A 144,179-nucleotide genomic window follows, 5' to 3' on the forward strand; every position below is an offset into this window, starting at 1 on the left:
AGGAAAGAAGTAGCAAACAGACCAGGCAGTACGAACGTGCCTTAAAAGAACAGGAAACTGTAATATCTGTAAGGTCTCCAAGACTGTTTCTTTTCAAATCCACCAGTACAGAAAACCAACCTCCAAATAATGAGAGTACAAGCAACTATCTTCATGACTTGCTGAAAATCCATCTCTGAGAGAATCCTGCAACGACTTCGATGTACAACATCGGCTATCGAATTCACCTAATTACATTTCAGCAGTAAAAACACCTTCTTCACTGGGCCCACAATGCATGCCTTTTCCCCAAGACAAGACAAATCAGGTGAATTACAAACTGTTCCTTTGCTTGTAATTTGTAAAAGTAGACTATCCTCTTTAATGCCTTTCTTTCTTGAGTGTGTGTGTGGTGAGTGACCTCGTGTCAGACTTTCAGGGTGAACATGTGAATAAAAATAATCCTCTTTATTTAAACTGACGAAAAGCGTGCTGCTGCTTATTCAAATTGGCTATACACTCAGGAGTTCAGAAACACACAAATCTTCCTTTTCAAAAACACACTGATTCTGGGCAGTAAAGGGAAAAGAACAGGGGTTTCAGTTCTCTCTCAATTCTGTCTGTAAAAGAATTGGGAACTGCATCCACGATCCAAACCAACTGGACTTAAATTAGCTGAATCTGAACTTAAAAGAATAAATTGGAAGAAAGAGGGAAAAGTATAATCGCTGAAATTGTTTCTTTCAATAAAAAGGATTACAGCAGCAGGCTTCGCGTATATTAACAGTAAAAAATAGAATGGCTGGCTGTAAGTGAAATAATTTGAAGAACAGGATGATTTAACTTGGCATAAGTGAGCTACCTTAAACATCAAACAGTTCAGAGCAGTAGCTGACCAGGTGGAACTTCGTGTGAGGGAAAGGGCAAAAAGACCCGAGGTGCTAAAAGTGCTGGCTGAGCATTTCTCCCTCACCCCAGAACTGGAACAGGCAGAAGATCGAGAACCTGAAACAGACCAGGTCACCTCAGCAAAAATTCACCTGGAAGAGCAGAGGCTTGAGTTAGAATTTCAGGTGACAAATGAGGAATGAGAGGAGAAATAGAGAGAATGCTTTCCAGAGAGAAAAATTTGAGAAGGAACTACAAGCACAAAAAGATCGTGAAATGAGACAGATTGAATTGGCTAGGGGAAAATCATCTTTACATCGTGGAGAAGATGCTGATAATTCAAATGATCCTAGTTCAGAGACAAGCTTTGACTTCTTAAAGTATTCCTGGTAAGTACTCAGATTTGAAGAAGATGATACTGAAGTCTTCTTCATATCCTTTGAGAAGTTTGTAGATTAGTTAAAGTGGTCTGAAGGAACTTGGACTCTCCTGCTACAGGGCCAGTTAACAGGAAAAGCTAGCAAGGTTTATTCCCTGTTGTCTGAGAGCTCCTCAAGCTCAGAGCAAATGAAAAATGGATTGTAACTTCTCAAGTGTAGGAGATTGAGGGGTGATGTGATTGAGGATATAAAATTTTAAAAGGATTTGATAGGACGCAACCATATAAATTAAGAGGTAGGAAAAGATCAGCTGGTGCATCAAGCATGCCCCACACCTCATGATGGCTGCAACATCACGATGACACTTTTTACCAAACGCACCTTACCCACGCACCTCCACCCACCCTCACCAAATCGTCCAAATCCTCTGTCTCTCCACCTCCCGCCCATTCACCCTCCAATGTCTGTCTACTTGCCTGGATGGGTGCAGCTGCAACAGCACTCAAGAAGCTCGACACCATCCAGGACAAAGCAGCCCACTAGATTGGCACCCCATACACTAACATTCCCTCCCTCCACCACCAATGCACTGAAAACTTCAATAAAATACAGCAGTGTGTACCATCTACAAGATGTACTGCAGCAATGCACTAAGGCTACTTAGACAGCACCTTCCAAACCTGCGACCTCTTCCACCGAGAAAGACAAGGGGAGCAGATGCAAGGGAACACCACCACCTGCAAGTTCCCCTCCAAGCCACACACCATCCTGACTTGGAACTATATCGTTTTTGACTGTTGCTGGGTCAAAGTCCTGCAACTCCCTGCCTTCGGGACAGGTTTTACTCCCATTTGGAAACAAATGGACTTATGAGCGAGAGGCAGCATGGTTTTGTGAAGGGGAGGTCGTGCCTCACTAATTTGATTGAGTTTTTTGAGGAAGTGACAAAGATGATTGATGAAGGAAGGGCAGTGGATGTTATCTATATGGTCTTCAGTAAAGCCTTTGATAAGGTCCCTCATGGCTGACTGATACAAAAGGTGAAGTCACATGGGATCAGAGGGCAGCTGGCAAGATGGATACAGAACTGGCTCAGTCATAGAAGACAGAGGGTAGCAGTGGAAGGGTGCTTTTCTGAATGGAGGGATGTGACTAGTGGTGTTCCGCAGGGATCAGTGCTGGGACCTTTGCTGTTTGCAGTATATATAAATGATTTGGAGGAAAATGTAGCTGGTCTGATTAGTAAGTTTACAGACGACACAAAGGTTGGTGGAGTTGCGGACAGTGATGAGGATTGTCAGAGGATACAGCAGGATATAGATCGGTTGGAGACTTGGGCGGAGAAATGGCAGATGGTGTTGAATTTGGACAAATGTGAGGTAATGCATTTTGGAAGGTCTAATGCAGGTGGGAAGTATACATTAATTTGTAGAACCCTTAGGAGTAATGACAGGCAGAGAGATCTGGGCGTTCAGGTCCACAGGTCACTGAAAGTGGCAACGCAGGTGGATAAGGTAGTCAAGAAGGCATACGGCATGCTTGCCTTCATCCGTCGGGGCATAGAATATAAAAATCGGCAAGTCATGCTGCAGCTGTACAGAACTTTAGTTACGCCACACTTAGAATATTGCGTGCAATTCTGGTCGCCACACTACCAGAAGGACGTGGAGGCTTTGGAGAGGGTACAGAAGAGGTTTACCAGGATGTTGCCTGGTCTGGAGGGCATTAGCTAGGAGGAGAGGTTGGATAAACTCAGATTGTTTTCACTGGAACGACGGAGGTGGAGGGGCGACATGATAGAGGTTGACAAAGTGATAAGCGGCATGGACAGAGTGGATAGTCAGAATCTTTTTCCCAGGTTGGAAGAGTCAGTTACTAGGAGACATAGGTTTAAGGTGAGAGGGGCAAAGTTTAGAGGGGATGTGCGAGGCAAGTTCTTTACACAGAGGGTGGTGAGTGCATGGAACTTGTTTCCGGGGGAGGTGGTGGAAGCAGGTACCAGAGAGACGTTTAAGAGGCATCTTGACAAATACATGAATCGGATGGGAATAGAGGGATACGGACCCCGGAAGTGCAGAAGGTGTTAGTTTTGGCAGGCATCAAGATTGGCGCAGGCTTGGAGGGCCGAATGGCCTGTTCCTGTGCTGTACTGTTCTTTGTTCTAACAGCACTGGGGGTGCACCTACTCCACATGGGCTGCAGCAGTTCAAGAAGGCAGCTCACCATCACCTTCTCGAGGCAATTAGTGATGGGCAATAAATGCTGGCCAGCCAGCAACATCCACATCCCATGAACAAAATCAAAACATTTTCTTTTTAAATATTTCTTTGTACTTATTTTCGACAATGAATCATTCATGTGTGATTGTCAGGTAACTGTTGTGTGTGTACACCATTCAGATGTGTGGCTACAAGATCATGTTAGTTATGTAAGAGTTATAATGTAACACAACATGTGATTGAGTGTTGGTCAGTCTTGATGATACACGTGTACAGTTACTATCTCAATGTATTTGCTGCTCTCTCAGTAATTAACAAAGAACCCACAATACTGCATTACTGATCTCATCTTGAGTGACAGTCTTTGTGTACAGTCTATACAGACACAGAGGTTCAAGGAACATGCAACATGTTGGCTGCGGTGAGATTTCTGAAGACTCAAAGACGAAAACGGTGTTAAGATTATGAAGAGAGCACTTTTCTTTTACTTTTAGAAGATCAGACCATATTGCAAGCTTTTTCTCCTCTCAAATCTACTCAGCAATGATCTGGATCTCCAACACCCTAACCCATCCAGCTTTCTGACCTTTGAAGCAGTGCAGTCAGCAGCAACTGGCTCAGCTTCTTTTCATTTTGTCTGTGAGGTCGGGTGTGGCTGCAGACTCCGGTTGACTTTACTTATCCAATGATGATTTTATCTGCATCTTTCCACAGGCTTGACATGGATCACAACGTTGATAACACAACAGAGATACTGTGGGAATGGTTAAAGAATGTTCAGCGAGCCGACCACGATGTGGAGTGGAGGACACTGGATAATCCCAACTGAGTCGTCTGCTTTGCACAGCCATCTCACTCAATGCTTGTTCCCTCCTTTAAATCTTTACAACCATATTTTAGATGACTTCCAAATATTTTCAGAAATCTCATTCACCAAGGCAATTGATGCAAGAAAATGTGCCTTTAAAATGGAACAAGAGAAATTAAATGTCTTCATCCGATAAAGTGTTGGCTGAGCTTTATTTTAACACTCTGAGGTAGATCACATCAGCACTGTGCCACAAGCCTGCAACATCATCATGACAAAAGTGTCTTTCCAGCCTCTTTTCCTCCTCAAATATCGATCAGGAAAGTCAAACAGCCTTTTTAATGAAGGCAGGGTAGCTGTAAGGTTTATTTTGTCAGACACTATTTGATTTTACAGCTGCCCAGCGCTTTGCTTCAGTGCTCAGCCGGTTTAAATGTTCCCACGTGACCGGCCACTAACGGTCACTTCAAGGGCCCGACCACGTGACTGAGAGGGAGGCTTCCCAGAGCCGGAGCCGCAGACGTGTTCAGTGTCAGTCGTTTAGGCTGAGCAACTGGGCACAATATTCATTCAGAATATCAGGAGGTTAGTGAGGGCTCAAAGTCCACAGTCAGATCGAATGAGAGTCAGCAGAGTGGACAGAAAAGGCCATGGCAAGTATTTTGATTGAAGTTTTCAGTGGAATCTTTGTGGGCCCGGAGGAGCAGAACCTCTGCCAAATACTAATCCGGTGATAAAATCATCGGGCCCGGAGTGAGGAGATTCCTGGCTGTCCCTCCGGTTAAACTCAGGGCTTGAAAGTTCTAGAAGGGATGTGTTATGTGTAGGAAATGATAACATAGTCTCTATCACAAGGCTCTCAGTAGAATTTACTAACAGCTCTGATGTCATTTACAATATTGACTCTCAGTTTTTGACGCTCATCACCTCTACAGTAAGACCTTTATTCTATAGATAATGCACAACTTCACTTCCACTCCAGTGAAATGTCATGACAAGCACTGCTCCTCTGAATCCTCTATTCTATAAAGACCTATCTGACCTGGATTATATTGGAACATCAAGAAGATGTAGTAACAGTTGTCAAGCAATGGGAAAATGTCAGGGAGGGAAACAAGTTGCAAACCTGTTTAAACATTCATCTGAGTTTATTTTCAAAGAGTGACTGAGCTCAAAACTCTCCATATTTATAAACTAAAATGAAAGCTCATCGCTGCTAATGGATGGCACTTGGCAACTTGTGCATCGGTTCTGGGCTCCTGCTTGAAGTGATAGAAAATAAAGATGTATTCTGCAAGTTTCACAGAACAGCTCCAGTATTTTGTACAGGCTGTTTATTCATGTTGCTTATCGTACTGTCCTCCTCATCCATGTGCTCCTGGCTCACACTGGCCACAAATTTGGTTCCATAGTGCCTCCAGTTTTCGCACTACAGGGTCTGTTTTGCTGCCAAACAAGTGACCACTACCCTTGCTCACCTCTGGCACAGCCTCTTCCAGAAACCATTTTGATGAGGGCAATAGCGTGTGCGTTAGAAGCATGCACCACAAGTATGTAGAGTAGGCAGATCATGACGTCAGTCAGTGTGTGATGCTGATTTGACACCGGCGCTGCCATTTCCAACCTCGCTGCTTGGCGGAATGCCCTGTCTTAAACACACAGCTGAATATGTGTTTAGCAGCAGGAAGGAATCTCCCATCAGCTCTGTTTAAAGTGATTGTCACCTTTGCTCAGGTTAGTTACTGACTGATCTCGACTGGCTCTGTCTGAGTTTGCAGAGGTGAGTTTTTACTGCCATTTAAATTTGGTGAAGTTGACGGGGACTGGTGTTGCACGTGGTGAAGGTCTTGGTTCTGACTTCAAGGGTTCTGATCAGACCACTGGCTCCTGGTCATGGGTTCAGTAAGTTTCCATCCACCTTGGTCTGCAGCCATGACTGGGAGAATGAGCAGAGGCAACATGGAGGAAGACAAGCTGCTGCAAGAGGGCAGAGGAGGAGGGGGAAGAAGGGCTCTCAGTAGGAGGCCTTATCAACCTGGGGTCTTCTGGAAGCATTTTTCTTACTTCAACCTCAGCCAGGATCAGTGTGTGTGATGTCTCTGCTTTACAAAGGAGGTGCTCACGGAAGTCTGCCACCTCTTGCAACCAGACCTGCAGCCTCAGAGCAGGACAAGAATGGTGCTGTTAGTGGCTTTGAAGGTGACCATGGCCCTGAATTTCATTGTGTGGGGATACTTTCAGACTGAAGCAGGCAGCATTTCTTAACATCTCCCAGTTTGGCTGTTGGTTGCTGCAGGAGTGAGGTGATGGACACTCTTTATATCAGGAGAGGGGAGTACATTACATTGTCTCTGACCAGAGAGAAGCAGCGAAGCGTGCACGTAGCTTCACCAGGATAGCTGGGATCCCTATGGTGCAGGTGCCATTTATTGCACACACATTGCTTTGTGAGTGTCGTGTCTAAATGCAGAGATGAACCACAATCACAAAGGGTTCCACTTTCTGAATGTGCAGTTGGGATGCAACCATGCTCAGTAGATCATGTTGGTAAATAGCTGGTATCCTGGCAGCAGTTAAGATGTCTTTATTCTGTGCCAATCTGCTGAGCCACCATGTCAAACCAGAGGGTGGCTGCTGGGCCATCAGGGCTATCCACTGACCACCTGGGTTATGCCATTGGTGTGCGTCCCATGCACACGTAAAATCATAGAAGTTTAAGGCACAGAAAGAGGCCACTTGGCCCATCGTCTTTGTGCCGGCCGAAAAACAATCCACCTATTCTAATCCCACCTTCCAACATTTGGTCCGTAGCCCTGCAGATTACTGCACTTGAGGTGTATATCCAGACTCCTTTTGAGTCTATCCTCCTCGCTATCTACCACATGGCAAATCTTTGTGTCGTCTGCAAACTTCTTGATTATGCCCTCTATCTTCACGTTCAAATTATTAATAGACACAAAAAGCAGGGGACCCAGTACTGAGCCCTGCGGAACATCACTGGAAACAGCCCTCAGTACCTAAAACATGTCAATAATTACCCTTTGTTTCCTGCCACTGTACCAATTTGGTATCCACCTTGTTGCATTTCCCTGGATCCCATAGGACTTTATTTTTTTAACCAGTCTGCCATGTGGGACCTTGTCAAAAGCCTTGCTAAAATCCATGTAGACCACACCAGCTGCACCACCCTCATCTATCTTCCTTGTTACTTCTTCAAAAAATTTGATCAAGTTAGTCAAACAAGATCTTCCCTTAACAAATCCATGCTGATTATCCTTGGTTAATTTGTGCCTCTCTAAGTGACAGTTTATCCTGCCTCTCAGAATACATTCCAATGGTTTTCCCACTACTGAGGTTAGACTGACTGGCTGTAAGTATTCAGTCTATCCTTGTCTCCGTTTTTAAATGGAGGTACAATGTTAGCAGTTCTCCAATTCTCCGACGCGACATCTGTATCTAGTGAGGACTGGAAAATGATGGTCAAGCCTTCTGCTATTTCCTCTCTTGCTTCTTTTCACAGCCTGGAGTACATTTTATCTGGACCTGGTGATTTATCAACTTTCAAGGATGCTAATCCCATTAATTCTTCCTCTCTCCCTCGGTTTATCATATCCAATACTTCACACTCCTCCTCAACTGCAATATCTGCATCGTCCCCCTCTTTTGTGAAGACAGACGCAAAGTATTCATTAAGAACCATACCAACATTTTCTGCCCCTACGCATAGGTTACCTTTTTGGTCTTTTATGGGTCCTACTCTCTCCTTAGTTATCCTCTTACCCATAATGTATTGATAAATTATCTTTGGGTTCACCTTGATTTTGCTTGCCAATATTCTTTCATGCCCTTGCTTTGCTTTCCTAATTTCCTTTTTGATTTCACCCCTCCGCTTTCTGTACTCCTCTTGGCTTTCTATAGTTTTGAGTTCTCGGTGTCGGACATAAGCTTTCCTTTTCTGCCTTATACCCTGTTGGACTTGCTACATACTGGACAAAAAAGGTTCTCCTGAATGCACCTCAAGAATTCTGCTCCCTCAATTCCTTTCACAGTAAAACTATCCCAGTTAATATTGGGGTAGTTAAAATCCCCTACTATTACTGCCCTATTGTTCTTGCATTTCTCACAGACTTGCCTGCATATCTGCTCTTGTATCTCCCTCTGACTGTTTGGGGGTCTATAGTTCCATTCCAGCAGTATGATTGCCCTGTTTTTGTTCCTCAGCTGAATCCATATGGCCTCATTTGATGAACCTTCCAACATATCATCCCTCCTCACAGCTGTAATAGTTTCCTGGACCAAAATTGATACTTCCCCTCCTTTCTTATTCCTCCTCCCCATTGCACCTGAAAATCCTGTAACCAGGCTCGTTGAAATGCCATTCCTGTCCCTCCTTAAGCCATGCTTCTGTCTTCTTTTCTCTTCTTTGGCCTCCTTATCTCGAGAGACAATGGATAAGCGCCTGGAGGTGGTCAGTGGTTTGTGAAGCAGCGCCTGGAGTGGCTATAAAGGCCAATTCTAGAGTGACAGGCTCTTCCACAGGTGCTGCAGAGAAATTTGTTTGTCGGGGCTGTTACACAGTTGGCTCTCCCCTTGCACCTCTGTCTTTTTTCCTGCCAACTACTAAGTCTCTTCGACTCGCCACACTTTCGCCCCGTCTTTATGGCTGCCCGCCAGCTCTGGCGAATGCTGGCAACTGATTCCCACGACTTGTGATCAATGTCACAGGATTTCATGTCGCGTTTGCAGACGTCTTTAAAGCGGAGACATGGACGGCCGGTGGGTCTGAAACCAGTGGCGAGCTCGCTGTACAATGTGTCTTTGGGGATCCTGCCATCTTCCATGCGGCTCACATGGCCAAGCCATCTCAAGCGCCGCTGACTCAGTAGTGTGCATAAGCTGGGGATGTTGGCCGCCTCGAGGACTTCTGTGTTGGAGATACGGTCCTGCCACCTGATGCCAAGTATTCTCCGGAGGCAGCGAAGATGGAATGAGTTGAGATGTCGCTCTTGGCTGACGTACGTTGTCCAGACCTCGCTGCTGTAGAGCAAGGTACTGAGGACACAGGCCTGATACACTCGGACTTTTGTGTTCCGTGTCAGTGTGCCATTTTCCCACACTCTCTTGGCCATTCTGGACATAGCAGTGGAAGCCTTTCCCATGGGCTTGTTGATTTCTGCATCTAGAGACAGGTTACTGGTGATAGTTGAGCCTAGGTAGGTGAACTCTTGAACCACTCCCAGAGCGTGGTCGCCAATATTGATGGATGGAGCATTTCTGATGTCCTGCCCCATGATGTTCGTTTTCTTGAGGCTGATGGTTAGGCCAAATTCATTGCAGGCAGCCGCAAACCTGTCGATGAGACTCTGCAGGCACTCTTCAGTGTGAGATGTTAAAGCAGCATCGTCAGCAAAGAGGAGTTCCCTGATGAGGACTTTCCGTACTTTGGACTTCGCTGTTAGACAGGCAAGGTTGAACAACCTGCCCCCTGATCTTGTGTGGAGGAAAATTCCTTCTTCAAAAGACTTGAACGCATGTGAAAGCAGCAGGGAGAAGAACGCAGCCCTGTTTCACACCACTCAGGATCGGAAAGGGCTCTGATGAGGAGTCACCATGTTGAATTGTGCCTTTCATATTGTCATGGAATGAGGTGATGATACTTAGTAGCTTTGGTGGGCATCCAATCTTTTCTAGTAGTCTGAAGAGACCACGTCTGCTGACTAGGTCAAAGGCTTTGGTGAGATCAATGAAAGCAATGTAGAGGGGCATCTGTTGTTCACGGCATTTCTCCTGTATCTGATGAAGGGAGAACAGCATGTCAACGGTCGATCTCTCTGCACGAGAGTCACACTGTGCCTCAGGGTAGACGCGCTCGGCCAGCTTCTGGAGCCTGTTTAGAGCGACTCGAGCAAAGACTTTCCCCACTATGCTGAGCAGGGAGATTCCACGGTAGTTGCTGCACTCACCGCGGTCACCTTTGTTTTTATAGAGGGTGATGATATTGGCATCGCGCATGTCCTGGGGTACTGCTCCCTCGTCCCAGCATAGGCATAGCAGTTTCTGTAATAGCTAGGATATCTTACGACCATGTGTTTATTTGTGCCATCAGCTTTATTTTCTAAACTGCTTGCATTAAAATAGATACCCCTGAGCACTGCAAAACTCTTTTTTATTTTCTCACCTTTGTTTCCTCTGTCTTCCAGACTCGTCCATTAATTTTCTGATTTTGTCCCAATTGAGTCTACCCTCAGGTCCCCATTCCCCTGCCAAACTAGTTTAAACCCACCCCAACGTGACTAGCAAAACATCCCTCAAGGAACTCCGTCCCGGCTCTTTTCAGGTGCAACCCCTCCGGCATGTACAGGTCCCATCTTTCCCCAGAGCCGGTCCCAATGTCCCAGGAATCTAAAACCCTCCCTCATGCAGCATCTCTCCAGCCACACATTCATTTGTCTTATCCTTCTATTCTGTACTCACTTATGCATGGCACTGGGAGTAATCCGGACATTATTACTTTTGCGGTCCAGTTTTCTAACTTCTTATCTTGCTCCCTAAATTCTGACTGCAGGACCACATCCCTTTTTCTACCTATGTTGTTGGTTCCAATGTTGAGCATGACGGCTGGCTGTTCCCCCTCCCCCTTCAGGATGCCCTGCAGCCGCTCAGTGACATCCTTGACCCTTGGCACAAGGGAGGCAACAACCCATCCTGGATTCACGTCTGCGGCTCCAGAAACGTCTGTCTGTTCCCCTGTCTATTGAATCACCTATCACTATGGGCAGCCTGCATATAAAGAAAAGCCATGTTTGCTATCTGAAACGTCATAAAGTGATTGGGTTCTTCAAGAAGTGGCTCCGCTGCCTGGACCACTTTGGAGGAGCCCTCGTTGTAGCATGTGTCACGATTAGTCATGGTCTGCTGTATCCTGTACAACCTCAACATCATGAGGGCACAGCCCTTTCCACCAGGGATCAGGCGAGCGGCTGAGGAGGAGGAAGGCAGGAGGCAAACACATCCCCTTTCCAGTCCGGCTGTCTGTTATCACCTCATGGACTGAGGTACCAGTGAGCATAACCCCAATTCCCCATTCACCGACACTCCCACACCTTAGTGACCATCAGTGTCCTCTTGGAAGCAACGAGGAAATAAAAGCCACCACAGAACCATTGCAAACTGACCTTATCAAGCAAAACATCTAATATTCCAAACAAAAGTCAAGTGATCACCCTTGTGCATTCCCTTAATGCCTGTATTGCAGGTGCTTAGACTGTCCCAGTGCTCCTATGCAGTGCTACCAATGTGGCTGCAGCCTTGACTGGGGGAGACTGCAGATGGCCTTGGAGGACACTCTCGAGTATCTGAATCTAGAAGGCCCAGCTTCACACTGCACTATCTCAGTATGGGAAGTGGCAATCTGGGCTGGCTGACGGACAGGCAACAACAAGGGCACTGGTGGAGTGTCAATGGTGAAAAGACATACATCCGTACAAAGGAACATACATGAAATTAGGAGCAGAAGTAGGTCATTTGATAAGATCATGGCTGATTGAATGTGGCCACACCTCTGCTTTCCTGTCTGCCCTTCATAACACCTGCCTGCATTGTCAATCAAAAATCTATCTAACTTTTTCCTGAATATATTCAATGACCCTGCCTGAACTGCTCTCTGAAGAAGTGAATTCCACGGATTAACAACCCTCAGAGAAAAAAATTCACCTCACCCCCATCTTAAATGGGAGATCCCTTATATTTTTAGCAGTTTGAGTATCTGAAGCCATGATAGGTGCTATATAAACATGGATTCTTCTTGAATAAAACCTGGGGCGGAAACCAACTAGAAGTTAAAAAAAGGGTCATTATTGGAAATTGCATGACCCATGAACCATTTCGGCCTCCTGAATTCCCCAGCATCATAGATGCCAGTCTTTAACCAATTTGATTCACTCCACGGGATATCAAGAAATGGCTGCAGGTGCTGGATACTGCAAAGGCTATGGGCCCTGACAACATTCCAGCAATAGTACTGAAGACCTGAACTCCAGAACTTGCCGCGCCCCTCGGCAAACATTTCCAGTACGGCTACAACACTGGCATCTACCTGGCAATGTGGAAAATTGCCCACGTATGTCCTATACACAAAACACAGGACGAGGAACCCGGCCAATTACCATCTCATCAGTCAAGTGACGGAAGGTGTCGTCGGTAGTGCTATCAAGCGGCACTTGCTTCGAAATAACCTGCTCAGTGATGCTCAGTTTGGGTTCCGCCAGGGCCACTCGGCTCCAGACCTCATTACAGCCTTGGTTCAAACATGGACGAAAGAACTGAACACGAGGTGAGGTGAGAGTGACTGCCCTTGACATCAAGGCAGCATTTGACCGAGTATGGCATCAAGGAGCCCTAACAAAACTGAAGACAATGGGAATCGGGTGGGGGGAAAGCTCTTAGCTGGTTGGTGTCATACCTAGCATGAAAGAAGATGGTTATTGGATGATCATTTCATCTCAGCTCCATAACAAGACTGCAGGAGTTCCTCAGGGTAGTGCTCCATAGAAAATACAGCACAGAACAGGCCCTTCGGCCCACGATGTTGTGCCGATCTCCAGGCCCAACCATCTTCAGCTACTTCATCAATGACCTTTCTTCCATCATAAGGTCAGAAGTGGGGATGTTCACTGATGATTGCACAGTGTTCAGTACCATTTGCATCTCCTCAGGTACTGAAGCAGCCCGTGTCCATATGCAGCAAGACCTGGACAACATCCAGGCTTGGACTGATGTTTAGTGCCAATGTTACTTGCCACTTAAGTGCCAGGCAATGACCATCTCCAACTATCTCCCTTTGGTGTTCAATGACATTGCCATCACTGAATCTCCCACTATTGACATCCTGGGTTACCATTGACAAAAAACCAGATCAGCCACATAAATACTGCAGCTACAAGAGCAGGTCAGAGGCAGGGAGTTCTGCGGCGATTAACTGACCTGTCCCCCCAATGCCTGCCCACCAACTACAAGGCAGAAGTCAGGAGTGTGATGCAATACTTTCCACTTGCTTGGATGGGAGCAGCTCCAACAACACTCAAGAAGCTCGACACCATCCAGGACAAAGCAACCCACTTGACTGGCACCTCATCCACCAACAACAACATTCACCACCGACGCACAGTGTCAGCAAGATGCACTGCAGCAACTCACCAAGGCTCATTTGACACATTCCAAAACTGCAACCTAGAAAGACAAGGGTAGCAGATGCATGGGAACACCACCACCTGCAAATTCTTCTCCAAGATACACACCATCCTGACTTGGAGCTATATCACCGTTCCTCCACTGTCACTGGGTCAAAACCCTGGAACTCCCTTCCTCACAGCACAGTGGGTGTACCTACACCCCAAAGACTGTAGCATTTCAAGAAGGAAGCTCACCACCACCTTCTCAAGGGCACTTAGGGATGGGCAATAAATGCTGGCCTAGCCAACGATGCCCACATCCCATGAACGAATAAAAAATAAGTAGAAATTTCCTTCTAACATCCACTGTTATTGGGTGCTGGAAGTTGCCAAGTTGGAACCGGCTCCTCCGTGTTCCTTGACCGTGACCGCTACCCAACCCGAACCCAACCAACCTGATGACATGTCGGGGTCGGGTTGGGTTGCTCTTCCGAGTCCGGCATTCGGACTCGGGCTGGGTCGGACACTGACAGCCAGGATGCCAAGGTGGGGTATGTGCATTTGGACTCCGCACTGGTCTGCACTGTCGATCTCATCCAAGGTAGAGCACAACCTCTTTAATATAAACAACTTTATTCCGGTGGTCGGGTCGGGCGCGGGAAAAAATCGAAGGACTCGGGTTGTGCTCGGGTCAGATGTAGTTCTGTTTGGCTCGAGTCGGGTTTCATTTGCAGACACAAGCAGGCCTTTAGCGACCGCAGGCTTTCTGACGGGACTGAAAATGCACCAAGTATTTCATTGTGCTGAACCAACAGCCTTTGTCTGTACTCTGCCCCATCAAAGTCCTCATCTGAGTCCTCTGCAACAGAACTCTTATGTGACCTTGCCCGACAGCGCATTGGTACTTGTGCTATCCTTTCCCTTGTGGCTGGTGTCTCACCACATGCAGATCTCACCTCTGATCAATATCTGAGTTAGTGGCTGTGAATGTGATATTGAGTGACAATATTTCATTGTCATCAGTTTCCTGCTGCTCTTGGACTTGACACGCCCATAACATTGTCTGGCCAGGTGACCGTTCTTGGGTAGCTGAAAGGAGAAAGGCACAAGGGTAGGAGATTGAGAAGGAAAGCAAGTGGTGCATATTGACACTATCTGTGACTTGTAAATCAGAAGAGATTGTGGGATGAGGGGGAAGTGGGATGTCAGAAGGTGGATTAAGTGGGAACATCTGCTATTATTTCAGCCCCATCTCTGGCCATGATATTAGTTACGGCTACTCCAATAATTGCAAGCACTGTCTCCTCCATCAAGGTGGGGACAAACAGCCGAGCCTACACCCGCCGGTTAGCTGCTGCAGTCTAGTTATACCACCACCTTGTCATGCAAGAGAGAGGGAAGTGTTTCAGTGAGTGTGGTGCAATGTACCTGTCATTGATGAATACCTGGCAGTGTGTGCAAGCTGTCAGGTGTGAATGTGAGGCTTGAAACTGTGTGTGAGGGTGAGGTGAAGTTTATGAAAGTAGGAGTCCTTGATCGAGAATTTTGTTACGTGAGTGAAGGGTGGTGGTGAATGGAGGAGTGTGTGAGGCTTGTTTTGAACGCTGGACTTTGTAGCATGACTGTTTTAAAAACTGGTTTTAATGTTGTTTAAAATGGAATTCGAGAAATCAGGTGACCTTACATCAACTCCACTTAAAGACAAGGGTCTTGGTTACCAGGACAACAAAGAACCCAGATCAAAGACCTTTTTTTAACAAGCAGAGGCATCTTAACATACAAAGATAGATTTGTTAAAGGGATACTGGCAAGTTCCTTTAACACCCCAAGCTAAAGAAATATCAGCTTTTGTCACACCAGACGATCTTTACCAGTGCCGAGTGATACTATTCGGGCTAAAAAATGCTTTGGCAACCTTTGAGAGACTAATGAGACAAGTGGTAGTCAGTGTTCCTAACTATAGTTAATTCTGATGATGTGCTGGTATACAGTCTATTCTTGGAAGGAACACTTAAAACAGCTAGAAACTCGGTTTAAAAAAATTACAAGAAGCTCATTTTAGTGGTAAATTTGGCTGGAAGTGAATTCACAAAAGTGAGAGTGACCTACCTTGGGATATAGTTAGACAAAGACAAGTGTTGCCAAGAAAGGTGAAAGTACAAGTCTTGGTGGAGTTCACTACCCCTAAGTCAAAGCAAGAAACCAAGAGGTTTTTGGGGATGTGTGGTTTCTACTGGAAGTTTGTACCAAATTTCAGCACTGTAGCTGCTCCATTAATAGATTTGCTACAGAAAAAGAAAACCAAAGTAGGGTGGTCAGGGGAGTGCCAGGCATCTTTTGAAAAGCTCAAGGCCACTTTAATGAACCAGTGTTGGCTGCTCCAAATTTCACGAAGCCTTTCAAGGTAGCAATTAATGCTAGTGACCAGGGGGTTGGTGCAGTCCTGTTACAAGATGATCAATTGGGCATAGAACGACCAGTGGGATACTTTTCAAAAAAATAAATCAACATCAAAAAAGATATTCCACCATGGAAAAAGAAATGTTGGGTCTATTATTGGCTCTTAAACATTTCAAAATCTGCATTTGCCATGATTACAGAGAAACGTTGGCATGTACTGATCATAACCCACTAACCTTTGTGGAGAATTTATAACCCAGAATGTCAGAATATTCCATTGGAGTTTACTGTTGCAGCCCTATCACTTAAGGATTGTCTAAATTTCGTGCAAAAATAATGTTATTGCAGGTGCTTTATCACAATTCTAACTTTGAGTTATATGAGCAAAGATGGCACAAAGCATAATTGTTTTAACCACAAGTAAATCGGGAATGGGGGATGTGTGTGGAAAATGTGTTTTAGAATGTTTTCAACTTCTGTTTTTTTATACATTTCAATGAAAGGCATTCAAAAATGGCATAGTCAAGGGTGGAGGTATTGTGAGAGTTTCTGTAGGTTTTGTTAAAACTTGGAATCTATATTTTAAAACTGAAGAGGTTGAACTATGGGTGTTTTTTTTTAAAGGTGGACCAATAAACAAGTTTTTACTGGAAAATATATGATTTCAATTCAACATTAGGGTATTTGACTTGAGAGCTATTTTTGTGTTTTGACAAGACAGAATTTAATTATCATGGGACTTGTCTGGAAAAAATTAGTTTCACTTTGAACTGTAAAAAGTCAGCTGTTTTTGGACTAAAAGGAGCAGTTGGATATCGACTTATCAGAAGATATGCCAGGATCAGAAGAATATCCAGACCACTGTTACCTGTCTTTGAAGAATCCCTGCTCTTGAAAAGCAAAAGCCTGTGTTACGACCAGATGAGAAAGGTGTCTCGGGATCCCTCTCAGCCTTCACCTGATCTTAACGTAACAGGGTTTAATTTTAAACACACCATGTTTTTAGTTCCCCCTTGGTGAATCCATGTTCACTACTTTCCAATTATAAGGCAAAGAAACCAGCACAAACAGATTTCTTAGGTTTAAAGGAGAAAGGTTGAAATTTATTAAATTTAAACTTTAATTTGGTTGAAGCTTACAGATACACGACGTGTCCACGCTAGCATGTATACGCGATACACACATGTAAAAAGAGAAGAAAAATAAAGTGGAAATGTTTGAGGCAATATATGAAGAGTTTTTCTTACGGTTCTTTCAGCTCACTGTAGCATCCTTGATTGTAGGTAGGTCTTGCTTTTCGTTGGGGCCCAGTACTCCTCTGAAAACTTGTGCGCTGTAGAAGACTTTTCTCTCTTGGGGGTTATGTGTCTTCAGTGGATTCAGAGACTTGTGAGAAAGAGATGGGAGCAAACAGGAGAGATCTTCTTAGTCCAGGAGCAAACGGACATTCTGAGTTCAAACTATCTGTGGTTAGTTCAAAAAACCCTGGAACAGCCAGTTAGTCATGTGATCAGCTGGTCCAACCAGTCCTGGCCCCTGTGGATTGCATCATCCCAGTAGGCCATGGGATGCGCTTCCCCACCCCATCACTGTCTCGTGATCAACATCCATTGTGGGTTAAATGTGTCAGGAAATGGTCCTTTGTTGACACAAGCACTGTCTGTTTGTATGCAAATGTCCTTTCCAGTCACGGCTGATCTGTTCAAGTCATTTCCGCATTCCAGCAACCATTCAAAATCAATGTACATATGACAAAACCAATGTGCCTCATTGTTGGCAGGTGGGGGTTGCCTGATACCTGTATGAAGTTGTACTCTTGCCTCCTGAAGACATCCTGGATGTTTGTAGCAAGCTTGCATCTTTAAAAGGACTTCGCATTGAATATGTTAGAACTGAACCCCCTGATACTGCACACCTGCTGAAACACCAGGTAAAGCCTTGGAGAGTTGAAATTCTTTGCCTATCCAAGCAGACTGTTCATCAGCAGCACCGGGAAAGATTCCTAGTGGCAGCCACCTATTCGACTTTGGGACACCTCACCAAAACAAAGGACTTCCATCTTCGCATCTCAATCCAAGTTCTTTTTAATTCCTTCTATTTCTTTGCAACAGCTGTAAAGAGAAAGGGCCTAATTGGGCCAGTGGGTGAGTTTGCCATCCAGTTAGTGGCGCCGGAGTGGCCTGGAGGCCGGACCCAGTAACAGAGGGCCTTTTGTAAAGGCGAACGGCTTGCCATTCACTGAAGCAATGGACCAGCAGGGACCTTGAGGATCAGTGCTGGCACTGGCAGGCGTCCCCGGACATCAGCACGATTTTTAAATGCCTCCCTTGAGGTTTAACTGATGCAGTGTCCGACATGAGAGATGTTTTGTTCCTGGCATCCAGAAGAAGAAATCCACCTAGAGAAACAGAGGGCATGGATGGAGGTGGTGACTGAGGTCAGCAGCCGGGGAGTCACCAGAAGGATTATGAGTCCAGTGCAGAAAGCGATTCAATGATTTAATAAGGTCTGGAAAGGTGAGTGGCCAGTGACACCCGGGTGACAAGTCTCTATCTGTAAGCACCAGTATTCCACATGAGCTGAGCAGACTGAGAGTCTATAGTTCTCCCTATCTTTTTCAGATCAAGTGGCCAGTTGAGTATGGGATGATTGTAAAGGGGGCATCACTGAGGAGGCTGACTTCTCATGTGGATGTCATTCTGGAATAGGTGAGGGAGGGTAGCCGACTCATAAATCTTTCCCTCATTATCCTGTCGAAGAGAGCACATCATTCAAGGGAGAAGTCTTGGACAGGTGCGTGCTGTGGCTTCACAACTGCTATAATCTATGGGTTTGGTTGTGCTCAGGTCCCTGCCGACTAGCCTGAGTTCTCATCACCATCTTGTGCATCCCACAGGGCCAGTAGTGGAGGGGGAGCAGAATGTTGGCGCTGCCCCTCCTCCGGCAGGGAGAGATGTTCCAGGTGCACCGTCACATCATTCCTCTGCACCTTCGACCCACAGACACACACCCTGGTGGGTTCAGTTTAGCTTAGAACATGGAGCACTGGGTGAACTGCACATCACAATGAGCAGTAGGAGGATATTGAGGCTTAGTCAGCTGTGGGCAATCCCCATCAGGGGATGGAGCACAGACACAGTCAAGCTCCGCTGGGTGAAGATGCTGGGCCTTGGGTGTTAGAAACAAGGCCGGTTTTACTGGAGCAGATGATGGAGGAATCCATGCAGCACATTGTGTACCGATTATTACTTGGGGTTTTGAGTGCATGAGCTCCACCTGTGAGAGAGTGCCAACCTCTTGGAGAGCCATAATGCAGCACTACTCTGAGTGGGTGCAGGAGCAGGGTGCTGACATGTACAGAAGGAGTGACACACTCTGTATCATTGACTTCTCACTGTTGCTGATGGCGCAGGAAAGCTTGGCGGTGGATGCCAGCTGCGTTCACCTGGTGGCCTTATCCATCATGCAAGTGTACTGAAAGGGCTGAGGCAGTCGAAGAAGCTGATGAGGGGGCTACCTCTCAGGGGTGCTGGCATCATCCCTCACCTTCTCGTCCCTCTGACCTGAGAAACCATCCATGCTGCAAGGCCCTGTGACAGAGGCTACCCATGCAAGGATAGAGGCCCAGCAGCTTATCGAGGAACCCCACAGGCATCTCCACAATGAGAACGGAAGCCACAGGCATCTCAGCCATGAGCAGAGGCAAGGGAGCAGGCTCCCCCCCCACCTCACCCTCAGCCATAGCGGGAGCATCCTGTAGTGGACGAGAACGCAAGCTGCCAGACTGGAAGATGCACTTAATGGGTCACGTGAGTGATGTTTTCTCAGTTTCACAGAATTGTAACAGTGCAGAAGGAGAGCATTTGACCCATTGTGTCGGCACCGGCTCTCCGAAAGAGAAATTCACCTAGAGCCATTTCCCCATCTTCTCCCCGTAACCCTGCACATTCTTCCTTTTCATATAACAGTCTAATTCCCTTTTGAATGCTTCAATTGAGCCTGCCTCCATCACACTCTTAGGCAGCGCATTCCAGATCTCAACCACTCGCTGTGTGAAAAAGTTTCTCCTCGTTGTCTTTTCTTCTCTTCCCCATTACTTTAAATCCGATCCACCTCATTCTCCATCCTTTCACAAGTAGGAACAGTTTTCCCCTATCTACCCTGTCTGGACTCCTCATGATTTTGAATACCTCTATCAAGTCTCCTCTCAGCCTTCTCTTCTCCAGGGAAAACAGTCCCAACTTCTCCAATCAGTCTTCAAAATTGAAATTCCTCATCCCAGGAATCATTCTTGTGAAACTTTTCTGTCTTCTCTCCAATGCGCTCAGAAGTGTGGCGCCCAGAAGTGGATGCAGTACTCTAGCTGAGGCCGAACTAGTGTCTTATACAAGTTCAACATAACTTCCTTGCTCTTGCACTCGGTGCCCCTATTAATAAAACCCAGGATACTGTATGCTTTATTAACCGCTCTTTCGACCTGTCCTGCCACCTTCAATGACTTATGCACATATACACCTAGGTCCCTCTGCTCCTGCACCCCCTTTAGAATTATACCCTTTATTTTATATTGTGTCTCCATGTTCTTCCTACCAAAATGAATCATTTCACATTTCTCTGTATTGAACTTCATCTGCCACCTATCTGCCCATTCCACGAACTTGTCTATATCCTTTTGCAGTTCTACACCATCCTCTTCACAGTTCACAATGCTTCCATGATTTGTATCATCTGCAGACTTTGGAATTGTTCCCTGTACTTCAAGGCCTTGTTCATTAATATATATCAGGAAAATCAAGGGTCACAACACTGACCCCTGGGGAACTCCACTGCAAACCTTTCTCCAGCCTGAAAAACATCCCTTAACCATTACTCTTTGTTTCCTGTCACTGAGCCAATTCCATATTTTTTAGCTCCCATCCTTTTTATTTCATGTCATATGTTCATTAACGTTTTGTTTGATAATAATTGCTTATGCCTACGATCAGACTTGCATGTTGTTATTGCTTGATGTCAAAAAGGTCATGGAGTTAAGGGACAGTGGTCAGTGGGGCTGGGTTTTCTGCAGTGCCACAGTCTGTGTAGTGGGAGATTAAAAATGGGGTCTCCATCAATAACAATCTGTTTGGGGAGCAATGGTATTATTCAGATGTATCTATGTTCTATAATTTCTCTCTGATGGAAGGTGAGTTACAAAGTCATCTGGCAAAAGGCTAAGAGCAACTCAAGTGAAACATTGCTGAATTAGCATGGCCCTTGCAGCCATGCAAGCCTCCAATTGCTGTGAGACCTGGGATGGTCTTCCTCCAATGCCTGGGCGCCAGGCTCCTCTGGAGCTCCCCCTTTGTCGTTCTGCTCGTCCTCATCATCTCCACTGGGGAAGAGTGGCGTTCCAGCTTCTCTTCATCCAGCTCAGGTTTTTTTGTATTATCATATTGTCAGCGCACGGCAAATGACCACCATATAAGACCCCCCCGGCTGTAGAGGCCTGCTACCTGATCCGAACCCAACGGGACCCGACAACATGTATGGGGTTCGGGTTGGGCCGGGCCCATCTTCAGGGTCCGTCTTTCAGACTCTGGTCGGGTAGGGCTGAGTTCAGGTCGAGTCGGGTCGGGTTGGGCCGGACACACATGGTAAATGCTCTGCTGTTAAGTACTGAAATTAAAAAACTTACCTGAACTGGGAGTCTGGGATGAAACTGAGTCTGCGCAGTGAGCAAGTGATGTCACGATGACGTCATCGCACTTGTACTGCAGCTTCTTGCAGGTTCGGTGTCAGGATGGTAAGTAAGGGGATGGTCAGGTCAGGTTCGAGTCGGGTCGGGCCTGGGGCTAAATCGGGGGGACTTGGGTTGGGTTCGGGTCGGGTTCCTTTTTCCCAATCTGAGCAGGCCTCTACCTGGCTGGTTCATACTTGAGTGCACCACCGGAGTGGTCAAGGTAACGGAAGCGCATCTTCAAGGTAACAATAGTCTGTTCAATGCAGGTTCATGCCAGGAAATGGTTTTGGTTGTAGTGCCTCTCTGCATCCGTGGCTGGGTTCTGAATGGGCGCAGGAGTTGTTGCGTGTTCTCTGAGCCTCTATGCTACTGTGCTCAAAGCACTGACCACTCAAGATGGGATAAGCAGTGCAGTAACATGGATTCTTTATTTGAGGAATGTTCTGCATGTACACACAGGTCTTCACTGTCCTGTTACTTAAGTCTGTCCCAACCCAGAAGTCACATGCTGTGTTGCATCACAACTCTTATTCTGCTGGCATGATAACATAGCCACACCTCTTAAAAGTGTGCACACAATAGGCACAACCTTTTCGGAATTTAAAACCCTTATCTCCCAGCAGCCACCCACAGAGCCTGGATGTTGGTTTGAGAGGTATGGCACCTGGGACTCTGGAAGAATGAAGGCATCACGACACCTGCCTGGGAACCAGGCGCAGACCTGAAAGATGCATTTTCTGTGGTCATAGACTATCTGGACATTCATTGAGTAGAAGACATTTCTGTTCAGGCATCTGGCTGGCTGGCTGGTTGGTGCCTTGATAGTGTTATCGGTGCAATCGATGACCCACTGGATCTGAAGAATCCATAGATGGCACCAAACCCTAATGTCCTCTTTGCCTGCGTTGGCCCATCTGTCTCAAAATGCATGTAATGTCTCTCCCACCGCCACCACTACACCAGCCCCCAGAATAGGGCATCCATGTCCTGCCTGATAGCATGATGAGATGCCTCCAGCTGCACAGCTGATCGTTTGAAAGACCCAGATGAATAATAGTTTGAGGAATTCAGGTAGGGGACTGCCATGGGGGCCGTGAAGTCTCAGGTCATTGTGGACCAGAGTGCAAACATCCATCTACCTGGATAGGCGCAGCTTCCTACAGTACTGGCACTCTGTCATTTGCAGCCGGCTGACTCTTGCGAGGTACAGCTGATGTCTTGGGTAGTGCCTTCTTCCCACTGCAGCTCCTCTGGCCTCCTCCAGACCAGGAGGATGCATCCTGCTGAAACTCCTCCTCGTTACATTGTCCAGTGTCAGAGTAGCCTGTTCCCATCACAACTCCATCAGCTACAACTTATTCATTCACCAGGCTTCCTCTAATAACCTCTGATGCCCAGTTGATGCCAGAAACCTCACGTCCCTCTCAGAAGTCCAACCACTCTGCTCACAAATGCAAGCCCCTCGGTACCAGCGATGGCAACTCTGTGCCACTGGTTGAAAAGCCAAGCATAAATCTCCATCTTAAATTTGTTGACCATTAGCACTCTATTAGCATTCGAGACTCCCCGCTGTGTTCATGACAACTGCACCCTAACATATCTCAGACCCTCAGTTTTCCCCATGCCCCCCAATTGAAAATCTAAAACAGCTGCTCAAAAGCTTGTTAATGAGCTTCACAATGAGCTCAACAGTCAGTTAATTTGAGGGTTGCCTGCTCTCCTCCAGCCCTCCCTTTGAAAATCATGTTGCGTTCCAGAGATGTTGTGATCTAGTGATGCCATCGAGCATGCTATTTTCAATGCCGCCTGCACCTGTATGTGCCTCAGAGGCAATTGAAAATTCAACACCATGTATCTGGAATTAGACAAAAATCGAGAAGATTCAGTTTTATATTTCAATTTCATCTTCCTCAGCACTGAGCTTCTAGCACATAATAAATCTGTCGCAGAATACTGCTGATCATTCATAACAATTCTGAACTCCAGTGAGAGACTGGAAAGATGTATTTTACAGTTCACAATCTTGCCTGCAGTACAGCGATCCTCGTGTTACCAATTTGGAAATCTCAAGCAGGTGAAATCTTCAGGAGTCCATCCAGTATATGAAATTTACTTGAGTCACTTTCAGTCACAAGACTATTGGTCTTTACCATGCAATATATTTCATGACAAGCAACTGTAAATAGATGCAAAACATGTGGAATCTGCCTTAGCTGTAGTGAGTCTAATTTACATTTCAGTCCTTCACTGAGAAATATTAGTGTTCTCAGCTCTCGCTGTTTTAGCCACCTTTTATAACTGAGGCATCTGCACTGCCACATTTCTGTCCTCTTCCAGACTATTTTTGGTTCATAATTCTTCATTCCTTCGTTTCACCTAATCTCTACAAGGTCCAAACCAACTCACTGCTTTATGAACTGAATGCTCTGCCTGTTGCAAATTGCATGTATTCAAAAAAAATTAAGGTGGTGTCATTCTAGAGAATGGTCGTTTCAATAATTAATGGCCTGCCAATGAAAGTCTGATGTTTTCCAAACCACTTCATTCCATTATTTCAATAACCAGAGAGGGTGTTTGCCATTTTTATTGAAAAGAATTGTTCTTCAAGTCTTTTGCAGGTCAATCGAGCCTAATTGTCTTAATATTTAATTCTGTTTATGAAATTCTACTCATCAAATGTTTAAAAGAATTTATAGCAGAGAAATATCCAATACATAGATAAAAACCTGAATACAGCCAGGCCTAGCCTGAGGATTGAAAAAATAATCTTTATCTTAATTTGTAATTGTAACTCTTGGCGAGCCCCACTATCGAACATAGATGATGGGTATGTATTCAAATACAGATTTGACTTTAGAGCTTTGTCTTGGCCCTGGATATGTTCCCAGTAAAACAACGTAATCACCTACAAGTCATCAGTCACCTCAACAAGAATGGGCTGGCCAGTTTTTAAAAAAGAAGTGAGATTTAATCTTTGGGTATGAAACATCATTTTAGTTTCTTTTATAAATATTATTCAAATCAAAGCATGGTTTAGCTGATGCCATAAGCAAAGCTCAAGTAGTATATGAAAGTTATATTAAATTGGAATTGCAGTGCTAACCTTGAAGGATACTTTCTATTTTACACAAAATATTGTCTCGGGCTGCATTGAGAGGGAGTCTTGCTGAGGCATTCACTAATGAGCAGGAACTGATTGGACAGCACAAAAGGGAGCACAACCATCAATGTATTGTGACAGACTCACTCACTCAATGAATGTCACAGTTCACCTTAAGGTACCTGTCACTTATGTTTTGTTCATAATATTAATGACTGCCCTATATATTTTGGAGCATCATGCTGGTATACATTCATTGTGGAAATGCTGAGAACTCACCTACATCACCTGTCATGGGTTACCTTCACTACCTAATAAATTCATTGCCTCATTTCCATATGGAGCAGGATGTGTCACATGGATCGCCAGTGCAGCTATCAACTTCAATCCTCTGGATGAGGATGTCTGAGCTCAGAGGTCTGTAAATACTAATAATTATGTCTTACATTACTGAACAAAAACAAATTTGCATTTAATGATTCCACTTTAGGATTGTTTGGATATCTGCTAATTCTAACACTGGAGGGTAGTAATCTCAGTTCTACTTTTAGTATTTATTGTGCTGAAGATTTTTAACGAGACAATAGTGAGTCCTTTCTAAGGGCAGTAACTTTTCTTGCATTTACTATTTTAAAATTTATTGGGATAATAGATCACAGATTAAGAGCTCAGTTTTACAAACAATGATGTTGTCTTAATGTCAGTTTGGGACTGTTGGTAGCATTTTTTTGTGGGTTGAATCCTCTGTATGGAGTTCAGCATATAATTCAAGCCGACACAAATTGACTGCCAGATCTGCCTACGTAAATGGCTGCGATTTGAAAGCAATCCATTAGTTATAAAATGTTTCAGGATGTCATGAAGCAGCAAAATCAGCCAACAATACAATTTTGTTTCTTAACACAACAGAACATGCCAAATTAATTCATTGAAAGTCTGGGAACTACTCCACCATTATAGGAACACCAACACAGAATTCCATTATTCTAGCACCAATAAAATGCCTCCATTGTATAAAACATGGAAATCTAGACCAAAGCATACCTGTTGAAGAAATGTGATTGTCGAAGAAATTCTCCGGACTCAGACCTTGAGCATTAACAAATTTTATTGCATGATATCATGGGGAGCACACCTTTCCTAATCAGGGTCCGGTGCGACTCCAAAGCGCTCCAGATCTCCGCGGATTTATATAGTACAACAGATGCCGAGCTGACAGTTTCCCAATTAGTTACAAAACTACAAGATAGACACAGGACGGCCTTCGTGACTATACACCATGTAGAATCCGAGGTCAGCTTCGCATGAGGCTGTACATAATAAGCTATTATTTTCCTTAAGTTAGTGCGTACTCCAGATACCACATTTGCCCATTGATAACGTCTGTGTGGGTTGCTGCAGACAAACGAGTCATTAAAGCAAAGAGCTGTAGACCCCAAGGTCAGCAAAACTGCTACCACAATTCCACATTCATAAATTTAATCAAGATAAGAGAGATACATTTTAATGGTTGAAAATTAGAGGGAGAGAGTGTGAGAGAAAGAATACAATGTTACAAATTCAAAGCAAAATCAACTTATTCACTTATTTACTAATAATTGGTAGTATTTAAAATACTTTATTCCAATCGTAGAAACGGTCACTCATTTGGATTTCTTGAGTGGAAAGATTGTTTCAAACCTTTTGAAAAACTTTAGTTTGGTTAGAGCTTAGGGATTCGAATTACAGCAGCCTTCGGAACACCAGCTTTGAATATGATCAAGCTAGTGGTGGTAAGAGATAGATAGATACACATAGATATGGGGAAGGAGAGTAGATGGGGATACAAGGAAAATTGAGGAGATGCCAAAGGCAACAGCAAATTAAGCCAGACATTTCAGCATGGGCTGGGGGCAGACATTACAAAATAGGGAATGTGGAAGTTGGCCACGCAAGAAGTTTGAAATCAGATTGTTCAGATCACCACTTAGGTGAATAACTTTTGGAATCTTACACTAAAATGGAGGGGTTGGGGTGGGGGGCGGGTGGTGGTGGTGGTGCAAGAGGGTAGGGCAGGATTGAAAATCATACTGACCGCACCAGATATTCTTTGGATATGCCCACTGTCATTTTCTAGATGACGAGAAATACATTTTTAAAAAAAACTTAGTGGTGAACATTGGTACAAATCAGGAAGCTGTACAAAATGCGAGTCAGGCCACAACTGGAGTACTGTGTACAATTCTGGGCACCACACTATAGGAAGGATGTGATTGCCCTGGAGAGGGTGCAGAGGAGATTTACCAGGATGTTGCCTGGGCTGGAGCATTTCAGCTATGAAGAGAGACTGAAAAGGCTCGGGTTGTTTTCCTTAGAGCAGAGAAGGCTGAGGGGGGGACATGATTGAGGTATGCAAAATTATGAGGGGCATTGATAGGTTAGATAGGAAGAAACTTTTTTCCCTTCGCCGAGGGGGTCAATAACCAGGGGGAATAGATTTAAGGGAAGGGGCAGGAGGATTAGAGGGGATTTGAGGGAAAAAAATTTCACTCATAGGGTGGTTGGAATCTGGAATGCACTGCCTGAAGAGGTGGTAGAGGCAGGAACCCTCACAACATTTAAGAAGTATTTAGATGAGCACTTGAAATGCCATAGCATTCCAGGCTGGTGCCAAGTGCTAGAAAATGGGATTGGAATAGTTTAGTGCTTGATGGCCGGCACAGATACGATGGGCCAAAGGGCCTGTTTCTGTGCAGTATAACTCTGTGCCTCGAAGAAGAAAAAAAGACCTTGCAGATGAAGAATGAAAATAGTTCACAATATTTTGTAAAGAGCATCTGGACTATTGAAGTGTGTGTGGCTTTGTTACTCTGTTCTGATCAGCTGATGGAAAAACATGGCAACGCTGCTGTTACCCAATCACTGGGCTTGATTTCCAGGATACGGCTATCAATAATGGTCAGGTAGTCTGGTTCAGGTAGGTGATCTCTCAATGCATGAAACATGCAGATGTGAGTGGTTATGAGCAGCGAACTCAAGCTATTTACATATGACTGGCTGGTTTGGCCATGTCTGTTTGTGTATTCACATGCTTTCCAGTAAGAACTTGTTTACTGGTCAACCTTTTGTTGAACTGCCTTTCAAAAAAAACACCCAAAGTTCAGCCCTTCAGTTTTAAAAGATAGATTCCAAGTGTAAACAATAAATATGGACTCATAACAATATACAAAATAAGAGTTCAATATAAAGCTGAACATGAATTCAAATCAAGTGCAACATCAATGGCAATGATAAACTTTTTCCTAATTTCTTGCAGTTGTCCTTCGTTGAAGGCAAGTCTGATTCAGTGCATGCAGAAGAGATTAAACCACTGGAATAATAAGAGAGAAGGCAGGAAAAGTCTGCTGAAGCATTCAAAGGCCAATCGAAACACGTTTGTTGAAGTATTCATCGTCTAGCCAGTGACTGGATGGCAGACGGTTCACTTGTTACAAAGGACCATGGAAGAACCCGAGCCAATTCAATCGCAATTTGTCGACACAATCGTACGTAACAAAGGTTTATTTTCTCTTTCAACTGATTCACAAACACACAGTCTTCATCAAGTCTTTGGCTAGCCTGCAGACACTGGTGACGGTTCAATCCTCCATCCTGTATAAAGCCCTGCCTTGTTTTGAAAAGGCTGATGTGCAAAACATATCAACAGCAGACAAGCATTGCATTAGAGTTTGGGGTTCGGTTAATGCTCTCCATGTTGTCTAGTAATTTAAGTAGAATTCTGCCAAGGTGATTTATTCACATATATTCCAGGGTTTTCAATACTGAATAGTCGTCACAACTGCATGAAAGGTTACTCTCCTCATCGTGTAATCTTGCTTAGTCAGTGCATTCACTGTTCCCTTTTTGGGTGCTTTGGGTAGTGTCAAGCATGACTGAGTTTGCAGCTTAACCGGTTTGTCTGAGTTTTGATTTCTCAGAACAAAGCCAAAATTTGCAGGATGCCGACCATAAAACATATTGGCATTGTCCAGGATCACCAACACTGAAAAGCAGAGGAAATGTACATTGTTATTTACACATTCGTTCTGATAGTTTTAATTGGATGAAGCATATAACTGTAATCCAGATCTAGAAATATGAATGGCTAGGAGTAATAGGACTGTAATTTGCTACAAGGTTCAGATGGTAGAACAAATCACAGGAGAAAAGTTTGTGCATTTGCACCATTGTTGGATAGGCTGAATAGCTGAAAAAAAATGTTTTTTTCATCCATTCTCGGGATATGAGTATTGCTGGCAAGGCCAGAATTTATTCCCTGTCCCCAGTTATCCCTGAGAAGATCGGTGCTGGCTGCCTTTTTGTCACAGTTTGATAGAATTGAGTGTTAAGGGTCAGCCCTGCATGGGCCAGGCCAGGTAAGGATGTCAGGTTTCTTTTCCTAAAGAACTTTCGTGAACCAATTGGGTTTTTACTCTGATCCAACAGCTATATGGTCACTTTTGCTGATACCAGTAGTGAAGTTTCATGCTAGGTCCCCACCTGCCAAGAATGAGGCACATTAATTTTGTCATGAACATTGAATTTAATCTGTTACTATAGTTGAGAAAGGACATGTTAAACTCATCAGCCGTGGCTGGAGAAGATATTTGCAAATTAACAGACAGTGTTTCAAAGGACAAAGCAGCCACTCCCTGACACATTCAACCCACAATGGACTTTTGATCACCAGACATTGAAGGTGAGGGCGCTCACATTCCAGGTTGATTGCTAAGATGACCAAATATACAAACGGACATGGTCAAATCAGCTAGTCACATGACTAACCTGCTGGGAAACCTGAGGTTTTGAATTTAAAGTCATAGAGTCAGAGTTATACAGCACAGAAACAGGCCATTTGGCCCATCGTGTCTGTACCGGCCATCAAGCACCTATCTATTCTAATCCCATTTTCCACCACTTGGCCAGTAGCCTTGTATGCTATGGCATTTCAAGTGCTCATCTAAATACTTCTTAAATGTTGTGAGGGTTCCTGCCTCTAACACAGCTCGGGCACTGTTCCCGATTCCAACCACCCTCTGGTTGAAAAACATTTTCCTCAAATCCCCGATAAACCTCCAGCCCCTTACCTTAAATCTATGCCCCCTGGTTATTGACCCCTCCACTAAGGGAAAAAGTTTCTTCCTCCCTATCCTATCAATGCCCCTCATAATATTGTATACCTCAGTCAGGTTCCCCCCTCAGTCTTCTCTGCTGTAAGGAAAACAACCCTAGCCTATCCAGTCTCTCTTCATAGCTGAAATGCTCCAGCCCAGGCAACATCCTTGTGAATCTCCTCTGCACCCTCGCCAGTGCAATCACATCCTTCCTACAGTGTGTTGCCCAGAACTGTACACAATACTCCAGCTGTGGCCCAGCTAGTGTTTTATACAGCTCCATCATAACCTCTCTGCTCTTATATTCTATGCCTCAGCTAATAAAGGTAAGTATCCTGTATGCCTTCCTAACCACCTTATCTACCTGTGCTGCTGCCTTCTATGGACAACTGCACCAAGGTCCCTCTGACCCTCTATACTTCCTAGGATCCTACCATCCATTGCATATTCCCTTGCCTTGTTAGTCCTCCCAAAATGCCTCACACTTCTCAGGATTCAATTCCATTTGCCACTGCTCTGCCCATCTTACCAGCCCATCTATATTGTCACGTATTCTAAGGCCTTCCTCCTCACTATTTACGACGCCACCAATTTTTGTGTCATCTGTGAACTACTGATCATACTTCCTATATTCACGTCTAAATCATTAATGTACACTACAAACAGCAAGGGTCCCAGCACTGATCCCTGTAGTACACCACTGGTCACAGGCTTCCAATCGCAAAAGCAACCCTTGACCATCACCCTCTGCCTCCTGTCACTAAGCCAATTTTGTATCTAATTTGCCAAATTGCCCTGGATCCCATGGGCTCTTACCTTCTTTACCAATCTCCCAAAAGCCTTACTGAAGTCCATGTAGACTACATCAACTGCTTTATTCTCATCTACACATCTAGTCACCTCCTCGAAAAATTCAATTAAGTTTTGTCAGACATGGTCTCCCCCGACAAAGCCATGCTGACTATCCTTGATTAATCTCTGCCTCTCCAAGTGGAGATTAATCCTGTCCCTCAGAATTTTTTCCAATAGTTTGCCTATCACTGATGTTAGAATCACTGACCTGTAATTACATGGTTTATCTCTGCTACCCTTCTTGAATAATAGTACCACATTTGCTGTCCTCCAGTCCTCTGGAAATTTGAGTCAGAGCCCCTGCTATCTCCACCATTGCCTCACTTAACAGCCTGGGATACATCTCATCTGGGCCTGGGGATTTATCACTTTTAAGCATGCTAAAACACCTAATACTTCCTCCCTTTCAATGCTAATTTGTTAAAGTACATCACAATCCCCCTCCCTGATCTCTACACCTACATCGTCCTTCTCCAAAGTGAATAGAGATGAAAGATAATCATTTAAAACCACAGCTGTGTCCTCCGGCTCCACACACAGATTGCCACTATGGTCCCTAATGGGCCCTACTCTTTCCCTGGTTACCCTCTTGCCCTTAATATACTTATAAAACACCTCGGGATTTTCCTTTATCTTGCCCTCCAGTGTTTTATCATGTCCCCTTCTCGCTCTCCTAATTACTTTTTTAAGTACCCCTCTACACTTCCTATACTCCTCTAGGGCCTCCTCTGTTTTCAGCGCTCTGAATCTGCCATAAGCCTCCTTTTTTTTCCTTATCCAATCGTCTATATCCCTTGAGATCCAGGGTTCCCTGGACTTGTTGGTCCTATCCTTTACCTTTGCGGGAACATGTTGGCCCTGATCTCTCACTATTTCCTTTTTGAATGACTCTCACTGGTCTGATTTATACAAACGGATTGGGCAGAAGGTCTGTTGCTCTTGGACTGAGAAGATCTCTGTCCTGTCTGCTGCCATCTCTTTTTCACAAGCCTCTGAATCCACTGAAGACATATGAACCCCAAGGGAGAAAAGCATCCTCCAGCAAACAAGGTTTAAGAATACTGGGTCCCAACAAAAAGCAAGATCTACCTGCAGTCAAGGATTCTGCAGTGAGCTCGAAGAACCGTAACAACAACTCGTCAGATATTGCCTCAAACTTTTCCACTTTAGTTTTCTTCTCTTTTTTGTCTCTATTTGCATGTGTGTATTGCGTATGCATGCAAGCATGCAGCATATATCCGTAGGTGTCAACCGAATTAGAGTTTAAGTTTAATAAATTTCAACTTTTCTTCTTTAAACCTAAGAAAGCCTGTTTGTGTTGGTTTCTTTGTCTTACAATTGGAAAGCAGTGAACAAGGATTCACCAAGGGTGAACTAAAATCATGGTGTGTTTAAAATTAAACCCTGTTATGTTCAGACCTGGTGAAGTCTGAAAGGGAACCCTAGACCCCTTTCTCACCTGGTCACAACAGAAGACTAAATGATGGTATTGTGTAATCACTGCAAAACATTGCCAAACACCATCCTTCCTTTATTGTTGGGTCCGAATCCTGAAATTCCCAACCCAATACTGTTGGGGGAAGCACCATCATCAAAATAACAGCAGCAGCTCAAGGATAGGGCCTGTCCCCTGCATCTTCTCAGGGCAATAAGGGATGCAAAATAAATGACAGCTTTGCCAGTGACATTTGTATCCAGAGAAAGTTTGTTTAAATTCTGACCGGAATAGCATTCCACAGGCACTGGGAGTCCTCAGCAAATGAAGGATTCTGCCTAGCGGAGTCTGGACAGTGAGAGTTGACAGGATTTTCAAGCATGAGAGAATCACAGCCATGATGTCTGATCCTGTCTTCAATTTTGTTTTGGTATTCGCTTTTCATGAGAAAAGGTGGTGGTGAAGGTGTCACTGATTAGCACACTAGGAGCTGGAGACCCTATCCAGTTTTCCTGCTTCATAGCCAAGGTGATTTCAGTAAAAGAAAACGGTGAATGCATTTTTTGAAAAATCCTATTTGAATTACAATAAAGAAACCAGAATAATGCTGATAAATTCTGAATTATTCGATTCGTTAAGTCCACAACGAACTCCAGATTTGCACCCTTCACACAATATAGCTTTTCGGGGGATTAGCTGACTTGAGTCGCTGAACTGCATCTGACCAGAACCCACTCCATTCCTGGGCTAGGGGAAAATTGGAACTCACGTTACACTTTCAAAAATGAAATGTCACTACTTTCCACATGGTCAAATTCCTATCATGTTATTATTTTCAGGTTCTCTGCAGAATGCTGTGACATGAAATGAAATTACTACAGATATCCTCAACAGTAACCATGGCAATAAATGCATGTTTGAAAGGTTGGTAATAGCAATGTGAGAAATATGAAGGAAAAATGCCCATCACCAGTGTTAACCTAAGAGCTGCACTCCCTCTTGGAATCTCTGACATGTCATGAATGTAACTGATGTCTATCTTCTGAAGGAAAATACTGTGTGAAATATTGAGAAATTAGCCATCCACTTTCATGATTAATGAAAAACTTTCAGTCACACCTAGACATAATTAAGTAGAAATTTAATTCACGTATCAACATCGGGTGTAGGCTGTACCTAGCAGTGACTACTGGAAGGTAAATTACATCAAATTAACAACAGAAAAAGGCTATTTCCCCCATCTGGTCTGTGCCAGTGTTTATATTTCCTCCACCTTATTTCATCTGACCTTATCTGAATATCGTTCTGTTTCCTTCTCTCCCATGCACTTGTGTAGCTTCTCCTGAAAGACATCTGCGCTATTCATCGCAACTACTCCCTGCAGTAGCAAGTTCTGTACTCGAGCCATTCTCTGGGTAAAGAGGTTTCTCCTGAATTCTTAATTGGATTTATTGGGGACTATCTTATACTTATGGCCCTGAGTTTTGGTCACCTCCACCACCCAAGTGAAAAAGAAAGCCCAATAACATTTAGGGGCATGTTGTCCCCACAAACAACTTTGAAAGTTTTCCAAAATGTAGCAATTCATACTAACCCTGCATCTCTTTTCAAAGTTGATCAAAGCACCCGTAAGGAGACAAACAAGGACAAAAAAAAAATTCAATTTGTAGAAAGGTTCGATTGTGCACAAAAATGGTCACGAGTGAAATACAAGCCCTGTAAACTTGGTTCCAAATTAGTATGTGGCAAAACTCAATCATGTATACGACACCAAAGGTGTAAGACACCCACTGCCAAATCATTATTTTGTACAATAGACAAGTCCTTCTCTGCAGTCAAATTCATTAACACCAAGTTGATTACATAAGTCAGCAACTATTTGAGAATGAAATGGTGCGTGATGTCCCATTAACAGAAAATGACCTGGACACAATAAAAGTGTGCAATTTATGCAACATTTTCAGGAAACGGAAAAAATAGCGTTATATTCATAGTAACTTGTCATGCATCTTCATTTACAGTGTTTGATTCACAGTGCAAAGTACTAAATTACCATTGCCATGCATGTACTTTTTCACATGTATGCCTTTGATCAATCTCAGTAGTTATTTCATTGTCACTTTTTTATTCTCATCTTCAAGAAACCTGCACTGATATGGTAACTATTGCAACCATCAGCCAAGCAGGAATCCCAACATGTGGTAAAACAAATAGACTTACAACATAATCTGGAAGTGCAGTGTCCACCATCGTGAGATCTGTGAGGAATGTGCCCAGGTAAGGCACAATTCCTTGCATCACATCCTATAAAACAGAGGCAAATTTGTTCAACATATTTTGAATACGTTAATTGCCACATTTCCTAAACATACTACCCATAATTAACTTGTTCCCTTTGATATGTAACAAAATCAATCTGTAACTAGAGAACATTTAATACAGAATGATACAATGGCATACAAAACTAAAAGCAAAATACTGCGGATGCTGGAAATCTGAAATAAAAATAAGAAATGCTGGAACCACTCAGCAGGTCTGGCAGCATCTGTAGAAAGAGAAGCAGAGTTAACGTTTCGGGTCAGTGACCCTTCTTCGGAACCCTTCTTGTTCTGGCATACAAAACTAGATCCATATAGATCAAAAAAGTTCAAAGTTCAATTCCTGGTTTATACTGTATGAACCATCTCAATCTAAGGGGAGCTTTGTCATTGAAAGTTAGGAGCTCTTCCACATGTTACTGTTACAAATAGCATTAACCATTCTTACTTATTGTGAACACTTCAGTTATATACAAAGAGAATGCACATAAACAGCATTGGTCAAATACAATATTGTCTCTCTTTCAACCCTAAACTACAGGCAGTTCACTTATTTGTAAATACAGGCAAAACATTAGATTGTCTGCTATCCTTTTTTTTTTCTTTTTCTCCTCATCTCCTAAAAGGTTTGACTGAATTAATAGCTGGAACTTGTTAGAACCAGAGGCCATCCTTCATTTGGTAACCTCGGTGATGACTGTTTGTAGCCTATTCCATTAGAGGGCATCACTGCTGAGCTCATTTGGCTCCTCATCTGATACTCAGATATGCAACTTTCCAGCAGGAGCTAATGGACAGCTATCAGGAACTCAGCTAGTTTTGTATAATTTTACAATACAGAAGAAGGGCGTTCAGAAAAACAAAAGATAACGTATCAGCCCCAGGAGCTTGCTCTGCCATTCAATAGGGTCATGGCTGATCTCAGACCTCAACTCCACTTTCCTGCCTGATCTTCACATCCCTGGATTCTCTCGGAGTCCAAAAATATATTGATTTAATTTGATTTAGAGATACAGCACTGAAACAGGCCCTTCGGCCCACCGAGTCTATGCCGACCATTAACCACCCATTTATACTAATCCTACACTAATCCCATATTCCTACCACATCCTCACCTGTCCCTATATTCCCCTACCACCTACCTATGCTTGGGGCAATTTATAATGGACAATTTACCAATTAACCTGCAAGTCTTTTGGCTGTGGGAGGAAACCGGAGCACCTGGAGGAAACCCATGCAGACACAGGGAGAACTTGCAAACTCCACACAGGCAGTACCCAGAATTGAACCCAGGTCGCTGAAGCTGTGAGGCTGCGGTGCTAACCACTGTGCTGCTATTGATCTCAGCTTTGAATATACTCAGCAACTGAACATCCACAACTTTCTGGGGTTGAGAATTCCAAAGATTCACAACATGTAGTGAAAAAATTTCTCTTCATCTCAGTTCTAAATGGCTGACCCCTTATTCTGTGACTATGCCCCAGGGCATTCGACTCCCCAACCAGGGGAAAAACAGCCTCTCAGCACCTATGCTCCCAAACCCTCTCAGAATCTTGTGTTTCAATGAGATCACTTCTCATTCTTCTAAACTCAAGACAGTATAGGTCTACTCAATCTCTGCGCATAGGACAATCCTCCCATCCTAGGAACTATTTAGCCTTCTGCACCTGTGATGGCTCTCCAAATTATCTATTTCGGGTCCAGATCAGGATTGTCCAACATTTTTATTTATTTGTTAATGGGATGTAGGCTTCGCTGGCTCGGCCAGCATTTATTGCTGATCCCTAATTGCCCACTGAAGGCATTTAAGAGTCACATGTAGATCAGACCAGGTAAGGATGGCAGATTTCCTTCCCGAAAGGATATTAGTGAATAAGATGGATTTTTACAACAATTGACAATGATTTCATGGTCACCAGCAGATTAACTTTTAATTCTAGATTTATGAATTGGATTCAAATTTCCTCATCTGCCATGGTGGGATTCAAACCCATGTCCTCAGATGATTAGCCTAGGCATCTGGATCACTGGTCCAGTGACATTCCACTATGCCACCGCCTCCCCTACACGGCCCACGGGCCAGAATTGGCCTACCAAAGGTTTCCATCCAGCCTACGAATGTATTTCAGAGATACATAATTTCCCATTGTTGTCTTAGAGTTCAGAAAAACTGAGCATCTGACAGACTAATGTTTTTAGAACTCAGATTCAAATCCTTCCAACAAAAATACTACATTCAGTCCTTTTCAAATACGGAACAAAAAGCTACATTTAAAATCAATTAGGAATTAGACAGAAAACCCATGCTTTGACTATTTTCTGCCTGTAACAATGAGCAGTGTTGTGGCAATTTGGCACAAAGATTTTTATAACTAACCAATATCAGGATTAATTAGTCACTTTGCAAATGGAGGAATGAAATAGATAAAAACGAATGGACAATGAGCATGATGAGTTAGGAGAGATGACTGAAAACTTGGTTGCAAAGATGGGATTTCAGAAGGTTTTTCAAGCTGGAGAGAAGTGGAGGCGGTCAGGAAATTAAGGAGTTCCAAAGTTGGGCTGAAGGAATTGAAGCAATGATTGGGAGTGGAAGCAGGAAGTTTCACGAAATAGGCGGAATAAGGCTGTAAAGATTTGAAAATTAGCACTTTTAAGTTTAGTGCACTTGGGGATAGGGAACCAAAAATGATGGCTTCTCGGTATCTTAGAGTGGCGATAATGATGCCAGATTCTATACCTTATGCAGAGGACTTGGTTGAGTGTTTCAGTTGCTTAATGTTTTCTAAAACTCACAAAACACACTGAACACTTGCTATAACTGGCAGAGAAGCCATTATACGAATGGAAGATTTTTCTTGATGTTCATAACGACTGTGTTGGCCATTCATCCCAATCATTCTTTATAAAATCCTATTGAACAGTTTATTCACTTGATTGATTTAAATTAACATGTTTAAAAAAGGGAAGCCTAGAGGAGGTAAAAAAAATTCTCTTCATGGAGCCAAGCACTGAACAACAGCCTGTTGGTAGCAATGACGATTGGTGGGGCAGGGGGGTGGGTGATGGCGGGTGTGAGGAAAGATTTAGGCGAATGGTTCCAGGGGTGGGGGATTTCAGTTATGTGGATAGATTGGAGAATCTGGGGTTATTCTCTTGAAAGAAGGTTGAGAAGATCTTGGAAGTCGAGACCCCCATTGCCTGGATAAAATGCTAGTTTTCAATTAAAAGGCCCTCACACCACGCAAAGCAAAAGGAAAAATCATTGGCACAAGTCCCACTTTAAACTTTGTCAAAGAGTTCAGATTTCAAAGATTAGATTCTCTTTCTGTGTTTATTCCTGAGTTTGCATCATTGTCAGCGTACCCAAGTTAGAATATGTTTACCTAGTACACAATGCACATTTCCCCAGATGCCTGATCGATTGACAACACCCATATGCAGTCAGCCACCAATTTAACACATTGCAGGTATTATTTTTAAACACTGAACACCCGATGAATATGGATAAACTGGCCCAAATGCAACATCTTACCTCTTCACCCAGATGATAATCAATTCGATGGCAGCATTGTTCCTCAAGCTCTTCGAACAATCCCATGCTGCTGCTAATCAAGAGAATGAGACAAATTAATCATGAGAGAATAGAGGCAGATTAATCAATGGCTGTCAAAGACTCAGACATGTAACAGACAACAGAGATAATGGGGGGTGGGGAAGGGTTTAAGAATTTCTCATAACTAAATGCAATGCAGGGCATTAGCTAGCCTTTGGTAAATCTCCTGGCAGCAATAGAAACTTCCAAGAAACCTAAAAATGCAGACAGGATCAAATTGTATGTGGCAAAGGGATTAAACTACAGGAACTTGCTTGAAAGAGTTTAGCGCTCTTCCACAGCAGATAAAAGATTGTCTCGTCTGTGCTTTTAGCATCCTATACAAACCACCATCGTACATCACTGCACACAACATATCCACAGAGAGAGTATTTTATGGCCAGTTACAGCAGATCAATTTTGGAACGCAATAGTTTAAAGTTTAAGTTGCTGAACAGTTTTATTATTCTATTGAAGAAAACTGCCCAGTAACCCTCATTCTTGAGCCAAATAATGACAGACTTCTGGCAATGAGCCAGTTGTTAGAGGTGCACCATAGTGTCTCTGGTAGCCCTGCCAACACATCTAGAATCTGAAGCTCACTGAGCAAGGAAGCTCAGGGTAGAATCTGCAACTCATCATCACATTTTTATGACAAACATTACATGGCTATTTCGGAAAAGGAACTTACTTTGACACAGCAGCCCAAGTCGTCTTCAATTTATAGATTGGACTGGACTGCAGGGCTGCAACAATGGCCCGGAGTGAGGAGAAATTCTTCATTATTCTGGATTTCTATTTGGAAAAGAAGAGAGTTATTTGTAAATATCAGTGACTGCTAGTTTCCTGATACCTCAGACTTTTGAACTGTTCTACCAAAAAGGTCAGCTGTAAAAATAACAGCATTAAAATCAGATTCATGGAAAAAAACATTTTCACACTTCTTGCCAACTCAAAGTTTGTTCACTTATTTTGCTGCTATAACAACCTATTCAGTTCATCGTCTGTCAACTTTTGACAGATGGCCTACAGCTTTGGTGATTGACACCGAAGGGGGCTTCAAATTGAGCATGATCGAGACACAGACTCTTTTGGGGAGAGGTTGGTGGGTAGGGTGGTGGGGGGGAAAGAGGGGAGGGGGAAGCCTTCCTTCTCATTACATTTGGCTGCTGAATAATAAATTGTAATTTCTGGCATAAAGAGCAGACTGGCAGGACTGGCAGCACAAGATAACCATCTAATGAAAAGCATACAAAAATCAGAAAATCGAGTGCACTTTTATTAGCTACGTTTGAACTAAAATAAAACTGTTGATACTGAGTTAGCTGATATCAGCAAGGACAGCAGCAGGAATGTCCTCCATGTCCTTGGCCAATGCAGGCAGCGAGAGAAATAAGTCAGTCAGAATTCCCACTCCTGACCTCTTTCCAATCATACCTGTGGGAAGGTGCATGTATTCAGATATATGACAAGGACAGACCTGGCTTCAGATGTGATTCCTCTGTCTCGTCCCCCTTTTCACAAGTGATTAGCATGCTAACATTCAGCACAAAATGTTGGAGGGCAGTCATTTGGGCATGGGATCAAACAGCAGCAAGAATTTAGACTGGAAGGGAGAAAATGGAGAATGAAATGGAAACATTAATGAATTCCAGCTGAGTTGGAGGGGGTGGGGAGGTGGTAAACAAACTACACTATGCAATAAAGGCCTGCTCAAGTATAAAATTTAAACCCGACCTGGGCCCGATCCGATCAAAGCCAAACCAAACCCAACTGGAGCCTGTGTCCTTTAATTTTTTTTAATACCAGACAGGAATGTCGCAATAAATTTAATAATATCAGACATGTTATTAAAACAGAAAAAAAGCGCCAAGACGTAGATTAAAAAGAAGACAAATTGCCTACTCTCACCTGGCAAGAGGCAGTTAGGGAACATTTGATTTCATAGTCTCAGTTACAGATATAGCAAGTAGGTAGTCTCAGTTACAGACCGAGCAAAAAAAAAGAAAAAAGGTCTCATAAATTGTCATGTTAGAAAAGGATAGAGTCAACGGGGTAGAAGGCTTAAGGGCAGTCCTCCGCTGGTCAATTGTCCTTCCAACTACACTGAAGTTCTTCTCTCTGCTGCTACTGCTCGCCAGAATGCAAAGTATACTTCTAGCCAGAATGGCCAATTTAGGGTATGCAACACTGTATTCCTTCCGCCAGCCCAACAGGTCATGCTCGTTTTTGCATCGCCAGCACAGCAGGCCTCTGTGCTGTGGACTGCTGCACTTCATCATTTGTGTTCACTTCTTCATGAACATTCTCCCACTCAGCAAATTCGGTCAGCTGTAGGTTCATCATCAACCACTTTCATTTGCTTCACAGGGTCTTCTGTTTTAAAGTTGTTGATCAGTCAGCGCACTTCAGAATGAACTTCTTCCCTATCATGGCCAGACAACATTCGCAGCTGATTAAATTTAGTTCAGAGAAATGTTGCTCTCTTGTGCACATCATTTACTTCAACTTTCTTCAGAAGCCACTCTCTTTGCCGTTGCTTGACAACTGCTTGCATTGGAGTATCTGAAGAAAGTGGCATACAGAGTCATTTCTCAAACCACGGAATTACCAGATTCAGTGTAGGATACTGGTCTCCCTCGAGTTCCCTCTGAGCTTCATAAAATGGTTGGAGGAAATCAACCAAAAACTGCAAGACATCGGGGGTGACGTTTTCCAGCCTGTAGTTTTCCCCAGGCTGTTCCAGTTTCTCGTGCAGCTCATGATAAATATCCTGAATTGAATTCAGTGTCAGATACACAGTACTGTACCTCGTTTCTCCCATTGGATTTACTGTTTTAGACAACTGTGCAGCAAGACCAGACTGTTAAACATATATCACCAAGGCTTTGGCATGACGTATGGTTTCTACAACATCCAGAGCTTCAGAAGCTAATTCCGTTGGATCAAGTGAATGTTGAAGGACTGTGTTATATACGTGGTCCTGACAATCCAGACTTCGATATGGCCTAAGAGCGAGCACTATATTAACACCCTGATCTGTCACCCAGACTAACTTATTTAAATTTGCTGGGTCGAATTTAAAAGTGTTCACGAGCAGCTTTAAAATCTTATGCCTGATGTTTCCACCAGTTTTGGCGTCCTCCAGTGGAAACATTGCTGTTGTGAAAACTTTGGCATTAAGTTTAAAATCTGCTGTGATGTAATGACAAATTAGCAACATATAATGGATTTTACGGTATTTGTCCGTCCATATGTCAGTTGTCATTCCCACATTCACAGCCTTCAGTGTGTCAATAATCTGAGAAATTAGTTGTTTTCTCTTTTCTTTGACCACATCAGAACACCTTGAAACTGTACTTGGATTTGGTAACATAGTGGTTGCTGATACTCGACCGTATGTAGCACCCACATTGATGAGCTCTTGTGCTCATTCGTCTGTAATTTCTGATTTCTTGTGAGCTTGAATGTACAAACGAAGTTATGTACAACATAACTTGCGTCACTGCAAAGATGAATTTCCCATCTTTTTGCTGTCATATTTGAGTAAAAGTTTGCAAGATTTGCATTGAAATTCACTGGAACCTTTACGATCACGGCAAACAACAGTGTCAAAATGTTTCCAAATGGAAGATTTATCTTCTCCGGCTACAGAACTTCCCACTACTAAACATTCTCCCGTAGACAGCATTCATTTTACATCAATGGCCTCCATACTTAGTGTACTGTAGAATCACTTTTGGTTGTATTAATTACAGCATAAACGCGATGACGTAGGGATGCTCACATGCTCACTGCAGAGTGCGGACTGCACGTTTCATGCCTTGTTAACGTTGGATGGAAGATTACTTCTGATTACTGTGGAATCCACGGTAATCGGAAGTAATTATAGGAGCCATTTGAACATTGAGAAGTGGAAAAAATACTTGCTAAAATGTAATAATGCATTTATTTATAAAATATGGAGCCAGTACAGTCCAGCCCAACCTGACCCAAGTCCGAATGCTGGACACAGAATATAGACCCGGTTCGGGTCGGGTAGCCAGGGTTTACTATGCAATGCCTAATAGGCAAGTTCATCTTTGAAGTACAATTAAAATCCTGAAATTAATTTACTTTTCCCCTCCACATAGAATATTAGATATGTTTGAAATGTTCATCTTCAAATGCAAGCATTATCTGAGGCATGAAATGTTAGCTATGTAATGCCAATCTATTCCTCCTCAGACATGTTGCTGCTTTATTTTCCCTCAGGGATATCAATAGTTATAAAGTCTTGGTTTAGACATGGCTTAGAGGTGTTGAACCAGAGCCCAGCCAGCAATGGCTTTGTCTTTTTTAAAATATAAGATGATCATTGAAGCATTTCAGTTAAAAAAACAGACACATCGAAGCCACATGTTTTGTATAATTAAGTGACGCCTGACTGCGATGTGACCGTGGGATTTCTAATGCATAAGAGCCAGCACAACAACTTCAGTAATAGGCTCTGAGAATTAAGAAGGGGTGTGTTATCCGGTTTACTCCATTATTTGAGGCTAAGGGATACCATTTCTAGCATATTTTAGGTGCTTATTGAGAATAAACACAAATTAGATTGATTTACTCTATAAGCTCTTAGCCCAATGGAAATAGTGCCAGGATTCAACATACTATAGAAGCATTCAGACTCTTCTTCCTCATAAACCTCCCTTCCTGAGATCTTCTCTCCCCTAGAATCTAATAAGTTTTCAAAACCTGAGCTTAACATCTAATCACCCATTCCTGAGCTGCTTGGTCTTGACTTACAGACTCTCTTCCACCTTGGTGGCTTCCCGTACTGTGGGCTTTGGCCTTTCACATAGGCTAATCGATAAACAATGCAGTACCACAGCAATAGTGATCCACTTCTCGATCACCCTGGCTTTCTTGTCTGGCTTCAGCTTGACGTCTTTGAGGATGGTGCTGATCATACATTTTGTGATGATATTAAATTGTATGACCATGGCCCAGATGGTAGATGCCAGGTGCTGATTTTTCTTTTTGTGCCGCTGAGACCAGATGCACCCCAGGCAGTGGTGGACCACTACTTTGTTGAACAGTTCCTGATCAAATGTGAAAAAGACAAAGATTAATGATGTTTCCAGTACCATGGACCACTTAAACACTGACGTAACGACAAAAATTATCCATTTAAGGGTCAATTAGCCTTGCTGCTTTGCAATGGTACAATTAAAGCTGAAAGACATGGTTTGCCAGTGTCCATGGGCTGGATTTTACCAGCCCTTGCAACATCAGCGGTCGTGGCGGGAGGGCCCAGAAAATGCCTGTGGGCCTCAATGCCAGAAAGGCCCCGCCCCATATTATGCCGGTGAGGCCTCGTGGCGGCCCCCTTGCCGCTCAGCGATGGGAACAGGATTTAAATATGTTATTTAATGAATTAATTACCCACCTGCTTCTGTCGACCGTCCTGCTGTCATCTTCCGGCCGGTTTCCCGACTCCCTCTTCCAATCAACATCAGTACAACACTCGCTCCGTGATTCATTTCTAATCAACTTAGCTAAACTATAAATTCTGAAGTAATTTCAAAAATCCAAAAGGAAATACAACTGAACTTCAAAACCAGTGGACAGAGTGGCAAACTCTCCAGGAACTCATGGCTATTCAGTGGGTGTCTTGAATTAGTTTACTTCAGATTGCCATTCAAAACGAAAAGTTTTATCCATCATGCCTAAATGAATGCTTGGGCGCATCACTATTCCATTCAGAATTGATTCTTTCATTTGTGCTGACAAATCCAATTCGTAATTCTGCAATACTGTGATGTTTTTTGTGAAAATTAGTACAGATGGCTAAAATGGTTCTGTCGTAGCCAAATGTATGGCACGTTGGTGATTTCCATTACACAACACTGGTCTAAAAGATTACTGGTGAACTAAGTGGCAAAACGTCATTCCACCAATTTAATTAATTCCATCACAATCCATTGCATAATTAAACCATCTTATCTTTCATAGTGACTCAAATACTCAATACCTGTGAGTTACCATTGAGCCCTGGAATTAACAGTTTAACTGGCAGCAATTCAAGCTGTTTCTAAAGATGCTTCACTTTGAAACACAGAAATTACAACACAGAAGGCAATCAATTGGCCAAAGTTGCCTGTGCTGGTCCTTACTCTCAACTGGATCCATCAACTGCAATCTCATTTTCCTGTCCTGCTCCCCAGATCCTGTTATATTGTTCAAATGATTATCCAATTCCCTCTTAAATGACGTTATTTGAGGTAAAGCATTCCACACTGTAATAACTGGTCATTTAAAAAAACTCTTCTAACTGGTTCCTTTGTCCTGCTACAATAGTTTAAATGTTACATCAAAAGCTGACTGGTGAGATTTGCAATACAGCAAAAAAACAGATTCTCTTTAGAAGGAATGGAATTTGGAGTAAGAGTGTTTCTGGCTCTTATGTTACTCTACCTGCATGGTGTAATATAACTTCTCAGTGATGAATTGAAAATAAGCTCCAGAATTGCAATTGCAGCCATCATCAAAAAAGGGGAACATATCTCCCCCAGTCCCACCCTCCACCTCCATAGCTTTTAAAATTGAAACAACTTTTTTCATTGCTACACAAAGATTAATCTTACTGTCCAGCTCCTGTTCTGCCACTTCTTGCTGCTGAAATTGTTCGAGGAGTTTCTGGGCCTGTTTCTCCAGTTCTGAGCCTGGCATCGTCTGCCTCAGGTGTTTGAGAATCTTCTGCAGGCATGTGTAATTTGGAATGTTGAAGTTTTCAGAAAACTGGTCCAGCCAGGCTTGCAGAATCGAGGCTATTGCGCTGGAAATATACATGCAAGACAGAGTCAGTAACTGTTTGTCAGGGGAAGTAAAAATGTTTAGAAATAAAATCCCAACTGGTAATTTGGAAGCTTCTAATGTTGTAATTTTAAACTCAATAAATTAAGGCTGTTTATTTATAATTTATTCTTGGGATAAGGGTGTCACTAGCAAGGCCAGTATTTATTGCCCATTCCTAGTTCCCCTGAGAGGGTGGTGCTGAGCTACTTTCTTGAACTGCAGCAGTCCATGTGGTGAAGGTACTCCCACAGTGCCATCAGGTAGGGAGCTCCAGGATTTTGACCCAATGAGGCTGAAGGAATGGCAGAATATGTCCAAATCATGATGGTGTTTGACTTGGAAGGGGACTTGGAGGTGATGGCGTTCCCAAGTTTTCATCTTTGGCAGTCACATATATGAGCCTCGGCTTATATAAAATTATTTTGCATGCATTTGAAGATACTTATACAAACAGGTCTTTGTGTTCGGATTTGGCTTTTTCCAACAGTCAGGCAGAAGTGGGTTATAAAAAGATCTTTACAAACCTTCACCAAAATTCCAACAGGACGAACCAAGCAAATAAAAAATACAAGTATAAAGATGACTTGGTTGCTTGGGCTCTGAGGGCTAAATCGCCAAGGCTTGGACACTCCTATAATTTTTTTCTCAAAAATATACTTTATTCATAAAAATCTGTAAAAAAAATACCTTACAAAGCAGTTCAAAGCAGCACTAAGTTGACATTCCAAAAAGTGTAAAGGAAATCAGTTTTCTTCAATATAGGAGTCAGTTGCTTCCATTCCATTTTACATGCCATGTACATTTTACAGCTCAGCCATATTCAGTGTATACAGCCTGAGCGGTTTTCCATGGGTCCAGCACCTCAGTTCACTATGGCAGGAGGACCTTCCACAGTGGTCTTTCCCCATTGATTCTTTGAGGCGGCTGCCCCAAGCTTTAGTGCGTCCCTCAGCACATAGTCCTGGACCATGGAATGTGCCAATCTGCAACATTTGGTCGTGGACAACTCTTTGCGCTGGAAGACCAGCAAGTTTCAGGCAGACCAAAGAACGTCTTTCATCGAATCGATAGTCCTCCAAAAGCAGTTGATGTTTATCTCGGTGTGTGTCCCTAGGAACAGCCTGTAGAGCACAGAGCTGCTTGGTTTGAACCTCGACAAAAACCACTGCATCTCCTACTACATCTGCTTGCAAAGGCACATTCCAGAAAGAGGTGGGCAACAGTCTCTTCCCCACCACCGCCACCTCGAGGGCAGCGTGCAGAGGAAGGATCTGACGGGGAGGGCCCTTCTCACCACCTGCCAAGCTACGTCTTGGTGCTTGCTTGAAAGTTCTGGTGATGAGGGATTCTGCCAAATGACTTTGGCAGTCTGCTCGGGGAACCGTCCGACAGGATCCACCATCTCCTTATCCAGTCGGGCCTTGAGGACATTCTGTGAAGACCACTGCCTGATGGATTGGTAGTCAAAGGTGTTTTTCTGCACAACCTTTTCCACGAACGATAGGTGATACGGCACGGTCCAACTGGATGCCGCATTCTGCGGCAATGTGACCAGACCCATACTTCGCAACACCGGGGATAGATAGAACCTCAGCACATAATGACACTTGGTGTTTTCATACTGGGGCTCTACACACAGCTTGATGCAGCCGCACACAAAGGTGATCATCAGGCTGAGGGCGACGTTGGGTATGTTTTTTCCGCCCTAATGCAGAGGTTTGAACATTGTGTCCCTCCGGACACGGTCCATTTAGCATCTCCAAATGAAGCGTAAAATGGCTCAGGTGACCGCCACGGTGCAGGAGTGAGGTATGGGCCAGACCTGCGCCACATACAGCAACAGCGTGAGCACCTCGGATCCGATGACCAGGTTCTTACCCACGGCGGAGAGAGATCGCTGCTCCCAGAAGCTGAGTTTATGGTGTACCCTGGCTACTCGCTCCTTCCAAGTTTTGGCGCACACCCCAGCCCTTCCGAACCATATCCCCAGCACCTTCAGGTAGTCTGACCTGACGGTGAACGGGACAAAGGATCGGTCGGCTCAGTTCCCAAAGAACATGGCCTCGCACTTGCCGCTGTTTACTTTGACTCCCGAGACCAGTTCGAACTGGACACAGATGCTCATTAATCTGCGAACGGACAGTGGATCCGAGCAGAAGACAGCAACGTCGTCCATTTACAGGGAGGTTTTGACCCGAGTGCCTCCGCTGCCTGGGATTGTCATTCCTCTAATGCCCACATCCTTCCTAATGGACTCAGAAAAGGGTTCTATACAGCAAACAAACAAGACAGAGGAGAGAGGACAGCCCTGCCTGACTCCAGATTGGATCGGGAAAACTTTCTGATTCCCACCCATTGATTGAGACTGCACTACTGCTGTTTGTGCAGAGCAGTTTGAACTAATTGCGGATTCCCTCCCCAAGCCCCATTTTGGAGAGCACGTCCATCATATATGTGTGCAATATCCTGTTAAACGCCTTCTCCTGGTCCAAGCTGATAAGGCAGGTGTCCACCCTCCTGTTATGTACATAGGCAATTGTATCCCTGAGTAGCAGGAGACTATCAGAGATCTTCCTGCCAGGTACAGTACAGGTCTGGTCAGGATGGATCACCAACTCCAGAGCAGACTTGACCCGACTGATGATGACTTTGGACAGGATCTTGCAGTCACCATTCAGCAGTGAGATGAGCCGCCAATTTCTGATCTCCGCCTCTACCCCTTCCACTTGTTAATGAGGGTGATAATGCCTTTCCTCATGGATTCTGACATGCTGCTGGTCAGAAGCATACTCTCGTATACTTCCAGCAGGTCTGGGCCGATCCAGTCCCACAGAGCCGAATACAACTCAACCGGTAAGCCGTCGCTTCTGGGAGTTTTACTCGTCTCGAAGGACCTGATGGCCTTTGCCAGTTTGTCCAGGCTCTCCCGCATGCTGACATCTAAGACCTCCATGATAGATGACAGGAAGGACTGGGAGGCCGTCCTGTCCCCGGGCTTCACGTCATACAGCCCAGCATAAAAGGATTTGCTAATTCTTTGTATGTCAGACTGCGAAGATGTTACCGAGCCATTCTCTTCTTTCAGGCTGCTGATCACAGAGCTCTCTGTACCTTTTGGAAGAAAAAAACGCAAGCACGTCTCATCCTGCTGAACGGAACGGACTCTGGACCGGAAGATGATCTTGGAGCCTCCGTGGCAAAGAGCGAGGCCTGCCGGCTCTTCACCTCTTGGAGATCCTCCTTGACCTCAACCCCCATCGACTGCAGCCACACCAGATTTTGCATTCTTTTTTGAAGTCAGGACATTTCCCTCTGTGTGTCTCTCGTTTTCTGAACACCTTTGAAGGTAAAGAACTTCTTGATATTCTCCTTGATCGCCTCCCGCCAATGCACTGGAGACTCAAAGAGGGGTTTCATGGTTGTCCAACGTTTGTAATTCCTTTTGAGTTCCTCAACATTTTCTGGGGTGAGCATTATAACATTGAGCTTCCATGTTCCCCTGCTAGCCTGCTGGTCGTCTTGTAAGTGACAGTCGGCCAGTAAGAGGCAGTGGTCAGAGAAGAACACAGGCTTGATGTTGGTGGATCTGACCATGAAAGCACGGGACACAAACAGGAAGTCAATTCTGGAACAGGCAGACCAGTCCGGTCTTGACCAGGTGTATCTACGCTGCACTCCATCTGCAGAGTTGCTAAAGATGTGGTGCAGCTTGGCTTCTTTTACTGTTTCCATTAGGAATCTAGACGTAGCGTCCAATTTGCTGTGGTCCTTGCTGGATCTTCCAGCTGCGTTAATAATGCAGTTGAAGCCACCACCTAGAATGACCAGTCTGGATGTTGTCAGCAGCAGTGGGAGCTGGTGGAAAATGGTCAGCCGCTCGCTGCATTGAGCCAGGGTGTAAACGTTGACCACCCAGAGCAGAGCAGTATTGTACATTACATCTGCTACGAGGAGTCGACTGCTCACCACCTCCTTAACTTCGGAGATGATGAAGTTGCTTCCCCACAGCAGAATACTAAGGCCAGAGGAATGGGAATCATTTCCCCCGACCAGATTGATGACCCTTGTGACCACTATCGCGACCATTGCCTCTAGGTGCCGAGGTGCGGTATTCCATACTCCCGCAGAAACAGCAGGTCAGCTTTGACCTTGGCGAGGTAGTCCCAAGTCGAAACACATTGCGTTAATCAAAGCAATCTTTGTATCCATTTTAAAGTTGGGTGTTGCTTCCCATACCAGGTGTCCTTGTTAGTCCTTGTCCTTGGGTATGTTCCTGCATACCAATAGTGTACACAAGCTGTTTCACATTTGTCGGGCTCTGAAACCCCTCCTGGTTACACATTGTGGGGGGGGGGGGGGTCTTGTTCCGCTGGGGTGTCATCGGGGGGTCTTCTAGGCAGCAAGGCTTGGGCTGTCCTCTGCTGTTGTTGTTTTTCCCCTCCGTTCCTCCTCGAAGACATTGCTGCTCCTGGCTTCCTGGAGCTGCAGTGCGCCAGATGCTTCATTGCTCTCGGTGTCCCGGAGCTTGGATGCGCTGGGCATCTCACTGGATTTGGGGCACACTGGGCCCATCACAGCTTCCAGTACCCTGGAGCTGGGGGGCTTTATCTTCCAGCTGCTTTGAGTTCTGCCGTTTCTTTTGCAGGTGCCATCGTTCCAGCCCTTCCTCGTCCAATGCGGGGGAGCTGCCATAGTCTGTCTCAGACAGTAACCTCCTCTTGTCACTGGTTTGGGTGCTGGCCTTTTCCTTTTTTGGAGGTTTCTTCTTTGTGGTTTTCCTTTGTACCATTTGCCACTGACCAGTTTGTCCATCTGCTGCCTCCTCCTCTATTGATTCTGTCTGCCCGGCTTCCGGGCACGGGGTAGGTGTTGGGTCGCTGCTTGCAGCTGCCTCCCCTTTCTTCTCCTTCTCAGGTAGACTTTCCTCACTGTGGAGAGGATTGCTTGTCTCCTTCCCAGCACCAGACGTATTCACTGTTCCTTCTCCCGGCCTTTCCTTGGACCTTGCCGCCTGAGCATAACTGAGGCAATGTTTGGGGCAGGTTTTGTAGAGCTGACCTGCCCCAGAGCACAGGTTGCTGCACTTATTCTGTTTTCAGTCCTTGGTCTGATGGCCTTCCTTCTTGCAGTTCTTGCAGACGACTGTGCTTTGGTTGCCATGTGACCAGATTTGCCACAGGTGTGACAAACTCCGGCTGCCCCGCATAGATCAGGAAGCCTCAACTTTCTCCAATTGCGAAGCTGTAGGGGGATGGATGATGGCTCCGTTGGCCTCGACCTTCAAGGACACTCCTAGAATAGAGGACAGTCAGGTATAGTTAAGGATATCTAATGAGATGCTCCAATATAGTCAGCTTGCCACTCACTCACTTTCAGCTCCCTGTTTAGTACTGGTGACCATATAGCATTACTTACTAGGCAGTTTAATTGGTCTTGTCATAAAAAATAAGCAGAACAAGCGATCAGTTGTACAGTGAAGCTATTACAATATTGAAACCCTAACCTTTAACACAATAAAACATCCCATGGCACGTCACAGGAGGTTAATCACACGAAACCTGATACCAAGACAAAGATGAAGATATTATAATAGGTGACCAAAAGCTTGGCCAGAGATTGATTTTTCATGAGCTTCTTAAAGGAGAGAGGTGGAGATGTTTGTGGGGTGGATTTTTAAGCTTATGGCCGAGACAACTGAAGACCATACTAATGGTGGGGCAAAGGAAGTGGGAGATGCACAACAGGCCAGAGTTGGTGGAGACCAGGAGACAATGTAGGTCGGTGAACACAGGAGTGATGGGACTTGATGCAAATTAGGATATGGACAGAGTTCTAGATGAGATGAAGTTTATGGAGGGGGTATGTTACAGGAACTTTATATTTTGTCAAGAATAAGCTCCAAAAGCAAAAGTTTTTTCACACAACAATTGAGACTTAGTGAGACTGACAGTGCTGTTCCAGCAACACATGGTTTCACTTCTGCAGACCCTTGCCAATACTGGGTATAGATGAACATGCATTTTAAAAGCTGCACATATAACAAATCTAATCTTATTGCACAGCAATTCCATATTCTGTTGACCAACATGGGCTCTGTGGAGACAACCGATTCCATTCCGACTAAACTAGCTGGCAGAGGGTGTGGTGGGGTGTGGGTGGTCAGGTTGCAGTGGACTGCAGTGTCACATGCAGTAAAAGCCTCATATTCGTAGAAATATTTTGTACTGGAGGGACTGTCTTTACATCATCTGACTTCAGTGCAGCAACATTCAAGTCAGTTGGCATAGTTAAATCCAGGGATAAAAGCTATTTTACATCAGTTCCAAAACCTTGATGGCCCATATTTTTAAGGGTGCTGAATCATATTGGCTGTAAAAACATACAGCTTAGGAAATGAAGTACTATAATTTTTGCAAACATCAGTAGTTTTCAGTTCAGTGAAGATAGCTGCATTACCAAAAGCTTGGTCAAAGATGCAGGTTTTATGGAGTGTCTTTAAAAAAGGAGAGAAGCTTAGAGTGGGATTTTCAGAACTTAGGGCCCAGAGAGCTGAAGGCACGGCTGCTAATGGAAGGATAAAGGAAACTGGAGATGCACAAAAGGGTAGAATTGGAGGAACACAGAAATTCCAGTATTGGGCTTGAGGAGGCTGCAGAAATAGAAGGGCAAGGCCAAGGAAATTTTTAATTTTGTTTGGGGGGGTGGTGGGTAGTTATGTTTGTTAAAGAAAACAGCATCTCTAGGTTGAAACACAGTGGAAACATGACCTGAAGAAGAAGCCAAAGTTCATTTGTTATGTCAAGGAAGCCTCTCTTCCTTAACCATTTTCATACTGCTTAGGAGGACACATTACATAGACTTGAATAAACAGTCAACCAGTGACACTCCAGAAAAAGTTTAAAAAGAAAAATCAGTTCAAAAGATCGCCACGACGAGAAGATACCCCATTAACAAAATCTCAGGTGGGAATAAATTACTGAGTTAAAGAGGCTCTACTCCGCTGACTCACAATGCATAGAATTTAATCTGTACTGTCTAGAAAATTTGGCCCAAAGCACTCTCCTGTAGTCCCACAGAACTGAAGTCTCTATCTCCAATGCATACATACAAACATCCGAATTAGGAGCAGGAGTAGGCGATTTGGCCCCTTGAGCCTGCTCCACATTTGATAAGATCATGACTGATCTGATTTTGGTCTTAACTCTACTTGTTGATCAAGAATCTATCTAACTCTGCCTCACAAATATTCAATGACCCTGCCTCCACTGCTCTCTGGGGAAGATTTCTCATCTCCCTCTTAAATGGGAGACCCCTAATTTTTAAACTGTTTCCCCTAGTTCTGGTCACTCTGACAAAGGGGAAACATCCTTTCAGCATCCCTCCTGTCAAGTCCCCTCAGGATCTTATATGTTTCAAAGTTTGAAACTTCAATGGATACAATGCCAAACTGTCCAACCTTTCCTCATAAGAGACCCACTTCATCCCAGAAATCAGTCACGTGAACCTTCTCTGAACTGCTTCTAATGCAGTTTTATCCTTAAGTAAGGGGACCAAAATGTTACGCAGTACCCTCGGTGTGATCTCACCAATGCCCTGTACAACTGTAGCAAAACTTCCTGACATTTATATTCCATTCCCCTTGCAATAAATGACAACATTCCATTTTCCTTCCTGATCACTTGCTCAACGTGCATACTTTTTGTGAATCATCTACCAGGATAGACAGATCCTACTGTACCACAGAGTTCTGCAGTCTCTCCATTTAAATAATAATAATACTGCATTTCTATTCTACCTGCCAATGTGGACAAATCCACATTTTCCCACATTACACATCAACAAAATTATATCCCTACGGAGTCATCTGAAATCTTCAATCAGCTGCACTGTACTATATTATTTACTTTCATGATTCATTATCATTCTTTCAGTCTCTGAAACCATCACTTCTTAAGTAGACACTGAAAGTACTCTTGGATGGTGGTGGCACTGGAGAAAGTGTAAGGATGTGATAGAACTGGAGAAAGTGCAATCTTGGATAGTGTAATTGTAGTATTCTGGAGTTCAGGTTAATTATGCATGGATGCACTTTGCTTACTTTCCTCCGATTGTGGCCTCTTGAGCATCTCTGATTTTAATTGTTTCACCAATGGCAGCCGGGCCTTCAGATGCCAAGACCCTGAGCTCTGGAAACTCCACCCGAAGGGGGGAATTTTATGATCTACCCTGCGGCAGGTTTGGAGGTGGGGAGAACATAAAATATGCTGTGATGGTGGTGGGGCAGGGGTTGCCGCTACCATCCCGCCTCTGTCAAAATTTAGTCCAGGGCAAGAAGGCCTGTGAACAGCCTCCCTCACCACCGCCCCCCCCCCCTGCCACTGCCACCAATTGAGGCCCTTAACTGGGCAGTTAACCCCCAGTTAAGGGTCTCTTCCCGTTGCAGCCGCCATTGGCCATGCGACAGGCGACCCTGTTGCTGCATGAGAAGCACGACACAGCAAACCGTGGGGGCTGCTTCCCAGATCTGGAGTGTAAAGGCACTTAGTGCCTATACAAGGGACACTACATCGGGAAAGGGCGGGGGAGTGGGGTGTGCTGAGAGCCAACCATCCCCCTCTCCCAAGCCCTTGCTACCGACCCGACTCTCCACCCACCCCCCCTGCCCCGCCTCCCACTCTGACCTACCTGTGGCCTGGGTCCAGCGACCTTCCTCGGTCTCCACAGTGGTGCTGCAGTTTCTGGCATCTGATTGGCTGGCAGCTCTCCAATGTCAGATTCTCAATGACAAGGTCCTTGCTCCTGTAGAAATCCCGCCACTGTCCATGTATGTGCCTGATTGACACTACATTCAGTGAGCCTTCTGGAGCAGAGACAACGTGGGGATCACATCATCCATTTTTCTGGACATCGTGACCTCCGCCGCCACTATAAAATTCCCCTCTAAATCTCTGACTCGCTCTCCTCCTTTTAGACTCTCCTTAAAACCTACCTCTTTGACTGTGCTTTTGGGCATCTACTCTAATGCAACCTACTGTTGCTCGGTGCCAAACTTTGTTAAATAATGCTCCTCTGAAGCTTCTTAGAACGTTTTACTACATTAAAGAAACTACATAAATGCCAGTTGTTGTTGCTGTTGAGATTTGTTTGAATAAACACAATATTCACATGTTGAAAACCACTCTGCTGTTTAAAACAAAAGCAGCAGCTTCAAACCTCCCTCCACCCATGAAACTTGGATTAAAGTGGAAGTTAATTTGCCAAACAACATGCCCAACTAGCACAGTATTTTAACATGAATTAGACTTTCCTTAATTAGGAAATGGTGGTATTTTGGCCCCTGTATGTACTTCATCACTACATACCTCCCAGTACAAGAGACAGGTACCTTGTAATGTTAATTCGGACTAATGTCGTCTCTTGGACTAGCTTTGCACATCTAAAGTAGGTGAGGGGTCAACTCCCTTATCTCTTTAAAAAATACTCAAGCTCTTTATGACCATTACGACACAATCCTTATTGCGGACACAACTCAATGTATTGTTTGATGTAGTGCACCAGTGTAGCAAGCATTTCTTATAATGCACAGCCCCCAATTTCACCGAGCTTAATTTCACATTAGCAATTATGGGATGTTTTGTTGAAAAGATGTTTTGATGCTTTATCTTTGCTTCCCCTCTGAGAGCTCCGAGTTTAGTTAAAGAGCAGCACAAAGCAGAATAATCCTGGGTTTCATCCCATATCTCTCCTGAGTTAACATGTTTGATCCAGAGCAGTAAAATGACCTCAGCATCTGGGTGGGGGGATAAACTTAACTAGGGTTCCTGTTTATCTTTGATGGCTTCCGCAGAATTGCATGGATGCGAAACTGCCTGCTCTTGAAAGCATTTATCTATCAGGATTTGACATGAATAATAACCACTTGGGGGATGTACTTGAAGCCATGAATTCAGGAGTCAGCTGGGCAAGTTAGATTGTGACACAATGCAAAACATTCAATGGCAACACAGAGTTGAATGTCTACCAAGAACAGGTCACGCTCCAGATGTATGACTGCACCTAGATGATGATTTACATTTTTCTTCAAACTTTGAAAGGAAGTTTGCTAGACCTCATAGTGAGATTGAGTGGTGGAGTGGGGCATAAAGAGAGGGGGAAGGAGGAGAGGAGCCCAATTCTTCAATATTTTACCCTGACTGCAGAGTCCAGCAATGTCAATCTAAGGTAAAAAAAAATCAAGAGCTTGATATTGAAGGAGGAGCAATTTTCCACTGAAGAGTTTTGGATGTTTGTGTTGATACAATTTGTATGATAAAAACCTCTCTAATCTCTAGGAATGTAGGGCAAATATTAGAGAGGCAATCAATCATCTCCTTTAATGTAATTGCTATGGCCAAAAAGTTATCAGCTGAGCAGTGGTGAAAATTCTTGTGTGCCCTAACTGAGTTTTGAACAGCGACCCCAATTAACCATTCTTGAAGCACATAAACTGGCAAACAATTCCACCAACCAGCACAGAAAAGCAAAGAATGGAAAGAATGAAAAGAGGTGGAAAAGGAGGAGTTCAATATGTTTGCTTTTTTCATTTCTTTCCCAAACCACCAGATGAAGTGGTTTACCATGCTGAGCGTCTCCTTTATTGGGGGAGGGTTGGTTGAAGGGAGATGGAGTTAAAGCGGCTGACTATAACTGGCTTGCCTTGCTGCAAAGATACAACTTACCAGCTAGCTACAGGGTGTTATCTAGAGGTGTGATAGAACCGTGCAGAATGCAAATCATTGAATTCATGAGGCTGCAGGATGGTTGTGCAAAAGAAAACACTTGCTACCAAAACTGATTTGCTGCATTAAATTTCATCTGCCACAAGTCCACTGATTCCACCAGCTTGACTATGTCCTCTTGAAGTCTATCATTATCCTCCTCGAGTTCATAATACTTCCAAGTTTTGTCCCAAGTGCAAATTTTGAAAATGTGCTCTGCACACCCAAGTCAAAGTCATTAATATAGATCAAGAAAAGCAATGTCCCAATATGGATCCCTGGGGAACCTCACTATATACTTTCCTCTAGTCCAGAAAAAAACTATTCATCACTACTGTCTGTTTCCTGTCACTCAACCAACTTCAAATCCGTGCTGTCACTGTCCCTTTTCTTCCATGGCCTTCAACTTTGCTGACAAATTTGTTATGTGGAACATTATCAAATATCTTTTTGAAACCCATGTACACCATATGGACCACGTTACCCTCATCAACCTCTGACCTCATCAAAAAAATTCAAGACAAACATGATTAAACATGTGCTGGCTTTCCTAAATGAATCAACATTTGTCCAAGTGACTGTTAATTTTGCCACAGACCTTTTCTAAAAGCTTTCCCACCACTGAGGTTAAACTAACTGGTCTGTAGTTGATGCGCATATCCTTACACCCTTCTCTGAACATAAGGTATAACATTTGCAATTCTCTAGTCCTCCATAACCACCCTGTATCTAAGGAGGACTGAAAGATTATGGCCAGTGCCTCTGCAATTTCGACCCTTACTTCCTTTAGTATCCTCGGATGAATCTGATCTTGTCCTGGTGACTTATCACTTTTGACTTTTGCGTCGATACAATTCTTCTTTGACCTCTCTGATCTCGAGGAATAATGCAAATATTAGAGAGGTAGTCAAGCGGCTTCTTTAATGTGATTGTTATGGTCTGGAATGGTGTTCGCCACACTACTATGGGATGCTTTTGTGGGAAAGAAGTTCCTACATAACTTTACAGGAACTGCCCACTGTCCAACAATTTCTTTTCACATTGTTGAAATCTGCATGAAGCATAATTTAGGCACACATTAGATCGAACTTACTTTCTGAATACGCCGCTCATTTCTTGAGATCTTAATTTTCCATGTTCTTCACAGTTTGGACTGTCCAGGTTTCCACGCCTGCAATTGGTCATAAAGCACAAATGAAGTCATTTTCAAGAAGCACTTGCATCCAGATTTGGCTATCACTCATTAAAAAATAGTTATCCTCTTCACTATCAACGACAAGGCCAATTTTTGTGCATCAGCAAATTTCCCAATCATGCCTCCCACATTTAAGTCCAAATCATTAATATATACCGCAAACAGCAATGGTCCCAACGCTGAGCCCTGTGGAACACCACTGGAAACCACTTTCCATTCGCAAAAACATCCGTTGACTACTATCCTTTGTTTCCTCTCACTGAGCCAATTTTGGATCCAACCTGCCACATTCCCCTGTATCCCATGAGCTTTCATTTTCTGACAAGACTGCCATGCGGGACCTTGTCAAATGCCTTAATAAAACCCATGTAGACCACATCCACTGCATTACCCACATCTATCCTTTTTACTTCCAAAACCTGAATCAAGTTAGCAAGACATGACCTTCCCTCAGCAAATCCATGCTGACTATATCTGATTGATCCATGCCTTTCTCAGTGGCAGTTTATCCTATCCCTCAAAATTGATTCTAATAATTTACCCACCACTGAGGTCACACTGACCAGCCTATAATTATTTGGCCTATCCCTCGCATCCTTTTTATATAGTGGTTATAACATTCACAGACCTCCAATCCTGTGGCACCTCACCCGTATCCGGTGAGGATTTGAAGATGATCCTCAGCGCATCCGTTATTTCCTCCCTGTCTTCCTATAACAACTTGGAATGCAATCCATCTGGCCCTGGTGATTTATCCACCCTCAAGGATGTCAGACCCTCTGGTACTTCCTCTCTCACTGTGCTTTTCGTATCTAATATTTCTGTTACTACAATGTCTGCAATCTTTGTCCTGGATTTTATACTGACAAGTTGGTGGCCCGTTCCTCCAGTATCTGCAGGAGGCTTCACGTACATGCTGAAGCCTTTCTGGTCATATGATCCATCGGGGGCTGGACAGAATGCAGCAGACTAGGAAAGGTAGGTATTTCAATGTCTGTCAAAAAACCCAATATTTCAGAGCCCTTTTGGAAGATCGTGAGTGAGGGTGTCACTTGCAATAAAATGGCGTGTGTTGCAATGTCTGGTGTCTGTGCGTGAGTTTGTGTGAGTTCATCAGGAGAAACAGCACTGTTTGGAGATCCACCAATAATTACAATGGCACAACAGAATACTTATTGCAACAAAATATTTATTTATTTACAATAATTTACAAATGTAGAAATCATGTTGAGTGGAGGATCAGTTTGATGTTAAGAGGAGGAGCTGGAGGAGGGTCGGGGCCTGGGTCTCTCTAGGCTTTATTCTGGGACTCGACAACAGCAGTTGATTGCGCAGTTCTTTCATCACCAGAACTTTCAAACAAGCACCAAGATATAGCTTGGCTGGTGGTGAGAAGATCCCTCCCGTCAGATCCTTCATACACGCCCGAAGTCTCGCCCCCTCTGCACAATGCCCCCGCGGTGGCTGTGGTGGGGAAGAGACGGTTGCCCACCTCCTCCTGGAATGTGTCTTTGCAAAGCAGGTGTGGAAAGAGATGCAGTGGTTTTTGTCGAGGTTCATCCCAAGCAGCTCTGTAACACAGGAGTCTGTGCTCGACGGGCTGTTCCCAGGGACGCATGCCGAGACAAACATCAACTGCTGCTGGAGGACTATCAATTTGGTGAAAGACGCCCTTTGGTCTGCCCGAAACTTGCTGGTCTTCCAGTGCAAAGGGTTGTCCACGACCGAATGTTGCAGACTGGCACATTCCAAGGTCCAGGACTACGTGCTGAGGGTCGCCCTAAAGCTTGGGGCAGCCACAGCAAAGGCTCAATGGGGAAAGACCACAGTGTAAGGTCCCCCCCACCAAGCTGAACTGAGGGGCTGGATCCATGGGAAACCCCTCGAACTGTATCGGGAAAATTTTGTGTGCTGTAAATGTAAAAATGTATATGGCATGACAATGAAATGGAAGGGTTGTGAGGCAACTCATAATTGTATAGAAGGAAACTGATCACCTTTGCACTGTTTGTATTTTTTGACTTGATGCTGTTTTAAACTGTTTGGGAATGTAATTTTTACAGATTTTTATGAATAAAGTATATTTGGGAAATAAAAAAAAATTCTTCCACCAGGTGGCCCACCGGCTGAGTCGGTAACATGCTGGCTGCCTCAGGAGGAAAGTTGAAAAGGCCTTTGCCTGATCTCAGAGCTGCTCCTGGTCATTGTTGAAAAATGATTCACAGTCCATGGCGAAGACATTCACCCGTTGGGAATTCTTGAGCCAACTGGCATGACATGCGTCATGAGGGAGTCCATGTAACTCCAGTTGGGGTCCTCTAGATATCTTTCAATTAAACAAGAACCCTTCGCAGATCCAATAAGTCGGAAGATCATCCACAGTGTTAAACTGCATGATCAGGTGATCTCCTCAATCCATCCAAGTGCAACAACAAGTGCACCAGGTTGGAATGGACCTGCTGGGAGAAGAAAGATGTGGACCCTCCAATTCCGCACTTGGTCAAGCTCCCCAACACGTTGAATACTTCCACCCGCACTTTCTCAGACTCTGCCCTGAAGAGTGGCTGAATTCTGGTAAGATTTGGATCCACAAAGAGCTGGATGGTGTTTGCCATTGACTGGATTATGTTCTTACTCAGGCAGGACAGCACCACATGCGTTAGCAACTCCGAGTTCTGCTCATTCCCCAACAGTCTAATCATTGTGTCCATCACGCTCCAAGACCGTCTTTTAGCTCCAAAGTTAATATTTCTCAGGGCTCAGACACACAGCAACTGGGTAACAGGAGAGACATACCTTATCAAACCGTTTACCACAGTGTCGGTGAGCTGCTGCCCTGAAGCTATTAGCAGTTCTCTAAAGAATGTGATTACTGTCACTGCCTGACAGTCTTGGAGCCTAATGATGTGAGAAGCCAATTGGTTCACGATATGAGGCAGACTGTAGCCAGCATGTTCTGCCATTGCTGTGGCCAACAGAACGACCCCCTTGTCGAAGTGGCTCAGCTTCATCATTTTGCATGATCCTCCATTTGTATTCATGTTTTCAACGACGTCCCCATTTGTTGCTTTGCTTCGAAGGACCTTTAGTGTCTGTACACACTTCTTACACAAATCCCAACTTGATGATGTTTGAAATAGGGCTGCGAAATCTCTCTGCTGCGATTCAGTATCTGAATGATCGAGCAGAGAAATATTAACGCAGCTGGTTAAGGAAATAATTAGGATACTGAATATCAGTGAAAATAATGTATTCACCACCTCTGCCAACACAGGCTTAGTGATAATCTCACACAGCCCGCAGACAGCAACCAGTGATACAGCGGTTGAATATGTTTTTCTGTCCCACTGATGGGGCAGGTGCTTTTCCCAAGTGTGTACACCAGCTCCTTGATAGTCCTGACTGCAGATTTTGTGTGTTCGGCCACTGATCTCCACATGTCTCTGACAAATTTCTCCGAAGGAATGGAGGAGATGAGATGGGACACACTGCTGCTCTATTGTGCCAGGCCAAAATGGTGAAAATACATAGAACAGAACGTTTTACATCTTTATACGGAACTGACTCCAACTTAACCCTCAGCGTGTATTTCTGAGACTTGGTCCCGTGGATCACTGCCTCGCCTTTAATCATGATTTTTACGAGCACAGCGGCTGCAAAGGAACAGCTGGGGTGTTGGTCAGACAGTCCTTTAAAGACCATGAGGAGCAGTTGCACAGCTGGTTATGGGGAAAATTCTTGGAAATTACCTTTGCGATCTAATGGCATTTTTGCAAGAGGACTGAAAGGTCATTGTTGTCTAACTATTCTCTGAGTGTGTTCAGATCCTCTAGCTGCTCCTGTTACTGATCCAGATCGGCACGTTGATATTTTAACTGAATGGACAGGATGGTGTACACAGAGACCAGGGCCATCTGTCACACAGGTAGCGAACTGTCTGCACAGCGCAGCATCAATCGTCCAATTAGAGTCCCCATAATATTTCCAGATGCACCGTTACTGACACTGAGTTTCTGCCAGTAAACTTTCAGAAGCTCGAAGGTGGTCTGCATGGCTCTCTGTCGCTCATGGTCTTCAGTTGAAATGATCCCCTCCTCTACATGATGGATTGTATTTGATATATTCTGCTGAGAATTTTCACTTTTCTCAGCGATCTCTTCAAGGACAGTTGTGAATAAATCTACTTTGATGTCCATTTTATACTCATTCCACAGCCCACTGATTGAAATCAGCTTTTGTTTGATTGACCTCTTTTGAATTTCTTTCGAATAGGTGATTTTCAAAGATTTGGATGTTTTTACGCACTTGGCTTTGCCTCTGCAGACCATAGGGACATTGCAAATTCACAGCCCTTGGCAGCCATATTTGGACTGAGCAGCTGTTTGTTCTGAATAAGAGCATAAGAAATAGGAGCAGGAGTAGGCCATTCAGTCCCTCAAGCCTGCCCCGCCATTCAATAAGATCATGGCTGATCTGTTCCAGGCCTCAATCCTCTTCCGGGCCTGCTCCGCCTAACTCTTAACTCCCCAAGATTTCAAAAATCTATCTACCCCCTCCTTAAATACATTTTGTGATCTAGCCTCCACAACTCTGAGGCAGAGAATTCTAGAGATTCACCACCCTCTGAGAGAAGAAATTCCTTTGCATCTCAGTTTTAAATGTGTGCCCCGTTATTCTGTAAATATGTCCACTCGTTCGAGATTCCCGCACTATTGGAAACATCTTCTCAACATTTACCCTGTCAAGCCCCCTTAAAATCTTATATGCTTCTATAAGATCACCTCTCGTTCTTCTAAACTCCAATGAATAAAGGCCTAATCTGTTTTGCCGTTCTTGATAAGACAACCCCTTCATCCCAGGAATCAGCCTAGTGAACCTTTTCTGAAATGCCTCCAATGCTAGTATATCCTTCCTTAAATACGGGGACTAAAACTGTACACAGTACTCCAGGTGTGGTCTCACCAACACCTTGTACAGTTGTAACAAGACTTCCCGATTTTTAAACTCTAACCCCTTGCAATAAAGGCCAGAATTCTATTTGCCTTCCTAATTACTTGCTGCACCTGCATGCTAACCTTTTGTGTTTCATGCACAGGAACACCCAAATCCCTCTGCACTGCAGTATTTTGTAGTCTTTCTCCATCAAAATAATAATCTGCCTTTTTATTCTTCCTACCAAAGTAAATTACCTCACAATTTCCCACATTGAACATCATCTGCCAAGTTTTTGCCCACTCACTTAACCTATCTATATTCCTTTGCAGATTCTTTATGTCCTCATCACAACATGTCTTCCCAGCTATTTTTGTTTCTTCAGCAAATTTGGATACACTACACTCTGTCCCTTCCTCTAAGTCATTAATATAGATAGTAAATAGTTGAGGCCCTAGGACCAATCCTTGTGGCACCCCACTAGTTACTGCTTTCCAACCTGAAAAAGACCCATTGATCCCGACTGACTGCCTTCTGGGTGTTAGCCAATCTTCAATCGATTAGAATCCAGGACCAGCATGTTCCTGTGAGGAAGAAAGACAACTTTGGCAAGTTTCGGGAAGCTTGGATAACACGGGATATTGTGAGCCCAGTCAAAAAGAAAAAGGAAGCATTTGTAAGGGCTGGAAGGCTAGGAACAGATGAAGCACTTGAGAAATATAAAGACAGTAGGAAGGAACTTAAGCAAGGAGTTAGGAGGGCTAAAAGGGGTCATGAAAAGTCATTGGCAAACAGGATTAAGGAAAATCCCAAAGCTTTTTATACATATATAAAGAGCAAGAGGGTAACCAGGGAAAGGGTTGGCCCACTCAAGGACAGAGATGGGAATCTATGCGTGGAGCCAGAGGAAATGGGTGAGGTGCTAAATGAGTACTTTGCATCAGTATTCACCAAGGAGAAGGACTTGGTGGATGATGAGCCTAGGGAAGGGAGTGCAGATAGTCTCAGTCACCTCATTATCAAAAAGGAGGTGGTGTTGGGTGTCTTGCAAAGCATTAAGGTAGATAAGTCCCCAGGGCCTGATGGGATCTACCCTAGAATACTGAGGGAGGCAAGGGAAGAAATTGCTGGGGCCTTGACAGAAATCTTTGCATCCTCATTGGCTACAGGTGAGGTCCCAGAGTACTGGAGAATAGCCAATGTTGTTCCTTTGTTTAAGAAGGGTGGTAAGGATAATCCAGGAAATTATCGGCCGGTGAGCCTTACGTCAGTGGTAGGGAAACTATTAGAGAGAATTCTTCGGGACAGGATTTACTCCCATTTGGAAACAAACAAACTTATTAGCAACAGACAGCATGGTTTTGTGAAGGGGGGGTGGTCGTGTCTTACTAATTTGATTTAGTTTTTTGAGGAAGTGACGAAGATGATTGATGAGGGAAGGGCGGTGGATGTTGTCTATATGGACTTTAGTAAAGCCTTTGACAAGGTCCCGCATGGCAGACTGGTGCAAAAGGTGAAGTCACACGGGATCAGAGGTGAGCTGGCAAGATGGATACAGAACTGGCTCAGTCGTGGAAGACAGAGGGTAACAGTGGATGGGTGTTTTTCTGAATGGAGGGATGTGACTAGTGGTGTTCCGCAGGGATCAGTGCTGGGATCTTTGCTGTTTGTAGTATATATAAATGATTTGGAGGAAAATGTAGCTGGTCTGATTAGTAAGTTTGCGGACGACACAAAGGTTGGTGGAGTTGCGGATAATAATGAGGATTGTCAGAGGACACCGCAGGATATAGATCGGTTGGATACTTGGGCGGAGAAATGGCAGATGGAGTTTAATCCGGACAAATGTGAGGTAATGCATTTTGGAAGGTCTAATGCAGGTGGGAGGTATACAGTAAATGGCAGAACCCTTAGGAGTATTGACAGGCAGAGAGATCTGGGCGTACAGGTCCACAGGTCACTGAAAGTGGCAACGCAGGTGGATAAGGTAGTCAAGAAGGCATACGGCATGCTTGCCTTCATCGGTCGGGGCATTGAGTATAAAAATTGGCAAGTCATGTTGCAGCTGTACAGAACCTTAGTTAGGCCACACTTAGAATATTGTGTGCAATTCTGGTCGCCACACTACCAGAAGGACGTAGAGGCTTTGGAGAGGGTACAGAGGAGGTTTACCAGGATTAAAAACAAGGAATGCTGGAACCACTCAGCAGGTCTGGCAGCATCTGTGGAAAGAAAAGCAGAGGTAACGTTTCGGGTCAGTGACCCTTCATCGGAACTCACTGCCCCGAAATGTTAACTCTGCTTTTCTTTCCACAGATGCTGCCAGACCTGCTGAGTGGTTCCAGCATTTCTTGTTTTTATTTCAGATTTCCAGCATCCGCAGTATTTTGCTTTTATTTTAGGTTTACCAGGATGTTGCCTGGTCTGGAGGGCATTAGCTATGAGGAGAGGTTGGAAAAACTTGGATTGTTTTCACTGGAACGACGGAGGTGGAGGGGCGACATGATAGAGGTTTACAGAGTTATGAGCGGCATGGACAGAGTGGATAGTCAGAAGCTTTTTCCCAGGATGGAAGAGTCAGTTACTCGGGGACATAGGTTTAAGGTGCGAGGGGCAAAGTTTAGAGGTGATGTGCGAGGCAAGTTTTTTGAACAGAGGGTGGTGAGTGCCTGGAACTTGCTGCCAGTGGAGTTGGTGGAAGCAGATACGATAGCGACGTTTAAGAGACATCTTGACAAATATATGAATAGGAAGGGAATAGAGGGATATGGGCCCCGGAAGTGCAGAAGGTGTTAGTTTCGGCAGGCATCAAGATCGGCGCAGGCTTGGAGGGCCGAATGGCCTGTTCCTGTGCTGTACTGTTCTTTGTTCGATGCCAACACATTACCCTCAATACCCTGAGCTCTTATTTTGTGTAATAACCTTTTATGTGGCACCTTATCAAAAGGTGCCGTCTGAAAATCCAAACACACTACATCTACCGGTTCCCCTTTATCCACTCTGCTTGTTATATCCTCAAAGAACTCGAACAAATTTGTCAAACATGATTTCCCTTTCATAAAACCATGTTGACTCTGTTTGATTGCATTATGTTTTACTAAATGTCCTGCTATTTCTTCCTTAATAATGGACTCTAGTTTTTTCCCAGTGACAGATGTTAAGCTAACTGGTCTGTAGTTTCCTGCTTTCTGTCTCCCTCCTTACTTGAATCGGGGTGTCACATTAGCGGTTTTCCAATCCGCTGGTACCCTACCAGAATCCAGTGAGTTTTAGTATATTATGACCAATGCCTCCACTATCTCTGCAGCCACTTCTTTTAAAACTATTGGATGCAGGCCATCAGGTCCTGATGACTTGTCTGCCTTTAGTCCCATCAGTTTGTCCAGCACCTTTTCCCTCGTGATAGAGATTATTACAAGTTCCTCCCTCCCATTTACACCTTGTTCATCTATTATTGTTGGATGTTTATAGTGTCCTCCACCGTGAAGACCGATGCAAAATATTGGTTTAAATGATCTGCCATTTCCCTGTATTCTGTTATTAATTCCCCAGTCTCATCCTCTAAGGGTCCCACACTTGCTTTAGCTATTCTGTTCCTTTTCATATACCCGTAGAAGCTCTTACTGTTTGTTTTTATATTTCTTGCCAATTTAGTCACATAATCAATTTTGTCCCCCTTTATTATTTTTTAAGTCATCCGCTGCTGGTTTCTAAAAAATTCCCAATCCTCTGGCCTACCACTCGTTTTTGCTGCATTGCACGCCTTTGTTTTTGATTTGATACTCTCCTTAACATCCTTTGTTATCCATGTGTGGTTCATCGTTCTCTTCGAGTCCTTCCTTCTGACTAGAATAAATGTTTGCTGAGTGTTATGAAATATCTGCTTAAAAGTCTGCCACTGCTCATCTACTGACTTCCCCTGTAGTTTATCTTCCCAGCCCGCTTTAGACAACTCTTTCTTCATACCTCTGTAATTGCCCTTGCTTAAGTTGAAGACACTGGTTTGAGACCTGAGTTGCTCATCTTCAAGCTGAATTTGAAATTCTACAATGTTATGATCACTTCCCCCAAAGGATCCTTAACTACAAGATCTCTTATTAATCCTGCCTCATTACACAATACCAAATTTAAGATAGCCTGTTCCCTGGTAGGTTCTGCAACATATTGCTCGAAGTAGCAATCCCGGAGGCACTCTACAAATTCGTCTTCCATGCTACCCTTGCCAATTTGAATTGTCCAGTCTATATGCAGATTAAAATCATCCATAAATCATCCACAACACCACAGTCACTCAAAGTATTTATGACAAGAGATGTAGAAATGGGAGTGTTGGACAAACTGTTCTAGCAGAATTTCCCCCAAATTAAGATGTTCAAGTGTCAGATCATGGGAAACTGCTAGAATCTATCATTAGGGACATGAAAGCAGAACACTTGAAGAATCATAAAAGCAAAATACTGCAGATGCTGGAAATCTGAAATTAAAAAACAAAGTGCTGGAAATACTCAGATCAGGCAGCAACTGTGGAGAGAGAAGCAGAATTAACATTTCAGGTCTGTGACATTTCATCAGATCAATTGTAAGGCAAAGAGGTTTAAGCGACTTCAGTGGGTCTGGACACTGTCCTGTGTGCACAATTCAAAACTCCCAACTTGGCCAGCAGGTTCATCATGTGATTAATCCCTTATTTGAGATCAACTGCTCCTGTAGTTTCTGGATTCCAAAGCTTTTGGTTAGGGGACGGGGTGTTGTGCTGTATCTTACACCAAAAAGATGTGGATCACTGTCACCCAGCCCAATCTCTGTTAATTGAATCAGTGAGCAATTCTTTTGTCTCTCCAAGCACTGTCTCTTAGTATGCAAATGTCCTGCAGCCAAGTGTCGGTGATCTCTTTTTAAACAAGTCATTTCTTCACTCCAGCAACACTTTAAAATTAATGTTAATATGACAAAATTAATAAGCCCCATTCTTGGCAGGTGGGGGGTCTTCATGAAAGTATATTTTCTCTTGTTGACAGCGTTGGTTGTGGCCTACACAGTGGTCCTTCACAGGCCTGTCATTAAAAGGGCAGTGGAACACCAAGTTCTGAAGCCAAACAAGCAGCTGCCCACACTTGCCAATTATCCTGATTTTGAATCCTGGAGATCCATAGTCTAATACAGTAAATGACAGCTTCCCCTTGCTTTGGACAGGAATCACCATTTATAGAACCCATTGTGAATTTGTTTGTCATTTTGGGAAAACCATTTTTTTTATTAGTGGCATCGAAATCTTTGAGAGGGAGACCCGGTGATGTGACCAAAGGGGAAACAGAAGGGGCTGAACTTTATCAGCCTTCAAGGGATGGGCAGGGAGGTGGAGGGGCCCATTAAATAGCGAGGGGATGTTTGCTTGTTGGAGGGCCCGTTGCCTTCCCAATGCCATTCAATTTTTTCAGAGGTTGGGGGGAAGGCCAAGAACAGTCTTTCCACCCAGTGACCATTGAGATCCGAAGTGGCCAATTAATGGTCACTTAAGGGCCTGCTCCTGTCACAGTTGGCATTTAACCAGCGGCTGGTGGGGGGTGGTGATTGGGGCTTCCGCCATATGGGGAGGCCATCCAGTCCTCCCTGAAGGCTGCAGGGGCCAATCTGTGGCCCAGGGATGGTCCCCAGCAACAAAGGTTGCCCTGACACCAACACCCCTCCCACCCCTCACCGGGGCATGCCTGACTGGCCAAGGTGAGCCAGCCCCACTTACCTGCAGTCTGGGGCTCCATGGCTAATCCTGGTCCCAAGCTTCCTGCAGTACCTGCAATGGCCACCACTCCCACTGGCATTGCTGTGGCGCTGAGCTTCCACCCAATCACAGGCCGGGATCTTGTCCCTTAAAGGGGACAGCAGGAAGTTAATAACTTGCCTACCGTTGAATTCGGATGGGGGTCCAATAAAGGGCCGAGGCAGGATTGTCCCTCCCGTCTTCTGGCACGTCGCCTGCAGAAATAAAATCCAGTCCGAGGAGTCAGTTGCATGGTCAAAGTTGGAGGAGAGGGGTTGCCTAAACTCCAGATTGATCTGGTCGCCACCCTGCTGACTGTGGCTGCAGATTGACCCGCTTGCAGCATAAATTCCTGGAGCCTAGTAGCTCGAAGGTCAGTGTGAACTCACAACATCCTGATCTTTACCATAGAGCCATTCCAGGAAGTAAGGGGTGACATCACTGAAGCTACTTCATACAGAAGGTGATGCGACACAAGGATCTCCAAGACACCAATAAAACTGGCATTGAGTGCCAGATGGTCCACCATAAACCTCCTTCACCTTTAGGTAAGATGTATATGATGTGTGATCATGTCAGTGAAAGAGCTCAAAGCACATCACTTCTAGAGTACATATTTATTTATTTAGAGATACAGCACTGAAACAGGTCCTTCGGCCCACCGAGTCTGTGCCGACCATCAACCACCCATTTATATTAATCCTATATTAATCCCATTACCCTCTCACATCCCCACCTTCCACCTGTACTAGGGTTAATTTATAATGGCCAACTTACCTATCAACCTGCAAGTCTTTGGCTGTGGGAGGAAACCAGAGCACCCGGCGAAAACCCACGAGGTCACAGGGGAGAACTTGCAAACTCCGCACAGGCAGTACCCAGAATCGAACCCGGGTCGCTGGAGTTGTGGGGCTGCGGTGCTAACCACTGTGCCGCCCATGAACATACAAAATTGATGGACAGGAAAGGACCAGCTAGTCCATCAAGCCTACCCCAAACACAGGATGCCTGGTCCATCGTGGTTAGATGCTTTGAAAGCACCCCACAGTTATATAACTTCCTGGGAGAGGCAGAAAACCATTATTCCCCGACTCCCTCAGGTAATTGAAAGCAGTCGAGGAGATCACATTGAAGCAGTGGCTGCTGTTACATAAACGAGTTGCAGCTAATCTTCCCCACCAATGTCAGACAGTGTGGTGAATGATCCATTCGCTTATTTTTTGATAGTATTTGTTGAGGGAGGAATCATAATGAGGACGGTGACAAAAACAACAATAGTGCTTTCATATGGTGCTTTTAATGTTGAAAAAAACATCCCAAGCTACTTCACAGAAGTGTAATCAGTCAACAATTAACATGGAGCTAAGGAAGGAGATAATAGTGTTTGTGACCTAACGAATGAGGCAGGTTTTGAGGAGGACCTTTCCCTCTGCTCCTGCATCCCCTTTAGAATTATACGCTTTAGTTTATATTGTCCTTTTGAAGTTCTACACATTATCCTCCTCACAGTTCACAAAGCTTCCTAGTTTCATCTGATCTGCAGACTTTGACTTTGTGCCCTGTACACCAAGGTCTAGGTAATTATTACATATCAGGAAAAGCAAGGGTCCCAACACTGATAACCTTCCTCTCGCCAAAATAAAATCCATTATCCACTGCTGTTTGTTTCCTGTCACTCAGCCAATTCCGTATCCATGTTACAACCTCTCTTTTATTCCAAGAGCTATAACTTTGCTCACAAGTCTGTTCTGTGGCACTGTATCAAACGCCTTATGGAAGTCCGTGTACACCAAATCAACTGCATTGCCCTCATCAACCCTCTCTGTTTCCTCCTCAAAAAACACAAGAAAGTTAGTTAAACCTGATTTTCCCTTAAGAAACCCATGCTGGCTTTCCTTAATTAACCCACATTTGTTCATGTGACAATTAATTTTGTCCCGAATTATTATTTCTAGATGTTTACCCACCGCCGAAGTGAAACTGACTGACCTATAGTTGCTGGACTTATCTTTGGAGCCTTTTTTGAACAAGGGTGAAACATTTGTAATTCTCCAGTCCTTTGAAACCGCCAATGAGTCTAAGCAAGACTGAAAAACTATGGTTAGTGCCTCCACAATTTCAACCCTCACTGCCCTTAGCACAATGAACTGTACACATGAATAGAGATCAGAGCTCAGGCTCTGGGTTGATTATCCAGAGATTTTTTCATGTCAGCTAAGTGACATATTGGATTTACCACCCTACAGGCTGGTGTAAAGATGGTTACGGTCATAAAACGTGTTCCAGTTGAAGCCTAGTGGATTATAAATCAGCCTGTAAAGCGTTATACTACCACACACTACTTCAAAAGGAAAAGTATGAAGATACAAAAACTATAATTTTAAGGATGCTGTAACTGATTTTCATGAATGCAGTTTCTTGGATTGTAGAGCTGGAAGCTTCAAGGCCCAAAGTTCAGGCGGGCCTGAGAGGGAGGAGACAGCAGCAGAGAAGTAGGGCAAATAGCGTTGGGCAACAGGCCTCATTTTTAGAAGCAGGTGTTGGTGACAACAGCAACTTGCATCTTTGAGATAGAACAGAGGGGTCAGTGTTAAATATCCCATAGCACCACATGTTTTGGAGACTGAATCCTCCCAGCTTAATCAGGGGCAAGTATCAATGTCCATCACCAAGAGCAGCTTGGTAGCAGCATTACTGGCCAAGTTCTAAAGGATATGGTTGCAAGTCTGGGCTTCACCAGGTGATGAGAACACCGTGAGGCAAAAGTCTACTTGACTTCGTCATCATCAGTCTACCTGTCGCAGTTGCATGTGTCCATAACAGCATTGATCGGAGACCTTGTGGAGTCAAAGTCCCACCCTCCATTGTGTTATGTAGTGCTATCAATGTGCGAAATGGGATATAATAAGAACACATCTAGCAGCTCAAAACTGGGCATCCATGAAGTGCTCAGGGCCAACAGCACAATCTGTAACCTCATGGCCCAGCATATCCCTCACTTTGCCTTTACCATCAAGCCAGGAGACCAAACCTGGTTCAATGAGGAGTATAGAAGAATATGCCAGGAGGAACACCAGGTGTACCTGAAAATGAGTTGTAACTTGTGAAGCTGCAACACAGGACTGAACAGTGGGAGCAGCATGCTTTAGACAGCAAAGCGATCGCACGATCAATGAATTCAGCCGTGAATGATGGTTGACAATTAAACAACAAGAGGAATCTCAGAGAACATTCACATCCTGAACGATGGCAGAGCCTACATGAGAGTGCAAAGGACAAGGCTGAAGATAACTGAAGCAATTACCACCATCTTCAGCCAGGAGAGCTGCGTGGATGATCCAACATGGCTTCCCCATCATCGCAGCTTTTCCAAAACTCTTTCATTCAAATCTGGTGAATCTTCATTTTTAGCACAAGAATAGTTTTTAATAATAATAATTCCCCTCCTTCTCAAAATTCCACCATCTCAGCCACACAGCCTTACCATTCCCTCCATCTCATGCCATACCAATTCCATGCCATTTTATCTTTCCCATGCCTTCCCTCTCATGATTCCCATGCTATTCCCATCCCATGCCACCCTCATTCAATTCCTTCTATCCCTCTCATGCCATCTCCATCCCTCCCATCAATCCCATCTCATCCCTTATGAAAACAATCTCTCCAGCCAGGGTAACTTTGTTGTGCTCCCTTACCTTCCACTGCTTATCTTCTCCCAAACCCCAGCCTGCCATCGCTGCAGCCACCAACAGTTGACAGCCTACGTACATCACGCACTCCAATCCTCTGCGTTCCCCATGTGCCTCTGTGTGCGACAGGCATCACCCACCAACAGAGGCCTGTGTTAAACTGAACAATCAAAATAGTCTGGATAGACAAAAAAAATGAGTATTATTGTAGGTGTACTTATATCTATGTGTTATTTGTGAATGCATTTTGTATATGTGTTTTTTTAGTTTCCAAGTGTTTGATTTTACCTGTCTGTATGTTGTTTATCAATATATTTCTCTCTGTGTTATTGCTCAGTCTCTCTATCAGTTGTAAATGTTGTTCTGTGAAGTTTGTTCCTCAATCATCCCCAGTTTAATCATTTCCCATGATTTCTGCACTGTCTTATATGCCATCTTTTCGTTCCAATTGATCTGGGCTGCTTCTCTTTTTAAGTTATTGAAATTGGCCCCAGTAACGATCATTTATCATTGACTGTCCCCTTTCCTTTTCAGTTTTTGTATCAAACCTAATTAGATTGTCATCTGGCCATTGAGTCTCATGCTCTAGAGAAAGCTGCAAACTGATTCCTCTTAAGAGATTTGACACCAATGTTGTGTTTAAACACTAAGGATCCAGTAGATCCCTGTCCATAATGCACCAAATCCCAGCCTGCTGCCTCCCTCTGACTCCCAGTCACTCACACGACCAAGCTCAGGCTGTCAACTGCAATCTTTGTCCTGGATTTAGTAGTGACAAATCTGTGGCCTATTCCCCGTGGATCTACAGGAGGTTCATGAAGCCTTTCTGGTCACATGATCAATCGGGGACAGGACAGAATGCAGCAGACTCGGAAAGGGAGGTATTTCAATGCCTGTCATAAATCCCAATATTTCAGAGCCCTTTTGTAAGATCGTGAGTGAGGGTGTCACTTGCGATAAAATGGTGTGAGTTTCAAAGTCGTGCGTGAGTGTGTGTGTGCGTGTTCATCAGGAGAAACTGCACTGTGTGAAGATCCACCAATAATTACAATGGCACAACAGAATATTTACTGCAACAAAATATTTATTTATTTACAATAATTTACAAATGTACAAATCATGTTAAGGGGAGGATCAGTTTGATGTTAAGAGGAGGAGTTGAAGGAGCATCGGGGCCTGGGTCTCTCCAGGCTTTATCCTGGGACTCGACAGCAGCAGTTGATTGCACAGTTCTTCCACCAGGTGGCGGTGGCCCACCGGCTGAGTCGGTAACATGCTGGCTGCCTCAGGAGGAAAGTTGAAAAGGCCTTTGCGTGATCTCAGAGCTGCTTCTGGTCATTGTTGAAAAATGATTCACAATCCGTGGCGTAGGAATTCACCCGTTGGGAAATCTTGAACCAACAGGCATGAAATGCGTCTGAGAAAGTCCATGTAACTCCAGCTGGGCTCCTCCAAATATCTTTCAGTTAAAGAGGATCCCTTCGCAGTTCCAATGATTGGGCAGGTCATCCACAGTGTTAAACTGCATGATCAGGTGATCTCCTCAACCAATCCATCGAAGTGCAACAACAAGTGCACCAGGTTGGAATGGACCTGCTGAGAGACAGAAGAGGTGGACCCTCCAATTCCGCACTTGGTCAAGTTCCCCAACACGTTGAATACTTCCACGTGCACTTTCTCAGACTTTGCCCTGAAGAATGGCTGAATTCTGATAAGGGTTGGATCCACAAAGAGCTGGATGGTGTTTGCCATTGGCTGGATTATGTTCTTACTCAGGCAGGACAGCACCACATGCGTTAGCAACTCCGAGTTCTGCTCATTCCCCAACAGGCTAATCATTGTGTCCATCACGCTCCAAGATTGTCTTTTAGCTCCAAAGTTAATATTTCTCAGGGCCCAGACACACAGCAACTGGGTAACAGGAGAGACATACAGCAAATACCTTATCAAACTGTTTACCACAGTGTCTGTGAGCTAAGGCCCTGAAACCAGTGGAGCTTTCAGCAGTTCACCGAAGAGGTGATTACTGTCACTGCCTGACAGTCTTGGAGCCTAATGATGTGAGAAGCCAGTTGATTCACAATATGAGGCAGACTGTAGCCAGCATGTTCTGCCATTGCTGTGGCCAACACAACGACCCCCTTGTCAAAGTGGCTCAGCTTCATCCTTTGGCGCCATCCTCCATTTCTATTCATGTTTTCAATGACGCCTCCATTTGTTGCTTGGCCTGGAAGGACCTTTAGTGTCTGTACACACTTCTTACACAAATCCCAACTTGATGATGTTTGAAATAGGGCTGCAAAATCTCTCTGCTGCAAATCAGTATCTGAACGATCGAGCAGAGAAATATTAACACAGCTGGTTAAGGGAATAATTAGGATACTGAATATCAGTGGGAATAATGTATTAACTGCCTCTGCCAGCTCAGGATTAGTTGTATTCTCACACAGCCCGCAGACAGCAACCAGTGATACAGCAGTCGAATAGGGTTTTCTGTCCCACTGATGGGGCAGGTTCTTTTCCCAGGTGTGTACACCAGCTCCTTGATAGTCCTGACTGCACATTTTGTGTCTTCGGCCACTGATCTTCACACTTCTCTGACAAATTTCTCCGATGGGATGGGGGAGATGAGGAGATGGGACACAACTGCTGCTACATTGTGCCAGGCCAAAATGGTGAAAATACATAGAACTGAACGTTTTACATCTTCATAAGGAACTGACTCCAACTCAACCCTCAGCATGTCTAGTATTTCTGAGACCTAGTCCCGCGGATTGCTGCCTTGCCTTTTAATGATTTTTATGAGCACAGCGGCTGCAAAGGAACAGCTGGGGTGTTGGTCAGACAGTCCTTTAAAGACCATGAGGAGCAGTTGCACAGCTGGTTATGGGGAAAATTCTTGGAAATTACCTTTGCGATCTGATGGTATTTTTGCAAGAGGACTGAAAGGTCATCGTTGTCTAACTGTTCTCTGAATGTGTTCAGATCCTCTAGCTGCTCCTGTTGCTGATCCAGATCGGTACCTTCATATTATAACTGAATGGACAGGATGGTGTACACAGAGACCAGGGCCATCTGTCACACAGGTAGCGAACTGTCTGCACAGCGCAGCATCAATCGTCCAATTAGAGTCCCCATAATATTTCCAGATGCACCGTTACTGACGTTGAGCTTCTTCAAGTAAACTTTCAGTAGCTCGAAGGTGGTTTGCATGGCTCCCTGTCGCTCATGGTCTTCAGTTGAAATGATCCCCTCGTCTACATGATGGATTGTATTTGATATATTCTGCTGAGATTTTTCACTTTTCTCAGCGATCCCTTCAAGGACAACTGTTAATAAATCTATTTTGATGTCTATTTTGGAACACATTCCACAGCCCACTGATTGAAAACAGATTCTGTTTGGTTGACTTCTTTTGGATTTCTTTTGAATCAATGATCTTCAAAGATTTGGATGTTTTTAACGCACTTGGCTTTACCTCTTCCTTCTTTGCTGTTGCAGTCACAAGGACACAGTTTTTCTCACTTTGCTGTGTTTTATACAGTCCTGCAGTTTCTCTAGTCATGGCTCTCATGTGAAGACAGGTTACATTACACTTCAGTTGTGATGTGGCCCTGGTTCTTGCACCCACATAGGACCTGCCACCTACGCGTGGCCATTTAAGATGGGTGATGGAGATTTAAGACCCAGACCTGAGATGTAGACCATAGGGACAAGGAAAATTCACAGCCCGTGGCAGCCATATTGGGACTGTAACCACTGTTAGGGAGTATCACTAAATAGGAAGGTAAGTAAAGAGAAAGGTAAGGTCTACAGTTTTTTCTAGTAAGTAGTGATTTTTTAGGGAATCAAGATCCCAAGTGTAAATAATCTCTAATTTATGAGTAATTTAAATGAGTAAATTAAGGGTAAGTCATGACAGGGCAGCTCGGCAGTGTGGAGTGCTTTTCCTGTGCAATGTGGGATGTCGGGAAGACTTCCATTGTCCAGGGTGAACTTGAGTGCAGGAAGTGTCTCCAGCTGCAGCTGCTCAAAATCGGCACTTTAGTTCTGGAGCAGCGGCTGGGGACACTGTCGAGCATCCGCGAGGCTGAGATCATTGTGGATAGCACGTACAGGGAGGTGGTCACACTGTAGGTAAAGACTGCTCAGGCAGAAAGGGAATGGGTGACCGCCAGGCAGAGTAGAAGAACTAGGTAGTGCAGGAGTCCCCTGGGTCCATCTCTCTCTCTAACAGATTTTCCGCCTGGATACAGTTGGGGGAGAGAGCTTCTCAGGGAATGCAGCAAGAGCCAAGTCTGTGGCACCACGAGTGTCTCAGCTGCACAGGAGGGGAGGAAAAAGAGCGGGAGAGCTATCATAAGGGGTACAGACAGGTGTTTCTGTGGCCGCAAACCTGCCTCCAGGATGGTATGTTGCCTCCCTGGTGCGAGGGTCAAGGATGTCGCGGAGCAGCTGCAGGACATTCTGAAGGGGGAGGGTGAACAGTTAGAGGTCGTGGTTCACATTGGTACCAACGACATAGGTAGAAAGAGGGATGAGGTCCTGCAACAAGAATTTAGGGAGCTCGGTAGCAGATTAAAAAGCACGACCTCAAAGGTTGTAATCTCTGGATTACTCCAAGTGGCACGTGCTGGTGAGTATAGGAATCGGAGGATAGAGCAGATGAATGCGTGGCTGAAGAGATGGTGCAGGAGATAGGACTTTAGTTTACCGGATCACTGGGTCTGTTTCTGGCGAAGGTGGGACCTGTGCAAGTCGGACGGGTTGCACCTGAACCGGAACAGGACCAACATCCTTGCAGGGAGTTTTACTAGTGCTGTTTGGGTGGGGGGGGTGGTGGTGGGGTGGAGCAGGAGGGGGTTGAAACTAATTTGGCAGGAGGATGGGATACAGAGTGGAGGTACAGTAGAGGGTGATGCACGGCCAAATATAGATGAGAAAATAAGTCAGTCTGGAAGGCAGAGCAAATATAGACCTGTCAAGGCACAAGCGAATAATGCAAGGCTGAATTGCATTTATTTTAACGCAAGGGGTCTGACAAGTAAGGCAGATGAATTGAGGGCATTGGTTAACACATGGGAATATGATATTATTGCTATCACAGAGACATGGTAGAAGGAAGGGCAGGACTGGCAGCTCAGTATTCCAGGGTATAGAATCTTCAGGCGTGACAGGGGAGGGTGTAAAAGAAGAGGTGGTATTGCACCGTTGATCAAGGAGTCAATTACTGCGGTAAGGAGGTATGATATCTTAGAAGGTTCCTCAACTGAGTCCATATGGGTAAAACTTAAAAACAAAAAGGGGGCAATCACTTGGCTGGGAGTGTACTACAGGCCTGCTAATAGTCAGGGAGAGATAGAGGAGTAGATATGTAGGCAAATCCCAGACAGGTGTAAAAATAATAGGGTAATAATAGTAGAGGATTTCAACTTTCCCAATATTAACTGGGATAGTCTGAGTGCTGAAGGCTTAAAAGGGGCGGAATTCTTAAAATGCATACAGGGAGCTTCTTGTGCCAGCACGTAGAAAGTCCTGCAAGAGAAGGGGCGGTATGGACCTAATCCTAGGGAATGAAGCCGGACAAGTGGTAGAATTGTCAGTGGGGCAGCATTTTGGGGATAGTGACCATAACTCTGTAAGATTTAAGGTAGTTATGGAAAAGGACAAAAACAGACCAGAAGTAAAGGTACTGAATTGGGGGAAGGCCGATTTCAGTATGATAAAACATGATCTGGCCAAAGTGGACCGGGAGCAGCTACTTGTAGGAAAATCTACATCAGACCAGTGGGAGTCATTCGAAAAGGAAATAGTGAGAGTTCAAGGCCAACATGTTCCCATAAAGCTGAAGAGTAGGATCAAGTCCAGGGAACCCTGGATGTCAAGGAATCTAGAGGATTGGATAAGGGAAAAAAAGGAGGCTTATGGCAGATTCAGAGGGCTGAAAACAGAGGAGGTCCGAGAGGAGTATAGAAAGTGTAGGGGGTTACTTAAAAAACTAATCAGGAGAGTGAAGAGGGGACATGAAAAAACACTGGCGGGCAAGATAAAGGAAAATCGCAAGGTGTTTTATAAGTGTATTCAGGGAAAGAGGATAACCAGGGAAAGAGTAGGGCCTATTAGGGACCAAAGTGGCAATCTGTGTGTGGAGCTGGAGAACGTAGGTGAGGTTTTAAAAGATTACTTTTCATCTGTGTTCACTATGGAGAAGGATGATGTAGGCGTCGAGATCAGGGAGGGGGATTGTAATATACTTGAACGAATTAGCAATGAATGGGAGGAAGTACTAGGGGTTTTCGCAGGCTTAAAAGTGGATAAATTCCCAGGCCCAGATGAGATGTATCTGGGCTGTTATGTGAGGCAAGGGAGGAGATAGCAGGGGCTTTGCCACAGATTTTAAAATCCTCCCTGGCCACGGGAGAGGTATCAGAGGATTGGAGGACAACAAATGCGGTACCATTATTCAAGAAGGGTAACAGGGATAATCCAAGTAATTACAGGCCGGTGAGTCTAACATCAGTGGTTGGGAAACTGTTGGAAAAATTCTGAGGGACAGGATTAATCTCCACTTGGAGAGGCAGGGATTAATCAAGGATAGTTAGCATGGCTTTGTCAGGAGGAGATCATGTCTAACAAACTTGATTGAATTTTTCAAGGAGGTGACTAGATGTGTAGATGAGGGTAAAGCAGTTGATGTAGTCTACATGGACTTCAGTAAGGCTTTTGCTAAGGTCCTGCATGGGAGATTAGTTAAGAAGGTGAGAGCCCATGGGATCCAGGGCAGTTTGGCAAATTGGATCCAACATTGGCTTCGTGGCAGGAGGCAGAGGGTGATGGTCGAGGGTTTTTATTTATTTATTTAGAGATACAGCACTGAAACAAGTCCTTTGGCCTACCGAGTCTGTGCCGACCAACAACCACCCATTTATACTAACCCGACAGTAATGCCATATTCCCTACCACCTACCTACATTAGGCAATTTACAATGGCCAATTTACCTATCACCTACAAGTTTTTGGCTGTGGGAAGAAACCGGAGCACCCGCGAAAACCGACGCGGTCACAGGGAGAGCTTGCAAACTCCGCACAGGCAGTAACCAGAATTGAACCCGGGTTCCTGGAGCTGTGAGGCTGCGGTGCTAACCACTGCGCCACTGTGCTGCCCCCTCAGTCACTCAGATCTCAGGTTACCATTGACCAGAAGCTCAACTGGACCAGCTGTATAAATACTGCAGCTATTACAGCAGGTCAGAGGCTTGGAATTCTGTGCTGAGTAACTCACCTTCTGACTCCCCAGGGCCTAACCACCATCAACAAGGCACTAGTCAGGAATGTGATAGAATAGTCTCCCTTTGCCTGGATGAGTGCAGCAACAACAACACTCAAGAGGCTCGATGCCATCCAGGACAAAAGCAGCCCGCTTGATTGGCACCTCATCCACCATCATAAACAAGTGGCAACAGAGTGCACCATACACAAGATGCACTGCAGCAACTCGCCAAGTCCCTTCAAAGGAAAAATTCTCAATTCCTCTGGTTCATTTGCCAATTATCTTAAACTTTACAATCATAAGAAAATTTGGAAACTCTTTTCCCTGAATACTGTTTGCTCCTCTAAAATCCGAGCACATCAACTGAAGGTGATCAGCTCAGCAGTGGTGAAAATTCTTTTGTGCCCTGACTGAGTTCTAAACAGTGACCCCAATTCACCATTTGAGAAGCACATAAACTGGCAAACAAATCTACCAACATCTAGAGCACAGGAAGGTAAAGAATGCAAAGTGGTGGAAAAGGAGGGGGAGAAACCAAAGGCTCATCACTGATGGTGTTTAAAATGTTTTTCAATTCTGTTACTGCAGAATGGATTTGTCGTATCTTGCATATTTCAGTGTTAAGCAGACATTTATTTAACCAAGATCTGGACAACAGATTTCCCAGAATAGCTTCTTTTTTTGCACTCGTTTCATAAACTCTGATTGTCATTAAGCCCATTTTAAAACCCTCTTTTATTGAAAATAACCTTCCCCCTCAGACATTTACACATCCAGGGTATAATTTGTTGCAGGTAGCTCCAACCTCCACATAGAGACTCACACTGAAAGTCTCTGTCACTCTTCAATACCTGATAATACCTGATCATTGTTGTAAACCATTCACTGAACATTTCAAACTTTGCATGATTTACATTAAACACTGCGTTGGCATGGGGCCAAGATCATTTAGATATTTTGTGAAAAATTAAGCAAAGATACTGCCACATGGTTGTGGATTTGAGTTCCAAGGTTCTATTCCAAACCAGCAGATGGAGTGCTTCACCATGCTGGGTATATTCATTTTGACAGGAGTGGGGCATAGTGTGGATGTAAATAAGGGGACTGGCAATAACTGCCTTCCCTTTCTGCAAAGATACAACCTACTGTCTGGTCACAGGATGTTATCAAGAGGAGTCATAAAACCATACAGAACCTAAATCATTCAATTCATGAGGCTGCAGGAAGGTTGTGCAGCAGAAAATAATTCTACCCAAAAAGTATAATTTCATACAGTCTGTATCAAATTTCATCTGCCACATGACTGACCACCAGGCTATCTATGTCCTCTGGAAGTTCAACAACATCCTCCTCACAGTTCACATTACTTCCAAGTTTTGACATCTGAAAATCTTGAAAATTGTGTCCTGTGCACTCAAGTCAAGATCATTAATATAGATTGAAAAGCAGTGGTCCTAATACAGATCCCTGGGGAACCCCAGTATATACCTTCCTCCAACCCAAAAAAACAATCGTTCCCCATGACTGTTTCCTGTTACTCAGCCAACTTTGTATCCATTCTGTCACTTCCCTTTTATTCCATGGACTTCAACTTTACTGACAAGCCTGTTTTGCAGCATTTTATGAAACGCGTTTTGAAAGTCCATGTACACCACATCGACCGCAGGACCCTCAGCAAAAAACTCAGTCAAGTTAGTTAAACATGATTCAGTCTCAACAAATACATGTTGGCTTCCTTAATTCATCCACATTTGTCCAAGTGATTGTTAATTTTGGCCTGGATTATCGTTTCTAAAAGCTTTGCCACCACTAAGGTTAAACTGAATGGTCTGTAGTAGCTGTATTTATCCAACATCCTTTTTTAAACAAGGGTACAAGGTTTGCAGTTCTCCAGTCCTCTAGCACCACTCCTGTATCAAAGGAGGATTGGAAAGTTATGGCCAGTGCCTCCGCAATTTCCACTCTTACTTCCCTCTGTATCCTCAGATGAATCTGATCTGATCCCGGTGACTTATCAAGTCTTTCTAATACCTCCTTATCAATTTGTAGCCCATTCTGTATCTCAGCTACCTCCTCTTTCACTATTACTTTGGCAGCATCTTCCTTGATAAAGACAGATGTAAAGTCCTTATTTAGTACCTCAGTCATGCCCTCTGCCTCCATGTGCAAATCTCCTTTTTGATCCCGAATTGGCCCAACCTCTTCTTTCAGCACCCTTTTCTTATTTATATGTCTATAGAAGACTTTGGGTTCCCCTTTATCTTAGCTGCCAGACTCTTCTCATGCTTTCTTTGTTGCTCTTATTTCTTTTCTCGCTTTCCTACTGAACTTTCTATATTTAGCCTGGTTCTCCCTTGTATATCAACCTGCAATATGCTTCATCTTACCATGTCCCTTTCATCATCCAGGGAGCTCTGGCTTTGTTTCAACTACCTTGCCCCCTGTGGGAATGGACCTCCATTGTATCTGAACATTATTCTCATTAAAGATTTGGGTGGCACAGTAGTGCAGTGGTTAGCACTGCAGTATCACAGTTCCAGCAACCAGGGTTCAGTTCTGGGTACTGCCTGTGCGGAGTTTGCAAGTTCTCCCTGTGACCGCGTGGGTTTCCGCCGGGTGCTCCGGTTTCCTCCCACAGCCAAAGACTTGCAGGTTGATAGGTAAATTGGCCATTGTAAATTGCTCCTAGTGTAGGTAGGTGGTAGGAGAATGGTGGGGATATAGTAGGGAATATGGGATTAGTGTAGGATTAGTATAAATGGGTGTTTGTTGGTCGGCACAGACTTGGTGGGCCAAAGGGCCTGTTTCAGTGCTGTATCTCAAAATAAATAAATAAAATAACTCATTGTTGACAGGTTTTGTCTGCCAATCTTTAGTTCCAATTCAACTGGACCCCAGATCCATTCTCACCCTATTGAAATTTGCCCTTCCCCAATTCATTATTTTTACTCTGGATTGTTCCTTGTCTTGTTCCCTAGCTAACCTAACACTTATGTACTATGATCATTGTCTCCTGAATGTTCCCCGAATGACACTTGCTCCACTTGACCCACTTCATTCCCTAGAACCAGATCCAGCAATGCCTTCTTCCTCATTGCACTGGAAACATACTGATCCAGAACATTCTCCTGAACACACTTCTGAAACTCTCTGCCCTTTTTTGTTATTACTATCACAGCCTATATTAGGATAATTGAAATCCTTCATTAAAACTACGGTATAATTCTTGCACCCCTCTGTAGTTTCCTTGCAAATGGGTTCCTCTATATCATTCCCACTGCTTGGTGGTCTGTCGAATACACCCAGCAGTGTAATGGTAGCTCAGTTGATTCTTAGTTCTAACCAAATCGATTCTGCCCTTGGCCCCTCTTGGACATCCTGTCTCTTCAGTATTGTAATATTCTCCTGAAATCAATACTGTCAGCCCTCCTCCTTTTCTTCCTTCTTTGTAGTATGGAAACAACTGGTCAGCATTTGGCAGCCTTGATGGTTGAATGGTACAGCACACAAGGTGTCCATTCTACAATTCTTTGACATCACATCCTGTGGAGAGCAGGAGTTCTTACACAATAAATCAACAATGGATCTATTCCCAATTTTTCCATCTCCATCCACAGATGCTAAGGCCCAGCTTTCATGCCGATTCAAATCAATCAGGTACAGATTAGGATCTAAATCTATGGAACAATCAGGGAGAGGGGAGGAAGCCAGCAACGACCCTTCAAACAAAATTTAAAATGGCAGCCGCATTTCACACACAGAAATTATATAAAACCATTTGTTTTATGACCGTTTAAATACATTTGAGCCCTTTAACCCAAACCTTGATAAAATCTAATATGTCAGTTATCCCAGCTAATTATTTCCTTGCTGTCTCATGGGTGTATTCCTCCTCTCCAAGCTCTAATCTAGTCCAGTTCAGCATGCTTCACTTCCAGTCTTGGAATATCTGCCTGACACCAAATTAAATTCAGAACCCAAATTGAACCATTCTAAGTTAAACATAACTTTAATATTTGGCTGTTTTATATTTGCCAGGATTTATTGGCATGGGTGGTGGTGATGGTGATGGTGGGGTCGGGGTGGAAAGAAGAAAGAATGAACCACTGCACAAGTACTGAAACAGATTCCCAAACTTTGGCCCTAAGTTCAACTCTCTCAACTTTCAAAAAACCTCAAACTCTTTATGAAGCACTGCCCATTCAATGCGCATCGCAGACACAACTTAACGTTTGATCGAGAACACCAATGTAGCAAGCATTTCTCATAATGCACATCCTCCAATTATCACCAAAGCTTAATACATATTTGCAATTATGGGCTGTTTCTAGGAAAGATATTTTGATGCATTTTCTTTCCTTCCTCTCCAATATTTCTGAGTTTAGTTCATAGGCTGTACACACCAGAATAATCCTGGGTTTAATCCCAAGCTTCTACTCAGATAACTGACCTGATCCAGGGCACTAAAATGACCTCAGCAATCTTGGTGAAGAGCAAAAACTTAACCAGGTTCCTGTTAATCTCTGATGATTTATGCAGAATTGCATGGATGTGATGCTGCCTGCTGTCGAATACCATTGAAAGCTTTTAACTATCACAATTTGAACATGAGTAACCATTACTTGGACAAAGTACTTGACTTCATGAATTCAGGAGCCAGATGGGCAAGTTAGATTATGGCACAATGCAAAACATTCAATGGCAACAGAATGGGAGTTCAACCAAAGCCAGGATACCAGGAACATGTCACAATCTGGATGTATGATTGCACTAAATGGTGATTTATTTTTTCAAACTTTCACAAGAAGTTCACAGGACACCGCAGTGAGACTGGCTTGGCAAGATCGGATGGACAAAAAGCAAGGGGGAAGGAGGAGGGAAACCCATTTCTTTTACACTGGCTGTATAGTCCAGAATTGTCAACTTGAGGTAAACAACTCAAAACCTTGATATTGAAATTCAAGCAATTTTCTGTTGAAGAGTTTTGGATGTTTTGTGCTGATACAATTTTTTTTTAATTCTCTGATCTCTCGGAATAATGTAAATATTAGAGAGGCAGTCAATGTTTAATGTGATTGCTATGGTCTGGCAGGGTGTTCACTGTACTGCTATGGGATGCCTTCATGAGGAAGTTCCTATATAAATTTACAGGAACTGCTGGCTCTCCAGCAATTTCCTTTCACATTATTGTATTCTGAATTTTTTTTTTATTTGCAAAATATACTTTATTCATAAAAATCTGTAAAATTACATTACCAGTTTCTAACAGCACCAAGTCAAAAAATACAAACCGTGCAAAAGAGGTCCGTTGCTTCATTACAATCATGAGTTGCCTCACAGCCCTTCCATTTCACATTTGTCATGCCAATTACATTTTGACATTTTACAGCAAATGAAAATTTTCCCGATACAGTTCGAGGGGTTTTCCATGGATCCAGCCCCTCAGTTCAGCTTGGTGGGGGGACCTTACACTGTGGTCTTTCCCCATTGAGCCTTTGCTGCGGCTACCCCAAGCTTTAGTGCGTCCCTCAGCACGTAGTCCTGGACCTTGGAATGTGCCAGTCTGCAACATTCGGTCGTGGACAACTCTTTGCGCTGGAAGACCAGCAGGTTTCGGGCAGACCAAAGGGCGTCTTTCACCGAATTGATAGTCCTCCAGCAGCAGTTGATATTTGTCTCGGTGTGCGTCCCAGGGAACAGCCCATAGAGCACAGACTCCTGTGTTACAGAGCTGCTTGGGATGAACCTCGACAAAAACCACTGCATCTCTTTCCACACCTGCTTTGCAAAGACACATTCCAGGAGGAGGTGGGCGACCATCTCTTCCCCACCACAGCCACCGCGGGGGCATTGCGCGAGGGGGGCGAGTTTTCGGGCATGCAGGATGGATCCAACGGGGAGTGCTCTTCTCACCACCAGCCAAGCTACATCTTGGTGCTTGTTTGAAAGTTCTGGTGATGAGGCATTCTGCCAAATGACTTTGGCAGTCTACTCATTCTGAATTTTTTTTTTATTTCCAAAATATACTTTATTCATAAACATCTGTAAAAATTACATTGCCAGACAGTTTCCAAACAGCACCAAAAAATACAAACATTGCAAGGGAGATCAGTTTCCTTCAATACTGTCATGAGTTCCTTCCCAACCCTTCCTTTTCACAATTGTCATGTCAATTACTGTTTTACATTTACAGCAATTGAGAATATTAACGATACAGTTCGAGGGGTTTCCCATGGATCCAGCCCCTCAGTCCAGCTTGGTCGGGGAACCTTACACTGTGGTCTTTCCCCATTGAGCCTTTGCTGCGGCTGCCCCAAGCTTTAGTGCGTCCCTCAGCACGTAGTCCTGGACCTTGGAATGTGCCAGTCTGCAACATTCGGTGGTGGACAACTCTTTGCGCTGGAAGACCAGCAAGTTTCGGGCAGACCAAAGGGCGTCTTTCACCGAATTGATCGTCCTCCAGCAGCAGTTGATGTTTGTCTCGGTGTGCGTCCCTGGGAACAGCCCGTAGAGCACAGACTCCTGTGTTACAGAGCTGCTTGGGATGAACCTTGACAAAAACCACTGCATCTCTTTCCACACCTGCTTTGCAAAGTCACATTCCAGGAGGAGGTGGGCGACCGTCTCTTCCCCACCACAGCCAACGCGGGGGCATTGTGCGGAGGGGGCGAGACTTCGAGTGTGCATGAAGGATCTGACGGGGAGGGCCCTTCTCACCACCAGCCAAGCTACGTCTTGGTGCTTGTTTGAAAGTTCTGGTGATGAGGCATTCCGCCAAATGACTTTGACGGTCTGCTCGGGGAACCATCCGACAGGATCCACCGTTTCCTTTTCCCGTAGGGCCTTGAGGACATTCCGTGCAGACCACTGCCTGATGGACCGGTGGTCAAAGGTGTTTTCCCGCAGAAACTGCTCCACGAAGGATAGGTGGTACGGCACCGCCCAACTGCACGGAGCGTTCCGCGGCAATGTGACCAGGCCCATCCTTCGCAACACCGGGGACAGATAGAACCTCAGCACGTAGTGACACTTGGAGTTTGCGTACTGGGGATCTACACACAGCTTGATGCATCCGCACACGAAGGTGGTCATCAGGATGAGGGCCACGTTGGGTACATTTTTCCCGCCCTTGTCCAGAGATTTGAAGATCGTGTCCCTCCGGACCCGGTCCATTTTAGATCCCCAGACGAAGCGGAAAATGGCTCGGGTGACTGCCACAGCGCAGGAGTGGGGTATGGGCCAGACCTGCGCCACGTAGAGCAACAACGTGAGCGCCTCGCACCTGATGACCAGGTTCTTACCCACAATGGAGAGAGATCGCTGCCCCCACATGCCCAACTTTTGTCGTACCTTGGCTACTCGCTCCTCCCATGTTTTGGTGCACGCCCCGGCCCTTCCGAACCATATCCCCAGCACCTTCAGGTAATCTGACCTGACGGTGAAGGGGACAAAGGATCGGTCAGCCCAGTTGCCAAAGAACATGGCCTCGCTCTTGCTGTGGTTAACTTTGGCACCCGAGGCCAGTTCGAACTGGTCGCAGATGCTCATCAGTCTGCGCACGGACAGCGGATCCGAGCAGAAAACGGCGACGTCATCCATGTACAGGGAGGTTTTGACCTGAGTGCCTCTGCTGCCTGGGATTGTCACCCCTCTTATGCTCGCATCCTTCCTAATAGACTCAGCAAAGGGTTCAATACAGCAAACAAACAAGACCGGGGACAGAGGACAGCCCTGTCTGACTCCAGATTTGATCGGGAAACTTTCCGATTCCCACCCGTTGATTGAGACTGCGCTACTGATGTTTGTGTAGAACAGTTGGATCCAATTGCAGATTCCCTAGTCTACTCATTCTGAATGAAGCATACTTTAGTCACACATTGGGCTGAACTTACTTTCTGATTCCGGCACTTGTTTCAGGAGACCTTTGTTTGCCGTATTCCTCACAGTCACACTTTCCATACCTGCAATTGGTCATAAAGGATAAATTGTCATTTTAAACAAGGATTTGATCCATAATTGGCTGTCAAACATTTTTTAAAAACCCTGACGCTGTAGATTCAGTAATTGGCTGGTTTTGTTAAAACTTTTCACTTTAACTTCTATTTAGCATGTTGCAATACTATCTTGAAATGTCATTAACTTTACACAGTTTTTACATGATTATGTGCCTACTCTGCTTGCACCTGTTTGCCCAATGATACACAAATCTTCATGAAAAGATATTTGTGCAAAACCTTGTGGGGAGAGAGGAGTGGGGTGTAGCATGGATCATTTTCAATCTTAGAATTATAGAATCGTACAGTATAGGAGGAAACCATTCAGCCGACCGTACTTGTGCCCGGCTCTTTGATACAACTAACCAATTAGTCTCACTCTGTCCCACACATCTACAATGTTTTCCTTTTCAACAATGGATCCAATTCCCTTTTGGAAGTTACTGTTCGTTCTGTTTCCATCACTCTTTCAGGCAGTGCATTCCAGATCACTAGCTCGCTGCTTAAAAGAACATTTTTTATCGCTTGTGGTTCTTTTGCCAATTATCTTAAAGTATAGAATCATCAGGTTGGGAAACTCTTCCTACCTAAACACAGTTCACTCCTCGAAAGCCTGAGAAGATCAACTGAAGGTTATCAGCTCGGCAGTAGTGAACATTCTTGTGTGCCCTGAATGAGTTCTGAACCGTGACCCCAATTCACATTCGTGAAGCACATAAACTGGCAACCATTCTACAATTGAGCACAAAAAGGTAAAGAATTAAAAGGGTGGAAAAGATGAAGGAGAAACTAAAGGGCCTGATTTCACAGCGCCCCCTGACGTCGGGGGTCATGGCAGGTGGGGCCATAAAATACCTCTGGTGGAGGCTCGCCACAGGCCTCGACACCGGGAAAGCCCGGCCCAATATTGCCAGCGGCGTTGAGGCCTCGTGGCAGCAGCCCCCACCCCCACCCACCAGTCAGCAAAGGGACCAAAATTTAAATATGTTAATTTAGTAAAATTAATGAATTAAATACTTAACACTCCCGCTGTCCGTCCATATTGGAGCCGGATTCCGGCACTCCCGCGCCATTGGATCTCCATCTGGTGATATAAGGTGGTACACTGGTGGGGGCGGGGAGCAGGTACATTTCTCAGTGCAGGACGGTGGGGTGGGGGGGGGGTTGCGGAGTGGGGTAAAACTAATTTCATTGGTCTGGGGGTGACGGGAAGGGGTAAAGTTTAAAGTTGATAAACTTTGCAGGTGGGAAGGTTGGGAGCACAAGGTAAGTGTTTCATGGGGTGGGGGAGAGGGCAGGTAATGAATTTCATGGTCATTGGCAGGGCGGTGGGAGAGGGTCGGGATAATGTTATTTAATTTTTTACAATCATTGTCCTTTAAATATTTAAATTAAATGAAAGTGCAGGAAGCCCTTTAAAAATGGCGTCGGTGCCTGCACAGTGGCGCCTGATGCCATTGTCGAGGATGGAATGCCCGCCATTTAAATGACCGCTGCCTTTAATATTGCACCGGCTCTGCGTCGAGTGATCCACGCGGGCAGCCAGCCATAGTTTACGTCGGCCGCCTATCTCGGTGGCAGACATGGAAAATTCAGTCCAAAGTCTAATCACTGATGGTGTTTAAAATGTATTTGAACTGCTGCAGTTGCAGAATTGTTTGTTGTATCTTGCTATTTCAGTCATAAGCAGACTTTATTTAACCAAGATTTTGTGAACACATTTCCCATAAAAGCTTCTTTCTTTGCACTCAATTTCAGCACTTTGATCGTCTTTAAGCCCGTTTTAAAGCCCTCTTTTACTGAAAATAACCTTCCCCCCCTCAGACATTTACACATCCAGGGTACAACTTGTTGCAGGTAGCTTCAACTGACACATACAGCCTCACACTGAAAGCCTCTGTTACTGTGTTAAACTTTAACACAGGTGCCAGATCATTATTCACTGCACATTTCAAATTTTGTATGATTTGCACTCAACATTGCGTTGGCATGGGACCAAGATCAATTAGATATTTTGTAAAAGATTAAGCAAAAACATTGCCACGTGGTTGTGGATTTGAGTTCTGAGGTTATACTTTATTCTATTGTACCGTAAACCACTAGATGGAGTGCCTCAGCATGCTGGGTGCCTCCTTCTTTGGGGGGAGACAGGTGTGGGGGGGATGTCGGGAGGTGGGACATGGGGGGCTGGCAATAACTGGCGTGCCTTTTTGCAAAGATACAACCTACCAGCTCGTCACAGGATGTTATCAAGAGGAGTTATAGAACCACGCAGAACTCAAATCATTGAATTCATGAGGCTACAGGAAGGTTGTGCAACAGAAAATATTTCCTACTGGAAATGAAGGAGGAAACACTGGGCTGAATTTTAATAGCTCGGCGCTGTTCTCGGCAGCAAGCTTCGAAAAGTGCGCGGTGCACGTGTGGGACGTGCGCTGTGGAACCGCCACGATGCTTTGCACGGCAGCTCATTAACATGGAGTGGGCGGACTGCCCACCCCTGATGATGTCGAGGGGGAGGGTGCTTCATTGCCAGCAATGGTATCCGGCACCACCGTGCAGGCGCCGGCACCATTTTTAAAGTGCAAAAATGCCTGACAGGTCATTTACATCTTTATAAAAATAAAATTGTAATCTCACTTTGAATCCTCTCTCCAACCACCCGCCCACCGACCCACCCCCCCCCCCCCCCCGCCACCACAATGAGTACTCAATATATAAATTGCTTTGTCCCACCGCCCCCCCCCCAAACAAGCTTTTATTCTGATGCCGAACTTTCCCCCCTGAACTTCGTTACCTTTGAAGTTCGCTCCCTTCCCACCATCCCCTCAGCCAAGAGTAGGAGGTTTTCCCACTCGAACTCCCACCTGCCCTGAAAATTTCACTCCTCCCCTCTCCACAGCTGTGTTATGCCTCGGATCTCCGCTCCGAAGGCGCAGGACCTCTGGCATCCGGCTGGAATATTGGCATGGGACAGCCATCACGATGAGTTATAATTCTTTAATTATAATTTATTTACAGATGCAGTTTTTTTGCCGAGCGGCGGGGGCCCTGAGGCTTCGCCATTGCCAGTAAAATGGGGCAGGACCTTTCCAGGGTCGAGGCCCGTGGCGGGACTGTCTCGGAAGGATTTTCTGGCACCCCCTGCACCCCCGCCACGACCCCTGATGTTGTGGGGCGGGGGGGGGGGGTGGTCAGTAAAATTCAGCTCGATGGGCCCAAAACATTCACAAATTTTCCTCTTTAAGAAGTACCTTACACAAATGCTTGAGAATATAAAAGAAAGTCACAGAATATGAGATTTTAACATTTTTCCACATTGAACACTAGAATTGTCGTCACTTGATTGCGAATTTGGGTAAAAACGTAAGTACGTGCAAAGACCAACTGTAGTGGGCACAATCTTTTGTTAGCCTTCAAATAACTTCTGTCTAACTGAGTCTACAGCCTGGAATGTACCAATGTTTGTTGCAAGGCATCAGTAAGGAATGGACTGTACGTCATTTCACTAAAGAGCAATGAAGGAAGAAGTGTTTAGATGGTATTGTACCAGGAGAGCTTCCAGCAGCAAAGCATTGCCCTTCTTATCAAGAACTGGGAGGGACACCCAGCCCATGAGCAGTGAACTTGGACACTTCCAGTAGATGGTCTTCAGTAATTCCTATCCAGATTGGCAGATTCATGATATGAAAATAACCTGACTGAAGAATCCTGTCATTGCCATTAAACAAAGATTTTTTGCTCTCACCTGTCCAGCAGCAGATCCAATACAGCTTCTGGAGAAGCAAATGCTCGGTACGTTAACAAAAAGATTCTGGTGTAATTAGAATCACCGTCTCCAGAAGCTGTCAACAAATTGTTTCCAAGTTGTTGTAACGTGTCGGCCTTTATTGCACGGATCTTTTTTGTTGACTGACTGCTGGTGTGACCTGGAGGAACTTGGTCTCCTTCAACCTACAGGGTGTTGAAAAACAAATTCGTGCAATGCAACAAAAGATATCGCAACAACAACTTGTATTTCTATAGCATCTCTGACATAGTAAAAACATTCCAAGGTACTTCACAGGAGTGTAAACAGGCAAAAATTGACAGCAAGCCACATGAAGAGGTAATAGGACACATCACCAAAAGCTTGGTTAAAAAGATCGATTTTGAGGAGTGTCTTACAGGAGAAGAGAGGTGGAGAGGCAGAGAGGTTTTGTGAGGGAATTCCAGGGCTTTGGGACAAGGCAGCTGAAAGCATGGTCGCCAACAATGAAATTCAGGGATGCACAAGAGGCCAGAATTGGAGGAGCATCACATACCTGTGTGTTTCAGAGCTGGAGGAGGATATAGAGATAGGAAGGAAATCCATCAGAATATGGACCCTTTCACTCTTACTGGAAAGGAACTGGTCATTTCATGTATTAGTGAAATGATCGCCTTTAACAGTTAAAGTTGAAACATTGCAGACACACGATTGGTTTGCAGGTGATTGCATTTCTTTGTACTCAAGTGCACCAACAGCTCTCGGTTAACTCCCAGTAACTGTCAACATTATCCTTTTAAAAACAAAAAACAAACAGCTCCCCTCTTGAGACAGAACAAGAATATCCCAGGCTCAAAGCTGTTCAGTTGGAGCAGGAATAGCAGTATTACAATTAACTTCAGGAATGGCGGGGGGAAGGGGAGGGGGAGAAAGAGCAGCTCGAATTCATAGTGATTGCAATCCAGCAATTCTCTCTGAAAAGTATGCATTTTCATAAGACAAGTCCAGGATTGGACCTGCTGCAATACCCCTGCGCCCCCACCTGGTTGAATGGACTGTCAATGCTGTATTCAGGCTGACACCTGGATGTGGTACCAGTGGGTAGTTTGCCTGTGGTACATCCAGGGAGGGGGAATTTAATTTCAACATTAAACTGTACGTTGAATTCCAATCATCTTCAAAATCCTATTATTGTCCTTAATTTTTTCATTGAACAGTGATTTCAAGAGAATTGATCTGCAGGGGGAGTTACTACAGGTGATAATGTGGAAATGGAATTAACATTGGAGTCAGCCAGCCATTAACCTGGGATGACTCGACTTTTCATGTTAGTTCAGCTCTCACACAGTAATGCCCACCAACATCTCCCAGCTAGCTCCTCCATGTCAGCAAGCAACAGAAAGACAGAAAATTCAAAATTTGTGATTTACTTCAAATCCATCCTTACTTTCTTGTGTTTCTTTCAACAAAACTACTGTTCTGCTACCTTGGGTCCACAGTGACAGAGAATCTGTCCCTTGATGCAGAGCTTGATACACGTATAGGGAAAGCAGCTACCACCTTTTTCCGACTTGCGAAAGGCGCATAGAGTAACACCAAGCTGACACATAGGACCAAGCTCATGGTGTATAAGGCCTGTGTTCTCAGCACCTCGCTGTATGGCTGTGAAACATGGGCAACTTACATCTACCAGGAAAAGAAGCTCGATAATTTCCATCTTCACTGTCTGTTGTGCTTTATGGATATTTCCTGGCAGGACAAAAATCAGTCCTCTCAAAGGCAGTGCTCCCAAGTGTGTTGGCACTAATCAAACAAAGGCAGCTTCGGTAGATCGAACAAGTCCGCAGGATAGAAGACGGTCGCATACCCAAGGACCTTCTGTATGATGAGGTAGCCGGGGCCAGACGACCAGTGGGGCCCCCGAAGCTCTGCTCCAAGGATACGTGCAAGCGTGAATTGAAGGCTCTAAATGTTGACTATCGCTCTTGAGTCAGTAGTTGGTGAAAGAGGGAAATGGCGACACATCCTGTGGACTGGTGTGCACTACCATGATGGCTAGTTGCTATGGTAGCGTGGCAACAGGCGCCAACGTCAAAAACAACAACTCAGAGCATCACTTGACAGCTTCACCTGCAACACTTGTGGCAGAACCTGCCTCTTAAGGAATGGCCTTCAGAGCCATCAACAAAGGTGCACCAAGAGAAGACGCCCCACTTAAATGGATTGTTTGCTGTATGTCCATCATCTTTCATAGATGGAAGGATGCCAACAAGCAAAAAGAAAGGAGAACTGGTCCTGAAAACCTGAAAGCTCGAGGCAGTTTATTAAACCAGGAATTATTGTGCATTGCAGTGTAGTTCGCCCTCTGCAAAAAAAAACAGCTTTAACTAAATCATACCTCTTCCTCAAGTCAATAAATGCTTTACACCACCTGATTAATCACAGATCACTTGCCAATAGTAATACACATATTGGGCTGAATTTGTTCTGCTTCCGATGTCAGGCTCCGTGGTGGGGGGGGGGTGGTGTTGGGGGGTGAAAGATTGTGGCAGTAGCGGCCTGCCATGGAGCCCAATGCCGGCATTGCTGGGCCCGATCTTCCCGGCGGCGGCAAAGCTCCCTGGTGGCTCCTCCACCGCTCGGTGACAAGACCCTGCTTTAAATACTTAAATAAAGCTCATGTATCTATTTAAATACACTTCCCCACCATCTTACCCTTGAATCTGGATCTTCTGTGTGATGGGAGGCACTCTTCGGCCTTCACTTTCCTGAAGACGGTGCCACCAAGGTGGGAAGGGGGAACTCAGTATTTTTAATGTAGCTGGGGAGGGTTGTGGGGGTGGTTGGTGAAGGGATGACCGCTGCATTTTGTGCAGTTGCAGGGCAGGTTGGGGGGAGCTGGGAAGGGTGAAGTTAGCAATTTGTGCAGTTTGGGGGTGGGGGGGGGGGGAAGTGGTGAACTATGAACTTTGTGCACTTGTTGGGGAAAAGGGGTCAACTGCAATTTTGGTGTGGGGGGAAAACAGGACAAACATTTATTTTTGGTGTAGAGTGGGGGGCAGGGGTTTAACTCTGCAGTCTCTGAGCAGGGCTGGCAACCCTTTAAAAATGGCGCCAGTGCCTGTGCAGAGATAGATGACGCCATACACGGTGTCGCCAAGGCTGGCTCCGCCACGTGATTGGGGGGGAGGGGGGATGGCCACCTTGCATATTGTAATGAGCCACCAGGCTGAAGATCGCTTTGGTGTGGTGGCACGTGGCCCATCCATGCCAGATGCATTTTTTACGCCCACCACCACTCCTGGCAGTGGGGAAACAAAATCCAGCCCATTTCTTCCTGTAACTTGCACTTTTACTCTTGAGTAATTAGTCTTGTATTTCATAGTAGACTTTCAATCAGCCTCAGTTTCTGTTTAAACTATTTCATCACACAGGGTCAGCTGAAACGCAGGATCATACAATTTTTCTTCCAGTGAACCACTTAGCTCCCAGCTGTTATTTATTCCACAGCACATGGATGTCATGTTTGACATGTCCTACACCCCCTCCTTTACCAAAATGTGAATTCCCAGTGCCTTTGCGATTCTAGTCACTTTTTCCTCAACTAAATGTGTTTTCTGCAGCTGGGTACATGACTAAAATTATACGCGGCGGGTATGGTGACAGTTCGCCTAAAGATAATGTGCAGGGGGTGATCGAAATCCTCAGGACCAACTGGGACCATCTGGGGTGTGACCCGAACACAGAATACTTCACACCCAGATCAGGAGAACCATGGATAGCTCTGGTTGCCAGAGGGAACTGTGCTTTCAAGGAGAAGAATTTAAATGCTGCAAAAAAATGGCATCTGCTGTTGTGATTTACAATTTTCTTGGGACTGGGAATGCAACAGTCACCATGAACCACATTTCGTGTAAGAACAGAAAATGCTGCAAACACACAGCGGATCAGTCAACGTCTGCGGGGTGGGTTCACACCCACGACATGAACTTGTCCATTCTCACCACAGATACACCCAAGGCCTGTTGTGTGTCTTACTGACATTTTCTGTTTCATGCACTCTTCAACAGTCCACTTTGTCAAAAATCCGTACAGGCAGAGCACACAAAGAGCAATATCATCATAAAGACAAAACATAGAATTTTTTATCATAACTGGACTTCCACCAATGACAGCAGTTTCAGTTCTTCAGCGATCCCTGTAAAATTTGGATCAAACTCTAAGAGCAATCTTTTCTTATTCAACTGAATGCACAGCTATCAAGTCTCTTGTTAAACAAAATCCAGAAGAGTCAAAATTACTAATCATAAAACAAAAAGTAGTATCAGTATCAGCATTGTGAAATCCAATGGAGGGCGTGGCAGCGGGACCTGGCAAATGCCTCCAGGAAAGGCCCGCCTCGACGCCGGGAAGGCCCGGCCCCATATTGTTTGTGGCAGCGAAGCCTCATGGTGGCCACCACCGCCCTCCTCCACCACTTGGCGATGCGAGCAAGATTTAAATATGGTAATGAATGTAAATTAAAGACTTACCAGCTCCTGCCGGCCGTCCTACTGCAATATTTAGGTCGGTTGCCAGGACTCCTGTGCCTCCGGATTTTCGTTTGGAGATCCAAGGCAGAACATTGGTTGCCGGCGGGGGGTGGAGAGCAGGTAAGTTTTCAGGGCAGGAGCAGGGTTAAATGTTTCTAGTTGATCTCGAGGGTGATGGGAAGGGGTAAAGTTCATAGTTTATTAACTTTGGGGGGACAGTGGGGGAAGGTCGGGAGCACAAGGTAAGTATTTTGCAGGGAGGAAAGGGCAAGGAATAAAACGTGAGGTTATTGGGTGGGAGGGGGGAAGAAGGGCTGGGAACATTTATTTAATTGTTTTAAATAAATTTTCAAGCAATGAAGCAATGTGTGTTTAAAAATTAAAATGAAATGTAAGAGCTGAAAAGCCCTTTAAAAATGACGCCAGCCGTCCCTTCCCACCTCATTGTTATACTACAAGCTATGTGTGGATGCTGTGAACAAATATTCATTTGAATCCTTTCTCCCTTATGTACTTATTTAGTTTCCCTTTAAATGCTTAATGTTTTGAATACTCAACATGCCTTCTATTAAATAATCAGAGCACCCTTTGCATTGTGCTATTTTCTGATTAATGACCAATGCAGAGAGTTACTGGAATCCAGACACAACCTGAGCACTCATAGAATCATAGAAAGTTTATGGCACAGGAAGAGGCCACTTGGCCCATTGTGTCTACACCAGCTGAAATATGAGCCACCCAGCCTAATCCCACCTTCCAGCATTTGGTCCGTTGCCCTGAAGGTTATGGCACTTTCGGTGCATATCTAGACACCTTTTAAATGAGTTGAGGGTTTCTGCCACTACTACCCTTTCAGGCAGTGAGTTCCAGACACCCACCATTCTCTTAGTGAAAAAACATTTCCTCATCTCCCTTCTAATCTTTCTACCAATCACTTTAAATTTATGCTGTCTAGTCACTGATCTCTCTGCTAAGGTAAATAGGCCTTCATATCCACTCTATGCAGGCCCATCACAATTTTGTACATTTCAGTCAAATCTCCCCTCAGCCTTCTCTGCTCCAAGGAGAACAACCGCAGCCTTTCCAACCTTTCCTCACAACTGCAATTTTCCAGTCCTGGCAACATCCTCGTAAATCTCCTCTGTACCCTTTCTAGTGCAATTACATCCTTTCTGTAATGAGGTGACCAGAACTGCACACAGTACTCAATTGTGGCCTATCTAATGTTTTATACAGTTCCAACATAACCTGCCTGCTCTTGAATTCTATACCTTAGGTTAATAAAGGAAAGGATTCCACGTGCCTTCTTTAGCACCATATCGACCTGTCCTGCTACCTTCAGGGATCTGTGGACTTTCACTCCAAGGTCATAGAGTCGTACAGCATAGAAACAGGCCCTTCAGCCCACCGCATCCATGCCGACCCATAATGCCTATCTATACTAATCCCACCTGTCTGCATTAATTCCATATCCCTCTACGCCTTGCTCATTCAAGTACCTGTCCAGATGCCTCTTAAATGTCACTACCGTTCCTACCTCCACCACCTCCTCAGGCAGCTCATTCCAGATACCCACTATTCTTTGTGTGAAACATTTACCCCTTTGATCCCCTTTAAACCTCCTCCCTCTCACCTTAAATCTACGCCCTCTAGTTTTAGTCACCCCTACCATGGGAAACAGACTCTGGCTATCTATCCTATCTATGCCTCTCATAATTTTATATACCCCTCTCAGCCTCCTTCGCTCCAGGGAAAACAGACCCAGCCTATCCAGTTTCTCTTTATAACTCAAGCACTCCAAACCAGGGCACATCCTTGTGAATCTTTGCTGCACCTTCTCTAACTTAATCACATCTTTCCTGTAGTGCGGTGACCAGAACTGCACACAGTGCTCCAAATGCGGCCGAACCAACGTTATGTACAACTGTAACATGACGTCCCAACTCTTGTACCCAGTGCCTCGGTCGATGAAGGCAAGCATGCCATATGCCTTCTTCACCATCCTGTAAACCTGTGTTGCCACTTTCAGGGAACTATGTACTTGCACCCCAAGGTCTCTCTGCGCAAGAACACTCCCCAGGGCCCTGCCATTCACTGTATATGTCCTGCCCTGGTTTAACTTCCCAAAATGCATCACTTCACACTTGTCTGCGTTAAATTCCATTTGTCACTCCCTTGCCCACTTTCCCAGTTGATCTATATCCTGTTGTAACCAAAGACAACCTTCTTCACTGTCCACTATACCACCAATTTCGGTGTCATCTGCAAACTTATTAATCATGCCCCTTACATTCACATCCAAGTCATTAATATATATGACAAACAACAGAGGGCCCAGCACCGATCCCTGCGGCACACAACTGGCCTCCAATCTGAAAAACAACCCTCCACTACCACCCTCTGCCTCCTATCACCAAGCCAATTTTGTATCCAATTTACGAGCTCACCCTGGATCCCATGTGTTCAAACCTTCTGGACCAGCCTATCATGCGGGACCTTGTCAAAGGCCTTGCTAAAGGCCATGTAGACAACGTCCATTGCCCTGCTCTCGTCAATCCTCTTGGTCACCTCCTCGAAAAACTCAATCAAATTCGTGAGACATGATTTCCCACGCACAAAGCCATGCTGACTATCCATAATCAGACCATGCCTCTCCAGAGGCATATAAATCCTGTCTCTCAGAATCCCTTCCAATAACTTTCCCACCACTGATGTAAGGCTCACCGGCCTGTAGTTCCCTGGCTTATCCCTGCTGCCCTTCTTAAATAAAGGCACAACATTAGCTTTCCTCCAGTCTTCTGGTACCTCACCCGTGGCTAATGATGATACAAAAATCTGTGCCAGGGCCCCAGCAATCTCCTCCCTTGCTTCCCATAGCATCCTAGGATACACCTGGTCAGGCCCTGGGGATTTATCCACCTTAATGCGCTTCAAAGCCTCCAGCACCTCCTCCTTTGTAATGTTGATATGCTCCAGGATATCGGTGTTCCCTCCCTTGAACTCACTAGCTTCCATGACCTTCTCCACGGTAAATACGGACGAGAAATATTCATTTCAGACCTCGCCCATTTTCTGTGGCTCCACACATAGATTGCCACACTGATCCTTAATGGGACCTACTCTCTCCCTAGCTACCCTTTTACTCTTAATATACTTATAGAATCTTTTAGGATTCTCCTTGATCTTATCTACCAGGGAAATCTCATGGCCCCTTTTCACCCTCCTAATTTCCTTATTAAGTGTAGTCCTACATCCCCTATACTCCTCGAGGGACTCGCTCGATCCCAGCTGCCTATACCTGACATATGCTTCCTTCTTTGTCCTGACCAGACCCTCAATATCCCACGTCAACCAAGGTTCCCTAAAATTGCCAGCCTTGCCCTTCCATCTAACAGGAACATGCCGGCCCTGAACTCTTCCTATCTCACTTTTAAAAGCCTCCCACTTGCCAGATGTCCCTTTACCTGTAAACAGCCTCTCCCATTCAACTTTTGAGAGTTCCTGTCTGATGCCATCAAAATTAGCCTTCCCCCAATTTAGGACTTCAACCTGAGGACCAGTCCTGCCCTTTTCCATATCTATCTTGAAGCTAATAGAGTTATGGTCACTGGTCCCAAAGTGCTCCCCCACTGACACATCACCCACCTGCCCATCCTCAGTTCCTAAGAGGAGGTCGTGTGTAGCCCCTTCTCTAGTAGGGCCATCCACATACTGCTTCAGAAAACTATCCTGCAAACACTTAACAAATTCTTCCCCATCTGATCCCTTAGCACTCAGGCAGTTCCATTCAATATTAGGGAAGTTAAAATCACTTACTATTACAACCCTATAATTCCTACCCCTATCTGTGATTTCCCTACATATATGCTCCTCCACTTCCCTCTGACTATTGGGGGGCCTACAGTATAATCCCATCAAAGTGATCACCCCTTTCTTATTATATCGAAAGCAAAATACTGCAGATGCTGGAAATCTGAAATAAAAACAAGAAATGCTGGAACCACTCAGCAGGTCTGGCAGCATCTGTGGAAAGAGAAGCAGAGTTAACGTTTCGGGTCAGTGACCCTTCTTCGGAACCCCTTTCTTATTTCTGAGTTCTACCCATATGGCCTCGCTGGACATTCCTCCTGGGATATCCTCTCTAAGTACTGCCGTGATGTCCTCCCTAATCAATAGTGCAACTGCCCCTCCTCTCTTACCTCCACATCTGTCACACCAGAAGGATCGGTACTCCGGAACATTGAGTTGCCAGTCCTGCCCATCTCTCAACCACTTTTCTGTAATAGCTATAATATCACAATCCCATGTACCGATCCATTCTCTGAGTTTATCTGCCTTACCTGTAAGGCTCCTTGCATTAATGTAAATGCAGTTTAGCCTACCAGACCTTCCACGCTCCCTGTCCTGCCCCTGCCCGGCCTGCCTACTTGACTTGCTTGCTTTAACCTTTACATTTGCCTCAACTATCTTATCTGAGAGACTACTACTTTGGGTCCCACCCCCCTGCAAGACTAGTTTAAACAGTCCGGAGTAGTGCTAGCAAATCTCCCCGCAAGGATATTGGTCCCCCTCCAGTTTAGATGCAACCAGTCCTTCTTGTACAGGTCACCTCTGCACCAGAAGAGATCCCAATGATCCAAGTAGCTGAAGCCTTCCCGCCTACACTAGTTCTTCAGCCACGCATTCATTTGCCTAATCGCCCTTTTCCTACCCTCACTAGCATGTGGCACAGGGAGTAATCTTGAGATTACAACCCTCGAGGTCCTGCTTTTTAACCTTCTGCCTAACTCCCTGCATTCACTTTGCAGGACCTCATCTCTTTTCCTGCCTATGTCGTTAGTACCAATTTGGACCACGACCTCTGGCTGCTCACCCTGCCCTTTCAGAATGTCCTGCAGCCGCTCCGAGACATCCTTTACCCTAGCACCAGGGAGGCAACATACCATCCTGGAGTCTCGTTTGTGGCCACAGAAACGTCTATCTGTACCCCTTACGATAGAATTCACTATCACCATAGCTCTTCCAACGGCACAGTGGCGCAGTGGTTAGCACCGCAGCCTCACAGCTCCAGGGACCCGGGTTCGATTCCGGGTACTGCCTGTGTGGAGTTTGCAAGTTCTCCCTGTGTCTGCGTGGGTTTTCTCCGGGTGCTCCGGTTTCCTCCCACAAGCCAAAAGACTTGCAAGTTGATAGGTAAATTGGCCATTATAAATTGTCACTAGTATAGGTAGGTGGTAGGGAAATATAGGGACAGGTGGGGATGTTTGGTAGGAATATGGGATTAGTGTAGGATTAGTATAAATGGGTGGTTGATGTTCGGCACAGACTCGGTGGGCCGAAGGGCCTGTTTCAGTGCTGTATCTCTAATCTAATCAACCCTTTTCCTCCTCTGCTGTGCAGCAGAGCCCTCCGTGGTGATGCGAGCTTGCCTGGTGCTGCTTTCCCCTGGGAGGTAATCCCCCCACCCCCCGAACAGTATCCAAAGCCGTATATCTGTTTGAGGAGGGATGGCCACAGCGAACTCCTGCACTACCTGCCTACGCCTACTACTCCGTCTGGTGATCACCCATCTCTTTTCTGCCTGTACAGCCATTACCTGCGGTGTGACCACCTCACTAAACGTGCTATCCACGACTTCCTCAGCATCACGGATGCTCCACAGTGAATCCACCCGCAGCTCCAGCTCCACAATGCGGGTAGCCAGTAGCTGCAGCTAGATACACTTGCTGCACACAAGGTCACCAGGGACACTGGAAGCGTCCCTGATTTCCCACATAGCGCAGGAGGAGCATATCACGGGGCTGAGCTCTCCTGTCATGACTTACCCTGAGGTTAATTAGTTACTCCCTGAATCAAAAAAATACTAATTACACGAGGGGCCTTGCTCTACCCACTTCAATATAAAGTCCTTAAAAAAACACTTTAGTAGTGCTCACCTTATCACCAGAGGTTTTATTTTCAACAAAAAAAACAACTTTCCCCTTATTTTTTTAAGATATTCTAACAGCTGCTACTCACCAACCAATCATCTTGCAGCTCTCCTGTGATATCACTGTTGACTTTTTTTTTCAAAACTCAGGCGCGCTGGAAGAGCTCTGACTGCTCTCACACAGGTCCTCTCTGCTCCTGTCCCGGAAGGTAAGAGGACTATTGGCTGGTCTCACTCAGTCTCCTTCTTTCCCGCCGTCTCTGCTCTTTTTAAACACCGCTGCTCTCACTCAGTCTCCTTCTTTCCCGCTGTCGCTGCTCTTTTTAAACACCGTTGGTCTCACTCAGTCTCCTTCTTTCCCGCTGTCGCTGTACTTTTTAAACACCGCTGGTCTCACTCAGTCTCCTTCACTGCCGCTGTCGCTCTTTTTAAACACCGCTGGTCTCACTCAGTCTCCTTCTTTCCCGCTGTCACTGCTCTTTTTAAACACCGCCGCTCTCACTCAGTCTCCTTCTTTCCTGCCGTCTCTGCTCTTTTTAAACACCGCTGCTCTCACTCAGTCTCTTTCCCGCTGCTGCTGCTCTTTTTAAACACTGCTTCCCTCACTTCCTCTGCACCTTTCAGTATTCTCCCTTTAATTGTGTATTCCTTTGCCTGGTTTGACCTCCCCAAATCTTTTTTATTCATTCATGGAACGTGGGCGTCGCTAGTTAGGACAGCATTTATTGCCCATCCCTAATTACCCTTGAGAGGTGGTGGTAAGCTGCCTTCTTGAACCATTGCAGTCTATGAGGGGTAGGTACTTCCACAGTGCTGTTAGGAAGGGCATCGCCTCACACTTCTCCAGATTGAATTCCAATTGTCACTTTTGTGCTCACCTGACCAGTCCATCGATATCTTCCTGCTGTCTTCAGCTATCCTCCTCACTATCAACCACAGGCCAATTTTTGTGTCATCTGCAAACTTCTTGATCATGTCCCTACATTTCTGTCCAAATCATTAATTATTTACCACAGAAAGCAGGGGCCCTGGTACTGAGCCTTGTGGAATATCACTGGAAACAGCCTTCTAGTCACAAAAAGACCCATCAACAATTTGTTTTACTGCCACAGCCAATTTTGTATCCAGTTTGCGATATTTCCCGGGAACCCATGGGCTTTTTTTTTAACCAGTGTGCCATGTGGGACCTTGTCAAAAGCCTTGCTAAAATAAAGATTAGAATCGTAAGGTGCTTGATGGCTGGCACAGACATGATGGGCCGATAGGTCTGTTTCTGTGCTGTATAACTCTATGACACTATATAGACTACATCAACTGCACTACCCTCATCAATTCTCCTTGTTACATCTTCAAAAAATTCAATCAAGTTAGTCAGACAAGATGTCTTTTTGTATTTGTTCATGGAATGTGGGCATCGCTGGCTATGCCAGCATTTATTGCCCATCCCTAATTGCCCTTGAATTGAGTGGCTTGCTCGGCCATTTCAGAGAGCATTTTTTTTTGGAGTCTACCACATTGCTGTGGGTCGGGGTAGGCTGTGGCGTAGTGGTATTATCACTGGACTAGTAGCCCAGAGACCCAGGGTATTTCTCTGGGGACAAGGGTGCGAATCCCAACACAGCAGAAGGTAGAATTTGAATTTTATTAATAAATCTGGAATTAAAAGCTAGTCTAATGATGGCCATGAAACCATTGTTGATTGTTGTAAAAACCCATCTGGTTCACTAATGTCCTTCAGGGAAGGAAATCTGCTGTCCTTACCTGGTCAAGCCGACATGTGACTCCAGACCCACAGCAACGTGGTTCACTCTTACATGCCCTCTGAAATGGCCTAGCAAACCCTTAGTTGTACCTAACCGCTACAAAGTCAATAAAAAGGAATGAAACATGGCGGACCACCCAGCATCAACCTAGGCACCGGAAACAACAACGGCAAACACAGCCCTGTTGACCCTGCAAAGTCCTTCTTACTAACATCTGAGGGCTTGTGCCAAAGTTGGGAGAGCTGTCCCATAGACTAGTCAAGCAACAGCCTGACATAGTCATACTCACGGAATCATACCTTACAGACAATGTCCCAAACACTGCCATCACCATCCCCGGGTATGTCCTGTCCCACCGGGAGGACAGACCCACCAGAGGTGGCGGGACAGCGGTATACAGTAGGGAGTAGAGTTGCCCTGGGAGTCCTCAACATCGACTCCGGACCCCATGAAGTCTCATTGCATCAGGTCAAACATGGGCAAAGTAACCTCTACTGATTACCACCTACTGCCCTCCCTCAGCTGATGTCTCAGTACTCCTCCATGTTGAACACCACTTGGAGGAAGCACTGAGGGTGGCAAGGGCACAAAATGTACTCTGGGTGGGGGACTTCAATGTCCATCGCCAAGAGTGGCTCGGTAGCACCACTACTGACCGAGCTGGCGGAGTCCAAAAGGACATAGCTTCTAGACTGAGTCTGCGGCAGGTGGTGGGGGAACCAACACGAGGGAAAAACATACTTGATTTCGTCCTCACCAATCTGCCTGCTGCAAATGCTTCTGTCCATGACAGTATTGGTAGGAGTGACCACCGCATAGTCCTTGTGGAGACGAACTCCCGCCTTCACATTGAGGCTACCATCTGTCGTGTTGTGTGGCACTATCATCCTGCTAAATGAGATAGATTTCGAACAGATCTAGCAACTCAAAACTGGGCATCCATGAGGCGCTGTGGGCCATCAGCAGCAGCAGAATTGTACTCAACCACAATCTGTAACCTCATGGCCCGGCATATCCCCCACTTTACCGTTACCATCAAGCCAGGAGACCATCCCTGGTTCAATGGAGAGTGCAGGAGGGCATGCCAGGAACAGCACCAGGCACACCTCAAAATGAGGTGTCAACCTGGTGAAGCTGCAACACAGGACTATCTGCGTGCCAAATTGCGTAAGCAGCATGCAATAGACAGAGCTAAGCGATCCCATAACCAACGGATCAGATCTAAGCTCTGCAGTCCTGCCACATCCAGCCGTGAATGGTGGTGGTCAATTAAACAACTAACTGGAGGAGGTGACTCCACAAATATCCCCATCCTCAATGATGGGGGAGCCCAGCACATCAGTGCGAAAGATAAGGCTGAAGCATTTGCAACAATCTTCAGTCAGAAGTGCTGATTTGATAATCCATCTCGGCCTCCTCCTGAAGTCCCCAGCATCACAGATGCCAGACTTCAGCCAATTCGATTCACTCCGCGTGATATCAAGAAACGACTGAAGGCACTGGATACTGCAGAGGCTATGGATCCTGACAATATTCCGGCAATAGTACTGAAGACCTGTGCTCCAGAACTTGCCACGCCCCAACCAAGCTGTTCCAGTACAGCTGCAACACTGGCATCTACCCTGCAATGTGGAAAATTGCCCAGGTATGTCCTGTACACAAAAAGCAGGACAAGTCCAACCCGGCCAATTACCGCCTCATCAGCCTACTCTCAATCATCAATAAAGTGATGGAAGGTGTCATCAACAGTGCCATCAAGCGGCACTTGCTTAGCAATAACCTGCTCAGTGACACTCAGTTTGGGTTCCGCCAGGGCCACTCAGCTCCTGACCTCATTACAGACTTGGTTCAAACATGGACAAAAGAGCTGCACTCAAGAGGTGAGGTGAGAGTGACTGCCCTTGACATCAAGGCAGCATTTGACCGAGTATGGCATCAAGGAGCCCGAGCAAAACTGAGGTCAATGGGAATCAGGGGGGAAACCCTCCACTGGCTGGAGGCAGACCTAGCGCAAAGGAAGATGGTTGTGGTTGTTGGAGGTCAATCATCTGAGCTCCAGGACATCACTGCAGGAGTTCCTCAGGGTAGTGTCCTAGGCCCAACCATCTCCAGCTGTTTCATCAATGACCTTTCTTCAATTATAAGGTCAGAAGTGGGGATGTTCACTGATGATTGCACAATGTTCAGCACCATTCGTGACTCCTCAGATACTGAAGCAGTCCGTGTAGAAATGCAGCAAGACCTGAACAATATCCTGGCTTGGGCTGATAAGTGGCAAGTAACATTCACGCCACACAAGTGCCAGGCAATGACCATCTCCAACAAGAGAGAATCTAACCATCTCCCCTTGACATTCAACGGCATTACGATTGCTGAATCCCCCACTATCGACATCCTCAGGGCTACCATTGACCAGAAACTGAGCTGGAGTAGCCATATAAATACCATGGCTACAAGAGCAGGTCAGAGGCTAGGAATCCTGAGGCGAGTAACTCACCTCCTGACTCCCCAAAGCCTGTCCACCATCTACAAGGCACAAGTCAGGATTGTGATGGAATACTCTCCACTTGCCTAGATGGGTGCAGCTCCAAAAACACTCAAGAAGCTTGTCACCATCCAAGACAAAGCAGCCCGCTTGATTGGCACCCCATCTACAAACATTCACTCCCTCCACCACCAACGCACAGTGGCAGCAGTGTGTAGCATCTACAAGATGCACTGCAGCAATGCACCAAGGCTCCTTAGACAGAACCTTCCAAACCCGCGACCTCTACCAACTAGAAGGACAAGGGCAGCAAATACATGGGAACACCGCCACCTGCAAGTTCCCCTCCAAGACACACACCATCCTGAATTGGAACTATATCGCCGTTCCTTCACTGTCGCTGGGTCAAAATCCTGGAACTCCCTTCCTAACAGCAATGTATACTTACCCCAAATGGACTGCAGCAGTTCAAGAAGGCAGCTCACCACCACCTTCTCAAGGGCAAGTGGGATGGGTAATAAATGCTGGCCTGGCCAGCATCGCCCACATTCCATGAATGAATAAAAAAAAACATGTAGGCCAGACCAGGGAACAAATCCATGCTGACTATCCTTGGCCTTTTTAAGTGACAGTGTATCCTGTCTCTCAGAATTGATTCCAATAATTGGCCCTCCACTGAGGTTAGACTGACTAGCCTGTAATTATTTGGTCTATCGGTACAATGTTAGCAGTCCTCCATTCCTCCGGCAGCACACCTGTATTCAGTGAGAACTGGAAAATGATAGATAGACCCCCCCTGGCCTCTTTTAACAGCCTGGGATACATTTCATCCGGCCCTGGTGATTTATCCGTTTTCAAGGATACGAATCCCAGTAATGCTACCTTTTTTCCTATGTTTATCACATCCAATAATTAACACCCATATTCCTTAACTACAATGTTTGCATTGTCCCCTCTTTTGTAAAGACAGATGCAAAGTATTCATGAAGAACTATACCAACATCTTCCACCCCTACACATAGGTTACCTTTTTGATCTTTTATGGGCCCTCCTCTTTCCTTATTTATCCTTTTACTCTTAATGTATTGATAAAACATCTTTGGATTCACCTTGATTTTGCTTGCCAATATTCTTTCATGCCCTCTCTTTGCTTTCCTAATTTCCTTTTTGATTTCACTCCTCCACTTTCTTGGTTTCGGACATAAGCTTTCCTTTTTTGCCTTATCTTACCCTGTAACCTCCTTGACATCCATGGGACTTTAGATCTGGCCATCACACCCTTTTTCTTTGTGGGAACATATTTACTCTGCCGCCCTTGAATCTCCCCTTTGAATACTTCACACTGCTCTGACATTGATTTACCTTCAAGTAACTGTTTCCAGTCTGCTTTAGCTAAATCACTCCTCAGCTTAGCAAAATTAGCCTTGCCCCAATTGAGAACTCTTAACTAAAATAAAACCAAAATACTGCGGATGCTGGAAATCTGAAATAAAAACAGAAAGTGCTGGAAAAATTCAGCAGGTCTGGCAGCATCTGTGGAGAGAGAAGCAGAGTTAACGTTTCAGGTCAGTGACCCTTCTTCAGAACTGGCAGATATAAGAAATGTAAAAGATTTTAAGCAAGTAAAGTGGGGGTGGGGCAAGAGATAACAAAAGGGAAGGTATTGATAGAACAAGGTCACAGAATAGCTGACCAGAAGGTCATGGATCAAAGGCAAACACTATGTTAATGGTGTGCTGATAGACAAAGCATTGGTACAGATAGAGTGTTAATGGACTGAAAACCGAACAGCACAAACATGAAAAAAGTGGGTAGGCACAGTAGAAACAAACTGAACAAACTAAAATAAAATAAACTCAAAATAAAGAAAACATAACTAAGGATAAAAGTAAAATGGGGGGCCCGTCATGCTCTGAAATTATTGAACTCAAATGTTCAGACCGGCAGGCTGTAGCGTGCCTAATCGGTAAATGAGATGCTGTTCCTCGAGATTGCATTGATGTTCACTGGAACACTGCAGCAATTCCAGGACAGAGATGTGAGCATGAGAGCAGGGGTGGGGGGGGGGGGGGGAGGTGTTGAAGTGGCCAGCAACCGGAAGCTCAGGGTCATGCTTTCGGACTGAGCGGAGATGTTCCGCAAAGCGGTCACCCATTCTGCGTTTGTCTCCCCTCTTAAGCTGTAGAGGAGACCTCATTGTGAGCAGCGAATACAGTATACTACATTGGAAGAGGCACAAGTAAATCGCTGCTTCACCTGAAAGGAATGTTTGGGGCCTTGGATAGTGAGGAGAGAGGAGATGGGCAGGTATTACACCTCCTGCGCTTGCAGGGGAAGTTGCCGTGGGAAGGGGACAAAGTGGTGGGAGTAATGGAGGAGGGGACCAGAGTGTCGCGGAGGGAATAATCCCTTCGGAATGCTGACGGGAAGGGAGGGGAAGATGCCTTTGGTAGTGGCATCACGCTGGACGTGGTGGAAATGGCGGAGGATGATCCTTTGGATCGCGGCTGAGGGGGTAGAAAGTGAGGACAAGGGGAACCCTGTCACGGTTCTGGGAAGGAGGGGAAGGCATGAGGGTAGAGGTGCCGGAAATGGGCCGGACATGGTTGAGGGCCCTGTCAACCGCAGATGTGGGGGTGGGGGGAATCCTCGGTTGAGGAAAAAGGAAGACATATCAGAAGCGCTGTCATGGAAGGTAGCATCATCAGAGCAGATGTGTCGGAGACAGAGAAACTGGGAGAATGGAATGGAGTCCTTACAGGAGGCAGGGTGTGAAGAACTGTAGTCAAGGTAGCTGTGGGAGTCCTTGAGAACTCTTAACTCCTGTTCTATCCTTGTCCTTTTCCATAATTATGTTAAAACTGACTGAATTCTGATCACTACCACCAAAGTGCTCTCCTACTGCCACTCCTTCCACCTACCCAGCATCATTTCTGAAAACTAAGTCCAAAACTGCATCCTCTTGTTGAACTTGCTACATACTGGGCAAAAAGTTCTCCTGAATGCATCTCAAGTATTCTCCCTCAATTCCTTTCACAATTAAACTATCCCAGTTAATATTGGGGAAGTTAAAATCCCCTACTATTACTCTATTACTGCACTATTGATTTTTCACCTCTCAGAGATTTGCCTACATATCTGATCTTCTATCTCCCTCTGACTGTTTGGGGGTCTATTGTACACTCCCAGTAATGTGATTGCCCCATGTTTGTTCCTTAACTCAATCAAGGTGGCCTCATTTGATGAACCTTCCAACATATCATCCCTCCTCAGAGCTGTAATAGTTTCCTTAACCAAATTGCCACTCCCCCTCCTTTCTTGTCCCCCTTCCTTTTGCATCTGAAAACCCTGTAACCAGAAACATTGAGCTGCCATTCCTGACCCTCCTTTAGCCCTTTCTAACAAATGGACTGCAGCGGTTCAAGAAGGCAGCTCACCACCGCCTTCTCAAGGGCAATTAGTGATGGACAATAAATGCTGGCCTGGCCAGCGATGCCCACATCCCATGAATGAATTTTAAAAAATGCATGCTATCCTTTAATCTCTATCTTTTCTTGTGTGTGTGCGTGTATGAATGGGTGAAGTTGCGAATTTTTGGATATTGTTTCAGAAATATTTATGTCTTTTAATCCTGCGGCAAAAACCTGTCATTTGACTGTTAATTTGACCAATAAAATGCTCAGGGTTGAAAATACTTTTGAAAACACTTTGTGTGCAGTCAATTGGGAGGTGAAAAGTGGAAATCATCCCTATCATCTTTCACCTGTCCATACCACCGTAGATGTTTTTCTTTCTTCATAGACTACTGGGTTGTGCAGTGTAGATAGCTCAATTGAGTTGGTCTGATTTTAATTTTTCATGCAAATCTACACAAGCAGCTAATGATGCCTGAAAACCCGCCTCTCTCCAGCACTCCTTCCCTTTGTTCTAATGCTGACAGAACATTCTTTTTCCAGCTCACAATTTACTGGGGTCTAATCTTGCTTCTGAAATTATATGTCGATAAACAGAGTATGCGAAGGAGATGGGCTATTGTGTGGCCAGAACAGCGGTTAGAATTTTTTGCAGAGGACGTGGTTTAAGTTTGGGAATACAAACAGGAAAATCGTTGCTTTACATACAGTGGGAGGATTTGCAGCTGAACTCTGTGCCAGAAATGGACTTGTTCCACTAAGTTACTGTGTTGCTTGGCTTTGGTGTATGTAACAGGATTGCTAAAACTTCAGATCAGAGTGCTTCAACATCATGAAGAGGAAGATAACAGGTGGTTACCTTGGAAGCATAAATGGTAAAAGTTGGTTATGCTTCTCTTTGTGTTCCATTTAAGCATTGGGTCTAAGGGAACCAGTACCAAAGCACCTTCTGGCTAGCATTCCTTGTCACTTAATAAGTTGGCCTTAGTGTAGTGCCATGTCTGAAAAATATTACGTTGTCCTTTCTGCTGACTATAAATTTTAAATGAAATTGCTATTCCACAAGTTTTTTTTTCATGCTTGAGCTACAACAAAAATCCTTCATGATCTCATGGGATCCTTAGTAAAGTCTGAGATTAAATTTTTAATTGATTCCTATTGTGCCAACATCAATTCGGCTTAATTTGCTTCTAGCCAAAGGGGAAACTGAAGCAAAAGATTTTCAACATGTGTCCTCGAAATGATGCTGTTTCTGTAATATCCATTTGGTACCAAAATTAAACCAAGATTGAGCCCTCGGGGTTTCCCAACATGTTGTCTGGAAGATGCTGGGTCATGAGTTGGGAGAGGATAGGACACTTTTCTCTCATTGGCATCTTGTACATTCATTCATGTATGTCATACATACTGTGTCGTAGGTAACTAACTCCATATCATCTATCTCAGTTATTATCAGAAATATGTCATTATTGGACACAATGCCATCATGTTAATGATATGTACACCAGTGAACCTAAAACTATGCTCTTCAATTGTATCTGGCAGGGCGATGCTCTGAGGTGGCATCGGAGGTCCCGGAGAGTGCCAGCACCTTCCACCAATGCAGAGACACTCACCTCAGTGGGAATGTATTCAGCTCTAGAGTCTGGGTCACAAGCTAGTGAGAACTCCACACATGCACCCGAGCTGTTGGCTGAAGCTGAGACAGCTGAGGCCTCTGACAGTCGGAGGACTTTGGGTGGCCAGGCCTATGCTGAGCCCCAGGTTGATGATGACCCTCTGGTGTCGACAGCACAGAGGACTCTGGAGTTGCAGGGAGAGGTAAGACAACATCTGCCAGAGATGCCACATGCCATACGCAGCCATGATCCATCCAGGCCATGACAGCTGCCACGGACGAGCAAATGAACACATGGCTTCCTCCATGGAGAGGATGGCGACCCTCATGGAGAGTCACATCACATAGACGCACGCTGACCTGAAAACCAGGGACTTGGCCATAAGCTGGATGCAGCAGTGGCTAGGTGAGAGAGGGATCAGTGGCCTGGACACTGTCTCTGCACCTGGTCTTTGTCAGGAGAATAGCGAGGTTCCTACACGCCTTGAGAGGGACGAGGAGAGCCATTCATCCATATGTGGGCTCTCCCCTCAGGGCGATTCCAATGTGGACACTGACTCCTCAGCCCCTCTGCCGGTGAGTCCAGCTCCAGCAGCTACGATGTCAGAGGAGAGCCCTGCACTGGTTCAGGACGCCCTCAGCCAGCCGGGGCCCTCCAAGCCTGGTGATCCCAGAGGATGACCGTCCTAGTCATCTAAAGCCAAAGGACGTCCTGAACAGCAGCCTGCTTCCAGTCAAGCTGCTAGTGCAAAGGTTGCACGGCGAATGGGCACCTGCAAGCGCCTAAACAAAGGCACATTTACACATATGGATTATCACGGGCGCAACGTACATGTTTTGTTAACTTCTCATTAAATGTGTTTCTACTTTTTACTGTGTTAATGATGCATGCCAGCAGGTGACAACTGTAGGATTGGAATCCCCTCCTCGAAGGGTTTGGCACTGCAGTTATATGAAGAAGGATGGGGACTGGTCATCTCAGATCCAGGCCTACAATCAACATTGGCAATAACCAGCATGCGGGTGATTGTAAGTTTTTCAGTCAAGTCTTCAAGCGGTTTGTACTGTGGGGGCTGCAGTCGGAAGAAGGGTCAAAGTTGGTCATCTTGACTCAGGACCTACAATCAACACCGGGACCGACCGGCCATGTAGGTGATTGTAAGTGTTTTCAGCCAAATTGTAGTGATCTTAGTCTGAGGGTTTTGGGACAAAAGCGTAGTGTTTTTGCCTGAAATTTGTAAGTTTGAGCCAAGTCGTAGTGACTTTGTTTTGGGTAACTGGGAAGTTTGAGCCAAGTAGTAGTGACTTTGTTTTGGGTAACTGGGAACAGTGGTCAAATCACTGAGGGCTTCAGCTCGGAATTGAGGTGTCAATTTTAAGTTACTGCAGAATGCTTTGTACGAAGGACAGTTTTGTTTTATTTCTGTTTTAACTAACCAGAGAGGCGTCTGTATTAGGGATATTATTGGATTCAATAAAACAACAATTCATGGTTAAGCCAAACCCTGTGTCGTGTGCAATTTTGTTCTTGTAATTCCTAAAGTCCAAGAACTGTCGTAAGGGGGTACGGGAACGGAATGTCTTAGCGACCATGGCAAGACTTTAGGTTAAGAACAAAATTAAAATTATGGACAGGGTCATAGGCAAGAAACCCTCAATGGAGGATAGGGTATCTCAGTATGTGTGTCGCAAGTTAAACCTTTCTGACCCATGGGTGCTGGAAATGATGCATTCTGGCAGTCCCCAGGAGAGGGCAGCAGAGTGGACAGGTAGCAGCAAGTACAAGAAATCAAAAGGAAAAGCAATTTGGCTCCCATTTATGCAGAAACAAATTCAAGTTCTCACAGAAAGGGTTAAACAGTTAGTATAGGAAAAAGGGAATCAGAGAACTGGGCGAGTGACAGAGGCTGTAGTGAATCGGCTAATGGAAGATCTAAGTAAGGAAATGCAGGAGAGGAAGGCACAGGAGGAAATGTCCAAGAATACGATAGCGTACCTACAGTGCCAGGTCACAGAGTGTAAAAGGGAGGGTCAGGCTCAGCATGAGGAAAGTGCCAAGAACTTGGAGAGAGCTGACAAGGCTGAGGGGCATTTGAAGGATATCAAGGTGGCATACAGGGTAGCTCAGAGTCGGATACATGAAGAGGCTGATCACGGGCCATGTAATGAGAAAATTTGTAAGCTGACCCAGGATTATCCAGCACCAGGGGCATGGCTTGTCTTACGGCACCAGGGGAAGTTGGGATAGACTGGGATGTGGAGAGAAGGGCATCCGATGATGGGACCCAGTATAGAGAGTGTCAGCCGGCATCTGAGACACCAGGACCACCGAGACCAATGTGCCCCCGCGACAGCAAAACTTCGGTCCACCCCTGCCGTTGCAGAGCGATTATGTGTTCCCCTATGCGACCCTTCAGTTGCGGGAAATACTAACCAGTGTGCCGAAACTGAAGATTGGAGGGGATGCCTTTGTCCATTTCGTTAGCATAGAGCAGATAGGAGGAATTCATAACTGTGATAAGGAGGAAATGAAGAAACTGATCCTGTTGTCCCGAGATGGGAAGCTGTATCAGAGTCTGTCTGCAGCTACTAAGTTGGGAAAGGGAACCAGGGACGGTTTAAAGGAGGAAATGTTAGTGGTGCTGGGACATAATCAGAGCAGTCCTTTCTTGCAGCTTGAGCAGACCAGACAGCTAGCAGGCGAGGCACTGCAGGCGTTTGCGGATAGGTTATGACCCATATAAATGAAAGCTGCTGGACGAAATCTCGCCCAAGTGCAGCTGATAGGGGCTCCCAGGAATCATTGGTTGAGGACCCTAGTCGCTAACAGCTTGCCACGGTTCAGGGCAAGGGCAGAATCATGGTTTGACCCTGAGGGTGAGACAAATACAGAGGCAGGTGTGTTCAGGAAACTGACTCTGGCTTTTAAATCTGACTGGGGGGAGGAGAATAAACAAAAGGGAAAGGTACTCAAAATAAAGGGAAGTGTAAGTGGTGGAAAGGAATGGAAGCAAGAAGTGGGTAATGCAGACAGATCCCAGTCATGTTTCAATTGTGGGAAAATGGGACACTGGAGTAGGGAGTGTAAGTCTCCGAAAGGGGGGAAATCAGGAAGCGGGAGTTCCTCAGGGTGGAAATCACAGGCAGTAGAGGCAGAGAAAGAGCAAGCAGAAGATCCAGTGAAATTTCTGGTGGCCGCATTACAGCAGCACAGTGGCGCAGTGGTTAGCACTGCAGCCTCACAGCTCCAGCGGCCCGGGTTCAATTCTGGGTACTGCCTGTGTGGAGTTTGCAAGTTCTCCCTGTGTCTGCGTGGGTTTCCTCCGGGTGCTCCGGTTTCCTCCCACATGCCAAAGACTTGCGGGTTGATAGGTAAATTGGCCATTATAAATTGTTCCTAGTACAGGTAGGTGGTAGGGAAATATAAGGACAGGTGGGGATGTGGTAGGAATATGGGATTAGTGTAGGATTAGTATATAAATGGGTGGTTGATGGTCGGCACAGACTCGGTGGGCCGAAGGGCCTGTTTCAGTGCTGTATCTCTAAACTAAACTAAGGTTATGGGCAAAGGACAGAGAAAGATGCTCGGATTGAAAGATAATGGTTGGAGGAAGTTAATCGGAAGAGTCACATGGCAGGTTTTAAAACACTGCATGAACAGTAAAAGAAAACCTTGTGTGTGTGTGTGTGTGTGTGTCTGTGTGTGTGTGAGTTGGTTCAGTTTTCTGTTTGTATGTTTTATTAGTGTCCTGTTTGATTTTGTGTGGCTGTGCTCCAGTGTTCAGTGTCTGTCACTGAATGGATGTTGAAAGTGTTAAACTCTAATTGTGCTGTGCTCTTGTGCTGAGAGGGAGCAAGCGTGACTCATGTCTCTGATTTCTCTGAGTTTGCAAGCCGGTGTCTGGGTCACTTCAAGGTTGTTTAACCCCTTGTGATCTGTTTTTGTATGTGATTTTGAAACAGTTGGTTGTTTAATGTGTTTCAAGAGGTTTTTTAATGGATGTAAAAGTGAGAAAGAAGTTATGATAACATGGATATTGAACTGAAAAAAATGATTGTTTCATTGTTCTGAGAGATAGAGATATAGGGGGTTCTCTCCCATGCTGTGTGAGGCTGTTGTTAGGTTTAAATTTCGTCTGAAGTTGTACTTTGAAAATTCACCTTGTCTTGAGTTCCTACTTACAGTTGTTTCAAAGGGGACCTTGAAGAAAGAAGACCTTAGAATCCAGAACTTAAGTTATTTTCTTTTGTTTCTTTGTATAACATGTGTTGATTGATTTAAGTGGATAAAGTTTAAGGTGTGTGAATGGAGAATGCAAATGGGAAGTTACCAGCAGGAGAATGTGTGTGTGTAATACAGGTTCTGTGTGGAGGATGTATGTTTTAAGTTTGTTTTCTGAAATTGTGACTTTGTAGTCTAAGTTTTACTACTTTTGGGTTAAAGGGGATTTCACAATAAGAATTGTGACCTTGTTAAAAGGGAACTGTAATGGCAATGAGTAGCTGTTCGAAGTTATAAATTTGAGTTGGAATTTCGGATCCAAATTTCAATTCGTATGGAATTTTGTTTCGTTAAACTTGTGGGGATTTTATTCCAGACAGAAATTCACACATGCAAGTTAGAGACTGGAAAAAAAAACATGCTCAAACTGTGTGTTTTAAACTCAGATGGCTTGGGCAGCACAATGGCGCAGTGGTTAGCACTGCAGCCTCACAGCTCCAGCAACCTGGGTTTAGTTCTGGGTACTGCCTGTGCGGAGTTTGCATGTTCTCCCTGTGACCGCGTGGGTTTCTGCTGGGTGCTCCGGTTTCCTCCTATAGCCAATGACTTTCAGGTTGATCGGTAAATTGGCCATTGTAAATTGCCCCTAGTGTAGGTAGGTGGTAGGGGAATTGAGGGAAGGTGGGGATGTGGTAGGAATATGGGATTAATGTAGGATTAGTATTAGGGTGGTTGATGAACGGCACAGACTCAGTGGGCCAAAGGGGCCTGTTTCAGTGTTGTATCTCTAAAATATAAAATAAAACTGTGGGAAGAACAAAGGATCATTTGCCAAAAGGAATTTAAAGGGTGGAATAGGACAATTTGGGGGAAAAATTTAAATAAAAGGGTTTTAATTTTGAAAAAGGGAGTTTCATTTGTTTAAAGGCAAGACCTAGTGAGCAGGACGGTAAGGAGTGGTAGTCGCTCACGCCGATCCAAGGTGCCCTGGACACCTCCTCGCACACTGACTACGAACCGCAAAAAAGTACCAACCTGGGAAAAAACAAAAGGGGACACGGTGATTGCGGCACACAGTGTAAAGTAACATAACAGGAAATCTGACCTGTGGAGATGGTCAGATCTCTCAGGTAGTGTAAATTTGTACATAACCTAAGTCTGACCTGTGGAGGGAAGACTCCTCACAGAGTGGTGCTATTTCCTTTTCTTTTCCTTTTCTGCAGAAGCAAAATTGAGCCAGGAACACAAGATGGGTAGTACCCTGTGGTTGAGTGTGATGATAATCCTGATTGGAGCAGGACAGACGGATCAAAGGCGCACCGAGATGTCTTTCACGTACGGGTATATGGGACGAGCCAGGCCCACTGTAACACAGCGGGGTAAGACATGGTTCACTGATGGGATAGCTACATACTTCCTTGAGGGAAGGTGTCTGGGTAGGTTGGGGTCAAATTCATCCAAGTATTCCAATCGTTGAATCATCAGTGCCCTGCCCAAAATTATATATCACAACCAGCAAGGTACGGGTGACAGAGGGAAGGCAGGTGGCCTAGAATGTCAGGGACGCATCCCCGTGGGATGGTGGTAGTGGTTCCATAAGAAAGACAAGGCAAAGGGTGATGAATTTGGGGATTGGGAAAGATTGGGGAACAACACATACAGATGGATTATGGGGAGATAGCAGGGTGTGAAATTGTGTTAGAACAAATGGTGGAAGGAAGAGCAAAGGGTTTATGTGGCTAAGTGGGGGAACTCTTATGATTGGCACTGATCTGAAAGGGTGTCGGGGAAGGGGCGCACATGAAGTGCTGTATCAGTATCACCTCAATGAGTCTGACTGACCAGTATTGGGTTTGAGTCTGAAAGTACACAGCCCATCAACTGTGCTATGGAGGTGATGGCTCAGAACCATATTCCTCCCCAGGTTGCATATCAGGGTAATGGAACCTACTGTGCTGCTACCAGTATAGATACACAATGACACATGGTGCCCAGTTTACGACTCGATCTTTTGTTTTAAACCCCAGATCAAGGTACAATTTCACAGGAAAGGATTATCCATATCTCAGTCCTTCCATACCTCAGTAAATCTAACAGTGACTGATGCTTTACCAAACCTTCACGAATACATAGTCCATTTTGGGTATGATATCCATCATTACCCGAGCATTTGACAAAACTGGTAAAGGAAGTGGAGCTCTCTCATAAGCATTATTACACTCTGGAACAGAAAAATAGGGACACAAGAGATGGGATCAGCAGAATAACTACCCCACCTGAGTGGGATACTGGGTTTAATATTGAAATCCCTTCCTGGATTCGAATTGCTTCACATGTACTAGTAATTGCACAATTGATTGTAATATTGTATGTGTTAAAACTATCATGCAAGTTAAAACAAAAAGTAAAAAGAGAAAAATCGGAAAGATTGTGTAAGAAGGGATTTGGGATGATGGATGCAAATGTATAGACTGTTTAAAGAAAGACTTTATCGAAATGTACAATTTGGCTGGAACTTACAATACACTCATCACGGCAGAAGATTCATTGGAAGTAATATCTCTCGTAGAAAAGAGATATTAAAGGGGGCAGAGGTAAGATCACGATCCCCTCCCCCCCCACAACATGACTTTAAACCTTGACTTTGTGGAGTATGGGGAAGGACCCCCAACCGCCACGGACAATAGCACTGTGAATGAGAGCCAAATCTCAACACAAATGTTGCGGAAGCTCAGAAGGTAAGAGCCGCGGTGACTTTGAGGGCCACAGGCATAAGGTGTTCAGCAAAACCCATTGGCTGCAGGTCATCATTCAGCATCTCTGGACATCCACAGCCGCCTCTGACACTGGTGCTGTGACATGTGCAGGTATATCATACGGGGCCTGTCGACCTGCAATCTTCTGAGGCTTCGAGAGTGCCTTGGTGGCTGCTGTTGCTCCCTTCCATGAGCTGCTACGTGGGCTGTGCCTGCCTGTTGCTGGCTCCTCACGGCACTTGGATCAAGAGAGTCAGGATGGACCAGCCCCATCTGAACGCTGCAGGTGAACTCGGTGCCTTCAGTGGATCAACGGCAAATATCAGGCCTGACAGTGATGTACATTGGTGCTTCAACTGCATTCCATCTAAAGCCTGGCTACCCGACCCGAACCCGACCAAATCCGACTACATCTATCGGGTTCAGGTCAGGTCGGGTCTGTATTCTGCATCCAGCATTCAGGCTCGGGTCGGGCTGGACTGGACTGTTTTGTTTTGTATTGTTTTTGTTTTAATCTACAATTTTTATCTGTTTCAATAATATGTTTGTTATTTTCGGGTCGGGTCGGGCATTTAAAAAAATTAAAGGACTCAGGCTCAGGTCCGGTTCGGGTTGGCTGTTGTTGGGTCAGGTTCTAATTTTATAATCGAGTCATAGGGTCATAGAGACTTTCGTTCCATCATCACCTGTATGGTATGGTATGACATCGGCCATACTAGCTTTGCATGAAAGTGGAGAAGCATGAACACGGTCATGTTATTGACGTTGTGAGGATGCAACCATCGGCCACATGACCTTTGACCCCATACCATTTCTAGCCCATACCCCACACAAAAGGGGTCATGAAGTGCTATTGCTCCCCCCCTCCCCCAAACAGCCAATTGCAGGGTCAGCCCCCATCATCACCAGCCCCCTCCAACAAATGTTAGCATGCGCTGAGTGACCCCCTTTACGTTAGAAGATCCCTCCCTTATTTCATGCAGAGTTATGTCCCAGCCCTTATTTCATGCAGTTATGTCCTGGTCATCGGAAAACCCCACCCACTTCCCCCATTTCATGCAGAGTTATGTCCTGGTCATCGGAGAACCCCACCTACTTCCCCCATTTCATGCAGAGTTATGTCCTTGTCATCGGAGAACCCCACCCACTTCCCCCATTTCATGCAGAGTTATGTCCTGGTCATCGGAGAACCCCACCCACCTCCCTCATTTCATGCAGTTATGTCCTGGTCATCGGAGAACCCCACCCACTTCCCCCATTTCATGCAGAGTTATGTCCTGGTCATCGGAGAACCCCACCCACCGTCGCCTGCTCCAAGGACTGATGCTTCAATGCCGTCAGTTTTTTACAGATGTGAACATGAAGGCACGCCAGTGCTGCAGTTTCGAATGATGATCACAACCTGGTGCCTGGATCGCTGCGGCCTGCATATTAATGAACGGTAAGTAACAATTTACATATTTTAATGCGGGTCCCGTCGCCGAGAGGTGGGGGGGCGGCGCCATTGGGCCTCGCCGCCCAGATCAGGACGGGGCCTGCCGGCATTGGGGTCGGTAGCGAGCCTCATCTGTTACGATCATCATGGCCCCTCCGCCACCATTCCTGGCATCGGAGATTCGATAAAATCCAGCCCAAGGTGTTTCTTTTTCTTTTGACAAGAATTCCCTATACCTCTCAGGTATCCTGTTCATGTCCCCTGCACTCACACCAGTTTTTGTACTTGGCCTTACAGCTGCAGTCAGAGCTTCAGCCTGATCTGTCATACTCTCTGTCAAGGCCCCTTGCTCCGCATTAGCTTTGTACCTCATTGAGTCCCATGGGTTTACCCCTGCATGAAGGAGTCCCACCTTGTGAAAACTTGGGCTTTCGGACCTGACTTCCACTTTCGGCATCTTCCTTTCTGGTCTGAGGACATTCCCAGCTGTCCCTTCTTGTCCCCGGCTACTTGCCTTCCTTTCACCTTCTATCCTTCTCAGGTTTGTGAGGGTGCTAGAGAAAGGCTTTGGGCTTGTAAACAAACTCAAAATCATCAGCGATTTCAGCTGCCTGTCTGGCTGTTGGAACCTTCTTGTTCTCGACATGGGTTTGTACTAACGGAGAGAGTGAATTATTTCCCTAAGGGTCTCATATGTGGCCTTGACCTTTCATGCTCGCATCCGACGAGCAAAATTAATTTGCTTTACCCTCTCAAATTCTGTATAATTCTGCCCAGGCTGTTTCCAAAGTTCTGAAATTTCTGCCGGTAAGCTTCAGGGACTAACTCATAAGCGGCGAGAATAGCCTTTCTTGCCATCTCATAATCTGCAGAAGCCTCCTCAGAAAGCATGGCATAAACTTCATGAGCTCTGCCCATCCAACTGCTTTGCATGAGCAGTGTCCAGCTTTCCTTCGGCCACTTCATCTTTCTAGCTATCTTTTCAAAAGAAATAAAAATGCCTCTGTACCCCTTTCCTCAAACATTGGGTGGGCTAGTACAAAATTTCAAGAACCCTCCGTGGCGTCCTGGGTTGGAGTCAGGTCTTTCTTCACTAGAATTTTCATCCGGGTCAAGGCCACCCTTTTTTAGTTCTTGCTTTTTTAATTTCAATATCCTTTCTTGCTCCATTTCTTCTCTTTCTCTTTTTCTCTGCCACCCTGCCACCCTGCTTGCTCCCAAGTTTTTTTTCATTTCTTGTTCCTCTTCAATCTGCTTCATCTGCAACTGAATTCTAACTAACTCAACTGAACTATCATCTGGATTGCCTTTTCCTCATTCCAATTTCAAATGGTGTGCTATTACCTCCAGAACTTGCTGTACCCCTTACCAAGCTGTTCCAGTACAGCTACACCACTGGCATCTAGCCGGCAATGTGGAAAATTGCCCAGGTATGTCCTGTACAGAAAAAGTAGGACAAATCCAATCTGGCCAATTACCACCCCATCAGTCTACTCTCGATCATCAGTAAAGTGATGGAAGGAGTCGTCGACAGTGTTATCAAGCGGCACTTGCTCAGCAATGACCTACTCAGTGATGCTCAGTTTAGGTTCCGCCAGGGCCAGTCAGCTCCAGACCTCATTATAACCTTTGTTCAAACATGGACAAAAGAGCTGAACTCAAGAGGTGAGGTGAGAGTGACTGACCTTGACCATCAAGGCAGTATTTGACAGAGTATGGCGTCAAGGAGCCCTAACAAAACTGTAGTCAATGGGAATCGGGGGGGGGAAACTCTCCACTGGTTGGAGTCGTGCCAAGCGCAAAGGAAGATGCTTGTAGTTGTTGGGGGTCAATCATCTCAGCTCCAGGACATGACTGCTGGGGTTTCTCAGGATTTTAGAGTCATAGAGTTATACAGCACAGAAGCAGGTCATTCAGCCCATCATGTCTGCCGGCCATCAGGCACCTACCTATTCTAATCCCATTTTCCAGCACTTGGCCCGTAGTCTTGTATACTATGGCATTTCAAGTGCTCATCTAAATACTTCTTAAATGTTGTGAGGGTTCCTGCCTCCATCACCTCTTCGGGCAGTGCGTTCCAGATTCAAACCACCCTCTGGGTGAAAAAACCTTTCCTCAAATCCCCTCTAAACCTCCTGCACCTTACCTTAAATCTATGCCCCCTGGTTATTAACCCCTCCGCTAAGGGAAAAAATCTCTTCCTACCTAACCTATCAATGCCCCTCTTAATTTTGTATACCTCAATCATATCTCCCCTCAGCTTTCTCTGCTCCAAGGAAAACAACGCCAACCTTTTCAGTCTCTCTTCAGAGCTGAAATGCTCCAGCCCAGGCAACATCCTGGTGAATCTCCTCTGCACCCTCTCCAGTGCAATCACATCCTTCCTATAGTGTGGTGCCAGAACTGTACACAGTACTCAGCTGTGGCCTAACTAGCATTTTATACAGCTATTGTCCTAGGCTTCAGCTGCTTCATCAATGACCTTCCTTCAATCATAAGGTCAGAAGTGGGGATGTTCGTTGATGATTGCACAATGTTCAGCACCATTTGTGACTCCTCAGATGCTGAAGCAGTCCGTGTAAAAATGCAACAAGACCTGGACAATATCCAGGCTTGGGCTGATAAATGGCAAGTAACATTCGCGCCACACAAGTGCCAGGCAATGACCATCTCGAACAAGAGAGAATCCCACCATCTCCCCTTGACATTCAATGGCATTACGATAACTGAATCCCCCTCTATCACCTGGGTTGCCATTGACCAGAAACTGAACTGGAGTAGCCATATAAATACTGTGGCTACAAGAGCAGGACAGCGGCTAGGAATCCTGTGGCGCGTAACACACCTCCGACTCCCCAAAGCTGTCCACCCTTAACAAGGCACAGGTCAGGAGTGTGATGGAATACTTCCCACTTGCCTGGATGGCTGCAGCTCCAACAACACTCATGCAGCTCAACACCATCCAGGACAAAGCAGCCCGCTTGACTGGCACCCCATTCACCAACATTCATTCCCTCCTCCTCCGACGCACAGTGGCAGCAGTGTGTACCATCTACAAGACGCACTGCAACAATAAACCAAGGCACCTTAGACAGCATCTTCCAAACCCACGACGTCTGCCACCTAAAAGGACAAGGGCAGTAGATACATAGGAACACTACCACCTGCAAGTTCCCCTCCAAGCCACACACCATCCTGACTTGGGACTATATTGCCATTCCTTCACGATCACTGGATCAAAATTCTGGAGCTGCCTTCCGAACAGCACTGTGGGTGTACCTACCCCACATGGACTGCAATGGTTCAAGAAGAAATCTCACCAACACCTTCTCATGGGCAATTAGGGATGGGCAATAAATGTTGGCCTGGCCAGCGACGCCCACATCCCCATAAACGAATGAAAAACAAGTCTGCTTTCTTCGCAACTGATTTTAACTCTAACTCCAACTTTTCTGCCAATTCTTTTAGCCTAGCCTTGGTTAAGATTGTTAAATCACTCAGGAATAAACCTTCCCTCTCCAGAAAGGTTGTAGCAACTGACAAAGCCATTCCGGTAATTTAAACTTTACTCTAATGCACAGGAAACCTGGTGTTTTCCTTTTTCCCTTTTCAATTATTATTACCCCACTTATAATTGCACATTGTCGGCTTTGGGTTATCCCGCACAGAGCCCCCAATTATATGTTATGACCGAGGCTGGAGGAGTGCACTGTTTTTCTCTAGTTCCATTTCTCCACAGGTCACAACGTATGTTTAGTTTAGTTTAGAGATACAGCACTGAAACAGGCCCTTCGGCCCACCGAGTCTGTGCCGACCATCAACCGCCCATTTATACTAATCCTACACTCATCCCATATTCCTACCACATGTCCCTACATTTCCCTACCACCTACCTATACTAGTGGCAATTTATAATGGTCAATTTACCTACCAACCTGCAAGTCTTTTGGCTTGTGGGAGGAAACCGGAGCACCCGGAGAAAACCCACGCAGACACAGGGAGAACTTGCAAACTCCACACAGGCAGTACCCAGAATTGAATCCGGGTCGCTGGAGCTGTGAGGCTACGGTGCTAACCACTGCGCCACTGTGCCGCCCTATATTTAAATGTTTACCCAAACACTGATGTGGCCAATTAAAGACTCTATTTTTATTTCAGAATAAAATCCACAAACCAGGTTTCTTTAATAAACAACGAAATAATTAATTTGTTATAAAACAATACTTATTCAGTAAAAATACAAAGCAGTAACACACATATTGAAATATGAAAGTTCCCTTCTAAATTAGTCAAGCACACATACACAAACACACACACATAAACACAAACACACATGGGTCAAAGAAAAAATAAATACGTTTTCTCAGCAGCAATCTGTTTACAAAAAGAGAGCTGGCATGGACATGACAGGCCAAATGGCCTCAAACGATCATAGAAATCTACAACACAGAAGGAGGCCATTCCACTCAAAATATCCACGCCAGCCCACAATAGCCTTGTAGGTTCTTCAGGTGCATATTCAAGTGCTTTTTAAATGTTATGAGAGTTTCTGCCTCTACCACCCTTTCAGGCAGTGAGGTCCAGATCCCCAGCACCCTCTGGGTGCAAAGGTTTCCCCTTGAATCCCCTCTAAATCTGCCAAGTCCTATCCTAAATCCTGGTTATGGACCACTCCCCTCGCCCATCCCAATCAAGGGGATCAGGGCCTTCCTAGTCACTCTATCAAGATACCTCAGAATTTTATACACTTCAATTAGATCTCCCTTCAGCCTCCTCTGTTCCAAAGAAAACAACCTATCCTAACCAATTTTTCCTCATAACTAAAATTCTCCAGTCCAAGCAACATCCTGCTCTGCACCCTCTCCAGTGCAATCACATCTTTCCTATAGTGTGGTGAACAGAACTGCTGACAGTACTCCAGCTGTGGCCTAACTAGTGTTTTATACAGTTTCAGCATAACCTCCCAGCTCTTATATTCTGCACCTCAGCTAATAAAGGCAAGTTTCCCATATGCCTTCTTGACCACCTTATCTATCCGTTCAGCCACTTTCAGGGATCTGTGAATGTGCATTCCAAGGTCCCTCTGTTCCTCTACATTTCTTAGTATCCGACCATTTATCGTGTATTCCCTTGCCTTGTTAGCCTTCTTCAAATCTATTATCTCACACTTCTCCGACTGAACTCATTTGCCATTGTTCTATTCACCTGACTAGCCAGTTGAGATTTTCCTGCAGTCTACAATTTTCTTCATTATCAACCACAGGGCCAATTTTTGTATCAACTGCAAACTTCTTAATCATATCTCATACATTCAAGACCAAATTATTGACATATACCACAAAAAGCAAAGGACCTAGTACTGAGCCCTGCGGAACCCCACTGGAATCAACCAACCAGTCATAAAGACACCTGCCGACCATTACCCTTTACTTCCTGTCTCTGAATCAATTTTGATCCAACTTGCTTTGGATCCCATGGGCTTTTACTTTCAAGACTAATCTGTCATTTGGGACCTTATCAAAAACCTTGTTAAATTCATATAGACCACATCAAATGCACTTTCATCAATCCTCCTTGCTACCTCTTCAAAACATTCAATCATGTTAGTTGGACATGACCTTCCCTTAACAAATTGTGTCTTTGTAAATGAAGATTTTCCTGTCCCTCAGAATTTTTTCCAATAATTTTCCCACCACTGAGGTTAGGCTGACTGGCCTATAATTACATGGTCTATCCCTTTCTCCCTTTTTAAACAATAAACATTAGCTGTCCTTCAGTCCTCAGGCACCATACCTGTAGTGAAAGAGGATTGGAAAATGATGGCCAGATACCTTTCATCCAGACCTGGGGAATTATCCACTTTCAAAGATGTTAAACCCCTTCATACTTCCTCGGTCACTATGTTAATTTCAACTAATATTTTACACTCTTCCTCCTTGATTGCATTGTCTGTATCGTCCCTCTCTTTTGTAAAAACAGGAGTGAAGCATTCATTGAGAACTCTACCAACATTCTCCTCCTCACACACAGGTTATCCTTATGGTCATTAATTGGCCATACTCATTCTTTAGCCATCCTCTTGCTCTTTGTGTATTTATAAAACATCTTTATGTTTTCCTGGATTTTACTTGCCAATATTTTTTCTTGTCCTCTCTTTGATTTCCAATTTCTTCTTTTAATTTCACCCCGACCCTTATTATACTTCCCTTGGTTTTCTGCAGTATTGAGACCGAGGTCTCTGTCATAAGTTTCCCTTTTTTGTCCTCTCCTTTAAACCCCTTGAGATCCGAGGGATTATGGATTTGTTAGTCCCACCCTTTCTCTTTAAGGGAACATACTTGTTCTGCACCCTCACTATCTCTTCCTTGAAAACCTCTGACTGATCTGGCATTGATTTACCTTCAAGTAGCTGTTTCCAGTCCACTTTAGCTAAATCACATCTCAGCCAAGTAAAATTAGCTTTTCCCCAATTGAGAACTTTTATTCCTGGCCTGTCTTTGTCCTTTTCCACAACTACTCTAAATCTAACTGAATTATGATCACTTCCAGCAAAGTGCTCCCCAACAGATAGCCCTTCTGCCTGCCCAGTTTCATTACCTAAAATTAAGTTCAGAACCACCCCCTCTCTCACTGAGCTTGCTATGTACTGGCTACAAAAGCTCTGCTGAATGCATTTTAGGAATTCTGCCCCCTCTGCACATTTCACTCTAATCTATCCCAGTTAATATTCATGTTTTTGAAATCCCCCATTATTACTGCCCTATTGGGCTGAATTTTACAGACTCCCCGATAATGGGGGTTAGCCTCCGGCAGAGCCCTGCCATAGGCCTCGGCTCCGGGGAGGCCCGGTCCGATATTGCCAGCGGCGACGAGACCTCGTGGCGGACCACCTGCCATCCCAGGCACCCCCGCTGCTTGGTGATGTCAGCCAGATTTTAATATGTAAAATATATTAAATGAACAAATAAATTACCTTCTCACTCCTGCCGTCTGTCCCAGAGTGATATTGGTGCCGGTGGCCTGCACTTCCGTGCCTTAGGATTCCCGTTCAGGGATCCAAGGTGGAACACTGATGGGGATGGGGGGAGCAGGTACATTTTCAGTGCGGCAGGGGAGAAGCAGGGTCAGAGTCCTTTCATTGGTGTAGGGAATGGTAGGAAGGGGTAAAATTGACAGTTTATGAACTTTGGGAGGGGAAGGTCAGGTGCACAAGGTAAGTGTTTTGGGCGGGGGAAAGGGCAGGTAATTAATTGTATAGTTATTGGGGTGTCATAGAGTCATAGATTTACACAGCACAGAAACAGGCCCTTCAGCCCATGCTGACTATCCCTGATTAATCCATTCCTCTCTAAGTGGAGATTAATCCTGTCGCTCAGAATGTTTTCCAATATTTTCCCAACCTCTGATGTTAGACTCTCATTTCCTGGCCCGTAATTACCTGGTTTATCCCTGCTACCCTTCTTGAATAATGGTACCACATTCACTGTCCTCCAGTCCTCTGGTACCTCTCCTGTGGCCGGAGAGGATTTGAAAATTTGTGTCAAAGCCCCTGCTATCTCCTCCCTTGCCTCACACAACAGCCTGGGATACATCTCATGTGGGCCTGAGGATTTCTCCACTTTTAAGCTCACTAAAACAGCTAAACATTCCTTCCTTTCAATGTTAATATTTTCAAGTATATCACAATCCCCCTCTCTGATCTCTACACCTACATCGTCCTTCTCTATAGTGAACACCGATGAAAAGTAATCATTTAAAACCTCCCCATTCACATTGAAGAATAGGGAAACGACAGTTCACTGGCTGGCTACACTTCAGGCAGAATGTAAGGGTCATTGAGAGGCTGCTGAGTAGATATACCAGAATGGTTCCAGGGATGGAAAGGTTTAGTGCAAAATTAGGTTGGAAAAGCTGAGTTTGTTCTCCTTAGAACAAAGGAGATTGAGGGGAGATTTAATCGAAGTGTGCAAGATTGTGACAGTCTTAGATATGTTAGACAGGGAAAAACTATTCCCATTAACAAATGGCAGATAGACTCAGAGACACAGATTGAAGGTTTTAGGCAAAAGATGCAAGCGGGATATGAGGAAGCACCTTTTTACACAGCAGGTGGTGATGACCTGGAACTTGCTGTTCACAAGTGTGGTGGAAGTGGGGACGATCAATGACTTCAAGAGGACATTGGACAGCCACCTGAGAGAAATAAACTCACAGGGCTAGGGTGATCGAGCTGGGGAGTGGGACTGACTGGATAGCTCCGTGGACAGTTGGCATGGATTCGATGGGCCAAATGGCCTCCTTCTGTACTGTAAATACCTCTATGGTCAGCATTTTACTGAGCTCCTGACGTTGAACTCCGTGACGGGTATTTGGGAGGGGGAGGGGTGGGTATGTTGGTGGGGTTGGGTGCAGAAGATCGTTCCGGCAGTAGCCCGCCACGGAGCGCGATATTCCTGCCAGCAGCGAGGCTCCATGGTCGCCCCCACCCCGCAATCCCACCCCCCCCCCACCCGCCGCTGTGCGACGGGACCCGGATCAATATATTTAAATAAGGGCAATGCAAAAATTTTAATCCAATAAACAACTATCTTACCTTCAGACCACAATCTGCAGAGCAGCGGCCGGCACTTAAGAACACAAGAAATAGAAGCAGAAGTAGTTATAAAGAGAGATTGGATAGGCTGGATCTGTTTTCCCTGGAGTGAAGGAGGCTGAGAGGGGACATGATAGAGGTGTATAAAATTATGAGAGGCATAGATAGGGTAGATTGCCAGAGTTTATTTCCCATGGTAGGGGTGAGTAAAACTAGAGGGCGCAGATTTAAGGTGAGAGGGAGGAGGTTGAAAGGGGATCAAAGGGGTAAATTTTTCACACAAAGAATAATGGGTATCTGGAATGAGCTGCCTGAGGAGGTGGTGGAGGCAGGAACAGTAGTGACATTTAAGAGGCATCTGGATGAGCAAGGCAGAGAGGGATAAGGAATTAATGCAGGCAGGTGGAATTAGTATAGATAGGCATTATGGTCAGCATGGACACGGTGGGCCGAAGGGCCTGTTTCTGTGCTGTAAAACTCTATGACTGTAGACTATATGGCCCATCAAGCCTGCTCTGCCATTCAATATGATCATGGCTGATCTTGGGTTTTAATTCCACTTTTCTGCCCTCTCCCCATATCCCTTGATTCCCTGCAAGACCAAAAATCTATCTATCACAGCCTTAAATGTATTCATTGATGGAGCATCCACAACCCTCTGGAGTAGAGAATTCCAAAGATTCACAACTCTTTGAGTGTAGTAATTTCTCCTGAATGAGTGACCCCATATCCTGAGACTGTTTCCCCGTGTTCTAGATTCCCTGCCCAGTGGGAACAATCTCTTAGCTTCTACCCCCTCAAGCCCTTTCAGAATCTTGTATGTCTCAATTTGATTGCCTGTCATTCTTCTAAACGCCAGAGAATTTAGGCCCAATTTACTCAGCCTCTCATCATAGGACAAGCCCCTCATCCCAGGCACCAATTTAGTGCAAGTCTATCCTTTCTTAAATGTGAAGACCAAAACAGCACACAGTATTCCAGGTGTGGTCTCACCAAAGCCCTGTACAATTTTAATAAGACTTCTTTATTCCTGTACTCCAATCCCCTTGCAATAAAGGCCAACATGCCATTTGCCTTCCTAAAAGTCTGCTGCACCTGCATGTTAACTTTGTGCGTTCCTTGTACGAGTGCCCCCAAGTCTTTCTGAACATCAACACTTACCGGTTTAACCAATCCTGTATCCACGCAAATATATTACCCTATTACCATGAGCCCTTATCTTGCCAATTAACCTTTTATGTGGCACCTTATCAAATGCCTTTTGAAAATCCAGGTCTGTTACACCTACTGGTTTCCCTTAATTTACCCCAATACTCTAATAGTTACATCCTCAAACGGCAGCTCTACGGCAGCGAGGCCTGGACAACGTATGCCAGACAAGAGCGACGTCTCAATTCATTCCATCTTCGCTGCCTTCGGAGAATACTTGGCATCAGGTGGCAGGACTATATCTCCAACACAGAAGTCCTTGAAGCGGCCAACACCCCCAGCTTATACACACTACTGAGTCAGCGGCGCTTGAGATGGCTTGGCCATGTGAGCCGCATGGAAGATGGCAGGATCCCCAAAGACACATTGTACAGCGAGCTCGCCACTGGTATCAGACCCACCGGCCGTCCATGTCTCCGTTATAAAGACGTCTGCAAACGCGACATGAAATCGTGTGACATTGATCACAAGTCGTGGGAGTCAGTTGCCAGCATTCGCCAGAGCTGGCGGGCAGCCATAAAGACGGCTAAATTGTGGCGAGTCGAAGAGACTTAGTAGTTGGCAGGAAAAAAGACAGAGGCGCAAGGGGAGAGCCAACTGTACAACAGCCCCAACAAACAAATTTCTCTGCAGCACCTGTGGAAGAGCCTGTCACTCCAGAATTGGCCTTTATAGCCACTCCAGGCGCTGCTTCACAAACCACTGACCACCTCCAGGCGCGTATCCATTGTCTCTCGAGATAAGGAGGCCCAAAAGAAAGAAAAGAAAAGAAAAAAAAAAGAAGAACATCCTCAAACAACTAATAAATTTGTCAAACAGGATCTCCCTTTCGTAAAACCATGCTGACTTGATCTAATCATACTATGCTTTTCCAAGTGCAATGTTAAGACTTCTGTAATAATAGTTTACAGCATTTTCCCAACTACTGATGTTCGGTTAACTGGCCTGTAGTTCCCTGTTTTCTCTCTACCTCCTTTCTTGAAAAGCGGTGTAACATTGGCCAACTTCCAATCTGATGGGACCATTCCTGAATATAAGGAATTCTGTAAAATCATAGCCAGCGCATCCACTATCTCTGCAGCTATCTCTTTTAGAACCCTAGGTTGTAGGCCATCTTGTGCCAGGGACTTGTCAGATTTTAGTCTATCAAGTCACTCCGATACTTTTTCTCGACCGATATCAATATCCTTAATTTCCTCAGTCATTTTAGCCCCTAGGTGACTGTCCATTTCTGGTACGGACGTTGTGTCTTCTACTGTGAAGACAGACACAAAATATCTGCTCAACGCCTCTGCCATTTCCTCATTCCCCATGATGATTTCTCCTGTCTCTGCCACTAAGGGACCAAAGTCTACTTTAACCACTCTCTTCCTCTTTATGTACTTATAAAAGCTCTTACAATCTGTTTTTATATTGCTGGCTAGTTTACTCTCATGTTCTTTTTTTCCCTTTTTATCAACTTTTTGGTGGACCTTTGCTGGTTTTTAAAACATTCCCAATCCTCAGACTTGCTGCTATTTTTTGCAACATTGTAAGCCTCTTCTTTTAGTCTAATACTCTCCTTAACTTCCTGAGTGAGTCTTTGGTGATGAGTTTTTGTTTTTGAACAGAATGTATTTTTGTTGCACCCTTTGAATTGTTTCTTTAAATGTTTCCCACTGTTCATTTCCCATCATACCTTTCAGTCTTTTTACACAATTAGCCTTAGCCAGTTCTCTCTTCATACCTTCGCAATTGGCTTTAAGTTTAAGATCCTTGTTTATGATTGAAATGTGTTCAGTTTCAAATTTAAACATGAAATTTAATGGTATTATGATCACTATTTCCCAGTGGATCTTTTACTATGACGTTGCTTATTAACCCTGCTCATTACATGCCTCAAGAAACTGTCACAAAAGCATTCTACAAATTCATCTTCTCGAGCACAGTAGCCAATTTGATTGTCACAGTCAAAATGCAGATTAAAGTCCCCACAATTAATGCATTACCTTTTTAAAATGTCCCAATGATTTCCCATTTCATGTTCTGTCTAATAATCACGTGCCTTCACTTTCCCATCTAGGGAAAGCAGGTGCCACCGTGGAGGAGTAGGGGGGGGATCTTATGTTTTTAGTGCGGGTGAGGGGACAGGGTCAGATTTACATCACTGGTGTAGGGGAGGGTCGGTATTCCTCTGCACTTTGTTCAGTTTGGTGGGGGAAAGTTCAAGTGTGGATTGGAAATGTTTTGGGTGGCGGGGAGAGGGCAAATGCTGAATTTAATTGTTACTGTGGGGTGGGAAAGGGGCAATAGATTTTTAATCGATACATTGGGGATGGTACGTCTTTAAAAATGTAAATGACCCAAAGGTGCTGGCCGTCCCTTACCAATGTGGCAGCACCTTCACACAGGCAACTGACGTCATTTTTTAAAAAATTCATTCATGGGATGTGGGCGACGCTGGCCAGGCCAGCATTTATTGTCCATCCCTAATTGCCCTAACTGATTGGCTTGCTAGGCCATTTCAGAGGGCATGTAAGAGTCAACCACATTGCTGTGGGTCTGGAGTCACATGTAGGCCAGACCAGGTAAGGACAGCAGATTTCCTTTCCTTAAGGACATTAGTGAACCAGATGGGTTTTTACAACAATCGACAATAGTTTCATGGCCATCATTAGACTAGTTTTTTAATTGCAGATCTATTAATTGAATTCAAATTCCACTTTCTGCTGTGGTGGGATTTGAACCCATGTCTCCAGAGCAATACCCTGGGTTTCTGGGTTTCTAGTCCAGTGACAATACCACTACGCCACCGCCTCCCTGTAGCATTGCCAGCATCGGAGAGCCCGTCCCCTGCAGGTGATTGGGGAGGACGGGCTGACTGGCGCATTTACATGAGCCACCGTGTACAACATCGCGGCGGCATAGCAGCACACGGCCTGCACGTGCAGGCCGCCATTTCTCGCCCACGTGTGAATAAAATCCAGCCCTATGGCCTTAAGGCCCACCTGACCTGCCTTTCAAGAGGGTCTTGAAAGAGGGGGCCAGTGCACGTCTCTGCAACAGTATTTCAGTCGATTCCCTATGCTGTTTGTAGGACCCAGCTCAATTTTCTAGTACCAGCGGGCAGGCATACGTGTAATGACACTCTGCCCGGTATTACTGGGCATAGAGAGGCCTTACCAGTTTTGCTTAAAGGGGCCACTGGACGCTGCTCCCAAAACAGCCATGAAAAAGAGATGGCTTTGATTTTTATGGGCTTGGAGATGCAATTATATAATTTTGCAGGATCTATATAGGCTTGGCATTAGCCCCCTTGCTTTCATAATTTTAAGAAATGTTCTTTGAAATGGCTCAACGCAGGCTTTATTTTTGAATATTTTTTTCAAAAAATGCTGCTCCCAAGCTTAAATCAAAGAAAAGACTTCAACTTCTTCGGACAATCTGATGTGGCAGGTGAACATTGGCCTTTCAGTTGTGAGTGTTGATTCCAATCCAGCCTAGGTCAATGGGATGAATGTCTGCTCTGCTGACTGTAATGATCTGAAAGGAAATGAGTGTGGGCAGTCTCAGTTTAGCTTTTAGGCAGAATGGGCTCACAGCAGAAAATCTCCCCCTTAAATCAGTGCTAAATCAGGAATATCATTCAGTGAGACCACAGGATGATGCAGTAGATGTTGCCCTTCTAATTTTGGGATGAAGCACTTTGGGGCTTTACTTTGCAGACAGCCGTGTTCTATCTGACCTGGGAGCAGTTGACCCTGGCACTGGATGGAATGAATGGAAAGTGCTCCTTTCAGTTTACACCTTGAGTAAAATAAATTAAATTACTTTTTACTTCAAAGCACCTGACTTACTGGTCAGAGCGAGGACCTTCATGTCATTCTTGAGTCAAATGATAAGGCTCAGTATGGGAAACTGGGAATAGAAGCTGAGCAATGCAATGCCATAAACCAGTGTCCAGCCTCAAACTGTATGAAGATAATGATTCCAATTGGAAGACCAGTTACTGTCAGGTCAAAGCAAGTGAGTATTGTGAATACGCAAATGTTAAGGCCTGTCCTTGAGTATTCCTTTATGTTAATACTTCTATTATTTTGTGTTATATCTATGATCATATGTTGTCGAATTACACTTTAGAAGTATTTTTCTCTTAACACTCTTGTTCAGTTATCTATGCATCATACTGAGTTTAGGATCGGGAGTGGATGCAGGATTATATTTAACCTTTTGGTCTGCTCCTTTCCCACAAAGTCACTTACATTTTCCATTGTTTTTACTTCATTTACATTGGTCGGACCTAGGTGCAAGTGGAACAGCTAAAAATGTCTGCCTGGCATTATGAACCGAGTAGAAGCAGATTATTCCTACTGGACATTGGCCTCCGTCATATCCCAGCAAGAAGCCAAAAAAACTGGTGGCAGCTGAGACTTCAGGGAAGATCTTGCCACTGGATGAATTTCTACCCATCATGTACATTAAACATCCAGCGTAAGTAACTAACATATATCTGGGCGGTGGGCAGGAAGAGGGGGCATGGTTAAGCAGTGAAGAGTTCAGCAGAAGGATCCTAACCATAAATAGCATCTGTTGAGAAAAAATAGTATGAGAGATGCAAGTGTCTGACGATTTCTACAGTAGAAATGGTTCTTTATAGGTGGTAGACTTGGTCGAGCTCACAATAGCAGTAGGCTACTGGGATCTCATTGATGAGGCCTGAATCTAAATTCGATCTAACCTGACAATGACCCTTGATTGACTGATTGTTCACAGCAGGTAGGTTCACTCGCTGTCAGCCAGATTTGTTTGACGAAGCATTTTTCCACCTGTCGAGTACATCATCTGAGGTGGCAGGATGCTGTTAGGAAGTACTTATATGTTCTTGTTATTACCACAAATCGGCCGTGACAAAACTACTGTTAAATAAAGCTCAGATTCCATCCTATCACCGCTAGATTGCTGAGATTCAAACTGATAACCCTCCCCCATAGACTCGACATATATTCACTGAAAGGGTCGTTTAAAATCTGGAACTCTCCCCTGCAAGAAGCTGTGAGGCTGGGGGTCAACTGCAAATTTCAAAACTGAGATTGATAGATTTTTGTTAGGCAATATTATTAAGGGCTATGGAATTAAGGCAGGTGGATGGAGTTAGGCTACATATCAGCCATGATCTAATTCAATGGCAGAACAGGCTCGAGGGGTTAAATGACCTATTCCTGTTCTTATGTTCCTAGCTCATATTCCAAAATAGACCTCCTGCTCTTTCAAATGTGCCAACCCCAATGACTGAGTGAGTAAGCACCACCAAGTAATGTGACTCCAAACCATATATACATTGGGCAAATTCTAGGTTTAATTGCTAGTTTGTGCTGGGCCACATGATCTCAACTTGGTTAACACAGGAATTTCAAGTTGGCATCAGCATCCTCAAGCTAAGGAGGTGTAAAATCAGCCATGGCACCTGTTGCTGATAGCTACCTAGCAATCGATTGCTAGAAGGATGAGCTTGTCGATGCTTGGTGAGGATAAGATAGGATAGGACTTAGAACTCATTGTCCATGCTCAGCAGGGAAGAAGGACCAACTGGGGAGAGATATTAGAGGATTCCTGGTAGCTCCACCACTGACTTCTGGAGCATAGGCAGAAACTCAAAGAAGGAAATAAAAGTGCTGATTCAAGGAGTGGTGTTTACAGGAGGTAGAGGGCTGAAAATCACAGTTCTTATTCTGGACAGAAAATCATGGGCTACAGGCTCACAATTCCTAAACTGCTCTCTGGGATTGCTACTCCTTGCTGGAAGTATCTAATCATAAAATAAGCCCTAACATGTTCCCGCCCAAATAAACTGCAATGGATTCAGTCTGTGCTTCTGCTGCACCTTACAGACACACAGGCTGTTAGAGGAGTGAAAACTTCCTGAGCAGTGAACATTGGCTACTATTCAGATTGCTAAGAAAACAAATCGAATCTCATAAAAATGAGTAGAACTGATCCAGGATAAATACTCAGAGAATTTTACATTTTACAGTAAATAACAGGCCATTCAGCCCAACTAGTCTATGCCAGTGTTTATGTTCCACATGAGCCTCCTCCTACCCTACTTCATGTAACCCCATCGGCATATCATTCTATTCCTTTCTCCATCATATCCCTATCTAGTTTCCCCTTAAATGCATCCAAGTGATTTGTCTCAAACACTCCATGTAATAGAGATTTTCACATTCAAACCACTCTTTGAGTAAAGAAGTTCCTTCTAAATTCCCTATTGGATTTATTATTGACTATCTTGTATTTAGGTTCCCTAGTTTTGACTTCCCCCGCACCCCCCCCCCCCCCCCACCATTTGGAAATATCTTCCCTACATTTACCCCATCAAACCCCTTCAAAATCTTAAAGGATATCTATCACATTACCCCTCATTCTTCTCTTTTATAGAGAAAAGAACCCCAGCCTGTTCAATCTTTCCTGATAGTAATAACCTCTCAGTTTTTGTATCATACATAGTAAATCTTTTTTGTATCTTGTGTCTCTATATCCTGTGGTCCAACTAAAATTCTGTACAAGTTAAACATAACTTCTCTACTTTTCAATTCTATCCCTCTCGAAATGAATTCCAGTGTTTTGTTTGAAGTTTTGATCGTTTTGTTAACCTGCATTGCTAATTTTAATGATAGGTTATTCTGTACCCCTAGATCCCATTGTTCCACTCTGCCATTTCAACTCTGATTTTCCATAGTGTATGGGGCTGCCTGATTGCTCCTGCCAAAATGCATCCCTCGGATTTATTTTGTACATTATAGATGCCATTGCCCTCAATTAGTGGCTGAATAGTTCGCTGGGGTTGCAAATGACAGGCCACCTGCCAGAGCAGGTGTCAGTTCAGTGGGTAACACTATCATCTCAGTTTGAAGATTTTGGTCTCAAATCCCATGCCAGGGGCTCGAGCACAAAAATCTATGATGACACTACAGTGGAATACTAAGGGAGTGCTGCACTGTCAGAAGTGCTGTTCCTTGGGATGAGACGTTAAACCAAGGCTACCTCTGCCCTCTCAGGTGGGCATAAAAGATCCCATGGCACTACTTTGAAGAAGAGCAGGTGTGTCCTCCCTAACGTCTTGGCCAAGATTTCTCCCTCAGTCAACATCAGGGATGGAGAACTTCAGTTATGTGGATCAGTTGGAGAATCTGGGGCTGTTCTCCATGGAGAAGAGAAGATTAAGAGGAGATTTGATAGGAGTGTTTAAAATCATGAGGGTCTGGATAGAGTAGATGGGGAGACATTGTTCCCATTGAACGGATCTAATACCAGAGGACACCGATTTAAGGTGATTGGCAAAAGTAGCAATGTTGACATGAGGAAGACCTTTCTTTTCACAGCGATTGTAAAATCTGGAATGATCTGTCTGAGAGTGTGGTTGAAGCAGATTCAATCATGGCTTTCAAAATGGAATTGGATAATTAGCTGATTAGAAAAAAATTGCAGGTCTACATGGAAAAGGTGGGGGAGTGGGACTGGGTGAGTGGCCTCCTTCTGTGCTGTAACCTTTCTATGATTCTATCACTAACAAAAGATTATCTGGTCATTATCTCATGTGGACCTTGTTGTGCCCAAAATAGCTGTCACGTTTCCTATATTACAACTATGCCTACACTTCAAAAGTACTTCATTGGTTGTAAAGCATTTCAGGATGTCCTGAGGTAGCATTTCACTACATCTCCAATATCAAATTCACTTTGTCACATTCTCCACATAATACTTGGTATTGTTCCTGTCCCTGGCTCTTAGTCGTCTAACTGCAAAAACATACCTTGCTAGCTTACACAGAAGGATAATGGGACAATGCTCAATCTTATAACATTTCACTTCACAGCAACATCTGAATGAAATTGAAAGATGGCGAATGCCCTTTTTTGTCTGGCATCTGGGTATACGGTGATGGGTCACAGAGATCCTTTTCTGGAACAATCCATTCAGGCGGCGTCGAAGATTTATCTGGCAGGTTTTTCCAGCTTCTCAGGAGAAGTACAACTTTAGGGATTTTAGTTCCCACACATTCAATATGCAGGATTTCTTCAAATACAAAGGGAAAGAGGAGACTGTCACACTGAATATGCAGGGTTTCTTTCAAATAGAGAGAAAGAGATGAGTTGGGTGTTTCTTTTTTTTGGCAGGCAAAATCAACAGTCTTCAAAACAGTTCACACACCAATTCCCTATAAATCTTGACCTGTCACTTCTCAGTAAACATCTTCCCCAGGCCAAACTGCACCGCCACCCCCGACCCCCCACCCCTGCTGGGTACTTATCTGAAGACAGTGACTTCCAGTAAGGGTTGTTTACAAACCAAGTCCAAAAGACCTTCCGATGACCTCTTTTTAAAAAAGCACAAAACCCAGCATCTATGGAATCTTTTTCAATTTTAAAAGCACAAGTCCTCAAAATTTAAAAAAAAGTCAAAGTACTCTCGTAGCAATAGGCAGGACAAAAGAGTGCCAAATAAGATTTACAGAATGAGGCAAGGCTGAAAGGTGAGGTGAACAGAGTGGGAAAGTGATTTACAACTGGAAAATTAAGTTGAAGAAATATGGACAGATGTGTAAAATGTACCAGACTGAAGGACCTGGAAATGGTGCTGTGGGATAATGTCATCTGAATGGTTAGGAAGCTTGTATCAAATTCCTTTGTCTGTTCCTTGAACAGAGGCATTCCCTGCCTTATTTTATGTTGTTATGTATGCATGTGATGATATTGCTGACTGTGATTTCCAGGCTATAGTTGTGTGTTTGACAGTGGCCCAGGAATTCTCCACTTGATAAGGAGCTCTGGAGATGGACACTAGCCACCACAATTGTGCAAGAGGGTCATCAAGACTAAAAATCACCAACGTGACCAATGGGTTTCCTGAACTGTGTGGAACTCACCAGGGTCAACAAGACAAGAGCACAGTGGGGAGCCATTGATCAATAAAACTGATCAGCTTAAAAGGCTTTCAATATTGAAATTGCATAGCTATTGACATGTCTATGGCAAAGGCTTGTGCTTGCAGCACTTGTTCTGAGATTGTGCTTTCACTGCTTCACGGGTGTTTTCCAAGCTTTTGGAAGTCATTTCACTTACTTTGGACTTTATTCAACTTGGTCTGATTGTTCCTGCTGCCTGTCTTCAGTGCACCATGGAAGCAGCTTATGCAGCTATACCTTGGACCTCTGATGAGGAACAAGAGGAACAGTACCAACAACACCAGCAACACCAACAAAAGCAGGCGCAGCAGGAGCAACACCAGCAACAGCATCAGCTGCCTTCTCCTTAGCTACATGTTGCATCACATGACAGAGGGGATGGACAGAGATCCAGCTCGAAGGAGGCAACACTCCAGATACTGGGGCCAGAGGCAAAGAATCAGCATTTTCAGTGTGTCTGAACACTGGTGCCTCATGAGGCTCAGGCTTTCACAAGAGGTCATTGCTGACATCTGCTGTCTCCTGGAGCAAGACCTCCTTTCACTGTGGGCTTGGTGGGCACACATTGTCAGTGGCCGTCAGGGTGGCAAACACTGGAGGGCTATCCCCGGTTCTCTGCCTCTTCCTTGAGTTTTGCACTCTCTCCTGCAAGGAGGGAAAGTAGAGAGTTATGAGTGTGATAAATGGAATGTGTGGAGAGGAGGAAATGACACCAAATGTGGAGGTTAACTGTGAGACATGGGTGTGAGATGTCAGTAAGCTGAGGGTGTGTGAATGTTGTCTGTTTAGATGTTAAATATTAAAATTAATTAAGATAAGATGCTAATCAACATTAGTCTGGTCCCGGCAGCCGTCCCATGTCGATTTTACGGCCGCCAGCCGCAACTTGTGCGCCTTCGGAACTCCGTATGGAGTTCCAAGGCGAGACACTGGTGGAGAAGGGGGAGGACTGAAATTATCAGGGTGGGAGGGGGGGAGTGGGGAAAACCTTTTTATTGGCCGTGAGGATGGTAAGAAGGGGTTGAAGGGCAAAAGGAGGTTGGGGGGGCCAGTTCAGGGTGGGAAAAAAATTTATTGCTTGTCACACTGGAATATAAAACAACCTTTGGGGGAGTTGGGAGAGGGCCTCCAGCTTTTGATGATTTTTTTTCATGTACAGTAACAATCATTTCTCTTTAAAAATTCTAATTTTTGCGAAGGGCTCTAAGTCCTTTAAAAATGGAACCGGCGCCTGCGCGGTGATACTGGACGCCATTGCCGGGGACAGAGCAGCCGTCCCCTCTACATCATCAGGGGCAGCGGCTCTGGAACCCCCCCCCCTCCCCCATTTAAATGAGCCCCTGCATGCAATATCACGGGGCTCAGCGCTGGTGCTTCTGTATCGGAAGGCCGCCACGTTTAAAGCACGCTGCCGCGATGTGCAGCACGCTAATAAAATTCAGCCCTGAAAGTGGGATACAAGTCACCTTTCTGAACCTTATGTCATCATTGAATCTCTTGCGGCACTGTATCCAAGTTTAAGAGATCACACTGCTGCTGCTCACTTCCTCGGCCACTTCCATCCACAGCTTGGTTTTCCTTGGGAAACATGACCTGACTTCAATTATAAGAGCAAAGTACTGCGGATGGTCGAACTCAGAAATGAGAACAGCAAGTGCCAGAAATACTCAGCAGATCTGGCAGCATCTGTGGTGAGAGAAACAGAGTTAAAGTTTCAGGTCTGCGACCCTTTTTGCAACTGGAGGCTGTTTCCACCGGCAGTCTGCAGGAATCAGTACTGGGTCCCCTGCTTTTTCTGGTATTATATTCGCGATTTGGACATAAATGTAGCAGGCATGATCAAGAAGTTTGCAGATGACACAAAGACTGGCTGTGTGGTAGATAGCGAGGAGGATAGCTGCAGGCTGCAGGAAGATATTGATGGTCTGGTCAGATGGGCAGAAAAGTGGCAAATGGAACTCAACCTGGAGAGGTGTGAGGTGATGCATTTGAGGAGGTCAAACAAGGCAAAGGAATACAAGATTAATGGGAAAATACTGAGAAGTGTAAGAGGAAGTGAGGGGCCTTCGAGTGAATGTGCAAGAGGTTTTGCAATAACATTATGCAATATCTCTCCTCAAGTCCACTTGAATTGTATCTGTGTTTTGCGAAAGAAGACCTCACTTCTTAAAACTGCCAGCAGAAACCTTGGTCCTCATACTTGCGGGGAGGAAGTGTTGGGAGCATGCGGGTTGTACTGGCAGTGGAAATCAGAAATGCGGGGAAGGTGGAGATCCTGCTGAATTTAACAGCAAGTCCTCATCTCAATGTTTTTCTCCGTTGCTCAACTGACAGCTGGCCAGATTGAGAGGCTTGATGCCTATCGGTTGGGTAAGCCTCAGCTCGGGAGCAGAGAGGAGAGAAAGAGGGAGAGATCATGGGAGTGGGGGTGCAGAGAGAGGGGGCTTTGAATTGAGTGGAGAGAAGGAACTTGGAAACCAGGGGAGGAAAGCAGGTTTGCTTGAAGGGCTGGTGGGAAGCAGTATTGGAAAAGCACTTAGCTGTTGGTCCGGCCTTTCAGCTGTTGGGTTTCCGAGCCCCAGGAAGCCCAGTCTGGAGGTGTTAAGTCTAAGAGTCTGTTAAAATTTGTGGTAGTAGTCTTATTATATTTAACTAACTGGCCTGCCTGTCCAGAGCAGGTTAGTCATCCACCCCCAAACCTGGCTCCATTAAAACTGGACGTAGGATTTCAAGATGGGTTGGGGTGGGTATTTAGATTTTTGAATTTTAGCCTATCCACCCCCCCACCCCTTTTCCTTCACCCTTGGCCTGACTGATCCATTGTGATGAACTCAGTTTAAGAACAGTAAAGGCACAATACCTGCTCTTATACATTGTTTTGTCTTTAGTTCAAATCATTTTACGTATCTGTAGTCCCAAGTTGCACCTATTTTAAAAACTAATTTTCGGGTTATGAGTGTTAGCAGCAAGGTCAGCATTTATTGCCCATCCCTAATTGCCCTAGAGAAGGTGGTGATGAGCCGTCTTCTGAACCGCTGCAGTACTTGTGATGAAGGTTCTCTCACAGTGCTATTAGGCAGAGGGTTTTAGGATTTTGACCCAGTGACGATGAACTTTGTAGCACACAATACTTATTCTACCTCTTTACCCCTCCTCCTTTTTTCCTCTGGGAACACGTCTTATCAAATGTTTCATCTTAGCAAATTTTCCCGTACCTACAAATTCTGGACTCTTTCCTCGGGGGACAACTCTTTCTCACAAATGGATTCCTGCTTGTTTGCACAGGGACAGTTTCATGTTTTCTCTCTCAGTAGGGCTGGGGAGAAGAGGAAGAATTTCAGTGCAGAATTTCTTATCCACAGCTGTTCCATCAGTTTCTAAATTCACTTGAAAAAGCACTTCAAAACACTCCTACAGGGGATGCAGAGACCAAATGGGCCCATCAGAGACGCCATCTATGACTCAGCAATAACCACCTATGGCAAATGTGAGAAGCAGAATGCAGACTGGTTTCAATCTCACTTTGAAGAGCTGGAACCTGTCATAGCCGCTAAGCGCTTTGCACTGTTGAACTACAAGAAAGCCCCCAGCGAGTTAACATCCGTAGCACTTGAAGTAGCCAGAAGCGCTGCACAATGAACAGCCAGACGCTGTGCAAATGACTACTGGCAACACTTATGCAGTCATATTCAGCTAGCCTCCGACACTGGAAACATCAGACGAATGTATGATGGCATTAAGAGAGCTTTTGGGCCAACCATCAAGATGATCACCCCCCTCAAGTCTAAATCAGGGGACACAATCATTGACCAACGCAAGCAAATGGACCGCTGGGTGAAGCACTACCAAGAACTGTACTCCAGGGAAAATGTTGTCACTGATACCGCCCTCAATGCAGCCCATTCTCTGCCAGTCATGGATGAGCTGGACAAACAGCCAACAAAATCGGAACTCAGTGATGCCATTGATTCTCTAGCCAGTGGAAAAACCCCTGGGAAGGACGGTATTACCCCTGAAATAATTAAGAGTGCCAAGCCTGCTAAACTCTCAGCACTCCATGAACTGCTTTGCCTATGCTGGGACGAGGGAGCAGTACTACAGGACATGCGCGATGCCAACACCATCACCCTTTATAAGAACAAGGGTGACCGCAGTGACTGCAACAATTACCGTGGAATCTCCCTGCTCAGCATAGTGGGGAAAGTCTTTGCTCGAGTCGTTTTAAAAAGACTCCAGAAGCTGGCTGAGCGTGTCTCCCCTGAGGCAGAGTGTGGCTTTCACACTGAGAGATCTACCATTGACATGCTGTTTTCCCTTCGCCAGCCACAGGAGAAATGCCGCGAACAACAGATGCCCCTCTACATTAGATTAGATTAGATTAGATTAGAGATACAGCACTGAAACAGGCCCTTCGGCCCACCGAGTCTGTGCCGAACATCAACCACCCATTTATACTAATCCTACGCTAATCCCATATTCCTACCAAACATCCCCACCTGTCCCTATATTTCCCTACCACCTACCTATACTAGTGACAATTTATAATGGCCAATTTCCCTATCAACCTGCAAGTCTTTTGGCTTGTGGGAGGAAACCAGAGCACCCGGAGAAAACCCACGCAGACACAGGGAGAACTTGCAAACTCCACACAGGCAGTACCTGGAATCGAACCCGGGTCCCTGGAGCTGTGAGGCTACAGTGCTAACCACTGCGCCACTGTATTACTTTCATAGATCTCACCAAAGTCTTTGACCTCGTCAGCAGACGTGGTCTCTTCAGACTACTAGCAAAGATCAGATGTCCACCAAAACTACTAAGTATCATCACCTCATTTCATGACAATATTAAAGGCAGAATTCAGCATAGCGGTGCCTCATCAGACCCCTTTCCGATCCTGAATGGGGTGAAACAGGGCTGTGTTCTCACACCTACACTGTTTGGGATCTTCATCTCCCTGCTGCTCTCACATGCATTCAAGTCTTCAGAAGAAGGAATTTTCCTCCACTCAAGATCAAATGGCAGGTTGTTCAACATTGCCCGTCTTAGAGCGAAGACCAAAGTATGGAAGGTCCTCATCAGGGAACTCCTCTTTGCTGATGATGCTGCATTAACATCCCACACAGAAGAGTGTCTGCAGAGACTCATAGGCAGGATTGTGGCTGCCTGCAATGAATTTGGCCTAACCATCAGCCTCAAGAAAACGAACATCATGGGACAGGACGTCAGAAATGCTCCATCCATCAATATCGGCAACCACGCTCTGGAAGTGGTTCAAGAGTTCACCTACCACCAGTAACCAGTAACTATCACCAGTAACCTGTCTCTTGATGCAGAAATCAACAAGCGCATGGGAAAGGCGTCCGCTGCGATGTCCAGACTGGCCAAGAGAGTGTGGGAAACTGGGGCACTGACACGGAACACAAAAGTCCGAATGTATTAAGCCTGTGTCGTCAGTACCGTGCTCTACGGCAGCGAGGCCTGGACAACGTATGTCAGCCAAGTGCGACATCTCAATTCATTCCATCTTTGCTGCCTCCGGAGAATCCTTGGCATCAGGTGGCAGGACCATATCTCCAACACAGAAGTCCTCGAGGCGGCCAACATCCCCAGCTTATACACACTACTGAGCCAGCGACACTTGAGATGGCTTGGCCATGTGAGCCGCATGGAAGATGGCAGGATCCCCAAGGACACATTGTATAGCGAGCTCATCACTGGTATCAGACCCACCGGCCGTCCATGTCTCCGCTTTAAAGACGGCTGCAAACGCAACATGAAGTCCTGTGACTGTTGCCAGTGATCGCCAGAGCTAGTGGGCAGCTATAAAGGCGGGGTTAAAGAGTGGCGAGTCAAAGAGACTTAGCTGTTGGCAGGAAAAAAGACAGAAGCGCAAAGAGAGAGCCAACTGTGTAACAGCCCCGACAACCAATTTTATCTGCAGTGCCTGTGAAAGGGTCTGTCACTCTAGAATTGGCCTTTATAGCCGCTCCAGGCGCTGCTCCACAAACCACCGACCACCTCTAGGCGCTGACCCATTGTCTCTCGAGACAAGAAGGCCAAAGAAGAAGAAGGGTTGGGAGTGGAGAAAGAGTTGAATGGATTGATAAGCACCCTACCCCCACTGCAAGTGGAAGTATTTTGAGTGTCAGAACTTTGTCATATATATAAAAAAAAATTCTGCGAGTTCTGGATAAACAATATTACAGCACTCAGGGTTAAATTGAATCTAAGCTGATATTTTAGGGTCATTCAGAATAATGAATGACAGGCTGGTGGGCTTATCTGGTAGGTACTTCATTGTTGAGAAATCCCAAAACCTCTGCATTTTATAGACACAGTTAAATAAAGAAACTACACAAAAGCTGCAAGTTTTGGATCTTTTACCTTCAGAATTCCTCTTACAACTGTTCCCAATGGCTATTTATTTAAGTGATGCGTGTAGATTAATGGATAGCAACAATCCCTGAGAGTCTTTGCAAATCATTTCTAAATTGGAAAGACACCTGGACATCCTGTTGAGAATATGGCAGAATATGAATGACTTCCTTGGGGAAAGATTGGAAATGTTAGTCAAAGACAATGCAGCCTGTTATTCCCCAACCAAAACCAAGATAAGTCATGTTAATTTTAATTTCCACACTTATTGCTGTAAAACTTGCATATATTTACATGTAAAAACTTCCTGAGGTAGACTTCTTACCTAATGCTTCTGTTGGTGTGAAGATATCATGGACTGGTTCATGAACTCGCCAAGAGGTGAGCAGTTCACAGTGTTAACATTGCTGTCTGAACTGATGTTTTTAAAAGCCTAGTTTCAAAGACTGGTTAAAATCAAAAGAGTTTGTCAATACCAAGGTGCTAGATGGCCAGATGTTGCTAATGGGCTTCCATGTTTCCCTGCACTACAACACAGACTGTACTTCAAAAGTGCCTCAATCAATTGTGACATCCTGAGGAAAGACAATTCTTTCTTTCTTTAATTGACAAAAGACTAAATGAACTATGCACTGAAGAATAGCAGAATAATTAGATTTTGCATGTGTAATGCCTAGGATATTATTCCGATTGATGTTCTGGATTGTTACATCCTCATTTCACACCT

General features: G+C 44.9%; 1 long non-coding RNA gene across 1 annotated transcript; it reads left to right on the plus strand.

Annotated features, from left to right (window-relative positions):
* The first annotated feature begins 4,603 nt into the window (after nucleotides 1-4,603).
* Nucleotides 4,604-70,132, plus strand: LOC137373110 (uncharacterized). Its single transcript, XR_010975586.1, has 4 exons — nucleotides 4,604-4,927; nucleotides 27,959-28,187; nucleotides 32,922-33,006; nucleotides 69,433-70,132. It is a non-coding gene; the product is annotated as an uncharacterized lncRNA (long non-coding RNA).
* Nucleotides 70,133-144,179: the final 74,047 nt, after the last annotated feature.

The sequence above is a fragment of the Heterodontus francisci genome, chromosome 8 (assembly GCF_036365525.1).
Source record: "Heterodontus francisci isolate sHetFra1 chromosome 8, sHetFra1.hap1, whole genome shotgun sequence".
Lineage (NCBI taxonomy): Eukaryota > Metazoa > Chordata > Chondrichthyes > Heterodontiformes > Heterodontidae > Heterodontus > Heterodontus francisci.